The 144,179-nt window shown below is 38.0% G+C and overlaps 7 protein-coding genes across 21 annotated transcripts in view; 1 reads left to right on the top strand and 6 right to left on the bottom strand.

Annotated features, from left to right (window-relative positions):
• Positions 1-5,976, bottom strand: part of LOC132140564 (leucine zipper putative tumor suppressor 3-like) — a 12,883-nt gene extending 6,907 nt beyond the window's left edge. Inside the window, exons 1-2 of one of the 4 annotated variants that reach the window (XM_059549359.1) lie at positions 5,855-5,976; positions 2,493-3,113 (exon numbers count right to left, since the gene is read on the bottom strand). In XM_059549359.1, coding sequence (XP_059405342.1) covers positions 2,493-3,023 — 531 coding nt within the window. In that variant the 5' untranslated portion in view covers positions 3,024-3,113; positions 5,855-5,976. Of the gene's footprint in view, positions 1-2,492; positions 3,114-3,996; positions 4,387-5,556; positions 5,787-5,854 lie in introns of those variants that run through there. The other 3 variants (XM_059549360.1, XM_059549358.1, XM_059549361.1) reach the window with 3 other exon arrangements.
• Positions 5,977-10,426: 4,450 nt separating this feature from the next.
• LOC132140563 (uncharacterized) lies at positions 10,427-13,592 on the bottom strand. Of its 2 annotated transcripts, none has more exons than XR_009433820.1 (5): positions 13,322-13,592; positions 13,042-13,114; positions 12,774-12,954; positions 11,692-11,900; positions 10,427-10,961 (listed from the first exon to the last, which is right to left on the bottom strand). XR_009433820.1 is itself a non-coding variant. In XM_059549357.1 (5 exons), the coding sequence occupies exons 3-5, from the start codon at positions 12,946-12,948 to the stop codon at positions 10,693-10,695; spliced, it is 606 nt and encodes a 201-aa protein (XP_059405340.1). In that variant the 5' UTR covers positions 12,949-12,954; positions 13,042-13,114; positions 13,322-13,585; the 3' UTR covers positions 10,427-10,692. The 2 variants fall into 2 exon arrangements, 1 of the variants encoding a protein (XP_059405340.1); XM_059549357.1 differs by having other exon boundaries at positions 11,692-11,853; positions 13,322-13,585.
• Positions 13,593-14,260: 668 nt separating this feature from the next.
• ddrgk1 (DDRGK domain containing 1) lies at positions 14,261-20,488 on the bottom strand. 3 transcript variants are annotated; one of them, XM_059549354.1, is made up of 10 exons: positions 20,307-20,485; positions 18,720-18,866; positions 17,889-18,025; positions 17,689-17,790; positions 16,527-16,649; positions 16,418-16,456; positions 15,621-15,677; positions 15,495-15,543; positions 14,406-14,565; positions 14,261-14,372 (listed from the first exon to the last, which is right to left on the bottom strand). In XM_059549354.1, coding segments are annotated over exons 1-10 (903 nt in total). In that variant the 5' UTR covers positions 20,395-20,485; the 3' UTR covers positions 14,261-14,371. The 3 variants fall into 3 exon arrangements, with proteins under 3 accessions (XP_059405337.1, XP_059405339.1, XP_059405336.1); XM_059549356.1 differs by having other exon boundaries at positions 14,352-14,565; positions 18,720-18,863; positions 20,307-20,488; XM_059549353.1 differs by having other exon boundaries at positions 14,352-14,565; positions 20,307-20,486.
• A 443-nt stretch (positions 20,489-20,931) lies between these two features.
• haus4 (HAUS augmin-like complex, subunit 4) lies at positions 20,932-26,904 on the bottom strand. The gene is made up of 11 exons (XM_059549016.1): positions 26,817-26,904; positions 26,690-26,719; positions 26,471-26,546; positions 26,198-26,337; positions 25,236-25,364; positions 24,803-24,943; positions 24,029-24,125; positions 23,802-23,947; positions 22,423-22,553; positions 22,277-22,345; positions 20,932-21,376 (listed from the first exon to the last, which is right to left on the bottom strand). The coding sequence occupies exons 3-11, from the start codon at positions 26,544-26,546 to the stop codon at positions 21,202-21,204; spliced, it is 1,104 nt and encodes a 367-aa protein (XP_059404999.1). The 5' UTR covers positions 26,690-26,719; positions 26,817-26,904; the 3' UTR covers positions 20,932-21,201.
• A 5,699-nt stretch (positions 26,905-32,603) lies between these two features.
• Positions 32,604-44,842, top strand: LOC132140205 (uncharacterized). The gene is made up of 3 exons (XM_059549014.1): positions 32,604-32,713; positions 39,776-39,844; positions 42,683-44,842. Exons 2-3 carry the CDS (start codon positions 39,825-39,827, stop codon positions 44,301-44,303), a joined length of 1,641 nt encoding a protein of 546 aa, XP_059404997.1. The 5' UTR covers positions 32,604-32,713; positions 39,776-39,824; the 3' UTR covers positions 44,304-44,842.
• A 19,099-nt stretch (positions 44,843-63,941) lies between these two features.
• LOC132140560 (NLR family CARD domain-containing protein 3-like) lies at positions 63,942-87,499 on the bottom strand. 4 transcript variants are annotated; one of them, XM_059549349.1, is made up of 8 exons: positions 87,402-87,499; positions 87,080-87,181; positions 81,351-83,159; positions 79,331-79,501; positions 78,850-79,020; positions 74,374-74,544; positions 65,232-65,410; positions 63,942-64,287 (listed from the first exon to the last, which is right to left on the bottom strand). In XM_059549349.1, the coding sequence occupies exons 1-8, from the start codon at positions 87,455-87,457 to the stop codon at positions 64,241-64,243; spliced, it is 2,706 nt and encodes a 901-aa protein (XP_059405332.1). In that variant the 5' UTR covers positions 87,458-87,499; the 3' UTR covers positions 63,942-64,240. The 4 variants fall into 4 exon arrangements, with proteins under 4 accessions (XP_059405332.1, XP_059405333.1, XP_059405334.1 ...); XM_059549350.1 differs by lacking the exon at positions 78,850-79,020 and having other exon boundaries at positions 63,943-64,287; XM_059549351.1 differs by lacking the exon at positions 79,331-79,501 and having other exon boundaries at positions 63,943-64,287.
• A 4,506-nt stretch (positions 87,500-92,005) lies between these two features.
• On the bottom strand, positions 92,006-134,147 carry LOC132140559 (uncharacterized). 6 transcript variants are annotated; one of them, XM_059549347.1, is made up of 5 exons: positions 133,909-134,147; positions 103,479-103,525; positions 101,187-101,462; positions 100,778-101,089; positions 92,006-92,164 (listed from the first exon to the last, which is right to left on the bottom strand). In XM_059549347.1, the coding sequence occupies exons 2-5, from the start codon at positions 103,513-103,515 to the stop codon at positions 92,112-92,114; spliced, it is 678 nt and encodes a 225-aa protein (XP_059405330.1). In that variant the 5' UTR covers positions 103,516-103,525; positions 133,909-134,147; the 3' UTR covers positions 92,006-92,111. The 6 variants fall into 6 exon arrangements, with proteins under 6 accessions (XP_059405330.1, XP_059405331.1, XP_059405327.1 ...); XM_059549348.1 differs by having other exon boundaries at positions 92,006-92,161; XM_059549344.1 differs by lacking the exon at positions 92,006-92,164 and adding an exon at positions 100,145-100,532.
• Positions 134,148-144,179: the final 10,032 nt, after the last annotated feature.

The following is a 144,179-nucleotide window of genomic DNA, read 5'->3' as shown; positions in this document are numbered from 1 at the left end:
GTTACTTAATATAAACTGTATTTTAGTGTAAGTATATCTTGATTAGCTTTTATTTTTATATTTTATTAATGTATTTATTCATTGATGCATTGATTTTAATGTTCTTTCTAATTTTTATTGTGTATATATACTGTATATATACACAACTACATATTTCAGTGAGTTGCAAGGCAACATTTCTTTCTAATTTTCATTTAAGCCTTTTAAAATTAAGTTTTTCAACCAGTATTTTAATCATGACATAAAAAACCCCAAAATCATAAGATACTATATTCATAACTATTACCAAATTTTTTTAAAAAATTCATAATTATAACAAAAGTTGAAATTGACGATGTCATAATTTTGCCTTTTTGTCTCATAATTATGGTTCAAAATCTATTTCATAATTTGACACTTTAATGACATACGTAATTATAATTTTGTATCTCATAATTATGATTTGGTATGTCCTAATTTAGATTTTTTTTATCCCATATTTTTGACTTAGTGTGTCATAAATTTGACTTTTTATCTAACAATTATGATTTAGTAGCTATCTCATATTTTAAACTTTTAATGACAATTGTGGCTTTCTATCTCATAATTATTACTTGTGTCCTAATTTTGAAATCTGATGAACGCAACAGAGAGAAATTGGTCTGCAGAGACACAAATTAATCTGAATGGCAGCATCAAATACAGAATTCAGTTTTTGTTATTTTAATATAAACTATATTTTAGCATAACTATGTTAATATTTTTAACAAGCTTTCATTTTTATATGTTATTGATTTATGTATTCTTTAAGACAAGTGATTTTTTAATGTGCTTTTGTTCTCTAGATCTGAAAATACTGACCTTTTTTGCCTTCAAAACATGATTTAATTGCATAATGTTCATGAAACATGCAGATGGTTGCTCTGAGCACAACAAGTATCAGATGAAGTGAGTTATACTGTTTTTATCCACTTTTATCTTTAATATTTGGTATGTTCACCTTTTGCAGCAATTACAGCAGCACATCTCTCTTTACTTTATCAATTAATTTTATTTAATCTTTATTTCAGTTAACGAAAGAAGTCTGAAGCTCAAATCTTACTTCTGCTTAAAACTTCTGTATTTTGTTTAAAAATCAGAAGGCCTGGTTTCAATCCCAAAAGTGTAAGCCACATTTATATGGTATCTTTTTTTTTTGCCACATAAGAAAATAAATCAGGGTTTTGTAAATCATAATTATGACATAAAAAGTCAGAATTATAAGATACTAAGATGAAATTGATAAAAAATAACCCAAAGAGTTGAAAGACGAAAAGAGTTGAAATTATGATTCTTATTATAATTTTTTATTTTTTATTATAATAGTCAAGAATCATGTCATAATTATGACTCTTTATCTCATATATGTTTTGTCTTATGTCATTGTTTTTGTTATAATTTTGACTTTTTATCTCATAATTATGATTTGGTATGTCCTAATTTAGAATTTTAATGGCATAATTTTGACTTATTATGTCACATTTTTTTTATCTCTTAGTAGCTACTGAATCTCATAATTATACTTTTAATTATATAATTATTTCTTTTTATTTCATCGTTATGAAGTAATACATCATCATTTTGAGTGCTTGTCTCAAAATTAAAATTTAGCAGCTAACTCATAATTAACATTTTTAATGACTTAATAATACTAATAATAACTATAATAATTAATTTCATTTATAAAGCTTTTCTGGGTACTAAAAAGCACTTGGAAGCGGGGAATCTTCTCAACCAATTTTACTTTTTATCTTATATAGTAATTAAAACTTGGCATGTCCTTATTTAGAATTTTATCTCATAATTTTGTCTCAGTATGTCATAATCTTGACTTCTTATCTCACAATTATGGTTCAGAAGCTATCTCATAATATCAACTTTTAATGACCTAATAATAATAATGATAATTTGTTACATTTACATTAGCTTTTCAGGGTACTCAAAATGCTTTAAACGTAAGGGGAGAATCTCCTCAACCACCACCAATTTGACAATTTTATCTCATAATTACGACTTAATATTACATTTTTGCCACATAATTTTTACTCAGTATGTCATAATCTTGACTTCTCGACTCACATTTATGATTTAAAAGCTATCTCATAATGTCAACTTTTAATTTCCTAATTATGACTTTTTATCTCATAATTATGATTTAGCAGCTACTGTATCTCATAATTTAAATTTTTAATGACAAAATTATATTACTTTTAATCTTAACATTACGATTAAGTCGTCATTTAGATTTTTTTTGTCTCACAATTGTGATTTAGTGGCTATCTCATAATTTCTACTTTTTATGTCACAATTATGATTCACTAAAGGAGGGCTTTCATGAATGTATGTGCTGTGAGGCTAAATGGTTTGTTGTGCTTAGCTGGTTATTTTATTGTATTCTTTATTGTGCCACTACAACACACACTAAACAATGCACTACTAGCATCTCCTCCTGAACAGGGCCGTTGTTGGCGTACCTGTGCATGTTCGAGTTTTCCCGAGACGGGCTGGATGTTGGGCGGGTTGTGATTATCGGGTTTGGCTTTGCTCTTGTCCTTGTGCTGCGGCGGCGGCTGCGGTGGAGCTTGTTGGCTGCCGTTCCTGTCGTTGTTCAGCACGATGTTGTTCCCACACAGGTCCAAACTCTCTCCACGCCTGTGTCCTTCCCTCCGTGCCCCGTTGGCAAACACCACGTTGGACACCAGCCTCTCTCCATTGAGCATCTGTTGGCGGTTGGTATTGTGTGCCGCGGTGCGCTCGGTGTCAGCGTGGTTGCGTGCGTGGAAATCCCTCTCGGTGTTGTAGCTGTGCTCGTCAGCGGAGACACCCTTGGTCTTGGTGCTGGGGCCGGGGATGCGCTCGGCGCTGAAGCTGCGGTCATCGAGGCGGCGGCGGGCCGAGGCGGGGGGTGGTGCGGCCGCCAGCGGGCCGTTTGGGGTGGTGCGGGTTCCCACGCTGCGCATTGTGATGGGCCGCTGACTGGAGGCCCCGCTCCCTACGCTGCCCATGCCAGGAGCCTCGAGCGCTTCACTCCACCGCCCACAGCGCCAACACACACGGGCATGAAGGAGAAGTGAGTCGGGTCACACACACACACACTGCAACACAACACACTGAGTTAGTGGCCTTATTCACAATACACCACATAACAAAATACTTAAAGGTGCAGTTCAAGCAGAAATCTTCCATCTTTATTTGACCATCTAACTCCAGCGCTCTCTATTCTAATTCTATTTTATCTATTTGTTTTCAAAAACATGACCTTTTAAGACTTAAGCGTTTTCTAACTGCTTGTTTTCTATATATATATATATATAGTCTTGTGAGATTTTAAGTAAATAGTTTTATAATGCTTCAGCACATTGGCATGTTCGTGGTTCTCTGATGCCAGTTAATGATCACATGTAAACAAATAAAATATTATTATGACTTAGAATACAAATTATAAAATATAATTTATACAATATAAAGTTATGAGTTATTGTGACAAAATTATAACTAAAATTAAGCAGACTTTCTTGTAAACCAAACCCATCAGATCTGGATTTTCAACCAGTTCTCTGATGTCAGGTAATGGTCACATGACATGCAGGAAAACAAATTATACAAAAATATAAATTATAGTTTGTTATGTTATAACGTCCTATCTATTGGGCCACTGAATGTCCACTTTAATTTGCATAAAAAATGCAGTGGAATTGGTAAAAAAAAAAATGTTACTATTAACTTGAGTGACATGTTTTTAGAATGCTGTGTCGTGCACTAGGCACTGAAAAATACAGCAGTCTAACCATGTAGCGCATGTTTACATAGAAAAACAACAACAACAACAAAAAAAGCAGTGAAGTGGAATGCAGCTAAGCTGCTTTATAAAATTACATTCACAGCATTACTACAAAGCATTACTAGAAAATGCAGCCAAGGTGGACAAACACGTACCAGCTTCTAGAAAAAGGAAACAGACGTAAATAAACAACATACTTTATGTGCGTCCCTCAAGAACTGTAAAAGCAGAACTGCTTGCTCTTCGTGCTGAACGTTTATCAGACCTCTCAAAGAAACTGACTGCAAGTTTTCATGCCAACAAATGAAAGAAAAAGAGTGAGGAGCTTCTCTAAGGTAACAGTCGTATGAAGCACGTGTGTCTGTGAAGTGTGTAAACATCAACGCGGATCTGTTTCGGTGAAACTTTACCCTGATTATTCGATCTCTGGAGTTAAACATTAACCAAACACAGAGCAAATCTGACCTGATTCTGACTGTAAATGATTCTGATTGAAAATCCTGCGAACAAAAGCAAGTGATGGATCAGTTTCTAAATGAACAGCAAAAAATACAATTCCGATTGTGGCCACATTCATTTGTAAAAAAATAAATTGCAAACACATCCAAACTTTTTGCAGTGTGAATGCAATTTATGTCACACTTATGCAAATCAACTGAACATTCATTATAAGTACATGCTTATTTTGTTCTTTCTGTGAATCATGAAATCATTTATGAATTGCACTAGAATCAGAAAATTACAGGGTGCTCTTTCAATTCTGACATTTAATTGAGTCTACAGTGAAAGGGTGCCGTCAGAATGAGAGTCCAAACAGCTGATAAAAACATCACAATAATCCACAGCACTCCAGTCCATCAATTAACATCTGGAGAAGACAAAAGATGAAACAACAGACTCAAGTGAGTCACTAATTATACTCATTTAAGATTATAAGTGTTATAAAATGAATGTAAAGCAGCTCAGCTGTTCGTATTAAGATTTCTGACTCTTGATTTTACCATGGTACTTCTCTGAAAGGGTCAAATGGGCTACGATGCATCAATATAATAAACAGTGTAAGACTTTAGCAACATTCAACATTAAAAATCTGTCTCATGCACTTGGATCTATATCAGCATTTTAATGCACATGGATGATTTCCATACATTTAACCAGCCATCTGAGGCCTTTTGACCATACTACCATAGTGTGTGTCAAGCATAACTGTGTATTAACATGAATGCCCTCCTATGATCATTTTCATATGAACTCTCTCCCAGATCCATGCAAGCGCATTGAGACGTCAGCTGGAGCAGTGCTGCTGATGGTGTGCAGTAGCATCACTGGTCCAGCAGAGCTCTGGATCAGATCAGCACTGGCACGTGCCTCTACTACCCTCTCCAGCACAGTCAGTCACTCACAGGCATTACATCATCGCTCACATGCTTCATATATCCCAACACGCATTAAAGATTACCATCCTAATTGCATCACCCTCAGCTGCTCTATCAAAAATGCAAGATCGGATTCACAACATAACCTCATCACTGCATTAGAAACATCAACGCAGATACACGTCTGTGCATGGATGTAAACATGCAGTGCAGCAGAAAGACACACTACTGTGTTGATGCATCGCGCTCACACATCGCAGTGCAATTCCAAGAAAACACAAACACACACAACTGGAGAAAATGACAGTGATGAGTGAGATGAAGGCCTGTACACAAACACATGACATCAGAATCGCATTATGCATTAAAAAGCATCTTCACCTGCTTCACCTGACAGTGAAGGCGGGCCTAGGGATGCTACTAACCAGCAGACGCTTGGATGCATTCAATAGGCTGCGTTTATAATAACATAAAACGCAGTGCCTCCATTTAACAGAGGGAGAGACGAGGATGCAGCAGCACAATGGAGGTCCAGCGTTCACCTGACTACAGGACGAAGCATCATCCGCTCTCATTACATAATGCGTGTTAGCGCTCATGCAAAATGATGCATCACTGCATCCGCATCCCTCCATGACAGCAGCAGCAGCAGCATCCAGCGCGCGCGTCTCATACTCACTGTCTCGCAGCGGATCCGTCTGTCCTTCTGCTCGGATGCTGCGGCGTAAACGAACGCGTGAAGCCGCGCGATGCGCTGCCGCTGACGCCCGCGACGGAGAGACATCAGCTGAGAGACACACCCACCTGTGCCCCGCCCCCTTTGGACGCGACCGGACACGCCCCCTTCTGCTCGGCGAGGGCCTTATAAACCGATTATAAGAGTTTAAATAAACTAGAAAACCAACAATTAATCAGTTCTTACTATAAAGATTCCCCACGAATAAAATAACAACACTAACAACGAATACAATTGCAATTGTCTTATTTTCTAAATGAAGCATAAAGTATTTTGTGTTCACAAAAACATTTCTTAAGAATGTTACATTTTTTCTCTAGATTTTTGAAAGGCTAACAAAATAAATAAAAATAAAGATTATTGCAATAACATCTACAAATTATGTTCCTCTATCATGTCATAAATTATACACTCTCTTCTAGGCTAATAATAATACAATCATGAATTGCACTTACATTCAAGTAATCTCAAGAAGTTTTTTTTTCTTTCTTGATGTTTTGTGTATTATTTATGATGGACATCTGGGTTTCATTTTTAAATGTTATATTAATGTGATTTGGTAACGTAAAGACTGTTATTAAATGTTTTTAAAATAGTTTTGTCAAACCTCTTTCTTGCTTCATTTCTCTTTATGTCTATATTAAGCTGAAATTAAGCTCCAATTCTACTTAAACCAGTTAGTCAAACTGAAACTGTAAAAAATAATCTAATTAACATACAAAGTGACATGCAACTGTATTGCTTTCCAGTTATGTGGTTTCATTTATTAACAATAAATGTAAATCTTTCACATTCAATAATACATTTTTAAATAGAAATCATGTATGTTACCTTTATGCACCGTGAACTAACATGAACAAATGTAATTTTATGAATTAATGATTAATAAACAATATAAAACATATATCGTTCATAATCAGCTCATGTTTACTAATGCATTAACTAATGATAACAAAGTGAAAGTGTTGCCGTTTTTACCTTTTTGCAGTCAGAATGAATGCTGATGATATTATATGCATGCACAGCTTTAAAAACAAACTCACATGAAACATTTGAGATGATCAATGCTTATACATTTCCTCATAATACATACATAGGGTTCAGTCAGTGCAAATATCAGTACTAAATTAACAGCTTTCCTTCAGTTTAACATAATTTTTCTCCATGGTTTAACATGCATAACTCACACTTACACTCACAAAAACATCACATTATAATAAAGCCATCAAATCTCTCTCTCTCTCCATTCACAAATTCATTGGTGACATCAACAACTTCTCAAGGTTACTATGGCGATGGGCTCCATCCAACTGGAGCAGAAGCTGGTGTCATGTGACGGATAACGAGGTGCTGGATGGAGTCTAATTAGAGAGAGAGCTGAGAAATTAAGGCACAGTGGAGATCGGCTCCCTTCCCACAATTCCACAGTCATCCGGAGTTCATTTAGTGAGATGTATTTTCAACAGGAAGATCAGTCCAGATCACAGAAGATTGTGATGATAGATCAACTTCGGAACATAAATACATTTTTTTTTTATATTACATTAAATCAAAAATGGCTTCACACAAATATAAATGTGACACAAACTGTATAAATCCTCCTTAGACTCAAAAATATCCCAAATAAAAGTTTTTGTTCATATACTTTTGTGCACTGTGTATATTTATATAAAAGCAGACACATACAGTATATATTTTCAAAACATTTGCATGTCTATATTAATATTCATATAATTTATATTTTATATAAATATATTTAATATATAAACATTACATATATTTCTTTTATATATATATATATATATATATATATATATATATATATATATACACACACACACACACACACACTTGCGCTCAAAAGTCTGGGATCAGTTTTTAAAGAAGTCTCTTCTACTCATCAAGGCTGCATTTATTTGATAAAAAATACAGAAAATAAACAGAAATCTTGCAAAATGTTATTACAATATAAAATAAAAGTTTATATTTTAATATCCTTTAAAATATAATTTATTTCTGTGATGTGCATATACTCCAGTATAAAGTGTCACATGATCTCCATTAATCATAATAATATGCTGATTTATTATTAAAATTATCAACAGTTGTGCTGTCAAATATTGTTTTGGAAACTGTGATACTTTTTTCAGGATTATTTAATGAATAAAAGTTTAAAAAGAACAGCATTTATTCAAAATAGAAACGTTTTCTAACTATATAAATCTTTATTAATTTAACACATCCTTGCTGAATAAAAGTTTTAATTTCTTTCAAAAAAAGAAAGAATAAAACTTTACTGACTCCAAACTTGTGACCTGTAGAGTATAAGACTTCTATTTTAAATAAATGCTCTTCTTTTAACTTTTTATTCATCAAAGAATCCTGAAAAAAAGGATCACAGCTTCCAAAAAATAAATAAATAAATAAAGATCTGAAGCAGCTCAACAGTTTCAACACTGATAATAAATCAGTATATTTTCATGATTTCTGAAGATCATGTGACACTGAAGACTGGAGGAATGATGCTGAAAATACAGCTGTGCATCTCAGAAATAAATTATATTTTAAAGGATATTAAAATAGAAACCAGTATTTTATATTGTAAAATCATTTTGCAAGATTACAGTTTTTTTCTGTATTTTTGATCAAATACATGCAGCTCTGATGAGCAGAAGAGACTTCTGTAAAAACATTACAAGTCTCACTGAGCCCAAAATCTTGAGTGGTAGTATGTTTTTGTATTTATATATAGGTACATAATAAATAAGCGCAGTATTTATAATTCACAGTGTTTGACATGTGTCTGGTCAACTGAAATACTACAAACACTACAGGTTTTAGTCATTTTGTTGCATGCATTTGCAATTTAAAAGAATTCATACAAATATCTGAAAGTTTTGATTAAATTTTATTAATTTTAGTTTATTTATTATTATTTTAGAACAAAAACAAGAAATGTTGCCCTGTTAACTTTTTGAAATAAAATATGATTACATTTTTCATATCTTATTTCAGTTCATGTTTATTTTATAACAAGTACGGTTTACTTTCCAGAAATCTTTAAATGTACTTCGATTTTCTGGAAACTATCTGAAATGTTCCGCTACTTGTAACCTTAATTTCAAAGTAACAATGTTTTTTAACTATCTTAATTTTAGTGTTAGTTAACTATAATAATAACTGTGGAACAGAAACACGTTTAAGTCACTGTTTGTTTGCTGATAATCTTCCAGTCAATGAGAAGAAAGAAAGTCATTTAGGTTTAAACAACATGAGGTTGAGTTCAACATCATAACTCCAGAAAAGTATTAGAATATCAAATAAATGGAGAAAAATTGTGCAATATGAATCTGGATAAGAGAGGGAATACAAAAAAACTGCAAGGTTTAACTCACGAATAAATTAAATGTAAATTAAATTAAATGTAAAGCTTGTTGATGTTTCATGTGTTTTTTTTACAATTATGTCACAAATCAAAGCTCTTCCAGGAAGCTCAAGGCACGTTGAGGATTGATGTTTGATCTGTTTACTAGTTTCTGTACAGAAATTACGCCACTGATCGCCAATAAAATATAAACAGCCCTAAATATGTACGTTTTCACACTTGAGTCAAAAAGTGAAGTGAAAAAGAATTCAGTTCTGTTTGCATTCACATTGCATGTGGAGTAGAAAGTGGATTCTGAACACATCTGGATGTTGATGGGGTCTCAGTCCACTTTCTGTTTACACTGTAGTTAACCTGGGCAACTAGATTATATTGAGTATTATGAATCATTCTTATTTATGTATATACTGAATATTAAAGATGTTGACATAAAAACTGAGATAGTTTGTATAGAGTGGCTCCGAATGGTGAATATTGAATATGAACTAAATATGAACTGATGAAGCAAACAGGATACAGAGTTGCCAATTAAATAGAATTAAAATGGAATGAAATTCATTAAGACATTTAATATTTCACTGCAAATGACCCATAAACAAACTCATCACAAAACATTTAAGCCGTTTTAAGAAACATTAGATGGTGTTACTAATATTTTTAGAATTAAGAAATGTGAATTTAATTCATATACAGCAGCTGGGGAAAACGTGTTTTTTTTAAAGTCACACTTATAAATGTCTGAGTGTCATTTATTAATAACATGAATTTAACTGTAAAGTCCTGCCAAGTTAAATTTGAGTTCATGGATAATTATGCGATAAACTCCAGAATTCTCCAGTTTTTCTGTGAGAATTAAATATAGAGTCTGTGGTGCTTTCAAAATATAATTTCAAATCAATTCTGAAAATGTAATGTAATTTCATAAACAATTCCTGTCAATTCCACATCCCAGCTAACAAAAACACATCCAAACTACATTTGGCTGATGTAGCAATTAAGATTTAAAATGTGAAGTTTTCTTGGTCATTCAAACATAAAAAACAACATTCCGTTTAATAATGATGAGAATGTTACTTTTGAATGTTCTCTGAACGTTTTTGATACAATTAGTAACATAAAAAAAAAAACATTTCAGAAAATGATGTAGAAATAACACTTTTGTGCTAATGTTTTGAGAACATTAGTAAACGACAAACATTCTATAAATGTTCCTGGAGGAACGCTTGTTCATGACATTGAAGGAACCTCAACGGAACATTTTTAGAACGTTCCCTGTTAGTTGAGATCCTGTATACTGTGATCAATTCAATTCAGATTCACAATAATGAACCAGAAGGAGCTGATTCTGTACGTGCTCCGAGATGTAACGTAATGAGAAGTGCGTAACCCTGTGTGTTTACTCCTCTCTCTCAGCTCCACCAATCAAAGGCTCCGTGTCTCCGTCCGCTCCATCCACGCTCAGGTACTCACAGTGCCTGATGGGTACAGGACGACCCTTGAGGGCCAAAGCGCACGCTATGAGGGAGAAGAGCAGGCCCAACACCTCGATGTAGAAGCTTTCTCCTGCAGACATGCAGAGCCTCTCTGTCTTCGCTCGCTGCAGATTGTGCTCAATCACACTCATACAGGCCACACACACACACACAACCGTCACGCCGATGACCGCTGAGGAGAGATGTGAGAAAACACATATTAGTAAAACATCCGGTTCACATTCTAAGACTCTCAGTATTTCTGTTTCCTGACTTATCTGATCAAACCACCAAGAGTAAAGACATCTTTATACAAAAATGATGAAACGTGGATATGATTAAGTATCTAATTAAATATGCACTCATTTGCATACATCCCCACAGGAAAAGGTCAGATTTTAAATTCTTGTTTTATATTGTTGTCATATTTTAGATTTCTTTTTTTATCACTCCATAAACCAGAAAGTATTGTCAACTGCCAGAAAGTAAAACACATTTTCAGTATGTCGTTAGGAGTAAAATGTTAAATAAATCAGTGTGGATGATATATGAATATGTAAATAAAATGAATATGTAAAGTTTTCTGTATGCATGTGACAGAAACAAGTGTTTAAAGATATGTTCTGGAATTGAATGTACATATAGACAAATAGATAAAGTGCAATAAAATAAACACTTAAATGCATGTTTTAGAAGTTTTCCTTCCTCTAGTCTGAAAGAAGAAATATGTACACACCTCAAAAACGGACCGGTGCATGACAAAAACACTGGTTTGCCTTGATGCATACTAAGTTACGTAACATAAAATAATTCTTAATGCGACAATTTACATATTTCTAGCTGTTTTGACAATTATTGACAACTTCTGAATCCTTTTCCCATGTTACTACGGGTGCAGTGAGCTCAAGTTTAATGGGAGGCACCTGTCAAGATGTGCAAAGACGTCACCAGCTTTGAGTGAGTGACAGCTGCTCCGAGGAAATCCAGCAGGAACGAGGAACTGGAAACCAGGACGGCGCTGTAGCAGAGAGCAGCTAGAGAGTACAGCAGCCACATTCCCCATCCGTGCAGCCCACCCAACGGACCTCCAGCAGGCAAAACCAGACAAAACCCTTCACTACAGTTCATCACGCTGCATGCAGAGGATTTCATTCATGGAATTCATATTTTACAATACAGAACTAGAGTCAAAGAGTTTTTAGTCAATGTTTTATGCATAGTTTGTCACATTTATTTTATGTTTGTTGTTGTTTTATGATGTTGTTTTGGCCAGGCCACGCTTGAAAAACAGATTTTGATTTTAAAAGGCTTAAAAGAATAGTTCATTTAAAAAAGGTAAATGTTTTCAACCTTCGGGCCTCCAAAGATCAGGATGAGTTTGTTTCTTCATCAGGTTTGTAGAAATGTAGCACTGCATCAGTGTCTCATCAATGGATGCTCTGCAGTGAATGGGTGCCGTCAGAATGAGAGTCTGATAAAAACATCACAATAATCCACAGCACTCCAGTCCATCAGTGAACATCTGGAGAAGACAAAAGATGAAACACATCCAGCATTAAGATGATTTTAACTCAAACACATAGAGTCTATAATCCATAATAACACTTCCTCCAGTGAAAAAGTGCATCTTCTGTTGTCTCTCACAGATTTGTTTAGAGCTGTTTAAACGCTGCTTGATCTGTGCAGATTTCTCTCCTGATTCAGACCAGAACACTTTTTCACTGGAGGAAGTGTTATTATGATTATAGACTCTATGTGTTTGAGTTAAAATCATCTTAATGCTGGATGTGTTTCAGCTTTTGTCTTCTCCAGATGTTCACTGATGGACTGGAGTGCTGTGGATTATTGTGATGTTTTTATCAGACTCTCATTCTGACGGCACCCATTCACTGCAGAGCATCCATTGATGAGACACTGATGCAATGCTACATTTCTACAAATCTGATGAAGAAACACGCTCATCCTGATCTGTTCACACAGTAATAAACAGAGCTGTAGATCACACCTGTGTCTGTCTGATTCTGATAGGCGTGTAGAGTAAAGGCCACACCGTAGATGAGACTGCTGCTCGAATCAGAGCAGTTCTGGACCTGGATCCAGTTAGGATCAGCGATAGACGTGCACAGGGACACGAGCGTGAAGCACTGGCACACAGCCGCAGGGGTCAACACCAGGGTCATGCTGATCTGAGAACAACATGAGCACATGAGAAGAGAAAAACTGATTAATGAATCTTCTGTAGAAACGACTCAAAGACAAAATGCATGTCTCACCTTATTCTTTAGGTGACTTTATTAAATGCTGTTGCACACTTTGAGTGTTTATGGTTCCTCATAAAAAGAGTACCTTTGGAGAAAGAGCAATGAAACATACATGAGCCTGACACACATGAAAGTGCAATCATGTAAGGGGCTAGTTGTCACATTATATATTTTAGAGAATAATTAATTAGCATATATATGACACCGACTAGCCCCGGCATTTACTGTAACTTAATAATAATAATACTGCAAGTCCGGCATGACGTCACTGAATGAAAACGATGTTTCTCACCTTAACAGTTACAGTCGAAGAATCCCTCGAAAGATTATAAAAGCTATGATTTGATGCACATTAATTCTGCGCGCTGAACAAAGCGTCGATAATCTGCCGCTCTCATCCTGGACTGACATAAAGACAATCAGTCTGTCTACATTAAAAACGCTGCTCATGTTATTGAAATATCCAGTAATTAAAAGATCATCGCAGCGGATTAAACGCGGAACAGAAGCAGCATGAAGTACGTGAAGCACACTGCGCATGCGCAGCTCTGGATTGATGCCCTCTAGCGGCTCAACGCACACATTACATCACGACTGACTTCAGCTCAGAATTAGATTTCTAGACACTTAGATCCGAGAAAAATGTATGATTCAAGATTCAAAGTCCAGCTTTAACTGTACTTAATGAAAGCTGCTGATATTGAAGTGTTTTTACAATGGGTGTTGCTGTGTTAACGACTAAAATTCCATAATAAATATTTAATCACAAACAAAATTAAATGAATTAAGATTTAATTGTGACTGCTATATTTTGTGGTTTACATGCTTTCCCTTATTTCTCCCGTTGTGGTCTCAGTTTATTATTTTTTTTCACTTATGTCTTTTATGATAGTGAATATTATTCAAAATTGAGTATAAATGTAAGAATGGGGAAATAAGCCTTTGTTTTAATTTCGCAGTTCAGAAATACCTAAAATCAACATTATGTTTGAAAGTCTGTACATTTTTGTAAACAGTTTGTAAACAGCTTTTATTTCATATTTTTACACGCTTTCTGATTATCTTCTCAGGAGAACACTGGGTAGAACTAAAATAAAGACAACCAGTAATTTAAGGAAAGCATGTATAATGAGAAAAGACACAATAAAAGCTCTGTTTGAGCTGCTGAAACAATAAAATTAGACTTTTTCAGTTGTTTGTGAATCATTTAATAGATCGACAAACAGCATTTCTATGTACTGAAATATTGCAGACTTAGAAAAATACATCCATCCCTACTGGATGATGCTTACAGGGTGACATAAGGGACATTAGGCATTAGATCTCATGCATGCCACTTTATTTAAGTCCTTGCAATGGAAACAGCATTCTGTGTTCATGCATTGGTCTGGAGCTCAGGCGTGAGGTTTATGAGGGTGTTGCTGGCTTGAACGAGTTCAGAGATGGAGACTCTTCCTCTCTGTTTGATGAAGCGAGCCACAGCGTCCAGCTCCTCCGGCGTGATGAAAATAAACTTCCCTCGGTCGTCCACCACTCCTGCACAAACACATGGGCTTATACTGGAGCGCTCACTTTAACACGGTACACTCCAGATACTTTATGATCTCATAACACACATCAAAGTGTGTGAAACACACCAGCAATTAGACTAATTCAGACAGAATGTGAACAGCCCTAATTCTGCCTCAAATGTGCCAGGGGCATTATAATAAAAATATAAAACTCACACCAAAAGCATATAAAAAAAAATTACATTAACTGAAAATAAATAAATAAATACTTTATTTACTTTTTGATTAACTAAAATAGAATAGATACAATTAAATTAAAAATAAGAGTTTATTAAAACTACTTAGACATATAATAAATAAATAAATATAAACAAAATTGAAAACAGAAAATATAAAACTAAAAACTGAATCAAAGTATCAATAAAACTATAACAACATCTTAATGATATTAAAATAACACTGAGACTGACTGAAATCAATATAGAAATAATGAATTCCTCTTCAAACACTGATGTATGTGATTATTGAAATAATTAAGCAGTAGATAAAATACTTGTACATTTAAATGTTAAATTATTTTTAATTTTGATATTTTGAGAAAGTTTAACATTTCAATTTTTTAAACTAATTTATTTTTATGTGAATCCACTGCATTTGCAACCTAGTTTATTACTAAAACATGTGATTTCTTCTTCTTCATCAAATTAAACTCAAAAATAAGATTTAAAATAGTTCAATACTTTAGTGAACTAATTAAAAAATATTATTTTGTCAAACTAAATAAATAAAAATAACAATTATATAAAATTTTTCAAAATGATATTTGATTAAAATTCAGGAGAGAGATTTTTACAGATGTCCTTTAATGTATCTCCTTCGTTTCCTAGTTTCATTTAAAGCAAGTAAGAGAGTTTCTTCACATCAGAACAGAATTATATAGAGTCACACACGCACCTGTCAGGGAGCCGTCTGCTATCAGGTCCTGCAGTCTGGCAATAGCATCCTGACAAACAGAAACACCTTCAACAATCATCTAAAAGCACCGTGTTCAGAGGTCAGAGGTCAGCTATGAACACTGACCTGTGTGCGCATGCTAAAGCGGGACGCCAAATCCTCCAACAAAACCACTTTAGATGTCTGAACAGACAGAGAAACAGAGTCAGATCCACGAGTCATCTTACAAAAGCAAAATGTGAATAAATAAAATGCACTTCAACTATATACAGTTCTATACATTATCAAGCACTTTCTGGGTAAATCATGCATAATTTCTGTTTATTTTACTATTCTGAAACATATTTGAATGCTAGTTGTACAACTATATAATGTTTTATCATTCTAGTTTAAGTCCTGAAGCGTTTTGACTGATTCGTGAATTTTATCACATGCATTCAGTTCCAAATAAAAAGCAACTAAAAAAAAAAAATGTATCTTCCATTAATAAAGACTTTCATTTACTGTATTATCAAGAAAGGTATATATAAAGAGTATATATATATATATAATATAAACCACTACATCTACTCGGGTTATAAAAAGTACACTTCTATAAAGTATTTAAAGAGCACTATTTTTGCGCACTAAATGATTCTTCTTAAGATCATCTAAGTGTGCTATTTTGGAGATACTGTGAATATGAACAAAAATTAACTTTTTTTTTTTTTTTTTTTTTTACATACTATATCTGTATTAAAAATGCATCTAGACACCACAAAAAAAGTGCATTTTTATTTATGTGTCCCAAAAATACAAAAAAAAATCATTTTTAGTAGATTAAGTACAAAATGAGTTGTACTTAAATACTTTTTTTAACCCGGGACTGTGGTTTCCTCTCACAGATCTCATTGCAGCAGCTGTAATCTGAACGCAGGTGTTACCTGGACATACTGGATGAACTCCTGCAGCAGGCTGCGAGACTGAAACACACAAACAGGAGATGAGTAGTGATGCAGAGGAAGTGAAGCGGACGCAGGAAGAGAGACGTACCTCCTGTTCGCTGAGCTCCTCTGCTTCTCCCTGATCCTCGATCACGAAGGACTCCTTCAGCCGCAGGTACTCCTCCTCCTCCTTCCGCTCCTGCTCCTCCCGGGACCGCTGCAGCTCCTCCTCCTGGGAAAGAGAGGAACACACGGCTTTAGGGGACCTTCACACTTATCTAAATGTGTTTTTAATGGCACTGGAGTTAAACACATAAAGCAGCGCTGACACATGGTCAGAACTAGTCATCGAGCAACATGGGTTTTTATTTTAGAGAGCAGTTTGAGCAGTGGCTGATATAAAGCCCACAGAGGTCTATATAGAATCACACTATATCATTTAAAAACAGTTATTATAAAGCAGAGAGTTCAGGTCCTTGATTCTGATTGGCTGAGCCACGTTCAAAGCTGTTGTGAATTACTCTACAAACACACACCTTTGTTTACGTTTGTGTGTTGCTCGGCAACCACATTTTGTAGCAACCACAACTGATTCAGAGGAACTACATTGTTTGGTGGAAGAATACTGTTGTTATTAATATCATTATACTTTATTTGCTCTGTTTTATGTTGTGAAGCCTTAGTACGTATATGGAATAACAGTTTTATAAAAGCAATAACCCAGTGAAGCCGTGGTTTACAGTGAATTTATAAAAGCTCGTACCTAACAACGCCCCTCAGCTGTTATAAATTCACTGTAAACCATGGCTTCTTGGGGATTATTGCTTTAATAACCCACGCATAACTATTTCTGCACTGGAATTGAATCTTTATTTTTGTATTTGTATGTTTATTAATATTTACTAAAACAATAAGAATGAATTACAGATTTATACTTTGAATAGCAACTTATTAATGCTGAATTCATATTGCAGTAGTGTTTACAAATCAAGAATAATAATAAATATATATCTGAAAGAAGACATGAGATGAAAGCAAAACTGAGCAGTGCATGAAGACTCTGTGAGGTGCTTAATACTTGATGTGTATGAAAAATTATTATTTTAATTATTAGAAGAACTGTTAAACAAAGCCAGTAAATGATTGCAGATGAAGAATGGAAGCTTCTGTGCATCTGCGCTCAGGTGCTGTCAAAATAAAAGTCCTATTTGCAATACTTATAGGCAGAAAAACTTTGGCCAATAATATCAGCCTTGGCGATATATACTGACCCGTTTTTGCTCTTGCAGTTTCTCCTTCTCTTCTTCTTTCTGTCTCTCTTGATCTCTGAGCTCCTGCATCTTCCTCCTCTCCTCTCGCTCCTCCAGCTCAGCCTAAAACACACAATAATGACACACACACACACACACACACATTAATGACCAGTCTCCTGATGCGGGTGAAAGGTGAGGTGTAGCAGCATCATTGTAACCTCTCTTTGAGCTTTCCGTGCTTGTTTCTCTTCCAGCTTCTTCTGTTTCTTCGCTCCGACTTTAGCAGCGGTTTGAGGACGTTCCTCAGATGGCGGTCCATCTTCCTGATCCTCATCCGCTTCCACAGGACTATCCTCTGAGGAGATTAGAGTTTAGGGACAAATGTAGAAGTCTTCTATGAAATACTAGGGCTGTACCCAAAATCGACCCTTTAATCACCGACAATATAAGACAATTGCTTTATTTTACAAGTTTTCTGGAATGTTGTATAAATATGCAATTGAGGCCTTATCTAATTAAATATGCACTCATTTGCATACATTTCCTGAACAGAAATCTGAAGATTTGTGCAAGTGAGGTTCTTGTTTAATTTTACTGACATATTAAAGGTAATGTTTTTTTTTATCCCTCCATAAATCAGAAAATACTGAAAAAAAATAATAATAGAAATTAAAAAAAACCTTTTCACCATGTTTTTAGAAATCAAATGTTGTACAAAATAAGTGTGAATAATATATGTACAGACCTTCAGAATATAGAGAGGAATAAAATGTCAGAGAAAAAAACATTACAAACGATGTAAATTGGAATTGAAATCTAGATACACAAAAAGATAAAGTGCAATAAAAGAAACACTTAAATGTGCATTTTTCTTTACACTGGTCTGAAAAAAGACATGATAAAGAAGCAAAATTGGTCAAAACTGAGCAGTGCATGAAAAAAAAACCCTGGTTTTGCCTGCAGTGTCTAGCTTCAATGAATGAACCTAAAATGACCTTTACAATAAATGTAGCACCGTCTTCTGCATGTGCTCTCTGTTACATGTTTACCGTTGTCTGCCGGCTGCTGTGCGCGCTGGACGTTCACTCTGCTGTGCAGGTTTCTGCGGCGCCGAGGCATTCCTGCTGGACGCTCCGGTGCCGGCTGAGGACGGGCCGCGGCTCGAAGCACATTCTGACCATCTTCACCATCAGCTGCTGGAATACAGACAAGCTCAAGAGCTGGGATCATTCAACATTTAAAAGACAGACAGCTAGATATATGTGACCCAGGACATCAAAACCAGTCATGAGGGTCAAGTTTTTGAAATCAAGATCCATACATCATCTGAAGCTGAATAAATGATCTCTCCACTGATGTGTGGTTTGTTCGGAGGACAATATTTGTCTGAGATACAACTATTTGAAAATCTGGAATCTGAGGGAGCACAAAAAATCTAAATATTGAGAAAATCATCTTTAAAGTTGTTCAGATGAAGTTCTTAGCAATGCATATTACTAAACAAAAATTAAGTTTAGATATATTTACGGTAGGAAATGTACTAAATATCTTCATGGAACATGATCTTTACTTAATATCCTAATGATTTTTGGGATAAAAGAGAAATGTATAATTGTGACTCATACAATGTATTGTTGTCTATTTCTACAAATATACGTCTGTGACACTGATGACTGCTTCTGTGCTGCAGGGACACTGATGTCTGTGTAGAACCCCACTTCAAACTCATTTAAACTGGTATGATATATGCCATATACCTTTTAAAAATATAATTTGGAAAAAAACATTCTACACAATATCTTACTATACTGATAACTGTGTTCTTTCTTTCTTTCTTATATTTTTTTGGTTAGTTATTTGTATCTTTTATCTAAGTTGTATTATTTAATTATGATTCTATTATCCATATATTTTCATCTAACTGCTTATGCATTTATTTGAATAAAATTTGTATTTATTTCTTTTACTATAATCTTTTTTTTTTTTTTTTTACTGTTAACTTTTTAAGACATCCCAGTTTGAAAATATCTGTTCTACCAGGTGTACAGAACATTGGGAAAGAAAACAAGATTTTACAAAATATGTTTTAGGGAGTGGAAGTTAACTAAAAGTAAAACTATGCTGGAATTATATTTCTATTAGATTTAATTACAACAATACTCCAAGAATGGGTCAACTAGCGCTGTCAAACGATTAATCGCATCCATTGTTTACATAATATATCTGTGTGTACTGTGTATATTTATTACTTATATATTAAAACAAACGTATGCATGTGTACATTTAAGAAAACTGTTATATTTATATATTAAATATATTTATATATAATAATTTAAATATATTCACACGAAAATATTTTCAACTGTATGTGTGTGTGTGTAATTATATAGATAATAAATACACAAAGTACGCATATATTATGTAAAAAAGACTTTTATTTTGGAAGCGGCTAATCTTTTGACAGCACTGCTGTAAACTTAAACGTATAGTTTCCGCTACATTTTAGGAAAGGGAAGATTAATTCTTAAAATGCAGTGACTGCAGAACATCAAACCCTTCACTAAGAGTCTTTATACAGTAAAACCAGCTTTGATCAACACGAAATCATGCTGGTTTTATGTCCATATTTCACTCACCTTCTTCAGTCCTTCCACGAACCTTCACAGCAAACACGATCAGAACGAGCAGAATAACCACAGCCACTATATACACAACCACATCCATTTCAATCGCTGAAAATATAATAAATACAACTCTGCTGGCAACTCCACACCGCTGCGTGCAGCCTCAGCGGAAATTGACGTTGCTTTTGCGAGAGCGTCACTTCCGTCTTACAGCACGTTCCCTAAAGGGGCGGAGCAACTTAAAAATATAATATAAACAATTATGTACTTTTATTGACTATACGATATATTAACAATATAATACTGTAATATTAATACATTAATTCTCCAAACTTAAACATTATTTAAATTTCAGAATTGTACATATTTAACTATACCTAATAATTTATATAGAATAATGTAATGAATGTTTTAACGTGATATATCGTTTAAATTGACGTAAGGTAAATCTTAAAACACTTTACAAAAAAAATTTAGTTTCAAAAGTTTGTAAATCCAAACCAGCCAAAAAGGTAAATAATAATAATAAAATAAAATAATGATAAAAACAATACACATCTCCTTAAATTCTTAAAAAAATGCATTGATGTCCAAATTCTAGAAAACTCTGATATTACAAAAGAACCACGTTTACACGTTTATGTCTAAAATGTAATTTATTAACTCAGAATACAAACTACTCATGTATTTATTCAATGTAGAAGCCATATATCAGTAAAATAATGATAATAAAATCAAGAAAACAAATCAAATTTGTCTTATTTATGAATACAGTCGATTCTGACTCCATGTGGACTTGTTGATTTAGACGTGTTTTTTTTTTGTAAACTAACATTAAATGAACCAGAACAAATGAATTGAAAAGCAGGACAGAACTGAGGAGAGATCGGATTAGCTTCAGCGTTGCTCATGTGGAGAATTCCTTCAGCGCCCAGGATTTGGTGGCAATTTCCTGCCGGAGTCTGGAATATTCCTCTGCGAGAGCCTCAAAGTCCTGGCCATAGATCTGGAAGGAGGTCAGCTTGGACTCCAGCGTCTGTTTGTCCAGCTCTGAGGACTTCAGCTCCGCTCTCAGCTTCTCCCTGAAGACAGTCACAGACGCACAGAGAGGATGACTCTGGTGTGCTCAAACACTGCATGTAGATCTGACTCAAGACCGAACACACTAAATGTGTCCCTGCAGCACCAAAGCAGTCTGAAGTCTCTGGGGTATATTTGTAGCGATAGACAACAATACATTGTATGGGTCAAAATTATCAATTTTTCTTTTATGTCAAAAATCATTAGGATATTAAGACTTAAATTAAAGTGTAGGATTTCTATAATGCCTTTGTAACAGACAAATTTTATATGAATACTATTTTATAGACTATTAGTTTTTATTAATATTTTGAATGATCTTTTATTTTTTATGTTTTCAATTTTTTTTTTTTTTTTTTTTTTTTTTACATTTTAGTAGTTTTGTTATGTGCTTTTGTCAATTTTATCAGTATTTTTTAATTCTACTAATATGGCTTTTTATTTTAAGTTCAGTTGTAGTTTCTATGCACTTTCAGTTAATAACTAAACTAATTTCAGTGCTATTTTTGTATTAATAAGATAATATTATGGTAATGACAATTTTGATAATATCTGTTTTTATCCAGAAATTTTGTTATGCGTTTTGGTCATTTCTTTAGTTTTACATGGGTCTATATAGTTTTTATTTATTTTTATTTCAGCTTCAGTCATGTTTTTTTTCTTCTTCATTCCAGAGGGAAAATACACACAATAACCAAGACATGCATCACTTTGTCAATAAAACATTCATGTTAATATGGTATTACCAGGCATGTGTGCCATCAGTCTCATGTGTGTGTATATATAGATATATATATAACGTATATTTATTTATTGATTGATTTTTTTTGATTGAACAGAAATCTTTTGAATAGTTTTCATTAACAGAGCTGCACAGATGAATGCTGGCTGGAGTCACTCACGTGATCTTCTTGTGAGCCGTGATCTTGTCTCTTGTGTACGTGTCCAGCTGAACCTCCAGCATCTCGGCTCTGCAGGAACAAACTCATCCTTAGGAATATCCAGATGCCCTCAAGATCACATTCAGGAGCACAAGCACTGATCGTACCTGATCTTCTGCAAACCGATCTCACATTTGGCCTGGAAGTACTCAATCTTCTTCCTGTCTAGCTCTTTCTGAGCCTTGAGCCGGAGATCCAGGACGAGACGCTGAAGGATGTTCATGCACTTCAGCAGCTCCTGACAGACAAACACATCATCATCATCATCATCAGACGCTTCTCGTGTTTAATCATCATCATCCACCTTCAGTAAGTCCAGCAATACTGATACTATTACAGTTCTGGTTTATATTCTAAATCTGATTTGATATTTTCTGTTTTTTCTGTCAATTCAGTTAAAGTTTTTGTAATTTCGTGGTGTTTTTTAGTTAGTTGTTAGTTGCCTTGGCTGAAATAAAGTAGATTTTGTAACATTTCATTTTGATGTAACGATGGTTTTGGTTTGAGTGTACTGTAATAACCCTAGACAAAACCATCAAAACATCATCCGTTACATACTAATCTAATTTGTTAAGTAAAATCAACTTTAACAACTAACTATTCTTTTGGTTTTCAATCTTATTTAAGAGTTGTAAAAGTGTGATAGTGTATGATGAGATAACAGTTGTATCATCGGAAAATTATTAATTTGATGCATGCTTTGTATTAGAGCTGCACGATTATGACAAGAAACATAATTGTTGATTTTTCCCCGTAAATTGTGATTATCACAATTGGCACTGGATTGTGTCTCCTTTCTGAAAGTGTTTGAAGCAACTGCGTGATATTTTAATGTGAAAATAAAGTGAAAGTGACGTGACATTCGGCCAAGTATGGTGACCCATACTCAGAATTTGTGTTCTGCATTTAACCCATCCGAAATGCACACACACAGAGCAGTGAACACACACACACACACACTGTGAGCACACACCCGGAGCAGTGGGCAGCCATTTATGCTGCGGCACCCAGGGAGCAGTTGGGGGTTCGATGCCTTGCTCAAGGGCACCTAAGTCGTGGTATTGAAGGTGGAGAGAGAACTGTACATGCACTCCCCCCACCCACAATTCCTGCCGGCCCGGGACTCAAACTCACAACCTTTCGATTGGGAGTCCGACTCTCTAACCATTAGGCCACGACTTCCCAAACAAACTGAAAATCTTGTTTTACTTTTCTATAGAACTGAGCCTACACATTGGTTTGGTTTCTTCTTTAAATAATAATAATAAAAGTCAAAACATGCATGGTATTATAATGTATTATTAAGATAAAAATTAAAATGGAAAACCTCTTAAGAACCCGTATAAATAAAACACATCTTAAGGACTAATCTTTTCTTTGGTAATTGCATCCTTCTGTATTCTTCAGACACAGTCTTCATCACTAACAGATCTGAATGAGTTTGTCGGGTCACTTGCAGATGTGAGTGTGGTGTCTCTGGACTCACAGACAGGTAAGCGTGTGTTTGTCTCTGCAGTAGTGCCTCGTTCTCTCGATTCTTCTCTGTAAGGCTCTTGGCTCTCTTTTGTTCAGCGTCCAGCAGTTCAGGAAGTTTGGAAAGCTTCACACTCCTGAGACCCTCGCTTTCATTCTCTGAGAGAACAGATCAGATCAGAACTCTGCAAACCTTTCATCATTAAACACAGCATGGCTCAGCAGCGGCGCTCGCTTTACCCCACTCCGGCTGATAGTATGTCAGGACACTGACGGCCTTCTTCTTCAGATGCTGCAGGAGTTCTGATGACAACCTCTGCTTCATCTCTAGCAGCTCCTGGAGGACAGACATGAAAGATCCGCTTTAAACATCATTGACTGCATCAGCAGACCATTGCAGCAATACAAGCTGCACTGACAAGAGCTGAACTCATCATTACCACCAAATATTACTTATATGCTATTAGTTTTAATAGTAGTATTTAAATAACGTGTGCTTTTGTTTGCTATTATTGTTATTAGTACTTGTTTTGCTCAGTAGGTTTAATTCGATTTTTTTTAAATGTATTATAGTTTTATTTATTTTCGGTTAGTACTAATAAGCTTATTTCAGCATTGATTTAGTTTTTATTAATATTCTATATCAGTCGAATCAGCAGTGTGTTTAATATATGCTTAATTCCATCTTTAATCTCTGAAAAATGAATTTGCTCTTTAGAAATGTTTTTATTTTTTAATTGTGCTTGGGGAATCATATCGCATTCTTTCAGTTTCACACTGTCCTACATCAGGGTTATTATTGTTTACTAAAATAATACATTCTGATAACTGAAAGAAAGCTGAATAGATAACTAAATTGAGATAAACAAAAAACTATTTTTTTTTTCTTGATGACATTAAGGATGAAGTAGTTCAGCGTTAATTAACGCAATTTTTCCACAACATTAAGGCATCATACTATTTTTACTGGTCTCTAGGTAATTACTTAATAAAAAGTGATTTAATGAGCAGCACCTGTTCAGGAGGCATTAGTCTCAGGACTCTTTCAGCAGTCAGTCCCAGAATGCCGCTGTGATCTTCACTGCTATCAGAGCTGATGTCCATCTGTTTCACACACTGAGCCACCGTCAAACACTGCTCCAGTGTGCTGCAGAACTGAAAACAGTGTCACACATGCTGCTGAATGTCTGCTGGAGTATTCACACCATTCACAAATACAACAAATAAAAACTCATTTACTGCTGGATTGTGTGATCTGTTCACTGTTACGTGAGAACAAATCAGTCTGTCACCTTACAACAGGCCTCCCTCACAGTCATAAGATCCTAACGTCCTCTCAGTAACTTCTTTAGTCTGTTGTGCTGCTATAATAACTCATGTTCCTGCGTGACGTCTGCTCTGCACTCAATCAAACACACAGCAGCAGTTGCTGAGGTACTTGTCTCACCTTGTCCTCCACTGTCAGAGCACTGGAGGCTTTACTGAAGCGGTTCTCCTGGACCATTTCTCTCAGAACCCGATGAAGGCTCTCCACACGCAGCCAACACAACCTCTGAGCGTGCAGCTCGCGCTCGGCCTGCAGAACACACACCTGAGCTATTAGAACCACTCTGATCACTGACATGAAATTACATATAGATATAAGATGAGAAATTACATTAAATGACAATTAGAAATGATGCCTTCACAACTAACCGAATAAGTTTAAGTTGAAGCGCTATAATTACTAGCTCGAAATAAATAAGGACTGAAACTGAACTAGTAAAAATAAACTAGGAAAATGAATTTAAATAATTTGATCTACATGTAAAAATTTTATTAAAATAATTTAAAAAGACAAAAGCACACAGCAAAATTTTTTAAAAATACACTAAAATAAAAACGACACTTTTAAAATTATAAATAAATATCAAAAATACATTTATAAAAAAAAAGCTCATTTAAAATATGAATCTTCACTATAATAGTATACAAATACTACTAAAATAATTCCTTCTTCCATATAATAATCTTCATACTTTTTAACACTTACTGTGAAAAATAAATAAATTAAATGTGACAAAATGTGTTAAACAGAGATTACGAAGACTTTGAAGAGCAGCTTAAACCACTGTCAAAATAAATAATATTTCATAAATACATAAAGAAGGTTGTGGATATTTTATGAATGAAAGGCTATGATATATTATATGCTGTTTTTACGAGCGCATAATAACTGAAGAGGCTAAATAGTGAAGAGGCTAAATAGTGATCATGAAACCTTAAACTTTCGTTTCACTGTATTTAAGGTAAATACGGTATTTGATCAGCTCATGCTTTCAGCTGGAGTCGAACCCCTGACCCTGGTGTTGCGAGCACACACTCTAGGGTTAGTGGTTGTGAAGTGTGCACGAGTGTGTGGTCTCGGACCTTCTCTCGGTCCCTCCTGAGGTGCTGTGTGAGTCCGGTTCTGTCCACGTGCTGACACAGAGTGGCCAGTAACCTGCAGAACCCTGGGTTCTGGATCAGATCCTCCTCTGAGATCCGACACAGAGGGAAAGCTGCTAACACTGAAGACACAAGGAGAGAGGGATGCACTCATATTAATCACACATTCATCATTGTGCTGAGGAGACAATAATAATACATCTGTTTTCCTAAAAGTACGAAGTTTGAAACGTAGAAGAGCAAATCAGTTCAAACCTTGTTGATGTAAATTGTCTCCTTTACCGAGAGACGAGACAAACACTGGATCTGTTCTCTGAGACATCACTGACATCTGACAAAGGCATAAAAACATTGGCATAAAAAAACTATTAACACGGCATTAAAATATGTTAAATGGGATTGCTATTTGATTTCATTTTACTAGAGGAAAAATATTCTATATTATTCACAAGGTCGAACAACTCAGTAACTTACCCGGATGTTTTACACTTAGTGACCGCTCGGCTAAGGTTAGAGAGTAATGATTAAATATAATTACTTGTCATTAATGTGAAGATATTCATTATAATATAAAAAAACTCAAGTTCGGTCGCGCTTTTACTTTGTTGACATCCTCTCTTCGTTTTTACTTTCCCGCCAGGACAGCTGATGATCACTGCGCATGCGCGACTGTCAGCTGAGCTGACTGGTTCACTGCCTGTAATGACGTCGTTTGAACTCTCAGGTTAAACCAATGAGGTTCAGCCCTTGATAAAACTATAAAATAAAAGTCTCTTGTTATAATGGTTATAAATCATGAGGCTCAGACTGAAATACTCACAGACCAATGAAGCCAGTTTGTGTTTTGTCATTTTCAAAGTAATGTGCTATATATATCTGACCAGTTGCGTCAAAAAATATATTATAGAACATTTCAATGCGTTAACAGTAAATAAAACCTACTTATAATTTATGCTTAAAAAAAAAAAGCAGATTCAGACTTGTTGCCTAGTGTCCATTTGAGCTGGAAGCTGAATTATATGTATAGGTACTTTTTTAGAGTTTAAAAAGCGTAGGCAAGTTTTTCCAATGTTGGTTTATAAACTTATTCTTAAAAAAAACACCTAAATTGTCCTGTTGTACTGGATAAAAATTTCTGTCCCACTTTACCAGTTGTAGTGTCCTGAATTTACCTGAAAAAGCCTGAAGAATAAAAATGGGTGCTTAACATTTTTTAATTGTTTAAAAAACAATCCATATTTCACATAAAAAAGATAAAAAGATTTGTTAAAGCATAAATATTTTTGACAGATTTATTTGTATTTAATACACAGTTCACTAAAAAAAAGTGTCCCACTTTTGCTGACTTATCACAATATGTAATTTAACCTTGAACAAAAGAAAAACAGGAATATTAAGATTTAATTAAAAATAAAAAGATCTTAATTATTGATATGTAAAGGTATATGTTTTCAATGGTGACTGGAAATAAAGGAAATTGATGGTTACAAATAATAAAAGGGAGGGCTAGATCTCTATTTATCATCATATACATTTGGTATTCTCAATGTGTGAGGAGAAAAGAGGAGGAAAAAGCAAGAAATCAACAAAATATTGTTGGCTAAAGTATTCAAATGATATTGTGATAATTATAGAAATATTGAGTGATGGCATTTTTTGTTTCTCCCATACTGTTTTTATGTACACCATACAACATTAAAATACAACAATGTGAGAATTACAAGTACAGCTGTTACTCCAAACTCACATTATAGCATTGAGTGTTTGAAATAATCTCCTTCTGTGAACTGATACAGCTTTTTATCACAGAAGAGAGGTAGAAATTATATATATATATATTTTACAGTATTTTATACAGAGATAAAGGTGATTAGCACTGCATTAAAACCATTTATATATACACGTTGTATACAAATATGCTGTTGCAATGGTGAGCTAATTCTCTTCATGTTGCAGTCACTCAATTTTACGATCCAGTATGAAAGGAGAAAGAGATGTGGAGTCACACACATGTGTGATGCTGTGTGTCTCTGTCTCCAGTTGCTCCTTTTTCACCATCAGCTGATCCTGAGGAAACAGGACTGACGTCTCAGTCCTGAGAGTCCTCCAGTAAAACACACAGACAGTCACATACGAATATGAGACCTTACTGCGGTCACATCACATCAGTAGATCTACATCTGGAAACTCACAGCCAGAGATATTAGCACATTCTGTCACACTTGGCTACTGTTAGGGGCAAGGAACAATGGAATTCACACAGAACAGACTTTAATCATCCACATGATGAAACACATAGCACAACAATGTTCAGAACCGACAAACACAGACTGGAGCTAAATACACAGGATAACTGGAAGAAACAGGTGTATGGGATGATTAATAACTAATCAAAGACAGGAACCAGACCAAATAAGGGAACACCAGAACAGAAACATTATAACATTAACATTTTTAGTCAAATTAATGACTTTAATGTTTATTTTTATTCTTTTTTTTTCATAAAATATATTTTTTTTTAATTGGTTTTCCTTGATTTCATGTTATTCCTATTACCCTCATCAAAAAACTCTCATAAAATAATGTACAATCAGGTGACGACTTCTAGGAGGTTATGTCACTTCTGAATTCACTTGAAACACAAGTTTGTTTCTCTTACTCTTCCATGATGTTTTATTTTTGATTATTTATTAGGCTTGACTTAGGGTGGTGGGGTGGCATCATGCAATGTCAATACTGTAACCATTTTAAAAGATGTAAATTTCAACAATTATTTATTACATTTAATATAATCAATATCTACAAGTAACACCCTTTCAATGCACAACATGTGCTTTTGTGAACGTGACTATTAGCTAACAATTAGCAAATTTGTTTGAAATCGTCAAGCCTGTCACAGTCGACCTGTTACTTTTTAGAGTAACAAGTTTTGACATCTGAATAACAGGGATGATATAGATTAGGTGTCACCCTGTTTTTAAAGATTGTCTGTGTTAAATACAAACATTTAAAGGACATCATGGATATATTATTGCTTTAATGCCTATATCCTTCAGTGGTATACTGTCATGATCAGGTCATTGAACTTCCATTTATTCACCACCAGAGGTCATCATCCACAACACAAACTCACACTACACAGTACACCCTGGACTACATTTCCCATGCTCCATTACACCAATCACATTCACCCAATAACAATCACACCATGCACCTGAGACCAATCACACACACACACACACACACACACACACACACACACAGCACAATAAATCAGACATGCTTTATAAGCATTGAACTTCCCCTCACACACGTCTGAGTATTGTTCTGCACATGTCCTTCCCCTAGCGATACCAAGCCATTCCATGTTTGTTTTCATAGTCGTTTCAGTTTCTAGTTTTCATAGTTTAGTCTTTTTCTTGCTTTGCCCCGTTTCTCGTGTTTTGACCCTTTGCTCTGGATACTGGATTACCCCTCTTGCTTAGCCCTCTGGATATTGGTCGTTTATTGTAGACCCATGCTTATCCTAGGAACATTCTTTGTCTTGCCCTCTATATACCTGTTTGCCAGTGTTTGACCCATGCCTGTTACTACCATGTCTCTGTGTAATAAAAGGTCACACATGGATCCTCACGTCTCTGTCGCTCTGTTACAGAACACTCAGCCGCACAAGGATCAAGCAGCTATTCAGGTGAATACTGGCCAGTTATGGACACTACAAAGATACTATTCACCATTAAGCAAGGCCCACGATCACTGGAAAGCCATATTAGAATGTTTTTAGACATCGCTGACTATTCTGACTTACCGGACATTATTTTGATTTAGATTTTTTGTGATGTCATAGTTTTTGGACTATTTTTTGTGGTGTGTTGGCTCTTCATTCACTGTGGGTGTCGTGGAGGAAGAACGCGACACCACACTCATTCATGTAATGGCAGCTGCACTAGAGCACGAGCACGGGTCTTTCTGAGTCTTGTCACATATCAGCTGAACTTCCAGAGTCTCATCACGTCACAATGGGTCGTCTGGAGTCACATCACTTCACAGCTTATCTTCCAGAGGCTAATCACGTCTTGTCTGTTGCACCCAAAGCCTGGAGGTCAGCTCTTCAGTATCCCAGACTGGCATCCAGCACGGAAGATCCACCGCTGTTGTCAGTAAGAGCAGCTGGTATCCCTAAACCAGCGCGCTCAACCCCTCCAGTTCAGAAACTAATTCCCCAGTCTATGTCTATGTTTGGCTATGTCATGATCCGGTCATTGAACTTCCGTTTATTCACTAACAGAGGTCATCATCCACAACACACACTCACACTACACAGTACACCCTGGACTACATTACCCATGCTCCATTGCACCAATCACATTCACCTGAAAACAATCACATTATGCTCCTGAGACCAATCACACACACACACACACACACACACACACACACACACACACACAGCACAATCATCAGACACGCTTTATAAGCATTGGACTTCCTTTCACACACGGCTGAGTATTGTTCTGCACGCATCCCTGTCCTAGCGATAGCTGTGATACCAAGCCATTCCATGTTTGTTTTCATAGTCTTGTTTCAGTTTCTAGTTTTCATAGTTTAGTCTTTTTCTTGCTTTTCCCTGTTACTCGTGTTTTGACCCTTTGCTCTGGATTACCCCTCTTGCTTAGCCTTCTGGATATTGTTTGTTCATTGTAGACCCATGCTTACCCTATATTCTTTGTCTTGCCCTCTATATACCTGTTTGCCAGTGTTTGACCCATATGACCACGTCTCTGTGTAATAAAAGCTTGCACATGGATCAGCACATCTCATCGGCTCCCATGTTACACCACAGCCTTGCAATGTTCAAGAAAGTAAAACGAAATTGCTCTGGTTTCAGATGATCACATAAAGAACATGATCTATAGTAAACATCTTCCTAATAATTGTATATTTTAAGTTCTGTAAGGGGACACACAAACAGATGGACACATTACCTAATTATAAAACCCTTAAGACATAAGATCTCTTATAAGTGAGATCTTATTTTCCAATAAGAGATCAAATTTTTTCTCGATTGATAGCAAAGTCCACTAAAGGAGGTAGAGCTTTCTCACATTTGGCTCCCAAACTCTGGAAAAGCCTTCCTGATAATGTTCGGGGTTCAGACACACTCTCTCTGTTTAAATCTAGATTAAAAACACATCTCTTTCGCCAAGCATACGAATAATGTATCTCTTAAATTGTGAGTGTAGTTGTATCTGATCAAATGTGCATTTTTATTCATTAGCTGGTGTTAAACTAATTTTACTTTGTTGGATCAGCAGCTATGCTAATGATGTCTCTATTTTGTTTCTATGTTTTGCCACGGGATTTACACAAGCTCCAGTCTGGATCCAGAACACCTGAGAAGAGATGATGCTGACCCTCAGAGGACCTCAGATGATGCCAACCTTCAACCAAAACTAACAAATATTGCTACATGTGTGACTGCATCATATAATTACTATTAATTAATAATATTGATAGTTCATCGTCTAGCTGACTACATCTTGTATTATTATTATTTTTTATTTTTTCTAAAATCCTGTCAAACGTGCACAAACTACCAGCTACTACTAAATATTGTAGAAACATAATTTTCTGTAAAGTTGCTTTGTAACGATTTGTATTGTAAAAACGATACAATTAAACTTGAATTGAACTTGAAGTGTAATGTGTTAATCAACAATGAACTGACTTTAACAGAAAAATTGACTGTTTACTATTGTCATACAATTCTGCCAAGTAAGTGCAAAACAATATAATGCAATTTAAAATGCAAAAACTAACTTTAACTACATTTTATTTTGGACAAAGACACTTTTTAAACATCTCTCTTGTAAATATATTTTTTTCTCGATTGAGATGTGGTCGCCCTCCAAAACAAGGATGTTCTTGATCATCTGATTGGCAGATATAGAACTATTTATATATATATATAATCTGAAACAATCCCAGTGAGAAGAGGGACTAAAATGCTGCTCATATGTGAAAACTCACATAGCTCTAATTAAACTATATAAGGCTTGTGTCGGTAACAGGGTTGAAAAAACAACAAAATATGAGTTATTACATAGCCTGAGACTTCATAGCCTGGCACAATACAATTTCTTGTCATTTTAAGGTGCTTTAATGTAAAAAGATGTTGTTGCCCGTTCTATTTCTATTATGCAATCGTTTTAAAACTATTGGGATGTTTTGTGCACATTAATTGTAATTTAATTCATATCTCCAAACTGTTATAGCACACAGCACACCCTGCATACTGAGCTGCATCCGGGGGTCACCACAAGAGATGCAAATGAAGTGAAAAGCGCAAGAAAAGCGCGCTCCGAGTGATCTGAATCACAGAGTTTAACTCTGTTTCAGCGCGTGCAGGTCGAGCCTAAACCTGTTTCTCCGAGATTCTAAGGTTTCATCGCATCGTTCATTAGGACGCAACACTTCAGTCAGGACTGCAAAGCTTGGGTAATGATGTGAATTGTGATTTTTTTTTTTCATTATCAAAATGCAATTGGATACGTGAAATTTTTTTCATTTTGGTTTGACTCAAGTAGAAATTGGTGTATAGGTTTTTCACATGCAACAGAGAAAACCGCACTGTGATCGGCTTAACACTAAACATCCTGAAAATTTTATCAGTGCTTGCGAAAACAGAATGAGTTTATTGTTTTTAAATGTTAATGACGCACAACAGACCGCGGTTAAAACAGTTCATGCGTTTCATACTGGTGAAAACAGGACCTTCACATTACGTTTTTATCACATATACTCTGACAAGCCTATTTGGAAATGCATGAATATCTTTCTTTGAACAACATCAAATTTTTCTCGAAAATATTTGTTTAGACATAAATTAATTAAAAAAATTCTAATCCTTTCTCACTTCGACATTACATGAAATGTGAAATGATGCTTAAGAGCCATTTCATGACACAACCTTCTGTTTTTGGAATTTACATTCAATTTTTTTTAAATATAGTAGTGTAAAACTGCATGTAATATTATAAAATAAAATATAATAAATAAAATAAAAATATAAACTCAAAGATTATTTGATAAACATACATGAATCCAACTGTAAAACGGTCAGAATATTATTCTTCAAATAGCATATACTTTTTATAGAGTAGTGTATGTAAAACTGCAATATTGTAATTCTATTGATCTTAATGGTCATTTGACCTACAGATCTAAATCGAACAGTAAAGCACTTCGAATATTAATCTTATATACACCTCCTGTACTTTTTAAATAGACTCAATAACCCCAATAAACCCATTAAACTCAATGGCCCTTTGACTTGTTTATTATTGAATCTATATAAAATCACCGGAGGTGTATTCCCCAAAACGAGCCCTGTGCTACATAAAGAATATATTTTGAACATTTTACAGTTGAAGTCATGTGTGTAGATCAAATAATCTTCTACAAGATTTTATATGATCATAAATGTAAGCAAGCTGACTGAGTCACAATAAATAAAAGACCTTATTTCTAACTAAATTTTAACACAATAAATGTTACCGGTTTAAATTTTAATTTTTTTCTTATTGTGATCAATAAGTTGTGACGGTTTTCCCGCTATAGCTGCTTAAGGTTTGCAATGTCAGCGCAAAAGAGGCATTACTTACAGGTGTTGTGTTTTGGGATTCACCTACAAACATAACAGTCATAGACTCCCTCCATTTGCGGGATGGGTAAATTTAGCCGACGACACTGTGGTAAGGTTGAATTTTCGAAGGAAATATCCTGGAAAAAAATATGTAAAATCCCCTATATATTTAGGGATCAAAACCAATGCTTCATGCGCGAACATCAGCTCCAGACAAAGTAAGTATCATGCGTTTGTTTTCAAACTGCTCTCTTGGCACTCTGTAAGGCTAATTGCTAAAGCTATCATTATTGTCTCTGCTTGTTTTCACTGATGCTGCCTTCATGTGCTATCACGAATGATCACGAATAGGAATGTGGTTGTTAAAAATTGCATATGAAAGCAATGTGAAGTCTGCTTGAATTTGTTGAGCTCATGATCAGAAGTTGGACTTATAAAGTTTGTAATAGCAATAAACTCTGTAATTCATAAACTTGAATTTATTATGCACAGTACAATCAAATGAGATGATTTTCTGTAAAGATTACAGTCTTGTACTAATAGTGGAATGTTTATTTGCACAGGGACTGGTATTGCCAGAGCATGCTCTTGAAGCTCCACCCTCTTCTGAAAAGGGGGCGGGGAGCACTAGCTCATTTGGATTTAAATGGTCAAACACAAAAACGTTGTGTTTTGGCTCATGCCCTAAAAGTGGTTTTAAAGGGGTCATATGACATGGCTAAAAATAACATTATTTTGTGTATTTGGTGTAATGCAATGTGTTTATGCGGTTTAAGGTTAAAAAAACACATTATTTGCCATATAATGTACAATATTATTTCTTTCTGAAATGCGTCGATTTTTACAATGCTCATCATTCTAAAAAAGCGAGGTGTGCTCTGATTGGCCAGCTATCCAGTGCGTTGTGATTGGTTGAATGCCTCAAGCGTGTGACAGAAATGTTACACCCCTCACCATACTGTGATGATGTGTCCCAGCAGAATAAAGACAAAGTCCAGCTGCTCTGCTCGTGCATGTCCCATCATCGGCACATCTATAATAGTGATGGGATTTATGGCTCTTTGAGGGGATCCGGATCTTCGCGATCCGTTCCTTTCAAAGAGCCGTTCAAAAGAACGGCTCTTTTGGCTCTTTTAAATATTTAGTCAGTTTTAAGAAGCCAGCTTGGAGCCATCTCAGTTTAACCTGGAAATAATCACTGGGAAGAATGATGAGGTGAGATTTGTAGTCAAATAATTAAAACTCAGATATCACACACCAATATCTGAGTTTGAATTATTCTGAAATATTGATTATTACCTCATTTGTCATGTGTGGACTATATTCCATAGGGTTGCACAAATCCCTCTGCTTAGACAGTGACATCACTATTTTGGATTTACCTTTAGTACAAAGTGTGTGTGTGTAAAGCTACGTTGACTTATGTTATTCATACAATACCTACTCACGAATAAACATCAAAAAGAAAGCCGGCTGCAATGAATTTAACATTTTGATAGAAAACAAAAAATATTTAAAGTTAGAATAAATAAAATGGAAATGTCTACATACAATTACTACTGTAAACTTTGCAAACATCAGCCCCTTCAAGTCAATGAACAATAACAAAGTGGGCTGCAATAAATGTCTGTGCAAAACAGCTTTTTTTTCAACGCTCCTACCCAATGACAGAGGCACGCAGGATGTGAAGGACGTGAAGGATGCGTGCACAACTAATAACTAATATCATCACGCTATAAAGGGTTGGCCTGCGCTGGGTGCGCCCCTCCCCCTACAACTGTTCTGTCTCGCGGAGGAGCTCATTTGTGTGCATCTGTGTGAAACACGCATAGGATAAAAGATCGACAGAAAGAACGGCTCCCCTCCAGCCGCGACTTGGCTCCCATCGTTCATGTTTATGAGCCGTTCAAAAGAATCGGTTCGTTCGCGAACGTCACAACTCTAATCTATAAACCAAATAACTTAAGTAATTTGTTGATTATTGCGTACTGGAGACCCAAACCGTTTCAAATGATTCAGTTCGATTCTGAAATTATTTAAATATAAAAAACTTACAGGCTGTGAGTCAGAACCGCCAGATCTTACAAAGTTTGAACTGCCCAACTTTACAGAAACATCCTCCATAAAATGAGCTGCACACATCTGAATATATGGCTTGAACAGTGTTGAAATATAACTTAACCACTGATTTCTAGTCATGTCCTCTTTTGGAAGACCAAACAAAGTAGTTTCACTTTCACAATGAAACACACAGTGTCTCCACAACATGGCGCAGAGAGAATAAAAGTTATGCCTTCTTTCTTTGGGTGAACATTTGTGCGGCATTATGCAAATCTTCCCACACAGCGACGTAGAGATGTGGGGGCATGTTTAAATGAGGCGTTTTAGGAGAGTGTGGATGAGTCTTAACTTTTATTTGGATTTGAGACTTTAGTCTTTGCAACTTTACAGATCTTCTTTATGCATCAAGAGCTTGTAACACTCCAAAGAGAAAGAAAATAATTAAATTGCATTATATGACCCCTTTTACAAGCTATAAAAAATATCTGTCTGGTATTTTGAGATAAAACTTCACATATACACTCTGGGGGTATCAAAGACTTGTTTTACTTGTAAAAAGGAGCATAATAGGTCCCCTTTAAAGTGTTTTACATCCCCAGAGAAATTCATATTTTAAAAATCATGATAACTAGATTCATTATTAAAAGGAATAAAATCATGCAAGGCAAAGGCTGTTTCCATCATACCAAATTATCTATGCTAACAAACATCTCTTTGTGTTGCGGTGCACAAAATATATTGATTTACAGCACAGTAAAAACTTTGTTTATTAATTAAAACATATACAAACCTTTATTTTAGGGCGTAGGAGACATCATGAAGTGCTACTTGCTAAAAGGACCTTGTAAAGAAATCCCAAAGAGGTTGTAAAAGGCACAAGCTCTGACTTAGCAGGTTGTAGTGGTAATGCTAATGCTTGGTTGTTGTTTTGTTTGGGGAGAGGGCATTCCCTATCGAATGGTCTCTCCAGTTGTGTTCTACACTTTAGGGAAACTCCTCTTTACTCTGAATACTGAAGCCTGATTTTTTTCAGGTTTGTGTAACTATATGAACAAATGGCATTCAGACTGCCAAAAGGGGTGATGCCAACTGCTATATACAGTAAGTCGGCTCTGAGTGCCATTCATAAGAATTTACTTCTTCGGGTCATCTCCTCGCTGAACTCTGAAGCCTGGGCCATGCCCATGCTGAGGCTGCACTCACTGAGACACTGCGAGAGCATGAGTCTTGCCCTGCTTAGCTTGTGCTTCCTGCTCCTCTGCTTCTGCCCTCCCTTCTGTCTCAGAGAAGAAACAGTGGAATCACAGGGCTGAGCAGCTGGGCTCAAGTGATCTCACACCACGGTACAGGTCTCATGTGCTTCACTCTCCCCAAAGCACTTTGATCTGCCTGTGCATTTTAGGATCCGTGCCCCTTCTCTGCAATGTGCTGTTTGATCTTTTTAGGGGGATCAGAGGAAAAGCTGGCACTGATGATTCCGTATCATAGTGTTCCTGTAGCCCAAGTGGTAGAGCATTGCGTTAGCAATAGCTTTGGATAAAAGCGTCTGCTAACTGCATAAATTTAATTTTAATTTAGTATCACTTACAGCTTCAAATTCAGTGGATTTGACACGTTCTGAAGAGGATCCTGTCACCCTTTTTTCCGACTGAGTTAACTTGGGCCAGCACAGATAGCAAACTGGTTTGCATCCTCACCAAGGCAAATCTCAGCTTAGAATGTCCAGCTGTGGAAGAGCACCCCCACAGTCACTTAGGCGAACGATAAATGCTTATTCTTCATCAACAAACCTCCCGCCAGAGACTGGTGTTTTTACCCTAGAAGAAGCTTACAATGAACTTACCAAAGGCACATGTAAGCTCTTCTAATTCTGCACAGGTCATGCACCACTTCCTGCCTAAGCACCCCTGCACATACTGAAAAGAGCAACACAGTGAATGTCAGCTTCCCACCCTCATGTAGCGATCTGCCACTCGAAAGACTCAGATCACTTGCTCCCCAGATCCAGGCATGTCAGGCTGGGCTCTGCAGACCACAGAATGAGGTAATTTGCTCCAGTTTGCTATGACTCCCAGAGGTATTAAATCAAATTTTGGTACAGGACAACAATTCTAACATTCTCCTAGCTGAAGTGCAAAGTCTGCTTGCAAAGGGAACTGTGGAAATGATCCTCTAGTAAAACAGAGAGTCAGGCTTTTACAGCCGCTACTTCCTCATTCCCAAGAAAGATGGTGGGCTCAAGCCCATCCTCTATCTCAAGCATCTGAAACTTTCGCTGATGAAAACCCATTCATGATGCTGACTCTAAAACAGTGCAAATATGCCACAGGGATTGGTGTATTTGAAAGACACTAACTTTATTATCACGATAGCTCCTCATCAAAGACCATACTTGAGATTCATATTCAAGGGGTTGGCTTATTGAATCGAATCTTTTATTGTCATTGTATGCACGCAGTACCAGCAACAAAATTATTTTTTGTCTCTGACCCCATGCACTTTTATTGAGGCAAAATCTACATTATGACTTTATGCAACAATTGTCTTGTGTTAAACCTCAGTATGGAATTAGATAGCAAGCACTTTGAGTGTCTTGTTCATCATATTTATTTTCATATAAAAGCAACAGAACTGAAATTATAATACGTTTATTAGCAACAGGGCACGTGAGTGTGAATAACGCAATATCTGCCTTTGATCTCGTAGGTATCTGTTCCACTTCGATAGCTCAGAACTGTCCATCTTGACTGCGCTTATTGCACTCTTCCCCTCACTGCAGCCACCTACTCTCACAATCCTACGATCATCACCTAAACAGAGCCACAAGTAGAAGCTCTCAGAAAACTCCCAGTTCACAAGTTGTAATCATGAGTTCTTCGAGGATGTGAATGCTTTTTACAAGTTATTATGGGAATTCCGATATGGCATGAATGCACCTTTAGTTCTGAGTGAAATGCATTATGGGTTGTGTAGTTTGGATAAATGTGCTCCTGTGACGTGTGCTCTCGTCTACTGTGTGATTCAGAAATAGAGAAAGAACATTCATATTCTGATTTTATCTCAATTAATTCAGGTCCACCCAGGGGTTTTTGTGCACTGTAACTTTGACAACTTTTATCTGCATGAGAGAGTAAAGTGGCATGCATCGGCTAACTTTATCTGTCTCATCATTGCACGAATATGAATTAACAGGCTGTTACACTGCCATTGGGACAGATGAAGCGGAGAAAGAAACAGCAGTTATCAAATGACTCCATTATGATATTTGCTCAGGTGGGTGCTGGGGTGTTATCTATCGGATTGCAACGTATATCTATTTTGTTACTTAAACATTATACATAGTCTGCGTCTAATTAGAGTTAAGCCAGTTGGCGTGGTAGTCCAGGCACATATAGAGAGTAATACATGCGGTTCACTTGGCTCTTCAGAGCAGCAGCAGTACATATGCCTTGGCGATAGATCTGCTTTTTGCGGGGTGTTTTGTTCTTGTTTGGAATGTATTGTCCCTACTATGTCTCTTGCTTTGTGGGGGATTATTTCATGTATGCTATATTTGCAGCAGCAGTTTTTCTTACATGCTCACAGCAGCATGTTGTGGATGTATTGGCAGTAGCAAGTCTGTACTTGCTCTGCTGCAGCAGCAGGGTAGCAGATTTATTCCACCATGGCCAAATTTAGTAACATTGTCATGTACATTACCATACCAATCCATCTGAGAGTTGTCATGAATATATATATATATATATATATATATACATGTGTGTGTGTGTGTGTGTGTGTGTATATATATAGCCTATAAAATTAAAAGCGGTCACATTCTCAGGAAACTAATGAATTGTTTTGCTCTAACGCAGACTGGAGAGGGATGGTGAAAGTCTTCTGTGAAGTGAAGAAATTAGTTGAATGACCACAATGGATTCCAGGTGAGTTAAAATTCAAATGCTTTTACAGGAGGATAAACGATATACTTTCTTTACTTTTATTTATTTTATTATATTTTACATTTGCATTTAGTAGAGTTGGGGTACTCAGACTCAACTCCAGACTCAAATACGGTCCAGGGACAATTGACGGAACTGACACAGACCTGATGTATTGTCTTGAAAATGACATTCAGTTCTTGCAGGTATAGGCAGGCAGGGAAAATACAGTATGGACACACACTCACAGGAAATATACTTGCACTCAGAAGCATCTTGTCACCGATGCTCTGATGGTTTTATCAGTAAAGTGAAAGTGAAAGTCGTGACATTTGCCAAGTGTGTGGTAACCCATACTCAGAATTGGTGCTCTGGATTTAACCCATTCAAGTGCACACACACACACACACACACACACACACACACACACACACACACACAGCAGTGAGAAGTGAACACACCGTGTACACACACCCAGAGCAGTGGGCAGCTATAGATCCAGTGCCCAGTGAGCAACTGGGGGTTCAGTGCCTTGCTCAAGGGCACTTCAGCCATGAGTATTGAGGGTGGAAGAGAGCGCTGTTCATTCACTCCCTCCCACCTACATCTCCTGCCAGCACCGAGACTTGAACCTGCGACCAGGTTACAAATCCAACTCTCTAACCATTAGGCCACAGCTGCCCCTAAACTTACAGTTTCCCTTTAGAGATACTGCATCCAAATACTGTTGAGAGACACAGAGTATTCACACTTGCTTAATCTCTCTCTCTCTCTCAGGCCTCCTTTACTAGGTCTAAAATCATTAGTCATCAGAGTTTGTTTTGAGAATAAATTGACACGCCAGATGACGTCTTGAGTCGAGGCTTGTGTTGTTAACATAGAAATCACATGACCAATGACAAACGAAGCCTCACTTTCTGTCCAATCACATGCTCTATTCACTTTGTGTGTCAGAATGTTCAAACCCCCAGGTCTTACTTTACAGGTTTCCATTAAGACTTACTCAATTCCATTATTAAATACAAAGTCATACAAGTAAATTACTTCAAGAAAATTAAATATGTGCCATATGCAGTTCATATATGTGTACATTATTCTTCTCTTACATAAATATTGATATTCGTGCTGCCATTAAATGCCAGTTTAATGTGTAAATAAATTTATCTTAAACAGAAATTCAGCAAACACAAATACACATTGTTAGGCTTTAATTTGTGCACGTAACATAAGTTGATCTATGAAATGTGTGGTGGCTGCTTCGTCCGACGGAGCTTCTTTCACAGGCTTTTGGCTGCTTTATTTTTCACTAACCACCAGATAATGCTGTTTTGGACACACTTGAAGCTTTGAATCTTTTCCTGAAACAGTCAGAGGAAAGTCTTAATGCTTCACAAGGCTTTATTTGCCCATCACTAGAGCTGGTTATTTGAATCAGGTGCGTTAAACAAGAGAGACATGCAAAATATACAGTGCAGGGGGTTGCGAGGACCAGGATTAAGAACCACAGTTTTCCTTTTGTTACATTTAAATTGATATGACCTTTTCCAGTTGTAAAGGTTAAAATAAGCTTAAACAAAACAAGGAAAAACCCAGGAGACAAACACAGCACAATCACATGTATCTACATTCATTCAACAACTGACAAAGAGCAAGTAAACACACAGGCTATATATACACAGGTAGTGACAAGCTACCTATACAGTTAGAAAACTAGACACACCTGGGGAGACTAATCAAGGGAAAAGACTACAAACTGACTACCAATGAAGCACAGGAAACCCTTTAAAAAAAATACAAAGACAAGTCACCTTTATTTACATAATGCTTTAAACAAAACAGATTGTGTCAAAGCAATTGAACAACATTAATTAGGAAAACAGCGTGTCAATAATGCAAAATGACAGTTAAAGGCGGTTCATCATTGAATTCAGTGTTGTCATCATTTCAGTTCAGTTTAAATAATATCTGTGCAATCATTTGCAATCAAGTCAACGATATCGCTGTAGATGAAGTGTCCCCAACTAAGCAAGCCAGAGGTGACAGCGTCAAGGAACCGAAACTCCATCGGTGACAGAATGGAGAAAAAAACCTTGGGAGAAACCAGGCTCAGTTGGGGGGCCAGTTCTCCTCTGACCAGACGAAACCAGTAGTTCAATTCCAGGCTGCAGCAAAGTCAGATTGTGCAGAAGAATCATCTGTTTCCTGTGGTCTTGTCCTGGTGCTCCTCTGAGACAAGGTCTTTACAGGGGATCTGTATCTGGGGCTCTAGTTGTCCTGGTCTCCGCTGTCTTTCAGGGATGTAGAGGTCCTTTCTAGGTGCTGATCCACCATCTGGTCTGGATATGTACTGGATCCGGGCGACTGCAGTGACCCTCTGATCTGGATACAGACTGGATCTGGTGGCTACGGTGACCTCGGAATAAGAGAGAAACAGACTAATATTAGCGTAGCATAACAGTGAAAGATAATACTGTGTTTCCTGATGATATCTCCCAAGGGTAACATGTAAAGCTTGAAGAGTAGCGGCCCTAGTACTGAGCCTTGAGGTACTCCATACTGCACTTGTGATCAATATGATACCTCTTCATTCACTGCTACGAATTGATGACGGTCATATAAGTACGATTTAAACCATGCTAATGCACTTCCATTAATGCCAACAAAGTTTTCTAGTCTTTCTAGTGATCATATAATTTACAAAAAGTGCTTTCGTAGAAAAACACCTGATATTCAATGTAACAATTTTTAAGGAAGGTGATCACAAAATATCTGTATTTTGGTGGTTGTTTTAATTAATTTTACACAAATTTCTGACATTTGCCTTCCATCTTTAATTTACAGACAGCCACGTCTTCCACCACGCAGACCAACTCTGATTCAAAGAGGTTCTCCAAAAAGATTCTGTCTAAGTACAGAGAGAAACGTGCTTGATGAATATGGGAAAGTCAGAAAATGGACTTATGGTGTAAAAGACACTAGTAAACAAAACAAAATTGTTCTGCTGGTGGGAGAAACTGGTGCTGGCAAGACGACTCTCATCAACACCATGGTCAACTACATACTGGATGTGAAGTTTGAGGATGAAATATGGTATGAAATCACAGAAGAAGAAGCCAGAGACCAATCAGAATCACAAACCTCTGAAATCACCATGTATGAGGTCTCTTCTGTAAAGAATCATGTATCTCTCACCGTCATTGATACTCCAGGCTATGGAGACACTAGAGGGCTAGAAAAAGATATGCAAGTTGCGGAGAATTTGGCCGTTCTGTTTCAGAGCAATGATGGAGTTCGTGAAATTGATGCCGTGTGTTTTGTGATTCAGGCATCTAAGAATCGTCTTTCAGACAGACAGCATTACATTATCAGTTCAGTACTGTCTTTGTTTGGAAAAGACATTGTGAACAACATTATGTTTTTAATAACACATGCTGATGGTATGGAACCCAAAAATGTAATTGGTGCAATTAATAAAGCTAGAATCCCCTGCAGACGAGACAAAAGTGGCCAACCTGTTTATTTCTTATTCAACAATCGACAAGCTGATGCCCGTCACACCGAGAGACGTTACAGTCGTGCTCAAAGAGGAGCTTGGGAAGACAGCATGGATGATATGAAGCACTTCCTTCAGTCTCTGGACAAAAAGAACAGAAGAAGTTTAGAGTTGACCTCAAATGTCTTGATTGAGCGAATTCGATTTGAAGCATACATCTGCAACTTACAGTTGCAAATTCAAGAGATGGAGATGAAAAAGGCTGAAAAAGTTCAGATTCAAGAGGCAATGATGCAAAACAAGGAAAAGATTGAAGAATGTAAAAACTTTACCTTTAAATTAAAAAAGACGGTGAAATTGAAGGTGCCCACTGAAAGTGCATCATGGAAGAATAGGAAGGCGACGACCTGCACCTTCTGTGAGGAGAACTGCCATGAGTTTGGCTGCTGGTGGGCTTCTGATCCCAGCAAATGTGAAGTCATGAAAAACGGCTTCTGCACTGTGTGCACAGGGAAGTGTCATCACAGCCAACATGTAAAAAAACCCCATAAATACATCATCAAAAACTCCAGCATAAAAGTAGAATTTGACAACTTCTTGAAGAATTTTGAAAAAGCTGAAAAGAATTCCAAGACGTTTTCAGTTATAAAGGAAAGACTTGACAAAGATCTGCTTGAGATTGAGGACCAGATTTCTGTTCTTCTGTTCAATGCTTACAGGACCATCAAGCATCTGTCTCAGATTGCATTAAAACCAGACTCTGCTTTCACTCTTAAACATCTCAACTTCTTCATCCCCAGAGTGAAGGAGGCTGGGAAAGAAAACTGGGTACAAGAGCTGGAGGAAATGAGGACGAACGCTGTAGCTGAAGAATCCAATAAAGATGCTCTGAGTTATCTTCAACAAGGTCTGGAAAATCTTTCAGTCTGCAATGAAAAAGTGCAGACGGGACAGCTGATGAATCAATAACAATTAAGAAAAGTCTTCACAATGAGAAAGAAATGCAGGTTACTCTCTGTAGATCTGAAGATAACGTTCATTTAACTAATGTCAAGTTCATTTTACTAATGTCAAGTTCATTTTCATCCCTGTTTTTAGTGTTTATGGCTTTTGACATTTTAATCTCCTGTTCTTTCATGTACTGTGATTACACTGTAGACTGTGATGAGTGGGGACCGGTGGAGTGAAAGTGATGGGCGACACCTGCGCCACTCACTGCTTTTTTTCTGTATTTGATTTTTTTGTTTTAAATGCAATCAGTTGAAATCATTTTATGTTTTATTTCTTTTTTATTGCTATTTCCCTCAGATTGACTGTCTGTCTCTGTCTCTGTATAGTGCTTATCTTAAACTCTTGTTAAATAAAACTGTTCTATCACAAAAGTTTTACGTTCTTTTGAGTTCACTAACACTACATTTTCGTTCCACTAAGAAATTGTGTTGTCCAGTAAAATTTGTGTTCCTTCACAAAAAGTTTTGTTCATCCAATATATTTTGTGTTCAAGTCAAGTCAAGTCACAAAATATATTGCGTCAAAGCAACTGAACAACATTCCTTAGGAAAACAGTGTGTCAATAATGAAAAATGATAGTTAACGGCAGTTCAACATTGAATTCACTGTGCATTTATTTGCAATCAAGTCAACGATATCGCTGTAGATGAAGTGTCCCCAACTAAGCAAGCCAGAGGTGACAGCGTCAAGGAACCGAAACTCCATCGGTGACAGAATGGAGAAAAAAACCTTGGGAGAAACCAGGCTCAGTTGGGGGGCCAGTTCTCCTCTGACCAGACGAAACCAGTAGTTCAATTCCAGGCTGCAGCAAAGTCAGATTGTGCAGAAGAATCATCTGTTTCCTGTGGTCTTGTCCTGGTGCTCCTCTGAGACAAGGTCTTTACAGGGGATCTGTATCTGGGGCTCTAGTTGTCCTGGTCTCCGCTGTCTTTCAGGGATGTAGAGGTCCTTTCTAGGTGCTGATCCACCATCTGGTCTGGATACGTACTGGATCCGGGTGACTGCAGTGACCCTCTGATCTGGACACAGACTGGATCTGGTGGCTACGGTGACCTCGGAACAAGAGAGAAACAGACTAATATTAGCGTAGATGCCATTCTTCTAATGATGTAGCAAGTACATAAAGTGTTATGGGAAGTGTTCCCATTTCCGGTTTACCTAATTAATGCAGCCTAAAAATCCTTTAACGGATTTGGATATTAAAAGAATATTAGTATGTTATGTGTATGCCAGGTTAAAGAGATGAGTTTTTAATCTAGATTTAAACTGCAAGAGTGTGTCTGCCTCCCGAACAATGTTAGGTAGGTTATTCCAGAGTTTAGGCGCCAAATAGGAAAAGGATCTGCCGCCCGCAGTTGATTTTGATATTCTAGGTATTATCAAATTGCCTGAGTTTTGAGAACGTAGCGGACGTAGAGGATTATAATGTAAAAGGAGCTCACTCGAATACTGAGGTGCTAAACCATTCAGGGCTTTATAAGTACTAAGCAATATTTTAAAATCTATACGATGTTTGATAGGGAGCCAGTGCAGTGTTGACAGGACCGGGCTAATATGGTCATACTTCCTGGTTCTAGTAAGAACTCTTGCTGCTGCATTTTGGACTAACTGTAGTTTGTTTACCAAGCGTGCAGAACAACAACCCAATAAAGCATTACAATAATCTAACCTTGAGGTCATAAATGCATGGATTAACATTTCTGCATTTGACATTGAGAGCATGGGCCTTAATTTAGATATATTTTTGAGATGGAAAAATGCTGTTTTACAAATGCTAGAAACGTGGCTTTCTAAGGAAAGATTGCGATCAAATAGCACACCTAGGTTCCTAACTGATGACGAAGAATTGACAGAGCAGCCATCAAGTCTTAGACAGTGTTCTAGGTTATTACATGCGAGTTTTTAGTTTTTTTCAGAATTTAGCAGTAAGAAATTACTCGTCATCCAGTTTTTTATATCGACTATGCATTCCATTAGTTTTTCAAATTGGTGTGTTTCACTGGGCAACAAAGAAACATAGAGCTGAGTATCATCAGCATAATAGTGAAAGCTAACACCATGTTTCCTGATGATATTTCCCAAGGGTAAAATATAGAGCGTGAAGAGTAGCGGCCCTAGTACTGAGCCTTGAGGTACTCCACACAGTGTCCCCTTAGAAAGTTTGTGTTCAGTCTCAAGTGTGTTTCATTCCACCAAGAAACCTTTGATCACAAAGAATCAAGTTTTGCAACCTAATGCAATGTTTCTCTGAGAAATGCAGAACTTTTGCAATCAAAAGCAAAGTTTCTTAGGTGAATGTTCAACTTTTCCGTTATATATATAAAAAAAGTTGACTCTCTGATCTGGCTCATATCTATACACTGCAAACAGAAATGCAAGGGGGTAAAAATATTTCTTTCTCAAATCACTGAGTTTTGATTTCTAAGTGAACAAATGATTTCACACATGATAACTGCGTGTAGGTCATTAGTAAACAAGTGTGGAATTTAAATGGCTATGTTTCCCAAATGAAACAAGATTTGTTAGTTTTGAATGTAATGTAGAGAACTTAGTTTAGAGTTTTGCAAAAAGTTTATTTGCAATTTCCTCAAGTTTAAGTAGTAAAAAGAAATGTCATTTGTAAGTTGCAGTTGTTCCTTTTTACTCTGCAGATTCAATATTTGCACAAGAAAGACTACCTCATTGCAATTCTTGCAAATATGCAACTGCATTTAAGTTAATACTCCATACAGCAAGTCACAAATAACCACTTCTGAATGTCCGTGTTTGTCAATGATTACTATATACTTTGCTAAGTATTACATTTATCATGTGTGATACAAATTTTCTACTTCATGTCTCATAGGAGTGTTATTTTGTTTCTTTGCACTGTGGTTTTTCAGAGAAACAGTTTGATTTCTTCAACTGCATGCAAAAAGGAAACAAAACCACAAAAACCACACAGTTGGCGTCATATGTGACTTTGCCCTTAGTCACATTTTGGTTCTTTATTTTCTTTTGCTTACCTTTGTTCTGATGTTTACTATTTATTTATGTGCAATTAATCCCACCTAACATTAACATTTTACATATATGTTTATATTACAATAATTTCACATTCAATTTTCAAATTACTGTAAAAAACAACAAAGACTTCTACTTCAAAATGATTTTAAAAATGTGTGTTTAATGGCATCGAATGTATGATGGAAGGTGGGTATCACTGAGAAGAATACAAAAGTAGAAACATATAGAAAGAAAAAACATCCAATTGTTTAAATCATGGGTGGGAACCTATTACTATCAAGGGCCATTCACATTTTAGTAACATTCTTTAAGGGCCATACCAAATTATTGAGCACATATATCACTAACCTCTCTAATGCAATGGTTGGGACTGCTTCTCTTTGACGAGGCGTCTGATGTCAGATGACAGTGATGACGATGCTACTCATAGCTGGTTTACCAAGTTTCGTTCAGTCAGTCTTGTTTTTGACTACTTATAGCGGTAGATCGTCTCGAACAGAGATGCAAACGTCAATGCATGTCTCCTCAGAATGGGAAAATCCTCATCCAATTTATGCTGTATACACTTTGCAGCTTAATTATTTTCTGTTGTAGGTTGTCTGTTACAGAGTGAACTTAGGAAGCATGCAGATCCACCTGTAGAGCTTTATTCATTACCATGGTCAGAAACAGGTATGGGTTGATACCAAGGCCATTTCTAGCCAATTTGAAACCCTAGGAAAATTCCTTATTGCCCCCACCCCTCAGTAGCTAAGACATCGCCCATAATTTACACATAAATAACACATAAATTAATTGTATTACATTTGGATTGGATACATGTTGAGATATTATCAGTTGCTACCTTTTGGTCTTTATCTGTTTTTTGTTCAATTGTTTTGTTGTTGTTTCTTGAAACATTGATTTAAAGTCTCGGTTTATTGCATTATTATTTCAGTCAAACCTATAAAACCCTTTGTTACCCCAAACTACATATGAAAGCCTGATCAGTGGCAAAAACAGAAGACTAGGATAAACAGGGAATTGTGGTTTGAGACTGATCTATATAGTGTGTAATTGGATACAGATGAGAGTGTGATTAGTGAAATGGAATATGGGAAATGTAGTCCAGGGTGATGTTTACCAGTCTGTGTAGTGTGAGAGTCAATATAACCAGAAGACGACCTCTGGTGGTGAGTGGATGGAAGACCACGGACAGAATTGATAACTGTCAGGTACTTCAGAGTACCTGAAACCTCTTGCCAAAAGCCCGAAGCAGGTTTGCACACTCAGTTGCAGTGGTGGACAGTAACGGAGTTGCTTTACTTCGTTACTGTACTTAAGTAATAAAATATGATTACTTAAAGGGTGATCTATTGAAGCCCAGTGAAATGCTTGGCTGCAGACACATATCAACATCAGTGTCTCTATTTTAGGTAAAAAAAAAGCCTGAAACATTAAAATAACATAATTAAATAAAATAACTAATGTACGTTCAAATTCCCCGCTGCAGTAATGTTAACAGTTTTATTAAAATGCTACACATTTAGCCCTATGTGATGTCTATTTTTATTGTTTTGTTTATCGACACTATACATTTTTTTTGTAGTTTGGATTAACTAGCTGAGTAAGTTAGACATATATGAATATTTATTCATAACCACACTGAAAATAAGTACATATTGTTAGCTGATGCTAACTGTCTAGCTAACAATCTTGCTGGTGCTAAGCTAAGGGGGTCATTTTTAGATATAAAGTCAAAATATTTGTATTAAACCACCTAGATAGATTACATCTGGGGGGAAAGGAAAGGATGTGATGTTCAGAGCATGGTAACTACATTAATTATCAAAGTGTGAAGTGATGCCCTCTGGGGGCATTTGGCCAGGGGTGTTTAGACCACAGACAAGATTTGGGAAGAAAGCAAATCATTATGAAAATATAATTACATTTTCCTTATTTTCTTATTAAGGATGGTCAACTCTGTTTTCTCTTAGGTACATCACAGTGTAAGCTTCACAGTCTCAATGCATCAAGAATATTCAAGGATCGGTTGATAACCTGTTGAACTGTTCTGTCCATGTATCTGAGGAAGAAGCATGGAGCTGATGGCTGTATTGTTTCTGTGGATGGTGTTTGCTTTGGCAGACTCTTTGGGTGCGTTGTTTAATCCACCAACAATCATCAGATAGAGAATTTCTACTAAAGTGGAACATCCCTCAGGTCAACAAACCTCCGGATCTAGTTCTACCTAACTGGACCAGCATTCAAAGATCTACGATGTGGAGGAAGTAATCCCACAGGCGATTATCCTCACAGATCCAGGAAACGCTATAAACAGGGGGAGTTCGTGTACAGCTGAGGAAACCGTATCTCTCCCGTATTCCCTTTCCATCCATTATTTTGACTAATGCGTAATCTCTTCGTACTAGAACGGACGAGTTGCAAGCTCATGTTCGACTCTAATTCGAATGTTTAAAGAGTCATGTGCTGACATAGATTAACTTACTTGTGTTGTTAGCTGTTATGTGAAATATGTTGAATTTGTTAATTAAGCATTTAGAGGGAACTAAAACGTATGCTAGAATTTTATTCTTTGATTTTTCATTGGCTTTTAATACGATTTAACCTCACATTTTAGTAGAGAAATTTTTGAGCTTTGGTTTTGACTTTTGTATTATTGGTTGGATCCTGGACTTTCTAACTGATCGAATTCATTAGGCTCATTCTCCTATTAATGTATTAAATAATAATAATAATAATTATTATTATTATTTTTATTGGGGGCGGGGGGCTATTATAATTTGGCTTTCAATCTTCCCAGCTATTTCACTTCAGCACCGCATTTCACACACACAACACACACACACATACACACAAAAAGGGGGCTACAATGGTGTTTCATGTATTCAGAGTTGTTCACAGTGTTAAAGAGATGGATTCTCATGTTAAACATGGCCAAAGTTTTAAAAAGGTGTGTAAAGGAGTGTAGCAAGGGCGTTTGTGTGTTCTCGTCATTTCAGTGCGAATGTTTTATAAACAAGGCCAGGTTGACGCTGGATTTGCACATGGTTTGCTATTAAACCAGTGATAAAAGACCCCATTCATGTAAGTACAACTGCATCAGATTTCTGTCTTTTGTTGGAAATCAGCACATAAGTGAATATATGTTATTGGAAACAACACAAAACATTAGTATTATAGCTGCGCTCACGGCACGCTTCCAAGAGCTCAGCTTTTTCCGGAGAGAATCGGAAAGCTTTATTTTTCTTTTATAAATTTGATGCTCAAGGGCACCTCAGTCGTGGTATTGAGGGTGGTGAGAGAACTGTACATGCACTCCCCCCACCCACAATTCCTGCCGGCCCGGGACTCGAACCCACAACCCTTCGATTGGGAGTCCGATTCTCTAACCACCAGGCCACGACTTCCCATAGGTACTCAAATAGGTACTCAAGATTAACATGAGATTAGGTGAAACGGTGTATGTTATGTAAGAATGCATCTCATTCTTGTTTCTGTGGTGGTGTGTTGGTCTCGTCATGAGGCGCGCAGTCCGGAGCGCTGTATGACTAACGCAACAGTTTAACTCAACTTTACTCCAGATCTATCAAATTACCGGTTTTGAATACTTTATATTTAACGTGTTCTTTTATGTCCAATATTAGTATTAAACTGTTGGACTTTAAACAATATCTACTATTGATTTTCACCGTTGACTGATTTTGCAGAACATTTAGACTGATAACTTCTGTGTGCAAATCTGTCACAGGACGCGCAACATGACAGTTGTGTCCGACTATATATGAACTAGATGTTTTAAATACAGTATTTTTATATTAAACGTTAGTTTATCAGTATGTTTGAAAGTATTTTTTTAGATTATTGGTGATTTCGTCTCTCTCTCTCGCGCACATGCGCGGTTTAAAACCAAATAGTTATGCTACCTTGTACTTGCCGGGCAGGCCACTCCTCTCCAGGGCTTTCAGCTATTCTTCTACTTCACGGTCCGAATTCGTTCACTTATTTATTTTTTGGTCACTCCTTCCTGATATAGTGAACTCAACTGCCATACACTATATAGGGATTAGTGAATGAGTGAATGAGTGAGCGATTTCAGACTCAGCTACTACACATAATACATTGTACTTCTGTTGAACTGATTCAGGTTTTTATTTAGCACAGTGGCTAAATTAACAAATTACCAGACGCCACCTGATTCAAATATTCCACCAACGTTAAATAGTAATGACTTTATGAATTTCTTCACTGATAAAATAGATAACATTAGAAATACAATAGCGAATGTAGATTCTACAGCGTCTAACCCTTCAGTTTCATCCATCGCACCCAAAGATAAACTGCAGTGCTTTACAAATATAGGACAGGAAGAGCTAAATAAACTTATCACTGTATCTAAACCAACAACATGTTTATTAGATCCTGTACCCACTAAATTACTAAAAGAGCTGTTACCTGTAGCCGAAGAACCGCTTCTCAATATCATTAACTCGTCATTATCTTTAGGTCACGTCCCAAAACCATTCAAGCTGGCGGTTATCAAGCCTCTTATTAAGAAACCAAAACTAGATCCTAGTGTACAGGCAAATTATAGGCCTATTTCAAATCTTCCATTTATGTCTAAAATTTTTGAAAAAGTTGTGTATGCTCAATTGAGCACCTTCCTGCACAAAAATGATCTGTATGAAGAATTTCAGTCAGGTTTTAGGCCCCACCATAGCAAAGAAACTGCACTTGTTAAAATTACAAATGACCTGCTTCTTGCGTCAGATCAAGGCTGCATCTCATTTCTAGTCTTACTTGATCTTAGTGCTGCGTTCGACACCATAGATCATGACATACTCATAGATCGATTACAAAACTATACAGGTATTCAAGGGCAGGCTCTAAGATGGTTTAGATCCTACCTGTCCGATCGCTACCATTTTGTTTACTTAAATGGGGTGTCATCTCATTTATCATCAGTAAAATATGGAGTGTCGCAAGGATCTGTCCTAGGTCCCCTTCTATTTTCAATATACATGTTGCCCCTTGGTAATATTATTAGAAAATACGGAATTAGCTTCCACTGTTATGCTGATGATACTCAGCTATATATCTCGACGAGACCAGATGAAACTTCCCAATTATCTAAGCTAACAGAGTGTGTTAAAAATGTAAAAGATTGGATGACAAATAATTTTCTCCAATTAAATTCGGATAAGACAGAGATATTATTTATTGGACCAAAAAACACTACACAGAATCTTGTAGATTACAATCTGCAGCTAGACGGATGTACTGTTACTTCCTCTACAGTCAGAAATCTGGGTGTTATATTAGACAGCAATTTGTCTTTTGAAAATAATATTTCCAATGTTACAAAAACTGCATTCTTCCATCTTAGAAACATTGCCAAGCTACGAAACATGTTATCTGTTTCTGATGCAGAAAAGCTAGTTCATGCATTCATGACCTCTAGACTGGACTAGAGGTCTAGATTGTAATGCACTTCTAGGTGGTTGTCCTGCTTCGTCAATAAACAAGCTACAGGTAGTCCAAAATGCAGCAGCTAGAGTCCTTACCAGGTCAAGAAAATATGATCATATTACCCCAATTTTACAGTCTCTGCACTGGCTACCTATTAAGTTCCGTATCAGTTACAAATCATCATTACTTACCTATAAGGCCCTAAATGGTTTAGCTCCTGCGTACCTAACTAGCCTTCTACCACGCTACAACCCATCACGCACCCTAAGGTCACAAAACGCTGGACTTTTGGTAGTTCCTAGGATAGCAAAGTCCACTAAAGGAGGTAAAGCTTTTTCACATTTGGCTCCCAAACTCTGGAATAGCCTTCCTGATAATGTTCGGGGTTCAGACACACTCTCTCTGTTTAAATCTAGATTAAAAACGCATCTCTTTCGCCAAGCATTCGAATAATGTATCTCTTAAATTGTGAGTGTAGTTGCATCTGCATTTTTATTCTTTAGCTTGGGTTAAACTAATTTTACTTTGTTGGATCAGCAGCTATGCTAATGATGTCTCTATTTTGTTTCTATGTTTTGCCACGGGATTTACATCCCGTGGTAACTAGGATTTACACAAGCTCCAGTCTGGATCCAGAACACCTGAGAAGAGATGATGCTGACCCTCAGAGGACCCCAGATTATCCTAACCTTGAATCAACAAACAGAACTAACAATTATTGCTACATGTGTGACTGCATCATATAATTACTATTAATTAATAATATTGATAGTTCATCATCTAGCTGACTGCGTCTTGTATTATTATTAATATTTTTTATTTTTTCTAAAATCCTGTCAAACGTGCACAAACTACTAGCTACTACTAAATATTGTAGAAACATAATTTTCTGTAAAGTTGCTTTGTAATGATTTGTATTGTAAAAAGCGCTATACAAATAAACTTGAATTGAATTTATTAAATTCTTTGTTTTTGTCTTTCTGCTGGAGTGTTTTAATTCTTTACATTTGTACTTCAGCTGGAGTGCTTTAAAATTTCTTTAAATTTATGCTTCTGGGTCCGTGTATATTTTGGTCATTTGATTCTCTATTTAAAAATAAATAAAGATAAATGAGAAACGGTTTGATTTTCGTTTTTTCGTTTTGTTTAAGAAACGGAAAACGAAAATTTAGCTGCATTTTTCGTATTTTTGTTTGTGGGTAAAAAATGAGATTATGCTTTAATATTTGTTTGAATGTGTGGGCGGCGCTGAAACGCCCCTTTCATCCTTCTGTACTGCACCGACAAGCGGCAACCGCAAGCTCAGTTCATTTTCACCAGGAGAGAAGCGGCAGACAGCAGAGCATATTAATCCCGCGGATTCTTTGCTAGTGGTGCTTGCAAGCTTTATATATATATATATATAAATTTTTTTTGACCAAACAGAAATTAATTTATTCAATGACATTTGAATTTTACTGTAGGCCTATATGATCTACAATGACATGAAATATGCGGATTTTTAGCCTACTAATTTTATTCTATACCTATTTAAGAAAAACCTCACAAGTAGCCTATGTTTTCATTTGCTATTACAAACAACAGCAACTGAAGCTTTATCTTGTAGAGTGTAGTCTGCTGCACTTCTCTGATCGGCGGATCCCGATCCACACCTTCCATCCCGAAAACAGGGGAAAGAGCTTCAGCTCCGTCAGTTTGGATCGTAAAACACCCTAAATAACACGAAAACCTTACAAAACTCAACATGATGTGCTTTCTGCCATCTCGGTCTACATTAACTTCTTTCTGAAACGTCAGAAATGAACCAGGCTCATGCATCAGACGAACCATGTCTAGCTGGACATGTCTACTTTTAAAATAATCAATTTAAATAGAAAAATAATAATAATAATTTTATATTTAGGCCTATGTAATTCAAATGAAACCAACGAGAGGTGCAGTGTTTCCCGTCTGAACTCATTATCTGTAATGATGTCACACCATCACTATATTCATACTGTCATCTACAGAATTCGTGAATTCAGTTCATAATTCTAAGAAGGCTATAGTCTATAATTAAAACATTTAAAGTAGACTAATTATGGGGAAAACTTAACTTATTTTAATATAAATTTTATTATAAATGTGGGGTTGGGTTTTTCCCATTTTATTTTTTTTTATGAATGGCCTAGAATAAAATAAATAAAAATTAAAATAATTAAAATAATAAAGTTGTCAAGTCTGCTTTGTCAATAACATGCAGCAGCTGGAAAATTATAATATTATTTTTTATTTTATTATTAATTTAATTAATTATTATTATTATTATTATTTTATCTTGCAAGCACCACTAGCAAAGAATCCGCGGGATTAATATGCTCTGCTGTCTGCCGCTTCTCTCCTGGTGAAAATGAACTGAGTTTGCGGTTGCCTCTTGTCGGTGCAGTACAGAAGGGATGAAAGGGGCGTTTCAGCGCCGCCCACACATTCAAACAAATATTAAAGCATAATCTCATTTTTTACCCACAAACAAAAATACGAAAAATCCAGCTACATTTTCGTTTTGCGTTTCTTAAATAAAACGAAAAAACGAAAATCAAACCGTTTCTCATTTATCTTTATTTATTTTTAAATAGAAAATCAAATGACCAAAAGATACACGGACCCTTCTGTTTAAGTGTTTTAATTCAATTTAATTAACAATCTAAAGCTTTATATTTAAAAAGTATTAGTACAATGTCCTGTTGTACTAAATTTTATTATCAATGCACAAACTTGATACAAATGTTTCCCAATTTACCTAAAAAGGCAAGTGAGAATATGTTTAAATAAAGTTGGTATGGATATATTTGTATTAAATACCAAAAAAAGTGTCCCACTATTGCTGACTTCACCCAGTATAATGAAACCGAAAAGAAAACAGGAATAAGGCTATGAATACAAGTTATAGAAAAATGAGGCGGATACATAAATTTGTTCACTCATACACATTCTCAATGTGACTGAAAATAAAGTCAATGAATTGTGACAAATAGTAATAGGGAAGGCTTTAAAAAGCCACTAAATTGTTATTTTATCATCATACACATACATTTGTAATTCTCATAATTGCAATCGTGATCAGAAATGTAAATACTACATCCTGTTATGAGCCTGGCTCTTTCTATCCTTTTCCGCCCTCTTCTGGCCACCGGCCTTTTAGTCTTCTCAATCATTCACTCTCCTCTTCCCAGCTGCTCTCTATTTTCTCCTGCTTTACTCTAAGTACACCAGACCGGTCCCCTTTTCCCTCTGATTACGTTTGCTACTTCTCCCCTCTCTTCCTCCTGTCTCTTTGTCAGATTGTTCGTTAACCACTGTTTAGTCCTGTCCTGTATTGTCGTGGTTTCATCTAGCAGCTAGTATTTTTTGCTTTGCTCTTACGAATGTTCTGCTCTGTATCAGTGCTGCGCTGGATAGAACTACTGCTGTGCTTCTTCTGTGTACGCTCCTGTGTGACCATCTGTGCCCGAGCTTCCTCATTGAACTCTGCCTAAGTTTGTTTCCAAGAAGAATTCTCCGTTGCTGATTTACTGGCCTTATTTTTTGGCTGTTTTCGTTGTGATTTTTTTGTCAAGAAGATTTTTGTTTTTTACCCTACTGGTGGCTGCCTCATTTACCTTTTATTAAAGAATCTATTGACTGTCATTTCGCTTTTGGGTCCTCTCTCACACCTTAACAGTACAATCTGACCAGGATGGACCCAGCGAAAGAGACATCCCTTCAAGTTGCTGTCGAGTATCAAAGTGCTTTGCTGGGCAGGCACAAAGAGGAGCTGACTGTAACGAGACACGTTGTGGATTCTTTGGCTGAGCAAGTGTCTGATCTCGCCACACAGCTGCATCATCTTCGTCATGAGTCCTCCTCATCAGCTCAAATGACCGTGTCTCCTGAACCTAGAATTAATAATCCACCTTGTTACTCGGGTGAGGCTACCCAGTGTCGTTCATTTTTGACACAATGTGAAGTAAATTTTTCTCTTCAACCCTCGACTTACACCAGGGACCGAACCAAGGTGGCCTTCGTGATTTCTCTCCTCACGGACCGCTCGTCAGTGGGGAGCGGCCAGCTGGCATGCGGAGGCGGACTTTCTGGATCGCTTTTCTCTGTTCAAGGAGGAGATGATTCATGTGTTCGATCGCTCCGCACAGGGAGCCGAGGCCTCTCGCTTGCTCTCAGCTCTTCTCGCTACATTCTGCCGCAGATTTCTCTATAGAGTTTCGCACTCTTGCTACAACCTGCGGCTGGAACGAGCCGGCGCTGGTGGCCCGTTTCCTGGAAGGGCTCAACGCAGAGGTCAAGGATGAGATCCTCGCCAGGGAGGTCCCCAGTCTTCTCAATCCACTCATCGACCTCGCCATCCGAGTGGAGAAGCGTTTCCACTTGCGACAACGGGCGAGGTATACTGAGACTGTTTCTTTCTCTCTGCCCCCATCCTCTTCTCCATCTTCAGTTGCAGAAGCTGCTCCAGAACCCATGCAGCTGGGGGACTTACGTATCTCTCCGGAGGAAAGAGAACGGAGATTTTTGCACCGCCTATGTCTCTACTGTGGTTCCAACAAGCATTTTGTGTCATCGTGTCAAGTAAAAGCCAACGCTCGCCAGTAATGGGAGGGGTACTGGCAAGCGCTACTTCTCTGGTCCCTTCTCACAAGACCAACACTACCATTCCGGTACATCTGCACTGGCAGGGTTTATCTATCTCTACCAGCGCCATGATTGACTCTGGGGCCGAGGGAAATTTTATCGATGAAGCCTGGGCCCACAAGCAAGGTATTCCTCTCATTAACCTAGAGGAGGCCACTCCCGTTTTTGCCCTAGATGGTAGTTCCCTTCTCAAAGTCTTTCGTGAGACTGTTCCATTGTCTCTCACGGTCTCTGGAAACCATCGTGAGACTACTTCCTTTTTAATTTTCAGTTCTCCTTTTTTTCCCATAGTGCTAGGACATCCCTGGTTAGTTCAGCATTATCCCCATATTAACTGGGCTAAGGGTACTATTCTGTCATGGAACCTGTCGTGTCATGTTAAATGTCTTGTCTCTGCCATCCCTCCTGTTTCCTCTGTTTCTGTGTTTCAGGAGGAGCCAGGTGATTTGTCTGGGGGGCCGGAGATGTATCACGATCTGAGAGCGGTTTTCAGTCGTTCCCGAGCCACTTCTCTCCCTCCCCATCGCCCTTATGATTGTAGCATCAATCTCCTTCCCTGTACTACGCCACCAAGTGGTAGACTGTATTCTCTGTCAATTCCTGAGCGCGAAGCTCTTGAGAATTATCTCTCAGAGGCTCTTAATGCGGGTACCATTGTTCCCTCCTCCCCTCCTGCCGGCGCAGGTTTCTTCTTTGTAAAAAAGAAGGATGGGTCCTTGCGTCCCTGTATTAATTATCGGGGGCTCAATGACATAACGGTAAAGAATAAATATCCTTTGCCGCTTATGTCATCCGCTTTTGAGATCTTGCAGGGGGCCAAGTTTTTCACAAAGTTAGACCTGCGCAATGCTTACCATTTGGTGTGCATAAAGGAGGGTGACGAGTGGAAGGCCGCGTTCAATACTCCTCTCGGGCACTTTGAATACCGGGTTCTACCTTTCGGACTCGTAAACGCTCCCGCCGTTTTTCAGGCACTTATAAACGATGTTCTTCGCGATATGCTGAATATCTTTGTATTCGTTTACCTAGACGACATTCAGATTTTTTCACCTTCTCTTCAGGTTCATATTCAGCACGTTCGACGCGTTCTTCAGCGCCTTTTAGAGGACCGCCTCTTCGTCAAAGCTGTGAAGTGCTCATTTCATGCGCAATCGGTAACCTTTCTCGGGTCCATTATTTCAGCTGAGGGGATTAGTATGGACCCCGCTAAGGTCCAAGCGGTTACTGACTGGCCGGTTCCCGAATCACGCACTGCCCTTCAGCGATTCCTTGGCTTTGCCAATTTTTATTGTAGGTTTATTCGGAATTTTAGTCAGGTGGCAGCACCGTTAACAGTTCTCACGTCATCGAAGTCCAGTTTCGTTTGGACCGAATCCGCCCAGAGTGCGTACGAGCGTCTTAAGATCCTTTTCTCCACTGCTCCCATTTTAATTACTCCCAACATTTCTAACCAGTTCATTGTCGAGGTTGATGCTTCAGAGGTGGGCGTTGGGGCCATCCTCTCCCAACGCTCACCTTCTGATGGCAAGGTGCACCCGTGCGCCTATTTTTTGCACCGTCTGTCGCCTCCTGAACGCAATTATGAAGTCGGCGATCGCGAGCTACTCGCCATTCGGTTGGCTTTGGAGGAGTGGCCATCCCGCGAAAGAGATGTCCGTCGTTTTGTTGCAGCTTGTGCCATTTGCACTCAAACCAAGTCTGGCCACTCTCCCCCGGCTGGTCTTTTGCATCCATTGCCTGTTCCATCTCGTTCCATCTCGCACATAGCTCTAGATTTTATTTCTGGTCTTCCTTCATCAGCCGGGCAACCAGTTATCCTTACAGTCGTCGATCGCTTTTCCAAAGCCATGCACTTCATCCCTCTTCCTAAACTCCTCTCCGCCAAAGAAACAGCTCAGATTATGGTCGATCACGTTTTTAAACTCCATGGTCTTCCCTCTGACATAGTTTCAGACAGAGGCATCCTGCGCAGTCTCGCCTTTTAGAATTCTGCTTCTTGTTCCGATCAACTCCCCTGGGCCGAATATGCCCATAATTCTCTCCCATCCTCGCCAACCGGTCTCTCGCCTTTCTAAAGTTGCCTTGGATACCAACCACCTTTATTTTCCTCGCAAGATTCAGATTCGTGCGTTCCGTCTGTCCAAGCGTACATTAAACGTTGCAGACGAACCTGGAAGAGGGTGAGGTCAGCTCTTTGTCGTTCTATGGCTAGGATGTGCGTAGCGGCGAATAGGCATCGCGTCAAGAGCCCCCCCTATCATTGCGGCCAAAGGGTGTGGCTTTCCACTCATAACCTACCTCTTCAATCCATTTCCTGGAAACTGGCACCCCGTTTTATCGGTCCTTTTCGGATTTCTAAGATTGTCAGTCCTGTCTCAGTCAATCTAAAACTTCCTCCTAATCTCAGTCGCGTCCACCCCGTCTGCAATGTCTCTTGTGTTAAGCCCGTTATATGCGCCCCGTCACGTCCTTCACATCCGCCCGTCTCCGTTGAGGGCACTCCCGCTTATAAGGTCCGAAGACTTCTGGACGTTCGCCGTCGTGGTCGCGGTTACCAATACTTATTGGACTGGGAGGGGTACGGCCCTGAGGAGAGAAGCTGGATTCCATCTCGGGAATCGTCACAGTCATCCCCCTTAGGATGGGGGGGGGGGGGGGTGGGGGGTACTGTTATGAGCCTGGCTCTTTCTATCCTTTTCCGCCCTCTTCTGGCCACCGGCCTTTTAGTCTTCTCAATCATTCACTCTCTTCTTCCCAGCTGCTCTCTATTTCCTCCTGCTTTACTCTAAGTACACCAGACCTGTCCCCTTTTCCCCCTGATTACGTTTGCAACTTCTCCCCTCTCTTCCTCCTGTCTCTTTGTCAGATTGTTCGTTAACCACTGTTTAGTCCTGTCCTGTATTGTCGTGGTTTCATCTAGCAGCTAGTATTTTTTGCTTTGCTCTTACGAATGTTCTGCTCTGTATCAGTGCTGCGCTGGATAGAACTACTGCTGTGCTTCTTCTGTGTACGCTCCTGTGTGACCAGAGGCCTGCCACCATCTGTGCCTGAGCTTCCTCATTGAACTCTGCCTAAGTTTGTTTCCAAGAAGAATTCTCCGTTGCTGATTTACTGGCCTTATTTTTTTGGCTGTTTTCATTGTGATTTTTTTGTCAAGAAGATTTCTGTTTTTTACCCTACTGGTGGCTGCCTCATTTACCTTTTATTAAAGAATCTATTGACTGTCATTTTGCTTTTGGGTCCTCTCTCACACCTTAACACATCCTTATGTACGGAGGGGATGAACTCATTTATGCTGTGTACTATACATATTTAAATTAGCACAGTGCATCAAAAATAATATATATACAGCATCTACATTTACACAAATGAAACTCATTAATTCCCAATTTCTTTACTAAATAATGTTGAATTATATACAGGGTTTCTGAAAGTAAAATTAAGAATTTTCAAAAACCTTTTAAGACCAAGGCAGTTTGATACATGCTTTGAGCCACTGTCTCCAAACAATTGATTGACAAAGGTTTTGAAGCTTCATTACTACTTCAAGCGAATAATTTTGAGAACAAATTGTTTGAAATTGGCAGAAAGTTTCAAAAGTTTAATTACTCCCATCACTACCCACATGAATGTGAAATATCACAGGCAGCAAAGGATACATATATATAGCCTTCAAGAATTAATCAGTTTCTGCATGAGATGCTCGATCAGTACAACATATGAGATTAACATTTTACTGCAAACTCGCGTTATAGCATCAACTGAGTGTTAGAAATAACTTCCTTCTGTTAACTGATGTGGCCTTTAATCATGGAATGAAGCAAATATATTATTTAGAGTACTCAATACAGTGATAAAGGCTAAGTCGTTTACCACTGCATTATAACTATACATTATCCTTATAAAAGAAGAAAACTGATAGACCATACACTGTTGCAATGGTGAGCTAATTTTCTTCAAGTTTCAGTTACTAATTTTCATAGGCCAGTATAAAAGGAAATAATTACAGTGTGATGCAGTGTGTCTCTGTTGATTGTGTAGCATATCAGACCAGAACCAGACAAATTAAAGAGTCGATCAGGACTGTGGTTGAAACATGAGCCAAATTCCTCAGAAAGGCAAGAGGTTGTGGTAAATCATTCCTAGTGCCACAAATCAGAAGATAACCAACCAACCAACTCTTTCACAGAACAGCTTTCAACATTAACACCACTAGAACAATTATTGACACTTTCAATTCGGAGAAGAGATTGTCAAATTTGGGGCAGGTAATCAAGATGCAACGCTGGCCATCACATGTAAACCCATGAGAGTAATAAACAAGATCCTTGGATTGACTCCCCCCCCCCTACCCCCACCTAGCAGAACCAGACTGAAATTCCTAAGGGGGCCTTTTAACCTCTGGTCTCCACAGAACATCCTTATGTTGGCACTGAATGGCACAGGAACTGTCTTTTATAGTGAACTCAAAAGGACTTCTAATGGAATATCAGTCCATTGCTTAACTCCATATCATTTATGAAACACACACATTTGACTATCATGTTTTTAATCACTTATTGTTTATGCCTTTTTAATAACTATTGAATAGTTTAAGGATTCATATTCATGTTTAGTATGTATGCGTTTCAATCTGCTTGCTTGAAATGTTTCTAACAATCAGTTCTTTGTCAAATGTATCATATTCTTGTTATAGAGATCATGTCCAAAATTACACCCTGCAAGAGCGGGAAAATTCGGACCATGTGCTTGATAATATAACGTAATAATATGATTTATGATACCCCGAGCAAAGACAATATCTAATTGGTCAAGACAACATTTGAGGTGTGGCCAAAAGGCCAGTTTAAATACTCAAGACACCATCAAATTCTGCTTTTAGCGTTTGCTTTTTAGGTGCTGCTTTTAGTAATGACTTTTAGCGTTCTTTGAGTGCGGTTCCAGCGTGCGTCGACCTGCACGCCTGCTGCTACTTAGCCACGATGAGAAGAAACACCACCTAGTCTCGTCAAACTTTGCTTCTGTTCTTTTACTTTAGTTTATTTTCTTTTCCGTTGAGAGTTTCGTGTTCTGAGTTAAGTTTTGTAACGCTGTGTCTCCGAGTCTGACCTCGAGTACCCGTTCAACTTCAACCAGCCCACAACTCTGCATCATCAGCCAACGGCCAACCACGGGCTTCCCAAGACGTCACTTCAGCGACTACTGAACTTCCAGCCAATCAGCAACCTCGGGAAACCCCGTTTCAATGTCAAGAAAGGGAACCCCATTACACAGGCAACGCAAGTAACTACCTCCAGACTCTCATTTGTACTGGTGTATCTAATATAATTTTAACCTCATTGAGGAACTCAATGCGAGGGTTAATTAAGTGATTGATGGTTGTTTATGTCTATGCAATTTCACGTATTGCTGTAAACTTGGGATTTCACATTTTCATTCTCTTAAACTCATTCTTCATCAACTTTCTATCTTCCTGCAACTTGTGTGAATGTGTGAGTGCGTGCGTTTATGTGTTAGATTAGTTTATATGTCTTAGATTTATCTAATAAAGCCTTATTCATATTGGAAAGAGAAGTATCTTGTGTTTTCTGCTTACAAGTTAATGTCTTAAACTGCCGATCGTGTTACTTTGCTAATTAATAGTGTTTTCACTATAGTTTGGATGTTAATATACAGTGCAGATTTGATGTTAAATGGCTTGTTCAATGAATCACTGGCCATTTCAGTGATCAGCCGTGAAACAGTGATTCTGTTAAAATTCCCTTAAATGATTCCCTCTGACCTAAATTGACCTGTTTCCCTTACAATTGTGTGCAGGGCCACTGCTAGCCAAATGGGTGACCTAAGCAGGATTGTATATATATTTATTATTACTTCTTTGTAAATTATTATTTTAAAGTTACAAAACCATGGTTAATTTGCGGTTACCATGGCTACAAAAACGATGATTTTTGGTGTTATCCTTGTTAAAAACATGGATAATTTTCGTAAGGGAACATGGAAAGTCAGAGAGAATATTAGATGCGTTGGTTTTGGAGAAATTATTTCCGTCATTAAAACACGTTATTAACGATAAAAAAGGATGTGCCTGAAAGTGATACACGGGCCTTGTTTTTACCTAAATTATTTAAAATTTATTTGAATACATTATACATACTTACATACATAAATAGGTGTGCATTGTAGTTGACACCGAAATGAACACATTACAGTTGTTTTCATGACTGTAAGTCTTTCTCCTCAAATGCTATTGAGCTTTAAATTTGCATTTGAGCCCATTTGGTTGTGGAAAATTAGCATAATTTACATATGATTTACAGTTTATTTGAATAAATATCAAAAATGTAAAAGGTGTGCATTATAGTTGACACCTAGATGAACAGTTTATAGCTGTTTTTATGACTGTTAGTCATTCTCATCAGATGCTATTGACTTTAGAAAAGTGTATATCATTATTGCATGTAACTTTAACGGCCCCTAAATTTGAGAATATCGAACGTCCAACGTCAAGCCAACTTTATGCCATTTTTTCTTGTCTTTTCGACAGGCATAGATGTCCATCCATCAATTATGAGCATTTACCCGCAAACATTAGGTGCGAGCGTGGTTGGGGGAAAAGCTGTTTTTTTTTTGAGCAACTGTGATGATGCCCCCCTTGGAGTTGGTGCCCTACGCAAACTGTGTACTCTGGGTATAGTGAGCTGTGGTACTGATTGTGTGACTGAGACGTCTCTGTAGCAGTTCCTTTTTCACCATCAGCTGATCTTGAAGATACTGGACTGACGTCTAAATACTGACAGTCCTACAATAAAACACACAGACAGTCACATATGAGTATGAGCAGTACTGCTGTCACTTCACATCACATCAGCAGAACCATTTCAGACAGTGTTGCCAGACGTACGATAATTATCGTATTTGTACGATAATTTTTACCTCTGTACGATGTACGATCAATAATGAAAAAAATCCTGTAATGTACGATAATTTCAGATTTTTATGAAGATTTAATTGAAGGTAGTTGCAGTCATAGGGCTTCTTTACTCATACACGAAATCGGCTCATTACAGACACTCTAAATGCATTCGTGTGCACCTCAGGGGAGGTTGCCCTGCTTTAAAGCCAACGAGGACTAGTTGCAGTCCATGACAGCAAGAACCCCTTCAACATCTGGCAACACGCAGTCTTCCAATGACAGCGGCTCAGATGTGGATTTAACTGCACCACGCCACAACAGCTAAATTCTGCAAGTGTTAAAAATAATTTTAAAAATAATTTTAATGTTTTAATATGCGTCGCGAAGCAGACAGTCACTGAAAATAATGGGATAGTATTTTGTTGCACTGCTTCCGTCCAACAATAAGCCTAGTTATCTATTGTGGTAATTTGCATATCGTGTCAAAATGTTGTTGGTTTAGAATAGATAATTAACTCTTTTGACTCACGTACGATAATTTTCTTCCAAATACGATAATTTTGAACTTCTGGTACGATACTTGGACATTTCCAATCTGGCAACACTGATTTCAGAAAGCACATAGTATATTATATTATGAGTATATTCCTATTACAGCCAGAAATATGAATGACAAAATGATCACAGATTAATAACAGTAAATCAGTCACATCACAGAATTAAAAGCACAGAGACTAAAGTGGAGCTGACTTATTATCTTATATTGTCCAATTACACACACAGGTCTGCTACTGAACTTGGGTTAATATAAAAACTTTAAACAAACGCACGATAGTATAATGTCTGCAGTTTAGAATGTGGATCATCCTTCAGATCAGAGAGTAACTTCACTCCAGAATCTCCTAGTTCATTCTCAGACAGATCCAGTTCTCTCAGGTGTGAGGGGTTTGATCTCAGAGCTGAAGCCAGAGCAACACAACCTTCATCTGTGACTCCACAATCTCTCAACCTGTAGACAAGAATGACATGATGTGAATTGTGGTTTAAGATTCTTCCATTTGTTATTGACTCTGGTCTCAGAGCAGGAGAGGAGATATTATGACAAGCATTGCCACATACTGTGCTCAAATACAGAAATGTGTCATGTTTGGTCTCATCTGGCAGCTTAAAATAGAATAGAAATGTATTGGACTCAACAGAGATACTCAAGGTCTACTATTGCCTACACATGCACTGAGATCATGTTAATGAGCTTTTCTTCTGGCTCATCACCTGCTTACCTCTAGCTTTATTGTCTTTGGTGTTTGGATTCCACTTTGATTAACTTTTTTCATAAATAATATTTTTCTCAGGATATAAGACAGGGATGGGGAAAGGAAGCGATCGGTCCCGGGGGACTATTGTAGAGTTTGGCTCTAACCCTGGTAAACTCACCAGCCTGTAACAGATTTTACTAACAGACCTACCAGTCTCGGTGTAAAAAGAATATAATTCTGCTGCCATCTTTATAAAGTAATTTTTAATCCTCTTTAATTTAGCTCAGAATCTCCGGTGAAAATTGTCAAATAATCCTCTTTACAAAATAGTGGACAACTCAATAAATACCAACTTTATTCTTCAGCACAGAATAAAGCCTATGGGCAAGACTTCCAGTTCATTAGCTGCTATAGTTTTTTTATTTTTTTATTTATCATTTATTTAACCAGGAGAAGCCCATTGAGATTAAAAATCTCTTTTGCAAGGGAGACCTGGCCAAGATAGGCAGCTGAATTACATCACATCATTGCATACGTACAAAGACACACAAAAAACATGAAAATAAAGACAAATAAATTAATAGAAACAGTTTGAAAGCCAATTATGCACTTACAATGAAATCTCAATTAAAAACATTGACATGTGAGGGAGTCCAACTCAAAAGATCTCATTCTTAACTTAAAAAAACTCAAAGGAATCAATTTACTAAGTTTTAAGTTGTTCTGCAGCAAATTCCATGTAAAGGGAGCAGAATAAACAAAGGCCTTTTTACCCAGCTCAGTACTGACATGTGGGAAAGAAAGCAAGACTACAGCCTGAGAACGGAGAGAGTAATGAGCAGCACTTTTTTTCATAAGAAGTGAACATAAATAGGATGGAAGCACACCAAGAATAGCCTTATATATAAATGTGTACCAATGAAAAAGCCTCCGTGTGGCCAGAGCAGACCACCCTACACGAGAGTACAGCTCACAGTGGTGGCTGCGAGCTTTACAATTAGTGATAAATCTCAGCGATGCATGATAGGCTGCGTCATCATTTGAAGGCATTGAGCAGATGAATGCATATATAATATATCACCATAGTCCAGCACAGATAAAAAAGTGGATGCCACTAACCGTTTTTTAACATTAAAAGAAAAACAGCTTATTTCGAAAGTAAAACCCAATTTTAGCCTCAACTTTCTCACTAGACAGTGAACATGAGGCTTAAATGATAGGCAATCATCAATAACAATACCAAGATACTTATAAGTTGTAACAGTCTGTACAAAAGCTTTTGACAAATCAATAAAAAGTGATGTACAGTGTTGCTTCTTGTCATGAGCAACAGAGATGTCATTTATCACCTTCATTGCAGCTGTGATAGTACTATGTTTTTTTCTAAAACCTGACTGAACTGGGGATAAAATGTCCTGTACATGCAAGAAATCTTTCATCTGATCACTCACCAGGGATTCAAGCGTTTTGGCCAAAACAGACAAATTAGAAATTGGCCTGTAATTATTTAAATTTGACGGGTCACCCCCTTTCAATAATAGACAAACAAATGCAGATTTCCATATTTTGGGAATAGTATTGCTCTCTAAAGTAAGATTAAAAAGATACGTTACTAAGATACTGTGCTACACAATCAGCAGCTATTTTTAAGAAGTAGGGCTCTATAAGATCAGGTCCTGAAGGTTTTTCAGGAGCCAGCCCTTTTAGGGCTTTTTGAACGTCAGCCACTAAGAATGGAGTGAGATTGAAGACACTTGTAGAGACTGGTACATCTCTACAAGATGTCACAGTGTAAGGACAAGCAGTGTCAAACAAAGAACCAGACTGAATAAAATGCTCATTAAAATGGTTCAATATCTCAAGCTTGTCATGAACTACTACAGATTCTTTCATAATAAAAGAAGGAACATTAATACCATCTTTGTTTAAAGAAAGTAATTTTATAGCCTTCCAAAATTTTCTGGGATCATTTAAGGTATTAGTAGTGGCTGACAGATAAAAGTCAGATTTTGCTTTCTTAATAAAAGAAGAACATTTATTTCTTAACTGCCTAAAAACAAGCCAATCAGACGAAGAGCCCGTTTTTCTTGCTTTGGCCCAAGCTAAATTGCGGTCATGAAGAATATCTCCAAGCTCAGAGGAAAACCAGGGAAAGTCCCGCCCCTTAACTCTGAATCTCTTTAGTGGGGCGTGTCTATTTATTACTTGCAAAAAACTATCCCGGAAAAAGATCCAGGCTGACTCCACATCGAGAATCAGCTCTATTCTACTCCAATCACAATTAAACAAATCATGGCAAAAGCCCTGTTCATTAAATTTTTTGAGATTCCTCTTACATATTACGCGAGGTTTACATTTAGGCATCTTAGTATTCCTTACAGCAGCAACAACACAGTGGTCACTTAGGTCATTGCAAAAAACACCAACAGCAGAAAATTTGTGTGGGACATTAGTCAAAATTAAATCAATTAAGGTGGATTTCTCATGGCACTTAAGATTTAAACGAGTGGGAGAATTGATTAACTGTGTAAAATTGACAGAATCACAAAATGACAAATTCATCTGAACAAGGTTTCAGCCAGTCCCAGTTTAGATCACCTGCTAAAATAATTTCGTAGTCCAATCTGGATAAGAGTTGAATAAGAGTCTGCAATGCAGTACTCAGGGCAGAAGGAGGCCTATAACACCCAACAACAGTAACATAAGGGCCCTTGGCCAACTCCACCTTCACTGCCGAAAATTCCAGCTGCTTACCGATTGATTATGAATAGACTAACTTCACATTAAATTTAAATTTGACATAAATAGCAACCCCACCACCCTTCCTTGGTCGGTCAACACGAAACACGTTATAACCACCCATTCCAATATCCATATCAGTGATTGATTTTGTCAGCCAGGTTTCAGATAGCACAACAATATCTGCATCTGTTAAATTCACCCAAATTCTAAGCAGATCCATTTTGGGTAACAAACTGCGAATATTAAGGTGAATTACACTCAAACCAGACATGGATTTCACATCAGATGGCAATGGAATACACTGCAACTCAGGGCCTGGATTTGGCTGCACATTGCCAGATAAAAGCAGCAATAAAAATATTAACCATCTCTGTTTACCATCAGTATATGAAGAATCTGTAGAGTTTTTAAAATGAGAGTCCCAGTAATTTCTGCCATCAAATGCAAAATAGTCATTTAAGATCAAAAGATTTTGAAGCTGAAGAATATCCCTGGGTAGCAACCAGGCTGCATTTAAGTCCTCTGCCAACTCTTTTGGCATTTGAGGGAAATGCACAAAGGCTGAACAGTTAAATCCATAGGCTATGTCCAAAGAGCCACAAATGTTGTAAGATGTACTCACCCAGTATAAATCACTTGATCTTAGATTCTGCACAAACAATGAACAAAGCAGCATTAAGAGAAAAGCCATGTTAGCAGAAGATGTTAGCAAAACCAGGAGGAGCTGACAGGGCCTCAGGATCCACGCAGAGCCTGGAGATGTTAGCTGGGCTGCTAGGGCCTAGAGAAGCTAGCAGAACCTCAAGATCCAAGTAAAGCCTGGAAAGGCTAGCAAGGCCTCAGGATCCAAACAGAGCCTACGGTAGCTGGGCTATAGGGCCTGGAGCCTAGAGATGGTAGCTGGGCTGCTAGGGCCTGGAGAGGCTAACAAAGCCTCAGGATCCAAATAAAGCCTGAAGATGGAAACTGGGCTGCTAGGGCCTGGAGCCTAGAGATGATAGCTGGGCTGGAGCTGGGCTAGAGAAGGAAGATGGTAGCTAGGCTGCTAGGGCCTGGAGCCTAGAAATGGTAGCTGGGCTGCTAAGGCCTAAAGAGGCTAACAGGGCCTCAGGATCCAAGTAGAGCCTGGAGATGGAAGCTTTTCTGCAGCAAAGTAGTCCATAATCCAATAAAAATTATTTTATCTAAAAACCAAAGAGCTCAATCATAGAATCTGTTAAAAATTTTACTCCATATATGAGCATAAAAGCAAACAAATGAGTATAGATAAGAGGACAAACACACATCAGACCATACATGCCGCCATCTTGGATACAAAAAAAAAAAAAAAAAAAATAGTGAAATAACCTGAAGAATAACAAAGTGCGGTATACTGTTGTCACAATCATCAGCTGAGCATGAACTGCAGTAGAGGGCACTCCACTCAGGAATCTTGTATTTGGTGTCTATTTCCATTCCCTACTCCATTTTCCATAATCCCGTGCTAAGGGTTAATTACCACCAGGTGTTCCCCATTACCACTCCCCTATATATACTGTGTTTGGACTCTCGATGATTGTGAAGTCTTGTTTAGCCCCATTTAGCATTTTCGAGCGTTTCCTTAGTGTTTGTTCTTTCTTTGTTTAATTTTGGATTGTGTTACCGCCTGTGAGTCTCTGCAGCCAGCCCCGACCTCTGCCTGGTACTGATACTGATTCTGGATATCCCTTGACATACCTGACGCTGTTTTCTGATCTCTGCCTGTTTGACCACTCGCTTAATAAAATACTGCAAATGGATCCGAACGTCTCGGCCTCCACATTATAGAAGACTTCCCCAAACAAGGATCCAGCGGGTTTTTCTGAGGAACTCAGGCCTGGTATGGACCCAGCTGAGCAGCTGCTTGATCTGCGGCAAGGAAATTCTTCCATTGAGGATTATGTTGCCCAGTTTTGTGAGCTGTCCTACCGGGTATCCTTTGGGGACATAATACTCAAGGACATATTTCATTTTGAATTAAATGAACCGATTAAGTCCTGGTTACCAAAGGGGATGTTTGAGTGCAGTCTAAGGGATTTTTTGGAATATGCTTTGCTGTTGGCGAATTCTAAATTTACTGTGGGTGTTGTGGATGAGGAACATCGAAGTCCTGCAGTATCTCCCATTCCAGAAACGTTCCATGACATTGCCACCATTCCAGAGTCTCGTCACAACAGGGCCACCATTCCAGAGTCTGCTTTCGCCAGGCCTGTCAAGCCGACGCCACTGCACAAGATGGCCGCCAGCCCAGTGCCACTGCACAAGATGGCCACCATTCCAGAGTCTGCTTTCATCAGGCCTGCCAAGCAGCACACTGCACAAGATGGCTGCCAGCCCATCGCCACTGCACAAGAGGGCCGCCAATCCGGCGTTCCTGCACGAAATGGCAGCCACAGTTGATCTTCTAGAGTCAAGTCAGGTCCCATTAATCTTCCAGAGTCATGTCAGGTCCCCGTTGATCTTCACGAGTCAAGTCACTGTCGATCTTCCAGAATCAATGTCCAGTCAAGTCACCGCTGACCGTCCAGAGTCAGGTCAAGTCACCGCTGATCATCCAGAGTCAGGCTAAGTCACAGCTGACCATCCAGAGTCAGGCCAAATCACAGCTGACCATCCAGAGTCAGGCCAAGTTACCGCTGACCGTCCAGGGTCAGGTCAAGTCAGCATTAACCCCCATGAGTCAAGTAAAACCACAGTTAAACTTCATGAGTCAAGTCGAGCCACAGTTAATCTTCGTGACCAAAGTCGTCACCTTTGATCTTTGTGAACAAAGTCAAGTCACCGTTGATCTTCGTGAAAAAAGTCAAGTCACCGTTGATCTTCGTGAACAAAGTCAAGTCACCGTTGATCTTCATGAGCAAAGTCAAGTCACCACCAATCTTCATGAACTAAATCAAGTCACAGTTGATCTTTATGAGGCCAGTCAAATCACCACGGATCTTCCAGAGCTTCGTCACGTCTCGGCTGAACTTCCAGAGCCTCATCACGTATCAGCTGAATTTCCAGAGCCTCGTCGCATCCTGTCTATTGCACCCAGCAATGTTCTCTCATCCTGTTGTATTGCTGTCAAGGAGAAAGTTACTGCTGTGGAACCTCCAGAGGTGGTGGCAACTGCTGCAGAACCTTCAGAGGTGTCAGTAGTGTCCATCCATGAACTCTCGTTGTGTCCTGTCACCGCTATGGAGGCAGTCTATGAACTCATTGCCTGTCCTGTTACAGCCACGGAGGCCATTCAGGAATTCACTGCTTGTCCTGTCAAGGCTACGAAGGCTATCCACCAACTCACTGGATTTTGGGAACTCTCTAACCACCTCATCACGGCCACGGAGGCCGCCATTAACCTTTTTATGTTTTCTTTTTCAGTCCTACCTGACCAGACTTGCTCTCCTGTGCCATCGACTCCACTGTGGTGGTCCTCTGCTCCGCCCTGGTGGGCTTCTGTCTCGTCTGCTCGACTGTAGTGGTCCTCTGCTTCGCCCTGGTGGGCTTCTGTCTCATCTGCTCCACTGTAGTGATCCTCTGCTCTGCCCTGGTGGGCTTCTGGCCCAGCTGCTCGGCTGTGGTGGTCCTCTGCTCTGCCCATGTGGACTTCTGTCCCATCTGCTCTGCCCTGGTGGGCTCCAGCTCCCCCTGCTCCGCCTGCTCTGCCCCGGTGGGCTCCAGTTCTGCCTGCTCTGCTCCGGTGAGCACCAGTTCCATCTGCTTTGCCCCGGTGGGCTCCAGCTCCGCCTGCTCCACCCTGGTTTCCTGCTCTGCCGGCACTGCCTCGGTCCCCGGTCAATCCACTTCCACGTGGACCTGGCCCTCCATCCCTCCCCCCTGTTCCACCTCGGCTCCACCTCCCACCTGAACTCTGGTCTATTTTCCGTTAGGAGCATCTGGAAGCCACTCCTTTGGGGGGAGGATGGGCAATGTCACAATCATCAGCTGGAGTGCCCATAAACTCCAGTAGAGGGCACTCCACTCAGGACTCTTGTATTTGGTGTCCATTTCCATTCCCTACTCCATTTCCCATAATCCCATGCTTAGGGCTAATTACCACCAGGTGTTCCCCATTACCACTCCCCTATATATACTGTGTTTGGACTCTCAATGATTGTGAAGTCTTGTTTAGCCCCGTCTAGCATTTCCGAGGGTTTCCCTAGTGTTTGCTCTTTCCGTGTTTGATTTTGGATTGTGTTACCGACTGTGATTCTCTGCTGCCAGCCCCGACCTCTATAATCTATTAATAATATCACTGACTAAATCCCTCTTCTAGGGACTTGATTTTGGTTGTCACATCTTGAAATACATATATAAAAAATACAGTGTCTTTATAGCCATGGGAAAGTGAATATATATAATGATAACACACACACACACACACACACACACACACACACAAAATTGAAATGTATCCAACAAATAAATGGATTTTGGTTCTTTTAGTTTGTTAAACTGTTTTATTTGGACATTTCTAGTCTGATGGCTAGTGTAATTAAAAACTATGCTGTGTATTGTTAATAACAATGTTTTATACTTAAGTTTGTCGAGGCTATTTTATTCACTTAAACATCGGATGAAGTGATAATTTTCTCATTAATACAGATGATGCCAATCAGAGGCATCCCATTCAAACCAATTTTTGAGCCAAGTGGATTTTGAATGCAGCTTCCAAAAGAAAACAGCTTCACTTATTATAATGAGTTATAATGAGCCTCACTCCATTCCTTGTGAAGTTCACTCAAATTCTCGAATCGATTTTGCTTTACAATCCTCATAAGGCTGCGGTTCTTTCGGTTGGTTGTGGATCTTTTTCTTCCAAACTTTTTCCTTACACTCAACTTTGTTAACATGTTTGGACAAAGCCATCTGTGAACATCCAGCTTATCAGGCAATGAATCTTTGTGGCTTACCCTCCTTGTGAAGGGTGTTAATGATTGTCTTCTGGACAACTGTCAGATCAGCAGTCTTCCCCATGATTGTGAACTAACACAATCAAACTGTGAACCAAACTGAGAAACCATTTTGAAGGTTCAGGAAACCTTTGCAGGTGTTTTGAGTTGATTAGCTGATTGGCATGTCACCATATTCAATTTTCATATCAAATTTTTTGGACAGTGATTTGGTGTGTTTTTGTTAAATGTGAGCCAAAATCACCACAATTAAAAGAACCAAAATACCTAAACTACTTCAGTCTGTGTGCATTGAATTTACTTAATAAACGAGATTCAAAATTTGAGTTGAATTACTGAAATAAATTATAATTTATTGAGATGCACCTGTAGATAACTTTTTAGGTAGTTTTTAGACTGTTTATGTGACTTTTATTCAAGAATTTATCTGGTCTTATCTGTTAGCACACACCAGAGTCATCTTTTTATTTTCTGAGGTAAGATCTGTCCAGCAGATGCGGTGTAGTCAGGCTGTTCCTGTTTTCCTAAGCTGCCCTACCTGTTTATTGTTTTTTTTTTTTTTAAATACCTTTTATGAATTCATTTCTATTATTTGTTGAATGTTTGATTAATTTGTATTCTTTATGGAATAAAGGAGGGCATAACTGGAAATCTTAAGCAGCATCAAGTGTCTTGTGATTTTCTATATGTTTGGTTTATTAAAAGTTTTTAAAAATGTGCGAGGAAAAAAAACCCAATGAGGGTGCTCAACTATTGTAAACAATAAGAAAAAATAAAAGTGGGCAGAAGTTGGTGCCAACTTTTCTCTTATGTTTGGTTTATAACAAGTGTTTATTTCAAATATTGAACAAGCTATATAATTTAGTTATGAGCCGTAACAGTGATGAACAAGTCAGGTCAAAAGTTTAGTAATTTGTAATCAGTAATGGAATAAATAATAATTAAAGAGCATCTCATGTGTTACAGCTCAGTGAGTTGAACTCACAGCAACAGAAAGAGGCTAAACACTGTAAATATACTTTATAATGTGCTTCATGTGAGAGGGTCATATATGATCTTACCACAGTTTCTCCAGTTTACATTGAGGATTTTGTAGTACATCAGAAAGGAGCTTCACTGAATCTCCTAGTTCATTCCACGTCAGACTCAATTCTCTCAGGTGTGCGGGGTTTGAACTCAGAGCTGAAGCCAAAGCAGCACAACCTTCATCTGTGATGCCACAATTATACAACCTGTAGAGAACAATGACACACTCTTCACTCTCTCAGATCAGATCAGTTTAGCTGTGAATCCATTATTAAAGATAAAGTACAAACTTAAAGCATAAATCAATATGTTAGATGGATCATTGGGGTCATTGGGGTCTAAAATGTCACAGAACACAAAACATGATCATAAAACATCCAACATCTCATTCAAGCAATATAAATAATATTTCTTATTTGCACTATATCTGTATTTTTACTAGTAAAGGATCACGCCACACTGCAAATGTCGGGAAGTAATCTTTGTTGTATAAATGTAAGGATGAAAGTGGAAGGGTAGGAGGGGTATGGCAAAGGATGATAGGTTGATCTAGGCATCCGTTGGTGGCCCAGGGAGGCTCTGGATGGGGGTATTGTCTCTGAACTGTGCGGGTCCGTTAGGACCCCCTAAGATTGGAGTGAGCTGAAGTTAGCTTGGGCTTTGCGGATGTCGTTGAGATTGTTGCAAATGTAAGGTCAGTATGGTTGTGATGAACAGAATGTATCGAATTGTGTTCTGGAGATATACCTGAGGTATAATTTGGTTGAAATGTTTGTTGAACCAGAACCAGCAGATAGCAGATCTCGGGGAGATGATTGGGCAGGGATTCTGGAGCGAACATACTCGGAAATGGGTTGGAAAGGGCTGAGAAATGAATTCAGATGGAAGGATTGATGGATGGAAGGTGGGTGAATTTGGAGCAAATTCAGAGCATCTTAGAAAACCGATGAATGCGAGCAGGAACATGGAGTCCAAGGTTTGATCGATGATGGGATTTAGATGTAGAGAAAAGATGTATACGCTAAGGGACTGGAGTTGAATGAATGGCCGAATTCCGGAGCAAAGAGCCTGAATTTCTGAAGAGAGAAATGAGACAGTGAGTCAGCTATGGCATTAAGATATCCTGGTATGTGAGGGGCTTTGAGGAGGTACTGATGTTGAGTGGAAATTAAGTGAAAAAGGTGAAAGTCTTGACATTTGCCAAGTATGGTAACCCATACTTTGAATTGGTGCTCTGCATTTAACTCATCCAAGTGCACACACACAGCAGTGAGAAGTGAATACACCATGAACACACGTTGTGAACACACAAATTAGTGTAAGTTTGTGCATGAATGGCATGACAGCTGTCATAAATGGCATGATAGCCCCCAAAGCCTATGGAGGGTGCGGCATCGGTATACATCTAAATATCATCAGGGTTGGTGAGATATTATATATGGCTAAGGCCTTGAAGGCACAGGTGATGTCTGCTTTGGCTAGCCAAGTACCGTGGCCTGCCAGGCAAATGAGTTTGATAGCATGGCCAGTTGTAGCATATTGCATGGAAAAATCTGGAGCGAGGATGATTCTGTCAATGCCTGGAATGTGAATGCAATGAGGAGAAGACAAGTTTTGTTCCGAGGTCACCGTGGCCACCAGATCCAGTCTGTGTCCAGATCAGAGGGTCACTGCAGTCACCCGGATCCAGTACGTATCCAGACCAGATGCTGGATCAGCACCTAGAAAGGACCTCTACATCCCTGAAAGACAGCGGAGACCAGGACAACTAGAGCCCCAGATACAGATCCCCTGTAAAGACCTTGTCTCAGAGGAGCACCAGGACAAGACCACAGGAAACAGATGATTCTTCTGCACAATCTGACTTTGCTGCAGCCTGGAATTGAACTACTGGTTTCGTCTGGTCAGAGGAGAACTGGCCCCCCAACTGAGCCTGGTTTCTCCCAAGGTTTTTTTCTCCATTCTGTCACCGATGGAGTTTCGGTTCCTTGCCGCTGTCGCGTCTGGCTTGCTTAGTTGGGGACACTTCATCTACAGCGATATCGTTGACTTGATTGCAAATAAATGCACAGACACTATTTAACTGAACAGAGATGACATAACTGAATCCAATGATGAACTGCCTTTAACTATCATTTTTGCATTATTGACACGGTTTTCCTAATGAATGAATGAATGAATGTTGTTCAGTTGCTTTGACGCAATGTATTTTGTTTAAAGCACTATATAAATAAAGGTGACTTTGACTTTGACTTTGACAAGTCAATTATTGATCAGTATTTAAGGGTGGCAATTCCTATGGGGCTGATGCGTGTGATGGGCAATGGTTGTTTATTAAAGGGGCCTATCATTAAACCTTTTTTAACTTCTTCTGCTAATAGCATATCAACTATAAAGGGTTCTGACATGGCAGACTGAAGATTATGCGATGTACTACGTTGTTTCATTGTTGGTAACAATGAAACGAGAGAGACACTGCGGTCACGTGTGGTGTTTGTCAACAAGCCTTTGGAGAGAAGTGAACGGGATAGCTCGGCAGTATCAGTGTATCGATACTTGGAGAAATTAGTATTGGTACCATTCAGATATTTTAGTACAGAGCCCCACATATGACATGCAGGAAAAAATAGTGGGCTAAATCGTGCACACAATTACTATTGCGTTCCCACGATTTACTAATTCGTTCTCTCGACTTGATAAATCGTGCACACGATTTAGCAAATCGAGGGAACGCAATAGTAAATTGAGGGAACGTTTTAGTACATTGAGGGAATGAATTAGTAAATCGTGTGCACAATTATTATTTTTTTTCTTGCATGTCATGTGCGGGGCTCTGTATTTTAGTATCTATATTTATTGAAATATCGATATTTTTCAAAACAATACTGGGTGGAAACCATTTGTGAAACCATTGATTAAAGATTGTACGAATTCTCCATCGGGATTATTTCTTAGCGCAGCAACAAGTGCCTTTAACTTGATTGGGGTGCTTTGTTAGTCATTCTGTTGATGTTGTAGAATTGTAGGGGCAGGAGCTGCTTGCGTGGGCTCTGCCACAGAAGGGGCAGGAATGTAGAAGCATGCAGTTGGAAAGGGTGCAGCCTAAATGGTTGAAATTATTGCATACAATCCTTCTTCTGTGGTACAATATTTGACGGCCTCTGAATATTTTCTGAGGGGCCTGCTGGCTTTGGGATAATGGGAGGACGGGGTGCTGGTGCAGATAAGCTGCTGAATACAGATGTCTTGCAAGAGCAAGTTGGTTTGGGGGGGGGGGGGGTGATAGAGCAAGCTCACCTGAATGAGAGCGGGCTCCACAAAGTTCACACTAAGCTGGGAAAACTCGGAAGCAGAGTTCGAAGTCGAAAGAGCCGCAGTATGTTCCTTGGTTGAACTGATGTAGGTGTCCTGCTGCTTGGGTAGCAAACAGAATGTGATAATTGTAAAAGCTAGTCCCCATGTCGCAGATGATGGAGAGGTAGTCATCAAGTTCAGCTCTACAATCTGGATATACAAAACTTAAGATAATCGCAGAAAATAGAGAAAGCGAGAGTGAATTCAGTAAGAGTGGGATTTTTTGAGTGAGGGAACAGGATGGCTGAGCTGCATGGGACCTAGGCTGGTTAGCACTTCTCTAGGCTTCTCTTAATCAATGTAAATACCAGCTAAGATTAGTACACACAGGGTTGCGGAGACAGGAGAAGGATGATGAGCTGCTGAAGCTGGCGAATAGGTGTCGCGACTGTGGCTAAAGTAAAAGGTGTATTGCTAAATGACATGATGTGAGGATGTTGGGGAAAGGAGGGGTTGGAGTGGGGGGGGGGGGGTAAAGATATAACAGTTGGAAGAGTTGGAGATTGAGGATATCCAGGTTGGCCAGTGTGAAGTATAAATTCTTGGGGTGCTAGCTATCTGGACTGGAAGAATAGTGGAAGGAGTATATGAAAAAACAGGAGCTTTCTCCTTCTTTTAAAAGGGTTCGGGCAGTTGCGCTCCTGAGGCATCTGCTGTTGCTAAGCAACCATGGCCTGCTCTCTCCATGAAGACGTGGAAATTTCAGCAAAGGATAAATGGATTTGCAGCACTAAAAATAGCTTGAAGTAGCTCTACTACTAAATTTATTTCAAAACTGGTGCGACGCGCTCGTTTTTTCCAGGCGCGTCTGCACCGCGGACCAAGTCGCTTCTATTATGAGCGCACATACCGCGCGCATACATTGGAAATGACGAACTTGAGCATGCAAAAGACGCGATATGTGAACGGCCCCTTAATCTGTATCTCTGGATCCATAGTTGTTCGAGAGAACAAGTTGAACAGAGCTAAAGGGTCGGCCTGATATAAGTAAGTTTTGGGAATCGAGGTGACTGGATGAGGTGGCTGCGTGAGGCGTGGCCCTGCTCCTGAAACTCAGTTAACTAGTAAACTCACTTTATACAAAATGTCTGTCTTATACAAAATATGTCTTCATTGATGAAACTATTCACTAAGTAGCATGTCATATATGATCTTACCTCAATTTCTTCAGTTTACAGTGCGGACTCTGTAGTACATCAGAAAGCAGCTTTACTGAATCTCCTAGTTTATTCCACGACAGATCCAGATGTTTCAGGTGTGAGGGATTTAATCTCAGAGCTGAAGCCAGAGCAGAACAACCTTCATCTGTGACACCACAATAAATCAACCTGTAAAAAACAATGACACACTCTTCACTCTCTCAGATCAGATCAGTTTACCTGTGAATCCATTTTTAAAGATAAAATACAGATGTAAAAAATGTATATGTTTGATGGATCATTGGGGACATTGAGGTCTAAAATGTCACAGAACACAAAACATGATCATAAAATATTCAAAGTTCAAAAAGGGTAAATAATATTTCTTATAAGCACTATATCTTTATTTGATGCAAAATAGATATCTTATTCGAAATCTGTCTTAATTGATGATGACATAATATACAACATAACATGTGAGAGTCATCTATGATCTTACCTCAGTTTTTCCAGTTTACAGTGAGGATTCCGTAGTACATCAGAAAGCAGCTTCACTGATTCTCCTAGTTTATTCTCAGACAGATCCAGTTCTCTCAGGTGTGAGGGGTTTGATCTCAGAGCTGAAGCAAGAGCAGCACAACCTTCATCTGTGATACCACAATAAATCAACCTGTAGAAACATGAAAATCATACGTTAACCACTATCAAACAGCTAACAAAAAAGCTATCAAACAACCTCCAATGCAATGAATAGCAACTTGCCATTCCAATATAATTAAATGAATTCATACCATTCCAAAAAAAAAATGCCGATGTATTTTTTTTTTTAAAGGTAACCATTATACCCCTTTTCACAATAAGTAATATTGGTCTTGGGTGTTCCCAGAATGTGTCTGTTAAGTTTCAGCTCAAAATACCCCACAGATTTGATTTTTGGGCCCTGTCTAAAAAAATATCTGTTTTGGTGTGTATTACTTTAAATGCAAATGAGCTGCATATTCCCGCACCGTCTTCAGAAGAGGGCGTAGAGTATACATCTCTGCTTTGCATACTTACATTTACATTTAATAATTTAGCAGATGCTTTTATCCAAAGCGACTTACAAATGAGAACAACAAAAGCAATCAGACCAACAAGAGAATAACAACAGTATACAAGTGCCATGACCAGTCTCAGTTAGTCTAGCACAGAATCCGTAGCCAGGGTTTTTTTTTCTCCCCAAGAATAGGATAGACAAGAAAAGAAAAGGTAAGTGCCAGTATTAGTCGAGTCTTTAGATGTTTTTTTTTTAAATGAGTAAAGACTCAGCTGTTCGAATTGAGATTGGGAGGTCATTCAACCAGCTGGGCACAGTCCAGGAAAAGGTCCACAAGACTGGGACCTTTGGGATGGCACCATAAGCCGTCGTTCACTTGCAGAACGCAAACTTCTGGAGGGTGCATAAGTTTGAACTAGTGAGTTAAGGTATATTGGTGCCATGCCCGTGGTCGTCTTGTAGGCAAGCATCAGTACCTTGAATTTGATGCAAGCGGCTACTGGTAGCCAGTCACTTACAAGCAATAACAGTCGGTAGTAGCAACATGACTGAGAGCAAGAGAATTGGTGTTTAGCCGCACAGATGAAGGAGAAACTATGGAAGAAGAAACACCCTTTGAGAATGAACCAGGACATCTCTGAGTTTTTACAGCCCATTTGCAATGATGGAAGAGCAACACAAATACACACAATCTAAACACAGTACACTGGGATTGCTTATGAGACATCGTTGATGTTACAACTGAACACAACTCACTGATGGCAGTGTGGCCACCGTGGGTGGGGCCTAAGCAATGTGATGTCATATTGCTTTGAGAATCAGAAACGCTTGCCTAATGAGACTGATTTGGTTTATTAGGGATTAAAAAATAAGAAGTGGGTGGATTTTTTTCATTGTAGGGTGGTTGTGTTCACACACTGCAACGCACATTTCGGCCCAAACACCATGCAAAAGTAAATTTTGCATAATAAGTACCCTTTAATTTCAAATTATCCAAGTTTCAAGGGCAAATTTACACAAATAAAAAAAGTTTGGACTTGAATAAATCAACATTTATCTATATTTATCTATTAGTGAAACTGTGTTTTTGCAATTGAGTCCAAATGAAATTAATTTAATTCAACTTTTAGGTTTAATTTTAAACTGGTTTAGCATGTTTAAAACTGATTTGGCGAACGGAAGAGATTTTGGACTATTGTCTTTATTGCAGTTATGCACTCACATCACTTTGCCGTGCACTGTGGTCACGAAATGTATCATTTGCCAAAAAAGTTTAAGCATTACTGTTTAAAGAACAATGACTGAAGAACAAAAATAGTTTGAATGCCTAAAGAAATCTTTTACAGTGTCACTGTATTGAAAACACATCATAATGCTGACCACTAAAATAATAGCTACAGCACTTAAGATTTACTGTATGAGCTTTTAACCTTGATTTTCTTAATGTTTTAACAGTGAAGTGATTGATTTCATTGATACTTACTGAACTGATCTGGATTCTTTAATCACAGGAAGCAACTTCTGAAGAACTTTCATATTTTCAGAATTATTAATTCCTTTGACAAATTTATCAAGATGAAACTCATTCAGTTCCTCTTCTGATGTCAGCAACACAAAAACTACAGCTGACCACTGAGATGAAGAGAGTTTGGCTTCCTTTATTGTTCCAGATGTCAGATACTGTTGTATTTCCTCCACTAATGAATGATCACCCAGTTCATTCAGACAGTGGAACAGATTGATGGATTTCTCTGGAGACTCAATGGTCCTGATCTTCTTCTTGATGAACTCAACTGTTTTCTCATTGCTGTCAGAGCTGCATCTTTTCAGTGTCATTATTTGTTGTAGGAGAATCTGATGAGACTCCACTGACAAACCCAGAAGGAACCGCAGTAAAAGATCCAGATGTCCATTTTTACTCCGTAGAGCCTCATCCACAGCTCTCTGATGCAGTTCAGAAAATGAAACATGTTTTGATGAATTGAGTTGAAACAAATTCTTCACCATGGACCGCAAACTCTGTTTGGTGCTTTGGTCAAACACATTTCTGTTATGGTTTGTACAGGAGAAGTGCACATATAGAGCTGCTAGATGTTCCTGAATGCTCAGATGAACAAAGCAGAAGACTTTCCCCTGATACAAGCCCAGCTCCTCTCTGAAGATCTGAGTGCACAATCCTGAGTACACTGATGCTTCTGTCACATCAATGCCACACTCTCTCAGGTCTTCCTCATAGAAAATCAGGTTGCCTTTCACAAGCTGCTGAAAAGCCACTTTCCCCAGTTTGAGGATCATGTCTTCATCTGTCACCTTCTTCTCATAGTCCTTCTCATGTTTGATGTTGGTCTGAAGGATCAGGAAGTGTGTGTACATCTGAGTGAGAGTCTTGGGAATCTCTCCACTCTCTGCTCGACTCAACATCTTCTCCAGAACAGCGGCTGAGATCCAGCAGAAGACTGGGATGTGGCACATGATGTAGAGGCTCCTTGATGACTTCAGGTGTGAGATGATCCTGTCGGCCAGACTCTGATCACTGATTCTCTTCCTGAAGTATTCCTCCTTCTGTGGCTCATTGAAGCCTCGTACCTCTGTCACTCGATGGACACACTCAGAGGGGATGAGATCAGCTGCTGCTGGTCTGGAGGTGATCCAGATGAGAGCAGAGGGAAGCAGATTCCCCACAATGAGGTTCATCAGCAGCTCGTCCACTGAGGCTAATTGAAATACTTTACACAGCTTCACTTTGCTCTTAAAATCCAGAGACAGACGACACTCATCCAGACCATCAAAGATGAACAACACTTTATATTCATCACTGGATATCTCAATTTCTTTAGTTTCAGGGAAAACGGCATGGAGAAGATCTGAAAGACTGAGTTTTTTTTCCTTCATCAAGTTGATTTCTCTGAAAGAAAGTGGAAATATGAGCTGGACATCCTGATTCTCTTTCCCTTCAGCCCATTCCAGGATGAACTTCTGCACAGAGACTGTTTTTCCAATGCCAGTGACTCCCTTTGTCAGCACAGTTCTGATGGCTTTGTCTTGTCCAGGTAAAGGTCTAAAGATGTCACTGCATTTGATGGCTGTGTCCTCTGTTGCTGCACTCCTGGAATGTGTCTCAATCTGTCTCACCTCATGCTCATTACTGATCTCTCCACTCTCACTCTCTGTGATGTAGAGCTCTGTGTAGATCTCATTCAGGAGTGTTGGGTTTCCTTGCATCGCTCTTCCCTCATACAGATGCTCAAACTTCTTCATCAGATTTGATCTAAATATGTTGAGGACTTCATAGCTGGAAAATTAAAATACCACATTATTACACGAGTTACAGAGGTACAAATACAGAGAAAAATGTATTTTTGTTTTCTTTGTAATGAGACACTGGACATATCATAGGGATCAGTTATTAGTAATATGTTTGAGTAATGTGTAATGATGCATTGCAGGAGTGACATGCACTACTTTTTTTTGAGGGGGCACGAGTGAAGGTGGCAGGGGCTACGATTATAATGCTTGTCATGACACACAGCAGCCATATGTATAAGTATAACTGATAGGCTTATGTTCGCTATGGGGAATGTCTCCAATGTGACTGGTGTCTTAAGTGCACATCTAAATGCGACAGCCTATGATGTTATTGCCAATGCGACCACAGTATAAAAGCGTGACATGAAAACACGCCATCTGCTTCTTCATCTGAAGCTCGCGTACGAAGCATGTTGAGGTTTCTAGAGGGCACAGTGTCTCATTTCCTTCTCAGGGATATGTAACCTGAAATGTTCCCTTCCAAGGTAACATCAAACCGCATACCTCTAGTGGTCATTATGTGGAATGGTATGCCCATGCTGCCATGCTAAAGGAAGTGCATGCCAAGCACCAAGACAGCACCAACTCTAGTACCAACTCTACTAAGTTATGGGAGTTGCCCCGATGATGCCTTGATGGCTGTCAGTGACATTATCCCCTTGAGCAAAAAGGCCTGAGCTGCATACCCCAATAACTTACCTATTAAGTGCATGAACCCAGGGCAGAGCTCGAAGGCTTGGAATCAGAAGCTAAGAGATTATTTTAAAGGGATAAGGCCTTAAAGGACAATAAACTAAACTCTGACCTGTCACCCAAGGGGCTACTGCCAGCTCAGCATAAGCTTTCTCAAAGGAACTGACTTGACAGGTCCTTGGCAGCAAACACCCTGCTCAGAGAGGTATCACAAAAAATAGATAAGTAGACTGGGACCCAAGGTGAAGACCCGGGCCTGAGCCAACTAAGAGAAAAGGCACAAGGCTGGCAGGGCATAACCCATACCATACAGTATTTTAGAAAAGTGTGCAGAACTCTCATCATGCACACTTACTACTATGCAGGTTTTTAGAAAGTGAATGTGCATGATTGTTGAGTGGATGACTTAAATCTCAGGAGGCCCCTTGGGGCAAGACATGAGTATGATCAAGGAGGCTCCTGCAGACTAGCGACTTAGCTGTATGATCTAGCAAGCATGAGACCGAAGGTGTAGGGCTATCACGGCTTTCCCTCAAGTTCACAGATATATTATGAAAATGAAGGACAAAGAACACTTGGGTCTTGACCATCAGTTAGTAGTTCTATGAGACATAGGAACTAACCAAAACATCATAGGTCCAGCATGAGAGAATGCAATGCAAGCGCAGGAGGCTCCAGCATAACCCTCCTCCAGGTGAAGGGATGGTTGGCTTCAGGGGAATTAAGGGGAGAAAGATGAGAGCAGATGGTAATACCCTCAGATGGAGGTGAGTAGATGTTTCAAGTTTACTCTGGTCTGGACGAGGGTTTTGAGAACTGGGTAAGAGTACTGGTAAAAACTGAGAGAATGGGTTGAGAGAACTGGTTGAAAGACTGGTGTTGACGTACTTGAAGGACATTACTGGACCCCCTGCAGTTTGCTTACTGAGGATGATGCAGTCAGTATGGGATTGCACTACGTACTCCAACATCTGGACAAACCAGGGACTTATGCGAGGATCTTGTTTGTGGACTCTCTGTACCCACCTCCATCTGTCAGTGGATCACCAGATTCCTGACAGGCAGGCAGCAGCTAGCGAGGCTGGGTAAACTCACATCCAACACCTGCACCATCAACACCGGAGCCCCTCAGGGCTACGTTCTCTCCCCACTGCTCTTCTCCCTCTACACAAATGACTGCTTCTCTGCTGACCCCTCTGTCAAGCTCCTGAAGTTTGCAGAAGACACCACACTCATCAGCCTCATCTAAGACAGCGACGAGTCTGCTTACAGACAAGAGGTTGAGCAGCTGTCTGTCTGGTGCAGTCACTACATTCTGGAATTGAACACGCTCAAAACAGTGGAGATGATCGTGGACTTCAGGAGAAACCCCCCTGGTCTCCCTCATGAACAGCGCTGTGGCTGCAGTGGAGTCATTCAGGTTCCTGAGCACAATCATCTCTCAGGACCTGAAGTGGGACATTCACACCGAATCCATTGTGAAAAAGGCCCAGCAGAGGTTGTGCTTCCTTAGTCAGCTGAAAATGTTCAACCTGCCAAAGGCACAGATGAAACAGTTTGACTCAGCTGTTATTGAGTTATTGGTTTTGTGCTCTTCTATAACTGTTTGGTTTGGGCCAGCCAGCAAATCAGATTTAAGAAGACTGCAACAGACTTTTAGGACAGCACAAAGGATCATTGGTGTGCACCTGTCCAGTCTTCAGTGAAGAAACGGGCAGGTAACATCATCAAAGACTCTCACCCAGGACACAACCTGTTTGCACTTCTCTCCTCAGGCGGTAGTACAGATGTCTGTGCACTACATCATCTAGGCATAACAAAACATTTTCCCATGCCATCTTCAACTTAAATCACTAACAAGTGAATCACTACCTGTGTTCTGTAATTGATTTCTCTACTTCATTCTCCATCTTTAATTATTGCCTCTTTCTCAAGAATTATGTAAATACCTATGCATATCTCTTTATTTATACAGCTGTACTTAGAATAAATAATGCACAAATAAGAGTAAATAATGCACAAATAATACACAAAAAAATTGACCTTCGTGGAATGAAGGACCTAAAGGCAGTTATTGTCATAACTCGTGTGCTGAAACCTATGGATGCGGGATGAACAGACTTTTCCAGGCCTTATCAATCTCCACATGGAGATCGAGAAGAAATAGAAGGCTCACTTGAGCTGGAGTGCTATGGTCGAAAAATAAAACGCTCATCGAGATGATCCTGAGATGCCACTTTCTTAGCCAGCTTTCACAGCGAGGCTGTGAGATCTGCAGAATTCTTAAAAGCTTTACTAGTCAAATGCTGTCGCGGGTCAATGTTATTGTCGTGTTTAGATCTATGCTTCAGACATAGAGCGACTGCTAGAGGATGCAGTTCGATATTCCCTCGGAAGAGTAGAATAAGAATAATGCTGCGTGTTTCAAGGCACTTTAGGAGACATAAATGGGATGAGTTATCTTTTTACTTAAAGGTCCCCTAAAGTTCCTTGAAACACAAAGCATTATTCTATGTGGTGATGTAATGTCAACTGAAACAGGAAGAGAGGGCGGGACATATCTAGCAGCCCCGAACCCTTTTTAAAATAGCCAATAGTGTTTTGTTTACATCTGCTTGGTTCAGAGCCACTGAGCTCAGTAAAGCCGCATTTGACAGCCAAAGTCTAATAGATTATCCCCTAAATTAAATATGAAACTCTTAATAAAACAAAATAGAATATGGGTGTCATGCCATAAAATATTTTTAAGAAGACTGACTTTGTATCAGTTTTATCTATTAAATGTGAATTTAATAAAAACATTGTAATTTACAAATTATAACACTCAGTGAGCGAGTGAACAAAACACAGGCATTGCACAGATGACTCATCTGAACGCCTCTGATTGCTCACTGTATTCATATGCTCAACAGAATCGTGTGTAACTGGTTATAATGCTGTAAAAGCGCTGTAAAAACGTGTCTGTTTCTGGCTCAGCACCAGCCAAAGCACAAATGCAGATTTGAATTAAGCAGATGATGCTGTGTCGCACTGCATGTTCTAGTCATGCTGGAATGATTGTATGAAATATAAAAAATATTATTCAGCTAATATTTTGTCTTTTGGAATCTGCATTCATAATAGACTTGGCTCAAAAATCTGATGGGGCATGTGCATGATTTACATGGGCATGACAACTCTGATGCATTGCATTAAAAAACTCCCACAGCTTACCTTACATCAGGATACGTGCCTTGATCTTGCGGTTGATTCATAGGCTGGTCATATTTCTCACAGACAGGTTTTCTGACATCTGATCTGGGTGACAGGATTGACCTTGAATCAAGAATCAAACATTTTTCACATTACTTTAATAACAGTTGTGGTGACTTTATTAAAAATGCACCTGCTCAAGGTCACAACTATAAAAAACATTAAATACATACCATTTAAATAAATGTAATTAATAATTCTACTCTATGACAGTTTAATTTAAAATGTTACTATAATCATATATTTGAACACAAAAAATATATGTGTATACTTGAGGTTAAACCTTGTGTCTTCGCTCTTAAAATTAAATGGATGTTGCATAGAAGCATCACTCTTCATAGACACACAGCTGGGCTCTGGATCTGATTTCTTCTGCTGAACTGAACTATAACAGAGTGAGATTAAAGATACACTAAGTACTTTCACAGATGCTTCTCTCTGTGTGAGAAAATGTTAAAATATCAAATGAAATAATCACGTGATAAAAGACCATAAATATTTTAATTATGTCTGTTAATGAAATATTGTACCTGAAATGTTGTGGATGATCTATAGACTCGTCACTCTTCATAACACAGCTGGGCTCTGGGTCTGATCTCTTCTGGTCAACTGAACTGTAAGAAAGAATCCTTTCAATTACTGTATTAACTTTAAAAAAAAATATTTTTCACTGTGTTGATACAGAAACCACAAACGGAACGGTTCTTCCATACAGTCTTGGCTAACAATAACTAATATGAATATCATAATAACATGAATACAAATATAAAACAATTTTTAACTTTTAATTTTAACTAGTTACCACACACACACACACACACACACACACAAAAAAAAAACGATGGCTTTCTTTCAAATAAATGAGTTATTTAATACAGTATACATTCAAAGTACCTGCATCCTGGAGACAAATCTTCATCTCGAAGTGTTTGTGTGTGATCCATGATGAAGCTGAACAGAGTCAGACCCTCAAACACTTCTGTCTGAGTGAGATCTCCAACACTTTCTGTTCACTTAAATCAATGTTAGTCTTAAGATAACACAAATACGAATTTGAAACACAAAGACAACACGAAACGGCTACTGAGGAGACATTTGAACGCGGAAGTCACCACACACACACACACACACACACACACACACACACACAGTGATGTGACGTTTGAACCGCATCTTTCCGGAGCTTGTGTGGAATAAATAAGCGCGCCAGATGCATCGATTCATTCAAGCATTGTTATTAACGTAGAAATCAGTCATGCAAGTAATATGGAGGATACAGATAATTTCTGGAAAATATGCATAAATGCAGTTCATATATGTGTGCACTATTCTTCTGTTCATGTATGTGACGTGTACATTATTATTCTATCTATGAAATGCGTGGTCTTCATCCGACAAAGATTCTTTCACACATTTTTTGGTTGCTGTATTTTATGTAACCACCAGAAGGAAGCCCGTTTCCGCCACAGCACGTTTCTCATAATTATGACTTAGTTACTCAGTATAACTAGATATTTAATATAATAATTACTTAACATCTCGCAATAACGAGAAACGAGAATGTTTTTTTTGTCAGTCTTTCTATATTTGCCTCTCTCCCTTTAATATTCAACACACAGTCAAATATCCATTATAAAGAAGCATAAATATTATATAATGAAAACAGTGTAAATGATTTCAGTGTTTTGGCATTACTATCCAAGTAACATTTAAAGTCTTAAAAAAAACACAACCAATTATTTGCATGTATGTAAAAGAAAACTAGCTAGAAAAAATTAATAAATTAGAAAATACTTGTCTTTCAAATTATTGTTGAAGTTATGAAAACTTAATAACATCCTTAAACACCAAAGAATAAATGTTAAAGATAAAAAACCCATACAAACAAACAAACAGTTTTTTCCTCTAAAACATAGCTATACGAGGACACAATCCCCAAAAATTGAGAGGGATAGACTCATCTTCCACTCCACAAAAGCAGCAAAGGGTATCCTTCTCAGGAAACTCCACTGCTTTTCATTTCCTCTCAACAGTCTGCACAACCATGAGAACAATCATCAAACAAACCAAAAATGTCCTACTGTACATCTTCAAGCTTTATTAGGTGGTTCACACAATTTATACTTTGCATAGAAAGAAGAAAATAACAGTATTCTGGGTTTTCCCTTCAGAGGGTTTAAAACCTTAAAAATAATCATTTCTCACTCCTTAATATATGTGCAACATGACAAATATATAATGTTACCTTGATTTAATGTAACCAACAAAAACTGGTATAAGGCAGCTAAGAACAAAAGAAAAGCAACAGATAAATACAAATACAAAATACTATGTGCATTTCTTCACTGATACACATTTTCAATAGTGACTGAAAATAAAGAAAGTGAATGGTGACTGAAAAAAGCTCTGAAGGAGACAGTGTCACGTACGGTGATACAAGAAACACAGGAGAGATCCAATTGCAGGTGTGAGATTTATTACAAGGGCAAATCCAAAGGGGTAAACAGTCCAGGCAGGGTCAAAACCAGAAAATCCAAACACATAGAAACAAAACAAGAACAGATGGGAAGAGCAGACTCTGGGAAGTATCAATCATACAACAAGGACTCCGTGACAAAGAGTCAGACAGAAAAGAAAAACATGAGGAACAGGCACCAGAATGTAACACAAAACAGGAAGACCAGGAGGGAGGAGGACCGGAGGAGGTTCAGGGGGAGGGACGGAGGGCCAGACTAACAGAAAGGAACAGGGACAGAAATTAACACAAAAACAAAAGGAAAAAACAACAACTTGAAGCCCCCCAGGGCAGAGCAGAAGACCACCACAACCGTGTAGTCAGGGCAAGCGCCCCCCAGGGCGGAGCGGAAGACCACCACGTCCATGTGGTCGACGCCGGAGTCCCCCAGGGTGGAGGGTCATCGGTGACTAGCCCTGACTCTGGAGGGTCATCGGTGACTAGCCCTGACTCTGGAGGGTCAACCGGAACCTGACTCGACTCTAGATGGTCGACGGTGACTAACCCTGACTCAGGAGGGTCCATGAACACCTGACTCGACTCTGGAAGGTCAACCGGGAACTGACTCGACTCTGGAAAGTCAATGGGCACCTGACTTGACTTTGGACTACCTGTGGAGACGTGAGACGCCTCGGCTTCGGGCACCGCCTCGGCCTCCGGAACGGCATCGGGCACCGCCTCGGCCTCCGGAACGGCATCGGGCACCGCCTCGGCCCTCCGGAACGGCATCGGGCACCGCCTCGGCCCTCCGGAACGGCATCGGTCACCGCCTCGGCCTCCGGAACAGCATCGGGCACCGCCTCGGCATCGGCCTCCGGAACAGCATCGGTCACCGCCTCGGCCTCCGGAACGGCATCGGGCACCGCCTCGGCCCTCCGGAACGGCATCGGGCACCGCCTCGGCATCGGCCTCCGGAACAGCATCGGTCACCGCCTCGGCCTCCGGAACGGCATCGGGCACCGCCTCGGCATCGGCCTCCGGAACAGCATCGGTCACCGCCTCGGCCCTCCGGAACGGCATCAGGCACCGCCTCGGCCCTCCGGAACGGCATCGGGCACCGCCTCGGCCCTCCGGAACGGCATCAGGCACCGCCTCGGCCCTCCGGAACGGCATCGGGCACCGCCTCGGCATCGGCCTCCGGAACAGCATCGGTCACCGCCTCGGCCTCCGGAACGGCATCGGGCACCGCCTCGGCCCTCCGGAACGGCATCGGGCACCGCCTCGGCATCGGCCTCCGGAACAGCATCGGGCACCGCCTCGGGAACGGCGACAGCCTGCTCGGGAACGTCCTACTGGACGGCAGCGGCCCGCTCGGGAACGTCCTCCTGGACGGCAGCGGCCCGCTCGGGAACATCCTCCTGGACAGCAGCGGCCCGCTCTGGAATGTTCTCCGGACCTTGAGGAACGGTAGACGCCTGTCTCCTCCTCCTCCGCCCTCTATGATGGCGAGTCGGTGGCACCTTGTCTGGAGACTCAGGCGTTGAGTCGGCCATCTTGTGCTGTGGCGCTGGGCTGGCGGCCATCTTGTGCTGTGGCTCTGGGCTGGCGGCCATTTTGTGCTGTGGCGCTGGGCTGGCGGCCATCTTGTCTGGAGACTCAGGTGTGGTTGCTGCATCCCACTGAGCACGATGGCACAGGTAATGGGTAAACCCCCAAAAGTCCAGGATCTCCAACCCCTTCATCTCCTATTGAGGCAAAGGGTCATCCAGGCAATCATTAAATAAGTCTTTCAGTGCTGCGTCATTATACCCTAATCCGACTGCCATGGTCCAAAACAATTGTGCCAGGCCATCCACCTCACTCCCACTTTGACGAAGGGTGGTTAAGTTTCGGAATCTCCCCCTCCGTTCCTCCATGGTGGCTGGGGAACAGATTCGAAATCCCACACCGCTTGATCTAGGCATGACGGAGTCCTTCTGTCACGTACAGTGATACAAGAAACACAGGAGAGATCCAATTGCAGGTGTGAGATTTATTACAAGGGCAAATCCAAAGGGGTAAACAGTCCAGGCAGGGTCAAAACCAGAAAATCCAAACACATAGAAACAAAACAAGAAAACATGGGAAGAGCAGACTCTGGGAAGTATCAATCATACAACAAGGACTCTGTGACAAAGACTCCAGGTATAAAGACAGACCAGGTATAAAATATATATATATATATATAATATATATATATTATATATAAAAGAAACTCTCTCCATCCACAGAGAACATTTGTAAACTCAGCAATCAACTGAACTCACACAACGAAACATAACAGTGTTCGAAACATTCTGTGGTCTTGATGGCAGTTTTCATATTTTGTACATCTTTGTCAGAAGGCAGCTGCCAGTTACAGTAATGCACTCTAACAATCATGTTCCTGTGTTTGACTGGCGTCAGGGGTTTTATTATTAGAACGACTGCAGTCCTCAGGTTTGTCAGCTCATACAAGTGTCTTCTTCAGAAGAAAAAGGGTGAGTTGATTGCTTTTGGTCACTCTTCTGTACAGACTTGCTCTCTGGAGTTTCCACTGTGAGTGATGCCTTCTTGTTATGTAATGTATTATGTTCTTCTTATGTTATGTATTCTTTATGTTTATCACTATATGTTTTTACACCTTTATATGAAAAAACAGCAAGGAATGCAGAAATAAGGAGAAGCCGCTGGATATTATTAATAATGTCACTGTCACTCAATAAAAGGATCACATTGCTGGGTGTTTTTGAAAGTTTTGATTTTGTCTGGTTTGATGACTAACATTACATTTGCAAGTATGACTCTCACTCGCCTTGAGAATTAGCAGAAGTCGAACAGTGACTTTTTGTTGAAATTGCTGTACCTAAATAACACTTAATGTAGCTTAATGTACAAAGACAGTGATAAAGACCAAATTTAGCAATATGTTAAAAGCATATATTATGTGCAGATATACGCATATAAGCCCAGAATGTGAACACAACACTTTTATTCACACGTCAAGAGTTTTCCTCTCATATAAAGAAAACATTAAGTCTTCAGCAAATTGTTGATTTGTCTCAGTGCCTTTCAGGTCTTTCCACACTGAAGCAGGGTCATTGGCAAAAAACTGGTTTTCCAGTTTTTAAGTGTTCAGTAGTTCTTCAAAACCGATCTAATCTCCTTATTCAGTGTGTTCCTGGCCTGATTGTACAAGATTGTCTAAGTTTTGCTGTGAGCCATAGTTAGTCATTGTTAAGTCCTGGGAGGAATGCATATATCCTCACAGAAACTGATATATGATATTACAGCCTTACAGTTACAGTGTTGTTGTTGCTCCGTGTCTGTGATTGTGCATTTGTAAAATAAAGAAAAACAAAAAGGGTGTGCTTTCTGCCATCTCTGTCTCTGCAAATATTTTCCAGAAACACGTCACTGAAACGAACTAAATGAAAACTCAGCGATTACTTGACACCCAGACATTATAAATACACTTGTGCACATAAGTTTACATATCCCTTGCAGAATATGGAAAATGTTTATCCTTTAAAAAGAAAAAAAAAGAAAAAGAGGGATCATGAAAAAGGCAGTTTAATGCAATTTAATGCAGTCCAGAATAAGCTATTTCACATAACAGGTGTTTATATATTCTTCACAACACAAAATAATAACTGAATTTATAAAGTTTACCCCGTTCAAATGTGAATCTTAATACTGCGTGTCATTTCCTGGGTGATCCACAACTGTTTTTGTGTTTAGTGATAGTTGTTCATCCTGAACGCTTCAACTGTCTGCTGTTCCTCACAAAATATCTCCAGTTCCTGCACTGATGCTTAACAAGGCAACACAATGCATTAAGAGATGGGGGATGTAAACTTTTCAATTGGATGATCAGGTAAATTGTACTTGTACTTATTTTGTCTTCTGGGAAACAATGTATTTATGAAGCTTATTAAGTTCATTACCAAATGAAAAAAAAGAGCTTTAAACAGAAATAAATACAGGTTATCGTGTTGAAAAGTTTTCACCCCTGGCACTTGATGCATTGTGTTGCCTTTTTGAGCATCAGTAAATGTTTCCACCTTTTCTAATAGATGTGTAGAAGTCACTCAGTTGTCCTCAGTGTGAAAAGATGGATCTCAAAATCATATAGTCACTGTTGGAAAGGGTTCAAATGTGCAGAAGATGCTGGAAAACTGAAGAATGTGCAGGAGCTGGGGGATTTTTCTGAAGAACAGCAGGAACTGCTCAGGACCAATGAGGGACTTGTGAACAACTATCACAAAAGAGAAAAAAAGTTGTGGATCATCCAGGAAACAACACTAACTATTAAGATTAAAGGGTATTTAAAATTTTGAATGAGGTTATTTTTATCAATTCAGTTATTGTGTCTTGTGGAGTAGATGTAAACATCTGTTTTGTGAAATATCTGATTCAGCACAGTACTAAATAATAAAAATAACATGCAATTTTCATGATCCCTCTTTAATTTTGTTTAAATTATTAACATTTTGCACATTATGCAAGGGGTATGTAAACTTATGAGCACAACTTTACATCTAAAGAAAGGTTGAAGAGTCTACTTTTAAATGAAGTCAGTAGTAGTAAGTAATTTAAGTCATTGGTTCTTTAAATTGTGAGGATTTTGTCTCACATTTAACAAAAACCCCTCAATAAAATTTGGTGACATACCAATCAGCTAACCAGTTGAGCCTTCAAAAGGGTCTCTCAGTTTGGTTCACTAGACTACACAATCATGGGGAAGACTGCTGATCTGACAGTTGTCCAGAAGACAATTATTGACACCCGTCACAAGAAGCCACAAACATTCATTTCCAAAGAAGCTGGCAGTTCACAGAGTGCTGTATCCAAGCATGTTAACAGAAAGTTGAGTGGAAGCAAAAAGTGTGGAAGAAAAAGATGCACAACCAACCGAGAGAACTGCAGCCTTATGAGGATAGTCAAGCAAAATCGATTCAAGAATTTGAGTGAACTTCACAAGGTATGGACTGAGGCTGGGGTCAAGGCATCAAAAGCTACCTCACACAGACGTGTCAAGGAATTTACTGAACCACAGACAACGTCAGAGGTGTCTTACCTGGACTAAAGAGAAGAAGACCACTGTTGCCCAGTGGTCCAAAGTCCTCTTTTCAGATGAGAGCAAGTTTTGTATTTCATTTGGAAACCAAGGTCCTAGAGTCTGGAGGAAGGGTGGAGAAGCTCATAGCCAAAGTTGCTTGAAGTCCAGTGTTAAGTTTCCACAGTCTGTGATGATTTGTGGTGCAATGTCATCTGCTGGTGTTGGTCCATTGTGTTTTTTGGAAACCAAACTCACTGCACCCGTTTACCAAGAAATCTTGGAGCACTGCATGCTTCCTTCTGCTGACCAGCTTTTTGAAGATTCTGATTTCATGTTCCAGCAGGATTTGGCTCCTGACCAAACGCCAAACGCACCAAACGTTGGTTGAATGACCATGGTGTTGGTCACCAGACCTGAACCCCAGAGAGAATCTATGGGCTACTGTCAAGAGGAAGATGAGAAACAAGAGACCAAACAATGCAGATGAGCTGAAGGTCATTGTCAAAGAAACCTGGGCTTCCAGACCACCTCAGCAGTGCCACAAACTGATCACCTCCACGCCACGCTGAACTGAGGCAGTAATTAAAGCAAAAGGAGCCCCTACCAAGTATTGAGTACATGTATAATAAATGAACTTTCCAGAAGGCCAAAAATTCACTATATGTTTTTTTATATTTTTGGTTTTGAAGTATCCTAATTTGTTGAGATGAATTGGTGGATTTTTGTTAAATGTGACCCAAAATCATCACAAATAAAAGAACCAAAGACTTAAACTACTTCAGTCTGTGTGCATTGAATTTATTTTAAAGTTTCAGAATTTGAGTAAAAATATATGAACTTTTCCACTACATTTATTAATTTATTTACTCACTTCATCATAGTCCATATCAAAAACAAAAATGTATCTTGATTCCATATAGTGGTTATTTTGGGAAAATCCTGGGTATTTTGAGCAGTAGGATTATAAAAAATATATGCATATATAAATTAAAGTAACCTATATAAAATTGCTAAATAAATCTATCAGTACTTTTTTACTTGAGTACATAAAAAATCGAGTGCTTTTGTACTTTCACCCAATTAAATTTGAAAAAGGAGTACACACATAAGAAAGCATGTGTTCCACACACACTTAAGCATACATCTAGATACAAACACTTGCAGTACACATATCCTTTTTTTTTTTTTTTTTTTACATCTTTCTTTATCAATTGCCACTGCTGTAATAAGAATCAGGTTCAACTAAAAAGTTAATTCAACACTCAAAAACACAAAACAGAAGGATCAGAAGGCTGGAAGTCGTAATCCAGGGCGAAAAAATGATGACAGGGAAGAGGAGGACAGTTCAAACGAGCATCCAGATGCTCCACCAGACAGAGAACAGCATCAGAGCTGATGGAGCCTCAGAGCAGAGAGTTCCCCGGTTTAGGTAACAACAGGCCAGAAACTGGAGATCTGAGATCTGGAGGAACGAGAGGCAGCAAGAAAAGAAATCAAACCACAGACACTAAACTGTGCTTGGAGTCTCAGAAAAACATGACAGGACATCACACGTGAAAGCAGGTCATGAGTGAAGCGTAGGTCTATCTGTCTGACAAAAGAGGAACCTAAATAGAGCAAGGGAGAAATGAGGAACTAACTATTCCACGAAGACAATGATTACATGGCGATCTGTCAAATTAAAATCTATGTGCTCCCGATGACAAACAAGACAAGGGCAAGAACCTATCGATCAGACTGAAGACATGACATATGCAATTAATTATTATTATTATTAAGTTCAATGGGCAGAGTAATGCAGCAAATCACTGAATAAACTAAGAAGAAATGACAACCACAAACACGACCTGGATCTGCATGCAGCAGGAGAGTCATTGCGATGTGAATTTAACAGTTTTAGCTGTAAACCCGACTGGAAGAAACTGGTGTTTGCTGGTTGTTCCAGCTGGTCTCCCAGCCTGACCAGCTAAAGAAGTGGCCAGAACCCCTCAAAACCAGGTTTCAGCCAGCCAGTTTAAAGGCTGGTTTTAGCTTTTTTAGGAGTTATTCTAAACCCTGTGGAACTCTCAACAGTTTACGGTTTATTGCGTCTATCTTTGCATGCATGAATTTCTACTTATAACTTTAAATGTTGACAACGCTTCCATATTGGCTCCTTGCTAGCTGTGGTTGGGGGTGAGGGGGTGTTTACTTACTGGCAGTGTAACTGTGTGTGTGTGTGTGTGTGTGTGTGTGTGTGTGTGTGTGTGTGTGTGTGTGTGTGTGTGTGTGTGTGTGTGTGTGTGTGTGTGTGTGTGTGTGTTTGACTAATAAGTACTGTAAGTCACCTGACCATTTATCAGTAGAATTTTTCCTCATAGGTGATTCATCCTTTATCTAGAATTTGACAGCTCTGAGAAAGTATATTGTTACTTTATTCAGATGATCAATGTATCAGTTTTAATTATAGTCTGTAACTGATTTGTTTCAGCTAATTTCACTTTTGTAAATCTGTATCCTCTTACAGACTATAAAAATCACAGCTAATAATGTTTTTTTTTGTTGTTGTTTAGATATTTAAAAATAAGTCCTATTGGTTTTTATTGGCTTTAGTTTTTTTTTTTTTTTCAATTTTACAGAAAACTCAAAAGAAACAAGGAGCTGAAGAAGACATTGGGACGTCAGGCTGAGATCTGGCCACATTCATCACTAAGATTGCCTTTAAAGGAAATCAGTCAACACATTATTCTGCAGAAGTTTCAGTTTCACAGTTTTTCCAGATCTCTGTGTGGAGCACTGGCTGCTGTCAGACTCCTCGTGCAAACAAAATAATGTTTGGAAATGTAAACTGATATTTCCTACTGACACACATGAACTGAATTAAAACAATTTTTTTTGTTGGTGAAAATACTAGTGGCGTAAGACTTTTGCACACTAGGCTACTGTATATATGCATGTATATAATGTATGTGTTGTGTTGTGTTTTAGTTGCAAACTTGTATGATGAAGACAGCCAGTGTTTTTCCCTCCCAGTAGGACCTGATGGTATGCTGCTGTTTTCATTTTGCAGTTGTTTTGAATATAATCCAAATTATAGACATTTGGATTAATGATTTGTTTCTTTCCAGACGTTTTTGAGTGTAGAGCAGAGAAGAATTATTCTGCTCCCCTTGGACCTGATGGTATGCCTTTTGTTTCATTCCATGATTAAAGCATGTAATGGCGATACATTTTAATATTGCGATAACTGGTAGGCTAATTGCCGAAGCTTTTATTACAAAAAATGTGATTTGTATCTGCTTACTCCCAGGGCATCCAAGATGTAGGTGATTTTGTTTCTTCAATAGAACAACAACTGAGATTTTTTACTCAAAATGTTGCAATCTCTCAGTCATAGCACAGACAAATCCAAGTTCATGAAGATACATTGATGTCCTAAGACACAAAACGCTTTTAAGTCTGTGATACGCTTAAAAACAACTAGAAAAAGAAAAAAAAGTAAAAATCTTAATGGCTGTTTGAAAACATGCAAATACTATATCAATTCCTTTTAATCTCTGAGATTATCACACATTCTCCTCGTTCACTCTCTGCTATGGAGTACACAGTCTGCCCAATCCTCAGAGCACTGTTGACCAGCACCTGTTCCTCATCATCACCTCAATAAGCACCTCTACAGAAGCCACCTTTACCATTTACCATTTACATTACCTGTTCCTTAATAAACCCTGCCCTCTCCATGTCATCTAATGGAATGTGGGACAAACTAAATAAATACATTTCACTTTAATTATTTTGTTTTCAAACGTGGTTTATGTCATTTGATGTAGATTTTATGCTGATTGACAGCTGAGACTGACAGCTTCTCTGAACGAACTGAGGCACCAACAGACTGTTTCAGGATCTTCATGAAGTGATTGGAGTTGTATTTACAATATTTTGACACAAGCCTCTTACTCTTATTGTTGTATATCTCCAACATGACTGACATCATTGTTCTGTTATGTCTGTCTGTTGTTCAACACGTGAACAATTGCTGGCTCATGCCTGTTTAATGTGTGTGATTCTGTTAAGTAAAAGTTGAAGTGAGTTCACCTACACCTATATACCCTGATATACATCTTGTCTTGTGTTGTGTTCAAGTATCATATCACAGACATTACTCTTATGATTACAATGTCTGTTATGTTTCTCTTATAGACTGTATACTTTATACACTCACTCTTTATTGGTTGATTTGTTCTTTGTAAAAAGAATGCAATATGTTTTTAATTGCACAGTTACATGATTTTTGGATTTTAAGGCAAATTTTCTATTCAGTTTAATATTCTTTATTGGCATAGTTTGTATGTACATTACCAAAGCATTTCACAAAATGAATAATAGTGATTATAGTAATAATGCAATAATATGAAGTATTAAGATTCTTTATTGGGTCTGTGCTATATTAATACTGAAGTCCTCTGGTGTCATTCTTACTGCTTACTGCATAGACACATGTAAATTACCCAGATTAGCCTACTTAAGAAAGTACTCAAGAATTACTTAAGAAAGCTGTCAAATAAAATGAGAACAAGACCAACACATTAAGGCACTTTTTAATTGTGATGTACATGGTCTGTAAACACAAACTGTAAACAAATCACTGTGTGAGACAATGTAAATATGTTTGCTGAAACATTTCAACCTATATCGTGTTCAAAGCTGACAAAGTAAAATTCTAAATTTAGGTCAAGCTTCTTCCTGAAGATTTTCAAGCCTCTGCAACCCTGTTAAATAAAGTAAATTTGAAAATAGGAAAGAAAATGGCAATTGTTCATTTATGAAGCAGCTGAAAAACAATATTATCCAATCCAAATTTATTTATATAGCACAATTTAAATAAACACATGGTTTCCAAAGTGCTGCACACAAAGATACAAATACAATAATAATAAATAACAACGAGAAGCATAATAATACAATGGACTCAATAGATAAAGTAACAAAATTTAAAATTTAAACAACAAATAAATATGAAATTAATGTATGGCTTCATTATTGCATTTGCTCCATATGGTCTGAAAATTGAATTGTGAAGCATTACACGGACCCTCACAGTTACAACAGATATTAACAACAACAAAACAATGAAGAACTAGAAAAATATGGTTTAAAAATTGTCCAGAAAAATAAATAGATTTATTAGGAAATACTTGTCTTCTATAAAAACCGAATAACACATCTTTAAACACCAAAGATATACACATTCTTAATGGTGACTGAAAATAAAGAAAGTGAATGGTGACTGATAATAAGCTCAGAAAGAGATGGTAAAGGGGGCTGTAAGAGGACACTAAAAATCAGTTATTTATCATTATATACATACATTTGTTATTTTCATGAACTACATTTTTGATTGTTTAGAAATATAAATATAAAGTGGTGTAAATAAATTAGTATTTATGAAAGTCTTGCATCCATCTACATTTTGTGCTCTCCATCCTCAGTCTCAACTCACGTACACAACTAAACTCACACAATGAAACATAACCGTGTTCAAACCATTCTGTGTCCCAAGATGACAGAGGCATTAAAAAAGCAGACACTCTAACAATCATGTTCCTGTGTTTGACTGGCGTCAGGGGTTTTATTATTAGAACGACTGCAGTCCTCAGGTTTGTCAGCTCATACAAGTGTCTTCTTCAGAAGAAAAGGGTGGGTTGATTGCTTTTGGTCACTCTTCTGTACAGACTTGCTCTCTGGAGGTTCCTGTGTTGGTCATGCCGCCTTTTTACAGCAGAAAAGAAGAAGAATAAGAAAGCAAATGAAGAGTAGGAAAGAAAAGATCAGTCCAATGCGAGTTCGTTTTTCTCCACAGGTTCTCTCATTTTGGTCTTCTTCTGCGCCGGTGAGCTTCTCTGCATGAAATGAAAGAAAATAACTATTAACCTCATTAACTTTTGACAACTTATTGACTGCTGGCTAGTTGACGACTCATAATAATGCATAATAATTCATTTTGATCTTCAACCAGGGTTATTATAGTTCACTAAAACTGAAGGTAGTTAAATTAATGTTAATAATGTAACGTTCACTAATACCAGGCATTGCATATAATGATATAACATGTATTCAGTGCATGTATTCATATGATGAGTCTTACTGATCACATGCAGCATGTAGGCGTGTGGGTATCCTCGATCCGTCTCGTCTCGAACGAAGCAGCGGTATAATCCTGCATCTGTCTGATGGACACCAGTGATGGTCAGAGACACATCACCGTCTCTGAACCCGTCCTCTGTCAGCGATACTCTCTCCTCATAGCCCAGGCCTGGGATTGAGGCTCTGTTTGTTGTGTAGTGCAGAGCTCTTTGTTCATTATGCAGCCACGTCACATCCCTGACACCGCTTTGAGTGTCCGCATAACACGGAAGAGTGACGTTTCCCAACTCCTCAACCGTCATGTTCATAGGAACTATAGAGAAAAAACATTTCTTACAGTAAGTTCAACTACTCATGCTATTTAAAGCATTATCTAAAGCGTCTCTAAAGTGAGGCAAACAAACACTCACCTACAACATCCAGTTTAATTAGCTTGATAAAGCCATCACAGCTGCACTCGTATTGCCCCAGGTCATTGTATTTAGCTGCTTTGAGAAATAGAGGGTGGTTTTTTTCACGCTTGACTGAAAATCTTTCTTGAAAAAGGTCTTTTATGATGCATTTCTGCTTTAGGCATTCAGCAACAGTTGCTTCTATGGGGAAAGTCTTCCTCCACACGACTTTTTCACCGCTGCAGCAGGGAAGTGATGCTGGCTGATACAGCACCACAGTAATGGAAGAAACACCTGGAAATAAAACTAAAATAGTTTAGAATTGTCATGAATACCTCACAACCACATGCAGAATCTACAAGATGTTTATCACAATATGTTTTTTTTTTTTCGCTTTTATGTGTAAAAACACCAAGGGAAGTAGAGATAAGGAGAAGACGCAGGATATTATTAATAATGTCACTGTCACTCAATAAAAGGATCACATTACTGGATGTTTTTGAAAGCTTTGATTTTGTCTGGTTTGATGACTAACATTACCTTTGAAAGTATGACTCACACTCAGCTTTTGAATTAGCAGAAGTGGAACAGTGACTTCCTTAAATCCTGAAGCTGAATAACACTTAATGTGGCTTAATGTACAAAGACAGTGATAAAGACCATATTTTAACACATTTATTATGTGCAGATACGCATATAAGCCTAGAATGTGAATGCAAAACGTTTATTCACACATTAAGAGTTTTCCTCTCATATAAAGAAAACATCTTCAAATTGTTGATTTGTCTCAGTGCTGGGGTTGGTGTCTTGTAGTTTGTAATGTCTTTCAGGTCTTTCCACAATGAAGCAGGGTCGTTATCAGAAAACTGGTTTTCCAGCTTTTTAGTGTAGTTCTTCTAAACCGCTCTAATCTCCTTATTCAGTGTGTTCCTGGCCTGATTGTACAAGATTCTGTCACCAATCCTGAAGTTTTGAAGTCTTGCTGAGAGCCATAGTTAGTCATTGTTAAACGTTAAATAAGTCCTGGAAGGAATGCATATATCCTCACAGAAACTAATATTTGATGTTACAGTCTTACAGTTACAGTGTTGTTGTTGCTCCATGTCTGTGATTGTGCATTTGTAAAATAGGGTGTGCTTTCTGCCATCTCTGTCTCTGCAAATATTTTCCAGAAACACGTCGCTCAAATTAACTAAACGAAAATTCAGCAATTACTTGACACACAGACCTTATAAATTCAGTTGTGCTCATTAGTTTACATTATGACATAAGTTTACTGTATGATGTAAGTGACTGTATGATTTTGAGATCCATCTTTTCACATGGAGGACAAGTGGGGGACTCATACTGATGCTCAAGAAGGCAACACAATGCATTAAGAGCTGGGGGAGGTAAACTTTTTAAATTGGATGATCAGGTAAATTATACTTATTTTGTCTTCTGGGAAACAAAGTATTTAGGAAGCTTCGTAAGTGCAGAACTCATCCTGTTCAAAAGTTTTCACCCCTGGCACTTGATGCAATGTGTTGCCTTCTTGAGCATCAGTAGATGTTTCCACCTTTTGTGATAGCTGTGTATGAGTCCCTCAGTTGTCCTCAGTGTGAAAAGATGGATCTCAAAAGGGTTCAAATGTGCAGAAGATGCTGGAAAACTGAAGAATGTGCAGGAGCTGGGGGATTTTTCTGAAGAACAGCAGGAACTGCTCAGGACCAATGAGGGACTTGTGAACAACTATCACAAAAGAGAAAAAAAGTTGTGGATCATCCAGGAAACAACACAAATAATTATTAAGATTCAAGGGAATGCAAAATTTTGAATGGGGTTATTTTTATCAATTCAGTTATTGTGTCTTGTGGAGTAGATGTAAACATCTGTTTTGTGAAATATCTGATTCAGCACAGTACTAAATAAAATAACATGCAATTTTCATGATCCCCCTTTAATTTTGTTTAAATTATTAACATTTTGCACATTATGCAAGGGGTATGTAAACTTACGAGCACAACTGTACATCTAAAAAAAGGTTGAAGAGTCTACTTTTAAATGAAGTCAGTCGTGTCAAAACAAATATTCTTTGATAAAGTAATCTGTATGAAACTAATGTGAGGTCCAGTCTTTGTCGTCTGAGTTCATTATCTGTAATGTGGTAATGTGTGTGGGGCGCTTTGAGAAATAAGCCTTGTATTTACCTCAGAAGAATGTAATGTGAAACACGGCTTAATCCAGTGGAGGATCTAGTTATCATGAGTCATTTATATTAGTGTTTGCATTTAAAAAAAAATTGCAGTAAAAGAAAATAAAGTGACCTACCAGTTAGAAATAGTGCAAGAATCCAGTAAGTCTTCATAACTCATGTACTGAAACACAATTTAACATGACATTACATTTCATGTTAGTCAGACAGGACATTTCGACTCAAATGCTTGCTAAGATTCATAATGAATGTCCAGACAATATTTTTTGGCCATGCCTTCTCGTGGTAAAATTTAATACATTTAATATCTGATTTTTACTACATTCCTACTTAATGTAATTAAGTAATAAAAATAATTGTTAGTCAGTGGAGGAAACCATTGTGTGTTCCTATGAGTGTGTGATGTCACTTGAAAACTATTAATAGACTGTTAAACATTCACCATTTACACACAAGTAGCCCCATACTCGTCTCATGAAATCAAGCATCTAACTCGATTCTATTAAAAATACGAACAAACAAAGACCCGACTTTATGTAGTAGTTACAGGTCCATTAGTTTATTGAATGCTCATATACATTTATTTTATCAAAGGTGTTGGCAAGGCACATGGATTCACGTCTGCCTGATATTATATCTGATGACCAAACTGTGTTAATTAGGGGACGTCGGATGTCAGAACTAATATTTGACGTTTGCTAATTTTTTTTAAATTTTTGATCCATCTTGAGCTGTAGCTCCTGAAATGATTATATCCCTCGAAACTGAAAGCATTTGACAGTATAGAATGTAATGATTTATTTAATGTGTTGGGAAATCTGGCACAATTTGGTTTCATGGTTCATCTGTTATACTGTGCTCCCTCTGCAAGTATTAGAACAAGAAAAAGTGCTCTTAACTTTTCATCTAGTGGGTTTCGTTATTTAGGGGTAAATATTTCTCTTTTTTTTGTTCATTTAAGAATAATTTCACTAATTTGGTTGAGCAAATTAAACTTGATTTAAAACTTTGGGAGTGCCTACTTCTTTCTCTGGTAGGGAGATTGGAGACAGTAGTTCCTAACCGGGACTAAATGTCAATTTTGATTGATACTGGCAAACTGTTCCAAAGCCTTAGCAGCTACCGAAAAAGAAAACCGCACATCTTTGAACCTTAATTTTGATCGAGGAACATGTAGGAGATTTTTTCCATTAGATTGTAATGATCTCTTTGACTCCTGAATATGAATAAGATCAGCAATATATAGAGGGGCTTTACCATGCAGAGATTTAATAACAAAAATTTAAATCTTAAAATGAATTCTATAAGAAACTGCTAACCAATGCAATGATCTCAAAACAGAGGTAATGCGATCATACTTCCTAGATACCCCTCAGTAGTCTTGCGGCTGAATTTTTAACCATTTGTAATCTGTCCAAAACTTCTGTTTGAATCCACAATAACGTGAGTTGCAATAATCTAATCAAAACATGAAGCTTCTCCAAGTCTACACATGCTAAGAAAGGCTTGATCTTACTAATCATTTTTAATTGGCAGAAGCTAACTTTGACAACTTCACTAATTTGAGATTTACATTTTAAAGCACTATCACAGATCACACCCAGATTTTTTACTTGATTTTTCCTAAAAGGGCTAAGTGTTCCCAACTTAGCTCCAGCCGTATTGCTCATTTCAGAGGGACCAAATATAATGATCTCGGTTTTCGATTCATTAAGACTCAAAGTTAGCAGACATCCAAGACTTCACCTCATCTACGAAGGCCAACAGATGCCCCAATTAAGGCACTGAAAGAATCTTGGTTAAAAGACAAATACAACTGAGTGTCATCAGCATAAGAATGAAATGACACCATATTTATCCAAAATCAGTCCTAACGGTAGCATACACAGAGAAAAGAAAAAAGGTGCTAAAATAGAGCCTTGAGGGACACCACAAGTAATGGGTGTCAATGCCGATACAAATTCTCTCATACGTAATGAAAAACTCCTATTTTGAAAATATGACTTTATCCATTTTAAGGCATTTCCACAGATACCCACAGATATTTCAAGACAGGTATAAGTATTTGATGGTCAATCATAAAACACTGCCATCAGACCTAAAAGTAAAATTTCCAGGATCAGTCACAAGAAAAATATCATTAAAAACTTTCAGAAAATCTGATTCAGTGCTGTGATGTTTTTTGTATCAACAAGTGTTGGGTGAGATACTCTACTTCATGATTTTAGCCAAAACTGGAAGTTTTGAGATTGGTCTAAAATTAGCTAACACTCTCTTATCCAAATTTGATTTCTTCAAAAGGCGTTGGACCACTACATGTTTACAGAACTCTATACCAAACTTTTATTAATTATAGACACTATAAAAGGGACAACTGAATTTTGCTTCAATAAATGGGTTCGGAACAATATCTTGAGAAGTTGTAGACTTTAGTCCGAGTATAATATCCTCAAGGATTGAAAGAGAGATTGGCTCAAAATCTGAGAAAGTAACACCAGATACCGATTGCTGAATGAAATGAGAACAATGACTAATGTTATTACGTACATCTCGATTTATGAATAATTTTTTAAAAAGGACCTGCAGACAGGTCTCCTACCACCTCTATTCTGGAATCTATCGTAGAAAATGGAACCTCACCTCATAATAATATTCATATGTGACCTCTGACCTGTAATTGATATCCAGATGCGGAAATCGGCATGAGTTAAAATCCAGACGCAAACCTTTGTGCTCCTATGATGAAATAAACAATGTTTGAACGTGTCCAGCTGGTGACAAATTCATAAATGAGCTGTGAAGTAATGTTTTTGAAGATTTTATGGTCTGTTCCCTGCAACCGGGGTTTACCCATCTGCAGTACACATGTCTATAGGAAGTGTGAGGTTTCATATTTGCTCACTATTTCTTACTCTCTCACCCACACACACAATATAATGATGAGATTAATAATAATAAAATATAGTGCACAAAAAAGTTTTTGTGCTGTAGGGCTCAACAATAACACAGAATAGTATACACAATATGTTGTGGGGGGGGGATTATTACTTTTTTACCTAATTACTGCACAATCATCAACTATGACAAAAAATGGCTCATGAAAAATTATTTTAAAAAAAACAAATCAATTAAATGATGACCTAAATTAAATACACAGTGGGGAAAATAAGTATTTGACACATCAGCATTTTTATCAGTGAGGGGATTTCTAAGTGGGCTATTGACACAACATTTCCACCAGATGTAGCCATCAAGCCAAATATCGATACTGAATTCATACAAAGAAATCAGAACATTTAAGTATACAAGTTGAGTCATAATAAATAAAGTGAAATGACACAGGGAATAAGTATTGAACACATGAAGATAACAAGGTGCAAAATGGCATAGAAAGCCAGGAGATCACCTGAAATCTGTCAGTATTGATAGAAAAACCCTGCCCCCTGATCAGTACTAATTTATACCGCGTTTCCACTGTCGAGCTTAAACCGGGCGTGCCAGGGCCAGTCACGTTTCCACTGTCCTCGGGGCCAACGGCCAGGGTTTTTTGGCCCCTGACGAAAACCTTGGGCCAAAGCAGGCCAGCTCAAGAGTTCAAGAGTTCAAAACTCAGGATCAGTTCACCATAAACCGGCCACGATCAGGTGCTCCACGTAAGATCCCTGTCCGAGGTCTCCAAGAGCCAAGAACCACTCGGGCAGAACTTCAGGAAGACCCTGCATCAGTGCACTGAACCGCCATGGCATCCATGCACGCTCACCACTCAAGGCTCCATTGCTGAACAAAAAGCATGTTGAGGCTCGTTTGAAGTTTGCAAAAGAGCATTTGGAGAAGCCTGTGGATTATTGGGAGACTATAGTATGGTCAGAAGAAAGCAAAATTGAACTTTTTGGCAGTCATTCTACACACCATGTTTGGAGAAGATATGGCACTGCCCACCACCCAATGAGCACCATACCAACAGTTAAGTTTGGGGGTGGAAGCATCATGATTTGGGGCTGCTTTTCAGCAAGGGGTACTGGCAGACTTCATATTATTGAAGGCAGGATGAATGGAGAAATGTACCGAGACATTCTGTATAAAAATCTACTGCCATCTTCAAGAAAGCTGAAACTGAAAAGAGGGTGGATATTTCAGCAAGACAATGATCCCAAACACAAGGCCAAGGAAACAATGAAATGGTTTTAAAGAAAGAAAATAAAGTTGCTTAAATGGCCCAGTCAATCACCTGACCTAAATCCCATAGAAAATCTGTGGAGAGAACTGAAGATCAAAGTTCACAAAAGAGATTTAAAGACAATTTGTGTGGAAGAATGGGCCAGAATCACTCCTGAGCAATGCAGACGACTGGTCTCTCCATACAAGTGACGTCTAGAAGCTGTAATCCCCAACAAAGGCTTTTCTACAAAGTATCAAATAAAATGTGTTCAATATTTATTCCCTGTGTCATTTCACTTTATTTATTATGACTCAACTTGTATACTTAAATTTTCTGATTTCTTTGTATGAATTCAATATTTGGCTTGATGGCTACATCTGGTGGAAATTTTGTGCCAATAGCCCACTTAGAAATCCCCTTACTGATAAAAATGCTGATGTGTCAAATACTTATTTTCCCCGCTGTAAAAGGTTTCTGTATATTGGCCCATGTGTTGGGGATAGACTACTGCCATCTGCTGGTTAGAGAAAAAACTGAAGTTGAAGAAGTAAAGTGCAATGACTACATGTTTTCAGCAGAGGTCCATAGGTACTCATTCATTTTCAGTTCAGTTTCAAGTCAATTTTTTTTCATGTTTCAACTTCTCCTCACAACTTTATGATGGGCCTATATATTTTGTGAATATATATTTAAACTTTCTAAGATAAATTAAAAATCTATATTTTTGTCAAAGGTTAGAGTTTGTTTGTCTGATGTCTTTTGAATTGTCTGCTTTTGTTTATGTAAATGTATATTATGTTACATAAATTTGAAGAAATCTTTCTCTCTGTGTGTGTGTGTGTGTGTGTGTTATGTTTACCCCTGCACATTGTTATGCATTTATATTCTGTGCATTTTATTTGCCAAAATATAAATAATGCCCTGGATACCTATGTCACACTTGTGTAATGTGTAAGTGAGTGTGAGTCAGGGCCGTGCAAAGACCTTTTGAGGGGCATGTGCTAAAACTGAAAAAGGGCACCCCCCTCCCTTTTTTTTTATCAATTATATATATTCTCTTTTTTAGCTATTCTGTTTGATTTTATAAGCTTATTTGTATTATTTGGTTAACATGATTATGAATGACATTGAGAAGAGGGGAAGGTGAGCAATGAGTCAAGTATTTTTGACAAACTTTTTATTTTTTTTGAAATATAATTTAAGAAATTATGTCCAACTCAATTCCAGATTATAAGAAACTATAGCCATACCGTTACTATAACATATCCAACATGTATCCACCTACCTGGCAAATGTGATACTGTGGTGGACCAGGGATGTTGGTCTTTTGAAGGTCTTTTATTCACTACACTTTCCCTAAAATAAGCCAGCAATGAAAAAATAAATGAAAATAGTGTGAAAAGTACAGTTACAGTGAAAAGCATTTCTGAAGGATCACGTGACACTGAAGAGTACTGAACTGGAGTAATGATGCTGAAAATTCAGCTTTGATCACAAAAATAAATTACATTTTAAAATATATTCAAATAGAAAACAGTTATTTAAAATTGTAAAAATATTACACAATATTACTGTTTTTGCTGTATTTTGGATCAAATAAATGAAGCCTTGGAATGAATCACAAATTACATTCTGCATGATAAAATATAAAGATTTCACATTGATCTTCTTTCATTTTTTTTTTTTTTGTTACTACTACATTACTGTAGAAAAACCATGTTTACTACATTTTATACATGTGAAGACGAGCGGTGAGCATACCATAACATGATTATCCTAAATGTTAATAAATTAAGTGTATCAGCAATCATAAATCAAAGAAGAAATTTCTTAGAAATATGTTATGGTGACGAGGATCACTCGTCGCTTTGTGTAAGTTCCAGTACGACACAGCGCGGGGGCGCACTTGTTATGATTTTCCGATGGTAAAAACAAATTAAAAGTTGTTGTATTACTTATCAATATATAGTTTTTGACCAGCGAATGTGTGCAAATGTGAATTTTTTTGTCCGTCATTAAAACGGCGCATCACATTACATTTTCATCTACAGGTTACAAACTAGTTTTTGTAACATAGCTATATAGACGGAGCGCTCAGTTTTTCCTGTGGTAAAATGCATTTGGCCAAAATGGCATTTTATAAAAGATGAAATGCTACTATATGCACAGGCTATTTAAGTGTTGGCTATGTATTGGCTATGACTAGATGGCAAATGCTAGCCCTCTCTCTCAGGCGACGTCCCACATGTCTCAGTCTGTGAGTCAGTCAGACATCAAATACATAAAATATGAGCCTTTATAGACATAGTGTTTAGTAGTACTTATTCAAACAACAAGATATTTATTTACCCTTCGCAAAACTTTGTTCAGCTCAGCTGTTGTCTACTGTGCGGCTGCTGTGGATGGAATTTCAGTTGATTCAATGAATATAGAGGGGGCGGAGTTATCAGCTTAGTGACAGCTTGAGGATCGAATAAGATTTACACAAGCTCGTTTTAAGAACTTTCATTTGCTAAATATTTGTAAAACAGACAGACAGACGTAAAGGGTGACCAATAGCATTGATAAAAAAAAAACACCACCAAAAAAAGGGCACTTCGGAGTGTAAGGGAAAAGGGGCATGTGCTCTGCACAGGTTGAGCCCTTTTTTTTTGACAAATTAATCTAAAAAAATATTATTTTCACTTTTCCCATTTACAGTGTCAGTCACCCCAAGGATCAGAAACTGTGAGTTGTTTTTACACTCCTTTAGAGCAACCAAATCAAATCGAGTTTTTGTGTGTGTTTTTAGATAGATTATGTGGGAAAAGTAACAAAATTTCATTTCAAACTAACAGCCTGAGCTATCCACCCTCACCTTACAAACATAACATTTCAAACACGTTTTGCATAACAAATAAAGTTACATATATTTATAAATTATTTCACATATTTTAAATCATTAGTGCCTTGGAAAGAATTGTTTATTTTATTTATCCCAAAGCATATTTCTGCTTAAAAGGTTACATATAAATTGTCCTTAGCATCTTAGGAGTGTCTGGACTCAATATCTGATATCCTACAGTAGCTAAGATTTATTTCTGTACTTATAGTTGTAAATGATCTTACTTTTCTGGACCAGCCTTTATAAGAGTTATAAAAATCAGGGTGAAGCATACCGTTCACTGAAAAATATCATATTGAATATCTACTTCGTTATTTAAGAAGTATTTTTAAAAGTTACCATATGTTGATGTGACAGAATGTCTGTTGGTCCCCCCCTTGAACAACCTTTGGGGGTCAATAGCAGGCATTGTTAGAAATAGTAAAAGTTGTACCCGCCAACTGCTGACTGACTCTGTTACATGGACTCTCTAACGCTGATTTTTACTCTCATCTGGTGCTTGGCGAGTGTTAATTTTAGGTCCTGCTAGCAGGTCTTCAGAAGGTGTGACCTCCACGGTCAGTGGGTCTCCTGAGATTTTTTTAAACATTATTGCATTTAAAAAGAAAAGATTAAACTAAATGAAAAAAACTTACACATCTCCCAACCACATCAGACTACTGATGTCCAGCAGCAGAAAATACAATACACTGTTAACATATATATTTTCTGCTGCTTATTAATGGTGATAATACTTTTGTCAATTTTAATAGTTAACAAGTCTCGTAGAATGAACTCTTCTTGTTGCGAGTGATAATTATAATATCATTTCAAAAGATGATAATTATTTGCGGTATATTATTTCTATTCTACGTTTAAGTTTTAAATAATAATTTTAGTTCTATTTTTGTTGTTGAAATGTCTTTTTATTTGAGAAGATCGTAGCACATTTTGATGTTTATTTAAAATGTTTAAATAAAGTATATTTGAGATTAAATGGGTTTTAAGGCAGCAATGTACGGTTCGAATCACATCATCAAGTTCATCGATGATACAACAGTGGTGGTCTTACATATAAATATTATCAAAAAAAACTATTTGAAAATAGCTTGTATTATTAAATCTAACAAAAGAACATGCATTCCGCTAATAAACTGTGGGTGGTGTGAATCGAAAAAGAGGATGAGTCGAGACAACTGTGCCTAGGGAGAGAGTACACCCTCAATCTGACACTTTTCTCTGATGATGAACCACAGACCCTGGACGATGGCCAGTCCGCTCCTGGTTGTGTATAGTATATTTCTATTTCTGTCATTAGATCTCCTAAATATTACAGGGGCTCAGATAAAAATCTGAAAGCAGGAAGTGGCACTAAAACCGCACGGAAGCTGTGACTAATTATATAACTATAGCTAATAATTTTTAATTCTTAGGCTATTTAAATAAGTATAAAGCTCAGTAGGCTATTGTATATTATTTGATTGAAAATCTTTATCAAATATAAACAAAGAAAATATATAATTTGGCTAAACTTTCATGCATGAATGCATGTGTGAAATGATGGAAGATATTCACAGGTGTAAGCAGCTGTCGCACTTTTCGTATTGTCATTATAGCATTTTATTTTAAAAAATGATTTTTTTTTCTAGTCAACTAGGCGAGTTTTCCTTATATTTATTTTATTATTCATATAAAAATAATAATAACCTGTTTTGTTTAGCTATATTTACTGTTAATTGCAGGTCTCCAGACTGCGACCGACTACATTTTGTGAGCGGTCCACCGCGTTGTTTAATTCACAAAACTGTTATTTCTGTTGCATATTATCCACAGTATTTTCACACTTGTCTAGTATAAATATGTTACTTTGTTTCATAATTACAGAGTATACGTTTTTCTTTATTTGCCCTCAAAAAATGGAAGTGAAATGTGACAACATGGCGCGTGGGTGGGGTACATTGTAACATCTGAGGGGCACTTCGGAACTTGACCATATATGGCTTAAAATGTTATCTGATGGAATGAAAAAATATACATGACAAACTAAATCTTGAATAAAAACAATCTAATTCTAGAGTTGACAATGAACACATTGGAGCCATGTCTTGAAATAATAATTTCTAAACTGTCTATCAATCTTTATTCACCGGTTTCTCGTTGTTTCTCATTTAAATTAATTAAAGTAAATATTGTAAATTAAATCGTTGATGTCATAGAAAAGCACATTGTAACACAGTGTTACAAACGATACATCATCTGCGCTGGGAGTTAAAACTGGTTAGTGTCTCCTGCTAGTTATCAAAGCATTAAAAAACGATCTGAACTGATAAATAACAGATTGGAGATTAAAGTAATAGCAGATTTTCCTCATTATAAATGAATAAAGAAAACTGAGATGAAAAATATACTTAAGACAGAATTTTATGAAATGTAGCTACAGTGATATCTCCAAAGGATTTTTTTATTTTTAATATTTTCTGTATAACGGTGATATGGTAACTCATAAATATTTAAACCACGTGTGCTACAACCACAGACTGATTAAAAAGGTTACAACTAACCCTGCGTTACTTTGTTCTCTCTGAGTCAGGAGCGCGAGGTGCGCGCAGCGAAAATGATGCGAATATTGATGCTTTTCACACTAAAGTAAAAGACCGCTCCAGAGAAGGTCAACATGTTGGTATTCTTTCGAAAATAAAAAAAAAATCATGAAAACACAGTCACAGGCAGCAAATTTAGTTTTAATTTTGAAAAGCTTATCTTAAAAAAAAATTATAATAAATAAAAAAATAATAAAAACCTGTTTTCGCTAATGTAATTTCGTTTCAGAGTCAAACAGCCACTTTTATATATGTATTATTATGCATAATAATACATACCGTTACCGAAAACAGTTTTTTTATCCACTTTTAGTGGCACTTTAAGACTATGTGTATCATTGCTCTTTTGTTGATTCTGATTGCTTCTAATGTCCTCATTTGTACGTCGTTTTGGATAGCCTAAAAGCATCCGCTAAATTACTAAATTTAAAAATGACTAAATGAATATTAATGTTAGTTCCGCCTAGTGTCACAGAAAATCTCAAACACCGACTTCTTTCACAATACCTGACCAGAATCTGTAGCTAGTGCAAGTGTGAGTGCAGACCAGCATATATTTCATATATAGCTCCACTCATTTTAAGGGCGTTTTGCGTCAATGTAAGTAGTAAGTGTAATGTATCTTATCTTTGAAACGATTGTGTGTGTGATATGGTTGACTTGGCTGTCTATTACATTTTGCTGTCCGATGTGCAGTAATTGTCATGCTAATGCTTACATATTATTAACATGTCTTTAGCGCAATGTTTCACTATATATTTACATATAACCTTTATTCATAGTTGCTTATGTTAATGTTATTTATGTACATTTCACTTGTGTTTCGTTGTAGTTTGTTTATTAGTCCTCATTTCTGAGGTATTTTGAAGCTGTGAACAACTTAATGTGCATGAGCACTGGGCATGTCCAGACAAAGTCCCTCCTGCACCTGAACGAACAAATACAAATCAGAGTGATATGCATCCTTTATTGTTGTGTAACAGTGATCCAATATATTACTGTCTCTGGTGGGACAGGTAACATGCTGTCTGTATTTTGGCAATGTTATTGACATTATTTTAATCTCTCTTTCTCTCAGGGAGTAGTTGGAGGCTCTGTTACAGAGGGCTGTAGCTCACTGTCCAAAGGCTGAGGTGTTATGGCTAATGGGTGCTAAATCGAAATGGTTGGCAGGAGTTGTTCCTGCAGCCAGAAGTATCCTGGCTTTGGCTTTCCAGGTAAGCAGTGCTTCCCATCAGCTCTCCAGCTCCCATGACTGCATTATTAGTGGCAAGCATCATTATTGATAGCATCGTAGCATTGTAATGGTGAAGCAGCGGAACATGATACACTTTTTTGTACTAGATAATTACAAAAGTAATTCCTGATAGACCTGTAAAGCATAGTGGTGAGTAGTGGTAGGTTTCATAACTCACTCTCTTTTATTTATTTTATTCTAAATGCACTTTTAATGGACAATAAAGAGATCTATTCTTGTTTAAATATTTAGTTTTGGTAAGTCTCTTTTGCTCATCAAGGCTGCATTTATGTGATCAAAAATCTTTAAATACTGTAAAATTGTGAAATAATTGTACGATTTAAAATAACTGCTTTCGTTTTTAATATAATTTAAAATGTAATTTATTTCTGTGATGCAAAGCTGAATTTTCAGCATCATTACTCCAAGTCTTCAGTGTCACATGATCCTTCAGCAATCATTTTAATATGCTGATTTGATGCTCAAGAAACATTTGCGATTATCAATGTTGAAAACAGTTGTGCTGCTTTATATTTTTGTGGAAACCATACATATATTCAGGATATATTCATATTTATTTGATGAATAGAATGTTCAAAAGAACAGTATTTAATTGAAATTTAAATATTTTGTAACAATATAAATGCTTTTACTTTCACTTTTGTCAATTTTAATGCATCATTACTGAATGAAAGTGTTAATTTGAAATATATTTATATAAATAGATACTATTTAAATAGTATCCTCTCCTCTCTCTGTTTGTCTCTTTGTGTGTTAGGCTAACCCCAACAGCGAGGAGATCTGGCTGGCTGCCGTCAAGCTGGAATCGGAGAATAACGGTGCTGGATATTGCACAGTATTGCTCTTACAAAATGCAGCAGATGTGCTTGCTCTGCACACTATAAAGGACTTTTGGGAGTAAATGGTGCAGATGGGAGGTGTTCGAATTGCCTCTTGCCTGGGCTTGTTTAACTCTTGGCTCCAGGAAAGAGTGTCAGCATTTAGACAAATATCACCGGATCAAATGTACCTCAAGCACTTGGCAGGATTCCTCATAAGTTGTAATGTTATCAACAACAAATGTGATGATAGTGTTCCTCTTATTGGCTTCTCTCTGCTGTGTCCGTTCAGCTGAAGAAGTGTCCTCACTCCATGTCATTATGGCTGCTCCTGTCTCGGCTGGAAGAGAGAGAGTCGGGCAGCTCACATACGCTTGAGCCATCTTAGAGAAAGCTCGCCTCAAGAATCCACAAACCCCTGAGATCTGGTACGAAACCATGCCGAATCTACCAAAAGGGAATCAGGAAGGAATCAACAGAGGAAGAGATGGAGGCCATGCTGGAGGAGGAGGAGGAGGAGGAAGAGGAAGACAAGAAGGTGCTCAAAGAGGACCGAATCTGACGAATGAGATCCGCACAACACTGGTTGACCACTTTGTCAACCACGGCCTGACGCTGAGGGAGGCTGGACTGCGAGTACAGCCAAATCTAAGCCGATACACAGTGGCAAGTGTGATAAGAACATTTCGACTGGAAAATAGGTATTGTAAAAATATCATCATATCAAAAACATCTGCACGGTTTCAGTAACCGCTTACAGTACTGTATTCTATGGACTATCAGCATTTCTGTTACCTTTTCCTGTGAAATTACTGTACTATTGTATACTGTTTTTTTTTTTCTGCATGGGATTGAGGGTCAGGAACGACAAGGGGGAAGGCCTCCTATGTTCACAGAACAGCAGGAGATAGTAAACATGGTTTTGGCCAACAATGCTATAACACTCAATCAGCTCCAAGACATTGTCAATAACCACGTCAGTTTCAACAATATCCATCAGGTCTCAACATCAACACTGGCACGCATCCTAAAAAAAAACATGTTCAAATGAAGCAAATTTATCGAGTGCCTTTCGAGCGCAATTCCGAAAGGGTGAAACGACTGCGGCATGATTATGCAAAGGTATGTACTCACTTTAGCAGTGTGATCTTGCATACTGTCTCATATCTTTTACTGTACTGTAATATGTATACTAGATCTACACTGAACTACACAATTTTGCCTGACACTGTTCTTCAGGGAGTTTTATGGATGGAGAGGAGATCCAGCATGAGTTCATTAACGTAGATGAGGCTGGGTTCCACCTGGCAAGAACTCGAAGGAGGGGAAGAAACATCATTGGCCACAGGCCTATAGTCAACGTCCCAGGGCAACGTGGGGGTAATAATAACACTCTGTGTAGCCATTACACAGAATGGGGTTCTCCACCGCCATGTCCATATGGGCCCTTACAACGCAGCACTCATACTTCGGCAGCCATATCACCCTGGAGCCCAAGACCGGTTTCCCACTGAAGCTAAGCAGGGCTGAGCTGGTCAGTACCTGGATGGGAGACTCCTGGGAACACTAGGTTGCTGCTGGAAGAGGTGCTAGTGAGGCCAGCAGGGGGCGCTCACCCTGTGGTCTGTGTGGGCCCTAGTGCCCCAGTGTAGTGATGGGGACACTATACTGTCAACAAGCACCGTCCTTCGGATGAGACTTTAGACCGAGGTCCTGACTCTCTGTGGTCAGTAAAAATCCCAGGATGTCTATCGAAAAGAGTAGAGGTGTGACCTCGGCATCCTGGCTAAATTCACCCATTGGCCTCGGACCATCATGGCCTCCTAACATTCCCCATATCTGCTGATTGGCTTCATCACTCTGTCTCCTCTCCACCAGTAAGCTTGTGTGTGTGTGTGTGTGTGTGGTGGGCGTTCTGGCGCACTATGGCTGCCGTCGCATCATCCAGGTGGATGCTGCACACTGGTGGTGGATGAGGAGATACCCCCAGACTATGTAAAGCACTTTGAGTGCCTAGAAAAGCGCTATATAAATGTAATGAATTATTAATTATTATTATTATTACTTACATTCTTGGACCAATTGCACAACATAACCGCAGCAAATCAAATCGATCCTATGCAATACATTGTTGTCTGGGACAATGTGTCTTTCCACCGCTCTGCTCTGGTTCAGAACTGGTTTCAGCAACATCCACATTTCACCGTCCTATATCTTCCACCATACTCTCCATTCCTCAACCCTAAAGAAGAGTTTTTTTCGGCATGGCGGTGGAAGGTATATGATCTCCGTCTCCAGGCTGAGGTACCCCTCATCCAAGCCATGGAGGAGGCCTGTGACCAGATGGAGGTAGCAGCAATGAGTCACTCATTGACTTTGATTTTGCAATTGCACAATGTTTTGTGTAATACGCTTTGCATTTAGAGTTGTCTTTGTTCTTTGGGCTTACTTTATTTTTATGCTGAAAATACAGAAATTCTATACTGTATTACTTGCAGTACTTAAAGTATGCAATATATTTGCTGTACTGAGTTGTGAATTATTTACTTTTATTTATGGCAAAATTATTTTCTATATGCAATTAAAAAAAATTATCTCTAACTACATGCCCTGGACGCTGTGTTGTAAATTTTTTGATGTAGTGTCTAATGAATGCTGATGAGTGTTTATATATTGACTGGCTGCGTTTATCTTTTGAAAGCATTGTTTGATTTTGAGCACAGATCAAATGGTTTTGAGGCAAGTGTTTGATTTTGCCAGAAGAGTCAAGGGTTTTGTGAATATAGTTTAACGACTGGGTTTTGTGTTTAAAGTTTTGAGAATATGGGTGAAGGTTTCAAGAAATGTGTTTTAGCAATTGTGAAATACTGTAAATGATATTAATTTTATAATTATATCAGTATCAAGAAAATGAATGAGTAATTTAGATCAATAAAATGTTTACTGTATGTTGTTTGTCTTTAATGTTTTTCTTTAATTCAAGTTTGAAATCTGAGGGTGAATTATATTGTTTAGATTGTTACAACCACCTGGCTCTAGGTGAAGCAACATTACAAAAGGCCACACATGGAAGTAAATTTTACAAATGTACATTTAATAATAATAATAAAAAAAAATAGTAATTAGATAATAAGAATTAATAATAATAATAAAAAAGACATTCCAAGACAAAATTCCATTCCAAGGAAAATATTAATGGTTCCAAAGTCCAATTTAAGACACTCCTTTCTCCGTCTCCTTTTTATCACCAACTCAGTCACAGGTAACACTCCACACCATTCAAGATTCAAGTTTTATTTGTTATATGACATACAAAAAGCAGGTCTGGCATACTCTTTTTAGACTGTGCAAAAAAATAAATAAGAGAAAATTAAATACAAATAAGGAAACAACAGAAAAAAATAAAAATGAATTTTTTTTGGAGATAATTAAATACAAATAATGAAATGTACACAATATATTAAACTATACACAGATGATTTGTAGAGATGCTTCACAGAAACTGCTACACAGATGATATGCAGAGATGTAAACAATGTGCAGCGAGGATGAGTTGCATAGTTAGGTTGTCAAAAAAACGCAGTGTGCAGAGAGTTATTGGGTAGCCCTTAATAACCAGTCTATAAAGTGCAGTGTGATTAATGTCCATGTTTAGTACTCCGATAAGATGAGGGAAGAAACTCCTCCTGAGCCTCTCCGTTTTTGCCATCAGACTGCAGAAGCGTCTGCTTGACTGTAGCAGATGAAACAGTGGATTTCCAGGGTGTGTGGGGTCTTTAAGGATCTAAACAGCCCTAGATTTACATCTTCTGGTGTGGATGTCTTGTAGAGAGGGGAGAGATGTTCTGGAGATGCGCTCAGCTACTCTTTGCAGGGCATTTGAAGGTATTTGAAGCTGCTCACTCTCTCCCCTGGAGTACTGTTAATGATGAGTGGGTGTAGATCCGCTGCTGCCTCCTCCTGAAGTCCACAACCAGCTCCTTGGTTTTCCTGACATTCAGAAAGAGACAGTTTGTTTGGCACCATGATGTCAGACTCTCTAAAATAAAAATATTAAATAAATTAATCGTTTTACAAGCTTTGAGATTCTTGGAAAATGAAATAGTCTTTTTCAAAAACAATATATAAAGGATTTTGACAATTGAATTTACTACTTGTGAATATGAAATTTTGCATGAAGTAATAATAAAATATTCTTTAATTTTTATCTTTTGGTATATTGAAGAAGCCAAACAGTAAATCCTTAAAAAGCAGAGAGAAACAATGGAGCACACTGAGATTGATAACACTAGAGAATTCAATCCAAAATAGCTGTGTGTGAGGACAATCCCAATAGATATGTATATCAGTTTCATTAGGGTCACCACAAAAACAACAGCTTGTATCTATGTCTGATTTAAACCTTTTCAAAAACACTTTAGTTGGGTAAAATCTGTGTAATAATTTGAATGAGATTTCTCTAACCTTGTTTGTTATTATGTATTTCGAAGATAGATTCCATACTTTTTTCCAATCAATATGATCGACCACATTCCTAAAATAAAACACTACATAAGGAGTTGTTACAAGCTCCTTATGAAAAAGTGATCTCTCATAGTTACGTGATGAAGAAGGTGACAAAAAGCATAGTTCTCCTACTGGGATTTCAAATGGGTCTAAAGAAATAGATAAAGTGCTGGATGATCTAACAGAATCCTAAAAGCATAATAGCTCCTTTAGGAATAGCGTCCATGACAATGGAAAATTCTTTGGGAGTTACTGAAAAATGTAATTTACATAAAAATTCTTCATAACATAAAAGAATACCTTATGAGTTAAATAACTGGGAAACAATTAGAATGTTTTTCTCAAACCAATTACTAAAAAACAAAGATTTTCTCTTATATACAACCCGAATTCCAGAAAAGTTGGGACGTTTTTTAAATTTTAATAAAATGAAAACTAAAGGAATTTCAAATCACATGAGCCAATATTTTATTCACAATAGAACATAAATAACGTAGCAAATGTTTAAACTGAGAAATTTTACACTTTTATCCACTTAATTAGCTCATTTAAAATTTAATGCCTGCTACAGGTCTCAAAAAAGTTGGCACGGGGGCAACAAATGGCTAAAAAAGCAAGCAGTTTTGAAAAGATTCAGCTGGGAGAACATCTAGTGATTAGTTAAGTTAATTGATATCAGGTCTGTAACATGATTAGCTATAAAAGCTTTGTCTTAGAGAAGCAGAGTCTCTCAGAAGTAAAGATGGGCAGAGGCTCTCCAATCTGTGAAAGACTGCGTAAAAAAATGGTGGAAAACTTTAAAAACAATGTTCCTCAACGTCAAATTGCAAAGGCTTTGCAAATCTCATCATCTACAGTGCATAACATCATCAAAAGATTCAGAGAAACTGGAGAAATCTCTGTGCGTAAGGGACAAGGCCGGAGACCTTTATTGGATGCCCGTGGTCTTCGGGCTCTCAGACGACACTGCATCACTCATCGGCATGATTGTGTCAATGACATTACTAAATGGGCCCAGGAATACTTTCAGAAACCACTGTCGGTAAACACAATCCGCCGTGCCATCAGCAGATGCCAACTAAAGCTCTATCTTGAAAAATGGATGCCATATGTGAACATGGTCCAGAAGCGCCGTCGTGTCCTGTGGGCCAAGGCTCATTTAAAATGGACTATTTCAAAGTGGAATAGTGTTTAATGGTCAGACGAGTCCAAATTTGACATTCTTGTTGGAAATCACGGACGCCGTGTCCTCCGGGCTAAAGAGGAGGGAGACCTTCCAGCATGTTATCAGCGTTCAGTTCAAAAGCCAGCATCTCTGATGGTATGGGGGTGCATAAGTGCATACGGTATGGGCAGCTTGCATGTTTTGGAAGGCTCTGTGAATGCTGAAAGGTATATAAAGGTTTTAGAGCAACATATGCTTCCCTCCAAACAACGTCTATTTCAGGGAAGGCCTTGTTTATTTCAGCAGGACAATGCAAAACCACATACTGCAGCTATAACAACAGCATGGCTTCGTCGTAGAAGAGTCCGGGTGCTAACATGGCCTGCCTGCAGTCCAGATCTTTCACCTATAGAGAACATTTGGCGCATCATTAAACGAAAAATATGTCAAAGATGACCACGAACTCTTCAGCAGCTGGAAATCTATATAAGGCAAGAATGGGACCAAATTCCAACAGCAAAACTCCAGCAACTCATATCCTCAATGCCCAGACGTCTTCAAACTGTTTTGAAAAGAAAAGGAGATGCTACACCATGGTAAACATGCCCCGTCCCAACTATTTTGAGACCTGTAGCAGAAATCAAAATTGAAATGAGCTCATTTTGTGCATAAAATTGTAAACTTTCTCAGTTTAAACATTTGCTATGTTATCTATGTTCTATTGTGAATAAAATATTGCCTCATGTGATTTGAAAGCCTTTTAGTTTTCATTTTATTACAATTTAAAAAACGTCCCAACTTTTCCGGAATTCGGGTTGTACAATGTCTTGATTGTTCCAAATGAAGTACCGGTGAGGGGAGAAATTGTGCTTAAAGATTAATGACCATGCAAGTAACTTAGATAAATTGTAAGGGATTCTAGCAATATTATAATTACTGATCAATAGGAAAGCCAACTAATTTGGAAAAATAGTAATTGGGGATAAAATTCCATATAAGGTAAGCCCGTCCTTTCCGGGAGATTTATTGTTTTTAAGTTCTAGAATTGAGTTACTAACTTCAGATAAAGTAATTTCACTTTAACAGACTCCAGAAAAGTATGGGCTGCCTCTTCCGAATTTTTTTTTTATGTACAGATAACTGTAAAATTTAGCACAGAAATGTGCAATTGACTGAGGATTATTAGTGACAGTCCCCTTAATATTGAGAGTTTTCTAATCTGAAAATATATACTGTGTGTTACATTCTCCCTCCTCCAGCCATTTTTGTCTAGATCTAATATAAGCACCCTGTGCCCTATAAGTGTACATCTCATCTAATTTAGACCGCAGGTCAGCATACTCAAGCTTATCAGATTCAGAAAACAACTCTGGGGTTTAGAAGAAAGTATTGCAATTTTAGACACCACCTTATTTTCTTCTGCTCTCTTAAGTTTAGCTAAATTACTACCAAATTTTCTAAAGTTTTTACTAACTTCAAACTTCAACAGCTCCCACTGGCAACAATATGAATCTAACACTAAAGCACTTCTCCAGTACTGCTCAATCAATAATGTAATATTCTTCTAGACATCTTCAAAATGGAGAAGAGAATTGTTCAATTTCCAGTAAGAAAGAGATGAGCTGAAATCAAGGGATGCAGAATGACAAAGCCTAATAGACTTATAGAAGCAGCTCTAGAGGGAAACCTATCTAAATCACTGTTTAAAACCATATTGAAATCCCCACCTAAGATAAGAACAGCATTGGGGTATTTCTTTAACCAGTACTGTATATTTTCACTGATTAAAGTAGTATTTTCTATAGAAGAATTATACCCATAAACGTTTAATAACACTGAGATGGTCTGACCAAGTGAAAGCACTAATAAGAGAAAATGACCCTTTGGATCACTGTCAGCGTGTAGAATCTCACCAGCAAACTCATTTTTTTAAATGGTGACACCTGCTGAACGCTCTGTACCGTGCCACATCCATACATCACTGCGCCACTGGGACCTCCAAAATTTAACATCGTCCTGTGTAGAATGGGTTTCTTAAAAAAAAGAAAAAGTCTGATACATGGTTTTTAACAAACAAAAAGAGGGCTTTGTGCTTCACATTGTTTCTTAGACCCCTGGCATTAAGAGAAATGAACGATATTGACATTGAAATAACCAACAGCAATGAACAGCTGTTAACACGACTCGAAACAAAGGCAAAAAGTCAAAACTGACTGATACCGCTCAGTGGAAACGAGCCATTATTCCACTCATCAGCTCCTTAGTAGAGATTGCAAGACCTGAACTGGGTATGTCTGATAAAAGGGAGATACAGGCTTGAAAAAAGTTCCACGGCTAAAACATTAGTGCTCCTCGGATCAAAAAAATAAAAATACAACTGTTTTTGGTAACGTCATTTCGTTTCAACGTCGAACTGCACGTTTTATATATATATATATATATAATTATGCACAGTCATTTATTAATTAGTTTATAGTTAGAATATGCATAAATTAATCAAGCAAACAAACCTCGTCTTTTTGTCATATAGTCTAGCTCGGGTTTACATTTGAGTGTCTTTAAAACGGTTTAATGATAACTTGTATAAGCTATATATTTGTACTCCGAATTATTGTTTTGTTGCGTTTTTTTTCTTCCTTTTTTTTCTTTACAATTTAAATTATACATATTTTTTTAAGTTGTTAAAGTTGTACGCCTCCAAGTCACCTAAGGGATTACATAATTTGACACGCATGTTGGCTAGCTTACTTGAAAAATGCACCATCTTTAGGACTGTAAAGTTAAAGAACTCGTGACATCTGCCAAATATGGTAACCCATACTCGGAATTAGTGCTCTTCATTTTACCCGTTCAAAAAGTGCACACACCCGGGGCAGTGAACTCACACATACCGTGTACTTCGGTGAGCACTGGTGTCCCATACACCACACAGCCCTGAGTGTCTTTGTGGATAGAATCATAGACAATACAAACCAGCAGGAGGCAGTACTGTCTTACTCTTTTATTCTGAACACAGAATTAGAATTTACACGAGCAAGGCCATATCACAAGTCACTCCCCTACACATCTCCCTCCATGACTGTGACAGTCACCAACAGGGCAATAAATTAAACCAAATTAACTTGAACATAAACATACATAGCATTGCTAACGCAAAAAAATAAAATAAAATCTTGCTTAAGTAACACATAAATGAACTCTAAACAAATACCCATAATGCACCTGGCTGCTAGAAACTATTTCTTCCTTATTGTATTTTTGGGTAAGAATAAGAAGCACTTGTTCCAGTACTTAGTGTCTTTCATTCCAACATAAGAAAACATTTCTGGAATCTGCATATGGAAAAGCATTTAGAGGGCACTTGGGTCCTGAGGGTGGAAGAGAGTGCTGTTCAGATGGGATTTCAAATAAATCTGTTTTGTCTATTATGTCATGTCTTCTCCATAAATACATTTGTGATCAAATATTTATCACCAAATAAGTTCCTCTATTTATTTTATTCATAAATGCCCACGAGTGACTTTTATCTTTGACATTTACAGTCAACAAACTTATTACTGTGGGGTTGATTTATTTTAGCCACTTGTGTCTAAAATGTAATCTTTTGAATTAAAAAATTAAGCTCATACTGTACACAAAATATGGTTCTTTAAAGGTTCTTTACATGAAGTAATGGTTTTATTTAGAACCATAGCATTCTGAAGAACCCTTTTATGCTGAAACTGTTCTTTGTGTTAGAGTTTAGTCTTCATTCCTGCCCTTTTGTTTTTTTCGCTCATCTTTAGGTTTGACAGTTCATAGTTGTCTTCTCCAGAATAAAAAGGACGAGTTGATTGGTTTTGGTCACTCTCCTGTACGGGCTCGCTATCAGGAGTTTCCACTGTGGGTGATGCCTTCTTACAGCAGAAAGAAAGAAGAAAGAGTGAAGAATGCGAAAGAGAAGATCAGTCCAATGCGAGTTCGTTTTTCTGTGTTGCTGCTCTCAGTTTGGTCTCCTCCTGCACTGGTGAACTTCTCTGCATGAAATTAAAGAACAGAACTAGCACTCTTTGTTTATTTCTTTTTCTTTTATTAAAAATTGTATTTTCATTTTGGGAAACTGGCTTTTATTTCATTACATTTCAAAGCTCAGCATGCTTTATATTTCCTTGTTATTTCAAGAAGAAATCTGGACACAGCAGCAGTGCCTGTTGACCGATTTGTGAATAAATAACTTATTTCAGCTAATTATTTTCAATGAACTTTTGATAGCTTATTGATGACTCCTAATAATGCATAATTCATTGTAATGTCAGACTGAGCTCAAACCAGTATTATTATAGTTGACTAAGACAAAAACTGAAATCAAAGCCATAGTTTTGTTAATTGAAACACTAACTTAAAATGAGAAGTGTTCCCTTGGCATCTAGCTGAAATTGAAAAAAAAAAAGTTTTTATACATTTTATTTTTGTTGATGTTTATTTAGTTTAACTTGAATACTAAAATTTTAATTATATTTCAATAACAAATATATATATAAATATATATTAAAAAAAAGAATATACACACACATACATATATATATATATATATATATATATATATATACACACACACACACATACATGCATGCATACATACATACATACATAAATAAAGACAAAAACACAACACAATTACTAAAAGTTAAAATAAAATAAAAAAATAAAAAAAAATATTCAAGGCTGCAACTGTCACTGAGCCAGTATTGTTGTTGTAGTTTTTTTAATCCGACTATTTTATAAACAAATCTTACCCATCTAATCCTCACAAAGGGTAGGCCTATTTATTATTTTCCTGGAGTAATATTTAATCTGGGTATCTGTACTTTATTTCAAGTATGTGATTTATAAACCACTACATAGTAGTAAATCTCTATAAATGCATGTTGCTGTAACTTAGCATTCATTCCCATATAAAATGTGTAACATTAGTAGTAAACCCAGCCAGATAAATTAATGTCAATAATGTAACATTCACTTTAAACCTACTGAAAACTAACAATACATCAGGCATTGCACATAATGACATAACAAGTGCATGTATTCATATGATGAGTCTTACTGATCACATGCAACATGTAGGCGTGTGGGTATCCTCGATCCGTCTCGTCTCGAACGAAGCAGCGGTATAATCCTGCATCTGTCTGATGGACACCAGTGATGGTCAGAGACACATCACCGTCTCTGAACCCGTCCTCTGTCAGCGATACTCTCTCCTCATAGCCCAGGCCTGGGATTGAGGCTCTGTTTGTTGTGTAGTGCAGAGCTCTTTGTTCATTATGCAGCCATGTCACATCCCTGACACCGCTTTGAGTGTCCGCATAACACGGAAGAGTGACGTTTCCCAACTCCTCAACCGTCATGTTCATAGGAACTATAGAGAAAAAACATTTCTTACAGTAAGTTCAACTACTCATGCTATTTAAAGCATTATCTAAAGCGTCTCTAAAGTGAGGCAAACAAACACTCACCTACAACATCCAGTTTAATTAGCTTGATAAAGCCATCACAGCTGCACTCGTATTGCCCCAGGTCATTGTATTTAGCTGCTTTGAGAAATAGAGGGTGGTTTTTTTCACGCTTGACTGAAAATCTTTCTTGAAAAGGGTCTTTTATGATGCATTTCTGCTTTAGGCATTCAGCAACAGTTGCTTCTATGGGGAAAGTCTTCCTCCACACGACTTTTTCACCGCTGCAGCAGGGAAGTGATGCTGGCTGATTCAGCACCACAGTAATGGAAGAAACACCTGGAAATAAAACTAAAATAGTTTAGAATTGTCATGAATACCTCACAACCACATGCAGAATCTACAAGATGTTTATCACAATATGTTTTTTTTTTTCGCTTTTATGTGTAAAAACACCAAGGGAAGTAGAGATAAGGAGAAGACGCAGGATATTATTAATAATGTCACTGTCACTCAATAAAAGGATCACATTACTGGATGTTTTTGAAAGCTTTGATTTTGTCTGGTTTGATGACTAACATTACCTTTGAAAGTATGACTCACACTCAGCTTTTGAATTAGCAGAAGTGGAACAGTGACTTTCTAAATTGCTAAACCTGAATAACACTTAATGTGGCTGAATGTACAAAGACAGTGATAAAGACCTTATTTTAACACATATAGTATGTGCAGACATGCATAGTTCTTCTAAACCGATCTAATCTCCTTATTCAGTGTGTTCCTGGCCTGACTTTACAAGCTTCTGTCCCCAATCCTGACGCTGTCTAAGTTTTGCTGTGAACCATGGTTTGTCCTTGTTAAATGTTAATAAATCCTGGTAAGAATGCACAGAGCTCTACTACACAGAAACTGATGTACGATGTTGCAGTCTTATAGTTACAGTGGCATCAGCTTCACAAACACTTTAATCAGTGGAGTCAAAACACTTGTAAATCCAGCTCTGTTTTGTGGATTTAAGTTTTGGCCTGTATGTAAAATCCCAGAGAATGATTATAACCGAGTCTGGGTGTTGTGGCTCCATGTCTGTGATTGTGCATTTGTAAAATAAAGAAAACAAATAAGTTGTGTTTTCTGCTGTCTCAGTCTCCGCAAATATCTTCCTGAAACACGGCACTTAAATGAACTAAACGAAAACTCAGTGATAACTTGACACCCAAACATTATAAATACAGTTGTGCTCATAAGTCTACATATCCCACATAGAATACTGTATGAAAAATGTTAATAAAAAAATGTTAATAATTTTAACAAAAGGAGTTAATTTTAATGAAAAATGAATGTTATTTTTTTTATTTAATACTGTCCTGAATCAGCTATTTCACATAACAGGTTTTTATAGATTCTCAACAACACTGAATTTAGAAAAATGACTCCGTTCAAAAGTTTACATACCCTTGAATCTTAATACTGCACGTGATTTCCTGGGTGATCCACACCTGTTTTTGTGTTTAGTGATAGTTGTTCTTGAGTCCCTTGTTCGTCCTGAACGCTTCAACTGTCTGCTGTTCCTCAGAAACAATCTCCAGCACATTCTTTGGTTTTCCAGCATCTTCTGCATATTTGGACCCTTTCCAAAAGATGGATCTCAAAATCATACAGTCACTGTTGGAAAGGGTTCAAATGTGCAGAAGATGCTGGAAAACTGAAGAATATGCAGGAGCTGGGGGATTTTTCTGAAGAGCAGCAGGAACTGCTCAGGGCCAATGAGGGACTTGTGAACAACTATCACAAAAGAGAAAAACTGTTGTGGATCATCCAGGAAACAACACAAATTATTTAGATTCAAGGGAATGTAAAATGTTGTCATTTTTATCAGTTCAGTTATTATTGAGTCTTGTGGAGTAGATGTAAAGATCTGTTATGTGAAATGGCTTATTTAGGACAGTACTAAAAAAACATGCAATTTTCATGATCCCCCTTTAATTTTGTTTAAATTATTAACATTTCGCACATTATGCATAGGGTATGTAAACTTATTAGAAAGCTTGAATGGTCTAATTTTAAATAAGGGTCCAGTCTTTCCCATTTGAGCTCGTTATCTGTAATGTGGTAATGCGTGGGGCGCATGTTTAAACACCCACATCACCTCAGTAAACTAAACCTCTGTGATCATTTGTTGATCAAATGAAAAATTGATTTGTTAAAGCAAATGAAACATGGTGTGTTTTATTGGTCCAGACGCTACATTGAGTTGATGCAGGAGGAGGAAGAGGAGGACATAGGAGTGAAGAAAATGTTTAAAGAGCATATGAAAGTTGTATGAAAGAATTGTTAATTTTGTTATGGCAGTATGGCCTTTTAGCAGTGGAGATCGTACCAGAGAAAGAAGAGAGGAGTGACTGATACACATTAAGGTCAGTAGCGCTTTTTGGATTTGCACCACACCATTTTTAGAAACTATGTTGGCGTAGATAGAACATCAGATAACCAAGGGGCAGAAGGGGTGTTACGGGCTGGTCTGGAAGATTAGGGACAAACAGTGTCTAAACAAGATGTAAGAGTGGAGCAGAAAGTATCAGTAGCACTGTTAGCATCCAAAGATGCAAACAGTTTAGGGGAAGGAAGTGAAGATGAAACCATTGCAGAAAGCCGGGAGGGTGAGAGTGAGCCTAGGTTACGTCGAAAGATGACATGTGGAGGGGTAAGTGAAGTGTCAGGGACCATGTTGAGGTTAAGAGTGATCAGGAAGTGATCCGACGTGTGCAGTGGAGTAACCACAACATGATCAGTGTCGTGTATAAAAAAGGTCCAGTTGGTTGCCCGATTTGGGAGTAGCAGTAGTTGAAACTCCGTTGAGATCAAAAGAGATTTAGCTTTTAATTACTAAAAATAGAAGTAAATATATAATATATTATAATAGGAAACCTTTCATTGCATTGTTGTAGGAATCATCTGCATTTTAACTCCTCATTCTTTTTATTCAGTACTGCTCAGATTAAGCTATTAAGACAAAAGATATGTACATATTCCACTACACATACATACAGTATATATACACACATACAGATAGATTATCTCTCTGTATGTATCTGCAGGGGCGTAGCAACACATTTTGGGCCCTGGGTACAAACCATCTTGCTGGGCCCCCGTATCAAATACTATAGTGATACCAATGGGTGGGGTATTGCATTTTTATTATGAAAAAAACCCCACTTAAAAAATGTAAACAAAATAAGCCACACTCGGATTAATATATTTTTGTTTTATTGTCAAAATACTACTACTTACTGAGATGACAAAAGGTCTAGCAGGTCCAAACCTGGACTAAATCAAATATACTGTAAAGCAGTTCTGAACAATTACCATACCAAATAAACAAATTAAATAATGTCAGTTTTTATTAAATGCCCATTGACGGTTCTTTGCATGAATTTTCATTAAACTGAGAACAATCCTGTAGTTAATGTTAGAGCGTGTGCGAGCTAATTTGCATAACAATGCGGTAAAATAGGCGCTAACGATCTGTGTTTTCGCGGGTAATGGATTTTTACAATGGAGGGAAATATACAGTGTTTTGATGTAAACTTCTGACTCTGGGGAGAACTGCAGCAGAAGAGGAGACAAGCTGCGCAGCTGCCTGGAGTGGCCTTGTGTTGAGCTCCCAGCTCCACCTCCGTCTGCTTCTCACTCATTTACCCAGAAATATTGTTTGCTTGATATGTAGGGTGTGATACTATAAAGCAGTGGTTTTCAACCTGTGGTCCGCGGCGGTATTGCAGGTGGGCCGCCAATTATTTTCTGTTCATTTCCAGTCCATTCTAGGGCTGTGCGATTAAAAGAAATCATCATAAAATCACGATTTGAGCGTGCGATTTCTAAATCGCTTTATAGCACGATTTTCCCGCAGTATGCTATCCGATCCAATCAGAATGCAACAGAACAGAACAGACTGGGCATAAGCCTAACTCCAGGTTCACACACTGGCTGTGATGCGCCTTTTTTCCGAGCCCATGTTAACGGATCAGAGCGTTCACACTGCACGCGGTAAAAGAAAATAAAAACGTGTGAAAATAATTAATAGCCTAACTAACACATGAGCATAGAGAGAATTGTGAGTGCATAGGACGCAGTTTAATCAGAATCAGAATCAGAATGAGCTTTATTGCCAGGTATGTTTACACATACGAGGAATTTGTTTTCGTGACAGAAGCTCCGCAGTACAACAGAATGACAGCGACAGAACATAAAACACATAATAAAAGAATATAAAATTACAAAAAATACAAATAAGTAGATAAGGAACAACAATATACAAATTGAAAATTGTAGGCAGGTAGGCTATATTACAAAAATGCAGTTATGTATGTACATGTATATTATGTGCAAAATGTAAGTGTATACTAAGTATGTTAAGTGAGAGGAGACACGTTTTAAGTGCGCACACTCTCTCCGCGCAGAGCAGTGTGTATCTGAGCAAGCACGGTTTTGTGACAGAGAGCAAAGGAAATATGCGTGCGAACAGAGAGATTCACGCTCGTGCATTATTTTAATGTTCTTTCGCGTTTTATGCGCTTTCGCTGCTGACCGTATACACATACTGTATACACACTGCTAACACCTGAGGCACCGCTACAATTAATGAGCTCGATGAACAGTGCATGGCAAAAAAGAAAAAAAAAAAGTCCCTGTAGACGGGATTTTTTTTTGCCATAAGTCTATACATTTTGTTAAATCTTTAGGCTACTATAGTGATAATTTTGACTTATGTCTGTTCTAGAGACGTTACAACTTTTTGATGAAGCTCTAATTGGTTTTCTTTTGGAAATATGTTTCAAATTAATCCTGAATGCATTTATGACTGTAAAAGCATATCGGTGTGTGTCAATCGCAAAATTGATCAAAGAAATAGTTTTTTTGTCCATATCGCACAGCCCTAGTTCATTCAATAAATACAGTTAACAATTTAGTTTGAGTAATAAGTTATTAGCCTACAATAGCGGGGTCAGTTAATTTTTTTGAAGTGGGCCGCGCAAACATGTGTGCGTGGTTGTGTGGGCCGCGAGTTGATATTATTATTCAAATAGAGTACGAACATAAATGTATGCTATTCTACCTGTAGTAGATATTTATGTTAAAACGATGTCAATGCTCGATGATGCATTTGGAGCTCACGTTTCTTTTCAAAAAACTTTTGAAAAGAAATAATAATTGGGACATTCTAAAAGCACGCTTAACGTGAACCGTGGCTTTATGCATTAAAACAGTGTTTTAAAAAGACCAAACTCAGTAAACAAATTATTAATAAAGCATTATATTCATAGACAAGCAGCTATGAGCACAGAATAAGAACACAAAGCGTTTAATTTCCACCCATAAGCAACTGCTTGCCGTCATTTTCCTTATTCTCTTTAAATCTTCTTTTCGTTTCGTTTTTGAGCTCCTGATTTTCCTTAAGGAAAGACATGAATCTTCCCCTGTCTTCCTAGTTCATATCACGGCTACCTCCAGCTCCTGTCTCATTAACCGATTCACCGCAGGTCCGCAGCGGAAGCACCTGAACTGCGGGTCGTACCATTTACATTGATTCGAGGGGGGGGGGGCTGCACAGCATGAAAATGACTTTTTATATACCAAACCAATGCCTAACTACAAGTTTAGTTTTGCACAGGAACTTTTTTTTTATTTGTACATAAATGCTATATAAAAAAAAGTTAGTGCACGTATATGTATGTATCGAAAACGGACTTCTAAGGGCCCCCCTCTGCCTCGGGCCCTGGGCATGCGCATAATTTGCAGGGGGGTTACGGTGGTCATGCAAATTAGCATGTTACCTTTTACACAAGAAAATTATTCAATAAATAAAATGAATAAATATGCCGCGAGTTTAACCCCCCCAATGGTAGACCCAAAGTTACGCTCTTGTACTCGGTACCCTTTACCCCCCCCCCCCCCCCCCAGTCCGACGCCAGATAGATAGATAGATATACACACACAAAATATATATTAAAGTTGCATTAAATGAAAATAAAGTGACCTACCAGTTAGGGATCCAATTATTCCAATAAATCCAAGAAGAATCCAATAAACCATGGCTGTATGCACTGAAACAATTTAACATGATATTACATTTCAGTCAGACAGGACATTTTGACTCATACGTTGAGAAGCATCATGTCTGCAGCCAGACTCTATTGGATACGATTAGAATCATAATGAATATCCAGATCATATTTCTTGGCCATGTCTTCTCCTTGTTGCTTTTCTGGACCTTATAATTAATATTCATGAGCAAATAAATTACAACTGAATGATGATGAAACTTAGAAATTTTAATAGACAATAAATTTGAAACGGTTACAAACAACAGATCATATTTGTATTTCCTAAAAACTAAATTAGTGAAAAAGGACCGTTTAGTGTTGGTGCAATTTGGTATTCATCTCTTCATGACAGTACTTTAACTTTAACTTTACCGTTAAACTATGACATTTTATACACTCGCACACTCTGGACTATATGTTTGATAGATCACACAACTACAGAGACTTTATTACATTTAAAACAATCTTCATGTTTTCATTAAAGCTGCGTTTAAAAAAAAATGGTTTAATCTTTTGCGGTGCCTAAATCGATTACACATACAAAAGTACGTTTTTTTTTTTTTTTTTTTTTTTATCCAAGGAGCACATTTAGCGGCACATTAAGGCTATACGGGGAAACTCGTTAACATGAAACTCATGAATATTGGTCTCTGCAATGCTCTCTTGGCAGGTCTTCCAGTTCTATTAATCCAGAACGCAGCAGCAAGATTAATTTTAATGAGCCAAAAAGAATACACGTCACACCTCTGTTTATCAATTTGGCTACCAATAGCGGCTCGTATAAAATTTAAGGCATTGATGTTTGCCTACAAAACTACCACTGGCTCTGCACCCATTTACCTAAATTCATTACTTCAGACTTATGTGCCTCTAGAAGCTTGCGTTCTGCAAGTGAACGTCGCTTGATTGTGCCATCCCAAAGAAGCACAAAGTCACTTTTACAGACTTTTAAATTAAATGTTCCTCCTGGTGGACTGACCCCCCCCCCCCCCCCCCCCAACTCAATCCCAGCAGCTGAGTCCTTAGCCATCTTCAAGAAATCTCTTCCATCTTTATTTGACCCTCTAACTTTAACACTCACTATTCTAATTCTATTCTTAAAAAATAATTTAATAACTAATAGAATTTCCTCTCTGTATTATCTTTTTGTATTCTGTTTTCAATTTATTATACAATTAACAAAAGCAAAAAAGACCTCTATTCCTTTTCTATTCTATCGGTTTTCTTTTTATTTATTACATTTTTAAGCTAACTGAGACTTGTTATAGCCTAGCACTTATAATATATCTTTGCTTTTTGTTGTTTTTGATTGCTTCTATTGTCCTCATTTGTAAGTCGCTTTGGATAAAAGCGTCTGCTAAATGACTCAATGTCAATGATAGTTCCGCCTAGTGTCACAGAAAATCTCAAACACCGACTTCTTTCACAATACCTGACCAGAATCTGTAGCTAGTGCAAGTGTGAGTGCAGACCAGCACTAGGGATAATAATCTGACACTTTTTCTCTGATGATGAACTAGTCACGACGACTTCTACAGATGGCCAGTCCACTCCGGTTGTGTAAAGTGTGTTGCCATTTCGGTCAATAGATCCTGATAGATTACAATGAACAATGATTTTTTTTTTTTTTTTAAACGTTAACGTTACCTGTTTGCATCAGTCAGATGAGTCTCGGCTGTAACGTTACGCTCCCACCAAAACAGTCCGGGGGTGAATGCTTTTCTTAAGAAAAAAAATGAATTAGAAGAAAGAAAATTTAGAAAGAAAAAACTTCTAAACTCTATATCGTGAATTTGAAATGAATCCGACAGCTTCGAAAGAGTTGACGCCAGGAGGAGATGTCCGGTGTCTTGTTCTGACCGTAGTCCGTTGTTTCTGACAGTGCTGTGTGTGTCGGCATCGGCTTTATATACGCAACAGTGCCTGAGCGAGTGACGCAATGACGGAATGTCGCCATCGTTGTTGTTTTTTTCAGCTGTTGTCCACGCGCTGTCAGCATGCTCGTTCAGGCAATTTCCCCTTGTCCGACACTCCTCTTTCACACCGCAAGCATCCGCGCAACTACACCGTCACTGCAGCAGCAGACTCTCGCGAGTGTTCACACTGGAAGCGTATATGTACAGCATCACAGCAGCGGCTGCAAAGCGTGTTCGGCAGACAGTATAACCATTCCAAACAATGGGTATAATTCTTTCAACAGTTGCTTTTATAACAATACGCCATACTTTCATCCAAAACGATTAATTAAAAAGTTTAAATGGGCAAATACATATTTGTTATACTTAATTTTCTTTTCTGGCATAATTGTTAAAACACTAGACATTGGCATTGGTGTTAAAACTCTTGACATGCTTATTCTGTGCATTTTGAGCACGTTTTGTGTTAAATCACTTTTTTTTGTCCATCAAAAGTGTGCTTTCACCAGAGAATGTCTAATATGGCGAGAAGTTTTACTCTCACTACACTTCCGGCTTCTGAACTGGTTGCAGTTCCACTCTGATTCCACATGAGCTCACAGGACGAGTGCAGAGTGCAGAATGAATGGAGGTCAATTATAAAGGTAAATCAGTAGCAAAACTCGAGAGGTTGAAGATCTGAATGTGAAAACTTGTCATATTAATATTTGTATTTGTAAGTTAAAATTTACACTCACAGCTCTGATGTGAAAAGTTGAAACTTTCAATTTGCACACACAGACAATGATCAAAACACCCGTGTTTTGAATTGGAAGTTGTAGATTAATAGTCACAAATGTGTAGAATGACATTCACACAAAGAAAATGACATACACACATGTTTACGACATATTTACTTTTGCACTTTACTTCAGTTTCGCTGCACAACGTCAAGTCGGCACTTACAACCTCTCAGATCTGGAAGTACAAGTTCAAATCCTAGCGCTCTGACTTTTGCTACTCTTTTTGCGGTATTCTGTTGCAAAACTCACTTGTGCACTTGTATATGCAGATGTGAGAGAGCAGAGCTGGGGGCGGGGCTTTGGTGCGAATGAAGACATTTTATTGGTCGATGCCCGACCAATGAACAACGCCAATTGTTTTCACTGAATATCCTTAGCTTTGACAGGATTTTAAGACACTGCATTCATTTTGCCATTCAGGTATTATATAGTAGACAAATAATGCAACATATTTTATATGTATATCCCACTGCATATTGCAGAGTAAACTCGCTGTACCAGAGCATGCTTTGATCTCACCGCCACGCGGTCACGTGGTTCATGGAGCTATCAATAATACTAAACTTAACATTTTGTCAATTAGTGATGGGAAGTTCGGATCTTTTTACCGACTCGGACTTTTGAGTCTCGTTCAGCTAAATGAACGAATCTTTTTTCGAGTCATTTCGTTCATTTCGTTCATTTTAGCAAAATGTAATGAAAATGTTATGTGTTACTTCCCCAACACATCTAGTACTTACGCAAACGTTGATCCTACTAAAAACAATACAAAACTAAAATGCTATAAGATACAGAAAAAAAAATTCCTTTTTTACCTGGGTCTTCAGTCTGTGATTAGCTCACCTCATCTCTTATCTGACAAGAGTCCTCGGGTTTAAGTCATTCCTTAATCACGTGACAGCCACATACGCAAAACTAACGCAGTCTTGAGCCGGAAAGAGAATTGATTAGTTCATCTCATGAGTCTTTCGGGTCTCGGGTCGAGTTTGACTCGTTCCTTAATCACGTGACAGCCACATACGCTATTTCTGTCACTGTGTTTTTGTTACTGTTTGTTGAGGATCTGTGTTTTGTTATTATTTTATAAATAAATAAAACCCTGTTATAAATAAAATATTTAACCTGCCACAGGAGCTGCTGAAACAGTTCTACTCAGCCGTCATTGAGTCAGTCCTGTGTACTTCAATTACTGTCTGGTTTGGTTCAGCTACAAAATCAGATATCAGAAGACTACAGAGAACTGTTCGGACTGCTGAAAGGATTATTGGTGCTCCCCTGCCCACCCTCCAAGAACTGTACACATCCAGAGTGAGGAAAAGGACTCAGAAAATCACTCTGGATCCCTCACATCCAAGTCACCCCATCTTTGAACTTTTGCCATCTGGCCGGCGCCTCAGAGCCGCAAATACAAGAACAGCAAGGCACAAGAATAGTTTCTTCCCCCAGGCAATCTACCTCATGAACAGTTAAATGTTTCCCACTTAAACTTATGCTTATGCAAAAATGTGCAATATCCTTATATTTATTTGTTACCCCTCCATCCTAGAACATTCCTGCATCTCACTCGATCCTATTCCATTATCATTTATAGCACAATTGTTTATACACTTATTTATTTGCCAATTTGTAATTCTCCCGTAATTTTTTTTTTTTTTTTTTTTTTTTTTTTTTTTTTTTTTTTTTTTTTTCTCTCTCTGTGTGTTGTTGTGTGTCTGTTTACTGGAAGCTTATGTCACTAAAACAAATTCCTTGTATGCGCAAGCATACTTGGCAATAAAGCTCTTTCTGATTCTGATTCTGATTCTGATTGATTAATTTGTCTGCCAGTGCAGGGGCCATGTTTTGGGAAGACTTTGACGAGAGGGTAGCAAGCTTGAGGCCTTCTGCTACCTCTTCTAAGACCTCAGATGCTATAAAGGTGCAGGCCTACCTTGCAGAGCCACTCTTACCCCGCACATCAGACCCTCTGGCCTGGTGGAGGAGATGTTCACCAGGATACAAAAGCCTTTCTGAAGTCACAAAGACAAGACTTTGCATTGTGGCCACATCTGTGCCATCTGAAAGAGTTTTTTCTAAAACTGGGCAGATTATCTCAGATAGAAGAAACAGACTCAGCCCATCCAAGGTCCGGGAGCTTGTTTTTTTTAATGCAAACAGGCCTTAAAGCAAGTCCTAAAAATATAGCCACAGTGTGTTATTTATTTTAAAGCTTATTTATTTTTCTTTATTTAGAAAAAGACTAGCTTGTTGTGCAATATTTTTGTTGTTGTTGTGATTTTAAAGGTAATTTGTTATTGTTATAAGGCTCCGTAGCTTTAGTATCTCTTCATTTTCATTTATTTTTATTTAAATGGTTTAAAATTATTTGGGGAATAGTTATACTCTTTGATATAAAGTTTTTATTTTGGCACAAAAGTGTTATTTATTTTAAAATGTATTCATTTTAAATTATTATATAAAAAAAAGCAACGCTTGTTGTGCAATATTTAGTTTTTCTTTTTTTTCTTTTTTTATATTGTACTTTTAAAGTTCATTTGTTAAGGTTATTAGACCCTGTGGCTTTATTATCTTTTAATTTTAATTTTATTTTTAATTATTTACTTTGTTATTATTTAGATTTATTTTGGAATAGTTGTCCTCTTTGTTACAAAGCTTTAATGGCACAAAAATAAACAATAAACAACAATTCAAAAGTATGTACACAGTGTTTTTTAATGTTTTTAAAGTGTCATATGTTACAAAAGTATGGTTTATCTGATTTAATAATTACTCTAGCCAATGTTGTCACATCACGGGACAAAAGAACGAACAACCCGAAGAACCGAAAGATGAACTAATCAATTCTCTCTCGGCTCAATACTGCATTCTTTTACTGTCTATGGTTTTAGCGTATGGGGCTGTCACGTGATTAAGGAATGACTCGACCCGACCCGAAGACTCATGAGATGAACTAATCAATTCTCTTTCCGGCTCATATTGCATTGGTTTTAGCGTATGTGGCTGTCACGTGATTAAGGAACGAGTCAAAAACCCGATAGACCCGAACTATGAACTAATCAATTCTCTTTCCGTCTCAAGACTGCATTGACTGACAGGTGAATCCATAGACATGTATGGTGAATCACTACTACTAGAACAGAACCTATAGAATAATGCGCATGCGCGACTGAACGAATCACTCCCCGAGACGACTCGTTCTTCCCGAGTCACATTAAAGATTCGTTCAAAATGAACGAATCGTTCAAGAACGACACATCACTATTGTCAATATGCTTGAAATGTATTAATTGGGACAGACAGCAGTTTCATTATATTTGCAGCGATTTCTAGTAATTTGTAACACTTAACGTGCATTGATTATGCATGGATAACTACGTTGACTCATGACTATGCCATTGCCTTACAATAGCATTTTATACTGGAAAACGGAACAGCATTATGTTCTCATACTCCTCCTTGGCAGTTAAATGTGACTAAACAATTAAGTGTAACTTTTAACCAATAAAATAACTGTACTACATGTTAACTCAGTCCTGTTTAGTTAATTTGAAGAGATCATGGTACTAAATAATATGCGCAATAATTATGATCCATGAATGACCATTTGAAATATATATAACATTATATAATATAACATTTTCTAATATGGTTATTATTTATACTACAATAACTGTTGTATTTAGGTTTAAATTCCAGTGCAAAGAGGCACGCTTTAAATTAGAGGCATTTGGTGGCCAGAAAGATAATATTCATATGCAATTCCATTGCTTAAACACTAGATGGCCTTGTTGATGGTTAATAAATACATGTATTTAGCTCTACTAGTTGCTCAAAACAGTATTTCTGGTCATAAGTGCTTATTTTTTAGGTTTTGCTGTTTAATGTACATTTAGACATTATTAAACACTCGATTTATATATTTATATATGTATATATATATATATATATATATATATATATATATATATATATAATAATAATAATAATAATAATGTTGCATTTAAAAAGGTTCATTACTGACAAGCAAATTAGGAATTTAACCCAATGAAGAAGTTAAAATTATTTTTACAAACATAAAAATAATAAAAACAGCATTATATTGCAACTCTGGTAGAGTGATATGCAGTGGGATATACATATAAAATATGTTGCATTATTTGTCTACTAGATAATACCTGAATGGCAAAATGAATGCAGTGTCTTAAAATCCTGTCAAAGCTAAGGATATTCAGTGAAAACAATTGGCGTTGTTCATTGGTCGGGCATCGACCAATAAAATGTCTTCATTCGCACCAAAGCCCCGCCCCCAGCTCTGCTCTCTCACATCTGCATATACAAGTGCACAAGTGAGTTTTGCAACAGAATACCGCAAAAAGAGTAGCAAAAGTCAGAGCACTAGGATTTGAACTTGTACTTCCAGATCTGAGAGGTTGTAAGTGCCGACTTGACGTTGTGCAGCGAAACTGAAGTAAAGTGCAAAAGTAAATATGTCGTAAACGTGTGTATGTCATTTTCTTTGTGTGAATGTCATTCTACACATTTGTGACTATTAATCTACAACTTCCAATTCAAAACACGGGTGTTTTGATCATTGTCTGTGTGTGCAAATTGAAAGTTTCAACTTTTCACATCAGAGCTGTGAGTGTAAATTTTAACTTACAAATACAAATATTAATATGACAAGTTCTCACATTCAGATCTTCAACCTCTCGAGTTTAGCTACTGATTTACCTCCATAGTCAATGGCGGTATACCCCTCAAAATCCACTTTTCTCAAGATATAATTTTTTGTCTAGTAATGTGAATGTTGTATTCGAAAGGAGATGCAAAGAAATTACACATTGCTGGGTGTTAGATTTTTTATAGTCACATATTTGCTTTAAAAAGTCTTTTAAAATGTCAATGACGTCATACACATTCACATTCATTAGCAGAATGCTAGCGTGTTATGGGCAACAACAACTCAACCTGTAAGAAATCGAAAGGACTTCGACCTATAACCCATGTTGAACTCGCAAAACCTACAATCAGATCCGAGATTTCTCAACGGCAATAGGGTGAAAGGGACAAATTTAGCCGTCTAGCCCCATAGACTCCCATTCATTTTGCACTCATGGCGATCGCCCCCAGTGGAACTCTGGTGGTACTGCAACAAAAATTCGGTACAATAGGACTTAAAGGGATGGTTCACTTTCAAATTAAATTTTGATAAGTTTTAGCTTACCTCAAGGGCATCCAAGATGTAGGTATCTTTGTTTCCACAGTATTTCCCATTTTGATATTTTTAGGTCAAACCGTTCTTGTCTGTGACTCATATAATGGAGGTCTATGGTCACCACCTCAAAGAGCATGCACAGAGGAGTCCAAATTAAACAATTCCCAATCGTAAGTACACATTGATGACCTAAGACACGAAACGAGTGGTTTGTGTAAGAAAACGAACAGTATTTATATAGTTTTTACCTTTTGTACACAACCACGTCCAACTGATCTGAGTGCGCGAGTGCTTCCTGATGTGACGTGTGTGCTCTGGCTTAGTCTGTGCAAGCGCGGAAAGCACCGGAAGTAATCTCTCGTGCGTGTGCATCACTCATTGTTTACACTTACTGTCTATGGTTTACACAGAGATTTCGCCAGTGTTACTTTTCACTGTGAAGATCTAAACATATTTAGACATACAGGAAATTGCAATGGTAAACGATTTTTCACAACCATATTTATTTGAACCAGAATACACAGATCAAGTACTCAGGAGCGATCCGCTGCAGCAGCACGTCTTCAAGCCTCAGAGAGACAGATCTCTTCAAAATTGCTGGTGTTTTAGTAGCAAGTGTTGTGAGATGCCAACAGAAGTGGAGAGCATATGGGAAGTCGTGGCCTAATGGTTAGAGAGTCGGACTCCCAATCGAAAGGTTGTGAGTTTGAGTCCTTGGCCGGCAGGAATTGTGGGTGGGGGGAGTGCATGTACAGTTCTCTCTCCACCTTCAATACCACGACTTAGGTGCCCTTGAGCAAGGCATCGAACCCCCAACTGCTCCCCAGGCGCCGCAGCATAAATGGCTGCCCACTGCTCCGGGTGTGTGCTCACAGTGTGTGTGTGTGTTCACTGCTCTGTGTGTGTGCACTTCGGATGGGTTAAATGCAGAGCACAAATTCTGAGTATGGGTCACCATACTTGGCTGAATGTCACTTCACTCACTCACTTTCATATGTTGTCACGAATGGAACAACTACAAGATGACGACGAGGACATCGACAGTATCGCATCACACACCTGCCTCACTGAAGATCCTGAGTTTTCTCCGCTGTTGAGACGCAGCGTTTTGCACATTGTGTTTAGTTTGCCACGTATAAACTGGAGGCGACGTCCAATGCCAGAGGGACCCAATGGCACGCTGTCAATAGAGTGAGTAATGTGTTGTATATTTATTTTAATCGCAAAGATTATAGGGTGCATTATAAACCAATTAATTTATTACAATTAATGCATTATATTTCAGACGGTGCAGATTGGTGGCATATCATGTGGTAAACAATAAACAATGAGTGACATACACGCATGAGAGATCGCTTCCGGTGCTTTCCGCGTTTGCGCAGACTAATAAGCCAGAGCGCGTGCGCACGTCACATCAGGAAGCACTCGCGCACGATGGGAAACGACTTGCTGACGACACAGCTTAATGATCATTGGTTTAAACAACTGTGATGTAATATTTCACTTTTAAAATGTTTGATTTTAAAACTCTAATATCATGTTTTATGTGTATATGTTATGTGTGAATATTCTCAAACTATCGGACAGTGCGATATCTTTGGGTTGTGTAATTTATTTTTTATAAATAAATAAATAAATAAAAACACATGTCTGAAAGAAAAAAATATTGATAAACACGTCTTTGGTATGTAATTAAATTGGTGTCTTGTTCATTTTATTTATTTTCATATAAAAGCAACAGAACTTGAATTACATCCAGTTTATTCAATAGTTTTTTTTTTTTTTAGTGTTTATTACAAACTCTCATGGAGACAACAGCATAAGAAAACCCGGCAAGGCATCAACAAAATGCATATTTGGCAATGAAAAATAAATAAATAAATAAAGTAAGCCATTGTTCACAAAATAAAATGTTACAGGATCAAAAACATTTCAGCAGCATAACGAATAGCTTCTACAGTTTGTTTAGAATTTTTTACAAGGTTCAAGGAGGATAATAACATATGAAATACATTTTTAAAACCGTTTACATTTGGTAATTGTTTTTTCCATTTACTTATGTGAATGTGGTATTTACCCATAATGATAAGGTTAATCAAAATTGAAAGATCCCTCGTCAGTTTAGAATTATAAATAAGAATATCTTCTATGGTAAATTGTTCAAGTTCGCTAATCTTATTTTTTTAAAGAGTAACTAAACCCTAAACCAACTTGTTTTAGTTAATGATCTATAAGAATGGGCCTTTATTAGTGCTGTTCATTGATTCGAATAACTTTTTTGACATTTGAGTATAAAGTGTTTTAATTCTACAATATATGGTGTAAAAACGTGTGAGTGCTGCCCTCTTCAGGTTGAACGGTGGCTACTGCAGTTGATTTCTCCTATTGGATGTTGCTGTGGCAAGTGACGTAAGCGGTGGCAGGTGACGTAAGCGGTTTCCAGCTCACCACGCCCCTTGGTACGAGCTACCACGCCCTTGGCAGTATAAAACCATCAAAATCACTGTAGTGAGTCAGGAGCTGGAATTGCGAGTATTGGTAACGACCAGGATAAACTAATATAGCATCTATTTAGCATAGCAATTATATAGTTATTTAGATCTTCAAGTTAGCATAGATTTATCTGTATTTAGTACAGTGGTCAGGATGGTACGGAGGTGTGTTGCTGGTTGCGACAGCACTGCTGGACGGCATAGTTTACCAGCAGACTTTAAAATTAAGCGCCAGTGGTTGCATGCATTTGGCCTGGAAGACCGTGAGTTCCCGCCTAGAGCTCGAGTGTGCAAACTGCGTTTTACACGGGATTGCTTCTCCAATGCAATGGAGGTGGAAATGGGCTTCTCTACACAGCTCGCGCTGAGAAGCGACACGGTGCGGGAGGTAAGACCGCAGTTTGAGCCAGTGGCTCGAATTGATATGAACAGACACCTCGACACCCTCCACTTCAGGTGAAAGTGGGGGAGAAAAGTCCTCTACTTCAAATGAACGCTCTGTTGCAAAGCTACTTGCCTCATTACAGTCACTCTCCATTTTAGCGTCTCTGACAGCAGCTGTCAATCAATCCGTCACTGCGGGTCTCATGTTCACGCCGCACTCGCTCAGCCCCGCCCTCGGTTCGTCCCCTCTATCTCCGCTGTGATCTGCCCACTTTTTAGCATTTTTCAAATATTATCAGTGGGTGGAGTCAGGCTCTGAGCAGGGGTTTAGTAACACTTTAACCATCTTTGGACATCCTGCCAAAACTAACTGAGCAAAGGAAGAATAAATGCTCTGTTCGGTCTGGGTTTTCATGACAAAAGTCGCAATGGTCAACTTCAAAACCAAATCTACCCCTCAGTGTCTCCGCAAACGGATAGCAGTTATTAAGAATTTTAAATTGCATTTCTTTTAATTTGGGTGCAATTGGCCATTTTATAAATTTCCAATGTTTTTCTGCAATCGTTGGATTATCTAATATTTTAAGTTTTGTCTTCCTATCATAATCATGATATATATATATATATCCTTTGAAAGCTTTATTCAAATAGCCTATTTGTTGTCACATTTTTTGTCCGTAATGTTTAATTCTCCTATCATTAAGTTTGGAAGTTTGATTCGGACATTAGAAAAACTAATTGTGTTTTTTAATCCGCTGTATCAAATTCACTGGGATAGATTTATAGATTTTGTTATATTCTTTAAGAGAACATTGAATATTATTAAATTTGTTTTTAAAATCTTTTAACTGTAAGATTTCACCGTTTATATCTAGAATGTCATGAACGAAGATAATGCCTTGGTCAAACCAAAGCTGGTTGAACAAAGAATTTTGATTGATACAATTACTCTATTATTCCACAAGGTGGCACAGTGAGGGGTAAAGTTATGGGTAAATACCATCTTCCAATGATGCAAAACTTGTTTATGAAACTCAGATAATTTAAAAGGTATTTTAGAAACTTCAAAGTCACATTTCAAAAGAAAGTTTAACCCACCAAACCTCTTGAAAATACTTTTTGGAATGTG

This window comes from Carassius carassius, chromosome 5 (assembly GCF_963082965.1).
Source record: "Carassius carassius chromosome 5, fCarCar2.1, whole genome shotgun sequence".
In the NCBI taxonomy this organism is placed as follows: Eukaryota; Metazoa; Chordata; class Actinopteri; order Cypriniformes; family Cyprinidae; genus Carassius; species Carassius carassius.
Note: the sequence above shows the minus strand (reverse complement) of the source record. Positions and strands in the feature narration are given on the sequence as shown.

Coding starts and splice junctions, on each gene's coding strand:
- LOC132140563 (XM_059549357.1), bottom strand. CDS start 12,948: ATGACCCTGGTGTTGACCCCTGCGGCTGTGTGCCAGTGCTTCACGCTC. Junction 11,854..12,773: donor TCAGAATCAGACAGACACAG/GTGTGATCTACA, acceptor TGCCTGCTGGAG/GTCCGTTGGGTGGGCTGCAC. Junction 10,962..11,691: donor GTCTTTGCACATCTTGACAG/GTGCCTCCCATT, acceptor ATCTCTCCTCAG/CGGTCATCGGCGTGACGGTT.
- ddrgk1 (XM_059549353.1), bottom strand. CDS start 20,394: ATGGATGTGGTTGTGTATATAGTGGCTGTGGTTATTCTGCTCGTTCTG. Junction 15,678..16,417: donor AGTTCATCCAGTATGTCCAG/GTAACACCTGCG, acceptor CTGTCTGTTCAG/ACATCTAAAGTGGTTTTGTT. Junction 14,566..15,494: donor AGCAGACGGCTCCCTGACAG/GTGCGTGTGTGA, acceptor GTGTTTGTGCAG/GAGTGGTGGACGACCGAGGG.
- haus4 (XM_059549016.1), bottom strand. CDS start 26,546: ATGTCAGTGATGTCTCAGAGAACAGATCCAGTGTTTGTCTCGTCTCTC. Junction 22,554..23,801: donor AAACACACGCTTACCTGTCT/GTGAGTCCAGAG, acceptor TTTGTCTGTCAG/GAGCTGCTGAAGTGCATGAA. Junction 21,377..22,276: donor ACGGCTCACAAGAAGATCAC/GTGAGTGACTCC, acceptor GACTGTCTTCAG/GGAGAAGCTGAGAGCGGAGC.
- LOC132140205 (XM_059549014.1), top strand. CDS start 39,825: ATGACCACAATGGATTCCAG. Junction 39,845..42,682: donor ATGACCACAATGGATTCCAG/GTGAGTTAAAAT, acceptor TTTAATTTACAG/ACAGCCACGTCTTCCACCAC.
- LOC132140560 (XM_059549349.1), bottom strand. CDS start 87,457: ATGAAGAGTGATGCTTCTATGCAACATCCATTTAATTTTAAGAGCGAA. Junction 79,021..79,330: donor TGTAAACTGGAAAAACTGAG/GTAAGATCATAG, acceptor TGTTTTTTACAG/GTTGATTTATTGTGGTGTCA. Junction 65,411..74,373: donor TGTAAACTGGAGAAACTGTG/GTAAGATCATAT, acceptor TCTTGTCTACAG/GTTGAGAGATTGTGGAGTCA.
- LOC132140559 (XM_059549343.1), bottom strand. Junction 126,500..132,198: donor AATAATTGGATCCCTAACTG/GTAGGTCACTTT, acceptor TTTTATTTCCAG/GTGTTTCTTCCATTACTGTG. Junction 126,127..126,223: donor AATTAAACTGGATGTTGTAG/GTGAGTGTTTGT, acceptor TTTTCTCTATAG/TTCCTATGAACATGACGGTT.